We start from the raw sequence: 141,505 nt of genomic DNA on the forward strand, positions 1-141,505 counted from the left end.
CTGCAAAGTCACGCATTTAGATCTGGTCATGAAAGCTTGCAAAAAGCGTAACATTAGAGGTGGCATGATAATAAAAAAAAGCCGTCGTATATTCTGTGAAGAACCTCTTCGTATCTCCTGCTTATTCACATATATTCCAGTTAAAGCAGTTATCAGATTGACGTGACCTATCCAGAGCAGATTATGAATGCCCTCTGGTTTTCCTTTTTTTTTTTATTTTGAGTATCTGTTATCAGGAAGTGCTGAGGCAGAGGAAAAAATCAGGTTCAAGAGTCATGTTGCCCAGCCTGCTTCATTTGAAGGAGCAATTAAAGTACCTCTGAGCTGAATCATCTCTCTGCATTCAGGAGGGAGCTACAACGGCACCGCTTTCAGAATCCTTATATACAGGTTGACACTTTTGCTTTATATGGATCTGCCTGTAAGCCCCAAATATCAAATGTGCATCTATTGAACACAATTTAATATATTCAATGCATATTTAACATGTCTCTTTGCATGGCTCCCCTCTTAGCACTAAACCATGATTAGAACAGGGCTTGCTCGCTCTTTTCTCCCATTAAATGAGAACAGTATGAACAGAGTCTTGCAATCCATCACCAGCCATGCTTTTCTGCTGCTTCCTTTAGCACACATTTAAAGTACATTCTGTGCACATTTAAAGCCCTTGGCTTTCCCCTAGAGGATCATGGGAGATGTAGTTTCCCCCTCAAAGAGCTACAATCCCCAGCATCTTTTAACAGTCTACAGTTCCCAGTATTCTTTGGGGGGAAGACACGTGTGTTGAATGTGCTTTCAATGCACGGGGTGGTACTTTGTTGTGTTAATAATAGCACCACAGTTACTCTTCAGCCTTACGAAGAATGATGGAGAATCACATAACTGGCATTTGTATCACACCCTTCCTCTGGAGAGTGAAGGCAACATTAAGGCCCTCCATTTTGTCCTTACAACAATCCTGTAAGGTAGGATGAGGAACTGTGAACAGCCCATAATCCCCTAGTATGCTGCCTTTTTGAGGCCAGGTAGGATCTGAACACCAATTTTCCAGTCTAGGTCCACTCACTTGCAGTAAAAGCAGTTTTTGTGAAGACTTTTGATTCAAAAGTGCCTGTGGCACCAGGCAGCAGCCAAATTGCCAGTTGAAGGTGCTGGTGAGTTATGTGGCCCATTTTACAGAATGAAGCACTTCCTGCAAAGTGTTGCCATAGCCTTGTGTCTGAAATCTTGACAGCTGCTGGCTGTCTGCATTGACAGCACCAAGCTAAATGGACCAATGACTTGACTTTGTGGAAGGCAACTTCCTGTGTTCCTTTAAAAAGCTGCACCTCAGTCATATCTTCAGTACTACATGAGTGTGGGTATCCTGCTCTAAGATGCATCCACTGTATGGATTTAAAAACAACACCACATCTGTATGATTACTCTAAAAGAGAAGTGTGTTTCTAACTTAGAGAAGAAATGAGATGGAGTGGTAGCCAACTATGCATTACTCAGAGTATACCCATTGAAATGAAACATGGCTAAGTCAGTTCCATTGATTACGGCAGGTATTCTCTGAGTAAAGCTTAGTTGAACACCACCAAATATAGGACAAAATGCATTATCCCAATTGGATTCCTAGAAGACAAATTTGCCTTGGCAGTCTTTGCAGAGTAAGCAGGAGCCGGGAATAAGACATGCGGAAAAATAAACAGCTTCAGCTTTGTACAGTTTCACAGGCAACTGGTTTCATTTGGCAGCAGGAAAAAAATACAGGTTCAGAGAAACAGGTGGGTCAATTGGCTAATCCTCATTATCAAATGATGACCTGAGCAGTATTATTTTGCTCACAATGTTTGCTCCTTTAAACCATCTTTTTAAAAATAACAGTGGGAAGCGAAATGATGATAAACTGGTTCAAAAAGTTCCAGCTGTATTGCCATGTCTAATGTTTATATAGTTAACACTTGTGGGCCCAAATTCAATTAAAGAAATATTCAGATATCACATCTGGCAGTTCAGTTCCAGCTACGAACGCAACTAATAAAATGATTTGTGCAGTCGTGTTTAACAAGTTAATCCAGTATGGCTTTTAATAAAGAGTGTGCTGTACCATAATGATTGCTTCCGATTAAAAGCTTTCCTCCTTACATTGGGATGAACAATGAGCGCAGGAGAGATAAACATTCAATGCTGCAAGGCATCCTCTGAGAAGGGGGTGCAGGCAGAAACAAGGGCAACAACCTGTCAGCTTTCCATATCTAGAATACAGATTTGTCAAAACTGGAACAAGTCTGGCTCATGAAAGCTTCACATCTCAATTTTGTGCATTGCAGTACCAAATGCAGACCTGTTGAGTGTGTTATCAATGGCTGGATAGCCTTGTCCCTGAATTATCACCTCTGCATGGACCCGATCCTAAACTTCTGCCTTCTTGTGGCTGTACGCATTTGTGAGAAAGGCTTGGGGTGTAAACCCTGAGGGGGAAATCTGGATCTGCTGCCTTGTGGGACATCTTTGGGAGAAGAAAAGGCTAAGGAGTCAACCTTACACATATCCAGAGTGGACTCCCCAAGAAGGTAGGACGGTGCCTTCTTTGACTACTTCCAACAACTCCTTCAGCCAAGTAAGTGCCAAACATGTTCTGCTTTCCTTTGGATTACATCAGCAAGGCTCAGAGGAGGGTTGTGTCGCCTGGGCAGCCCACGAGTTCCACACACACTGCCCTGAAGAAGTCACTTTGGTGTTGTTAATACAGCAGAAATGATGCAGGAGGCAGCAGTTCTGTGTTCCTGGTCTCTGCAGCCATAGCAGGTGCTGTGATTCTCCAGAAGTTCGACATGAGGCGCACTTCATTCTCTCTCAGGACAGACGAATGTCAACAGAACGTGAACCGAAGCTTGGGAAATTCCCAGTCAGCTCTGCCAGCTCCTCTGCTTTTCTCTGCTGATGTCACCTGTGGCTATTGTGGTCTCACAGGGAATGCCAAAGTGCAGCCTGCGCTTTGAAAAAACAGACTGGCTGTTGTGTGAGCTCGTGCCTGTTGTGATAAAGCTTAAATGATGCAAGATGTTTGTTGCAGACCAAAGACAGGCAGCTCATTAGCACCTGTCCCTATGGCCGCTAACTAAATACACCATGGTGTATTTACTAATTGCTTTAGAGGACAAAGTTAAAAAATGGCCTAGGAACCAAAAATCTGAAGGATCTCCTAATCGGTTGAGATTGTTGCAGCCTAATCCGGATACTTTCAGTTCAAATCTATGTTTAAGTGGGGGCAAATCAACTGATTTCAAAGGAATTCCTTTCCAGGTTTGTGTGTGTTTTAGGGTTTCAGCTGCACAGCTTGATCATAATCATCTTTACTCAGAGATTTCAATGAGATTTTCTCTTCGCTAAATATGTATGGGAATATAGCATATGCATAGGATCAGGCTGTTTAATTTTTTTCCCCCTTTGACATTTTATCAAATCTGGTATCAGATTGGCAAAGTGCTCCCTTTTGCGTAACTCCCTGACCCAGTGTCAAAGGCTTATTGGTCACCCTTCCTGGGCAGCTCTGCTTCTCTCCTCTCCCCCACTTCAATGTCAGCAAAGACACAAAATACCCCACCACAGCTTTTTCCTTCTCTCTCATCCCCTCCAAGCCAGAAACATACCTGCCCCTCACTGCCCATTTGAACAATGAACTGAACTCATGAAAATATACAGTGGTACCTTGGGTTACACATGCTTCAGGTTACAGACGCTTCAGGTTACAGAATCCGCTAACCCAGAAATAGTACCTCGGGTTAAGAACTTTGCTTCAGGATGAGAACAGAAATTGCGCGGCAGCAGCGGGAAGCCCCATTAGCTAAAGTAGTACCTCAGGTTAAGAACAGTTTCAGGTTAAGAACGGACCACCAGAACGAATTAAGTTATTAACCCAAGGTACCACTGTATTGCTATGGTTTTCAATGGCTGGAAGGCTGGCTTCAGAGAGGATAGTGCTTCAAGGTGCTTTAGCTTGCTGCTCACAAAAGTGAGAAGATGGAAATGTAAACTGTGGGGTTGGGGGGAAGCAAGAACAGATTGCAAATGCATACTTCAGATTGGCTCAGAATGAAATGCTTGCATCTGATCGGTTGCAGCAGCTCTTCCTAACCACTGCCATAATTATCTGGAACTTTCAACGGCATTTCCGAGGGACTCCTGATCAATCCCCTGGGGAAAGTGGGGGACATAATCAAAATGGAGGCCCAAAAGGGTCCCCTGTTATTATTTAAAATCCGCTGGGGACAGGGGTGACACCATAGGGATGATTGTGATTGTTTGTGCTGCCCAGAGATGATTGGCCAATGGAAGAGATGGACAGAAACAAGTCAGTGTGTCTCTAAATGTTATGTATTGAATATGAATGTAAGGAACCGAGAAGGGACTGCAGTATAGCTTGGGGAGGGTTAGGGTGGGGCAAGAGCCCCATTTGGCCTAAGGCACCAGCTTCTGCTAGAAGGTAAGTTTTGCTGATATGCTCTGGGGTAGGCAAAAGGTACAGATATTCAGCTTGCTCTACAACCAAGATGACTGATATAGTTCCTTTGGAGGAATTCAAAGGCTTGTAATTTGCAGCTCCATCGCTGATAAATATACATAGAGCGAGTGGAGAGACTAGCAGACACGAAAATCTCAGTCCACCAGCTCCCTCAGCTGGCCATGCACCCACAATTGCATGGAGAATCTCTTTCATGTGTCCTTGAATTAGTCAGGCTCTGTCATTTCTAAACATGTTGATACAAAATCTCTTTAGGTGCGCAGTAGCACAAGGAATGATCTCACTGCTGAATACATCTTATGAAAGCAGAGGGGGAGGAAAGTGCCTGAGGCCTTATAGATTCACAAAACCAGATAACTGTTATTGATACCATATAGCCTAAAGAAACGGTTGCTACAGAAATTTGGGCTTCATGGCGATAACATTTGCAAACGAACTGTTCGAGATCTCTAGATGACTTTTGAGCAGCTGGCCACTGCAGCAAAACCTTATGGTTTAAGCTTGGCTCTGAAGATAACTTGCAAAAAAAATTAAATTAACTGAATAAGAGTTGTATGGTCCCTCTGCCCCCAGATCACTAGACATCTACACCCCCCTCAATAAAAAGCTTATGTGGATGATGTGGGAGGCCTTTTTGAACAATGTAAGATGGGGACGCGGGTGGCGCTGTGGGTAAAAGCCTCAGCGCCTAGGGCTTGCCGATCGAAAGGTCGGCGGTTCGAATCCCCGCGGCGGGGTGCGCTCCCGCTGCTCGGTCCCAGCGCCTGCCAACCTAGCAGTTCGAAAGCACCCCCGGGTGCAAGTAGATAAATAGGGACCACTTACTGGTGGGAAGGTAAACGGCGTTTCCGTGTGCTGCGCTGGCTCGCCAGATGCAGCTTTGTCACGCTGGCCACGTGACCCAGAAGTGTCTCCGGACAGCGCTGGCCCCCGGCCTCTTGAGTGAGATGGGCGCACAACCCCAGAGTCTGTCAAGACTGGCCCGTACGGGCAGGGGTACCTTTACCTTTACTTTAAGATGGGTAAATGGGTGGGAGGAATCATCCTAAATAAGGTTTGGATCCAAACATAAATTACAGAAGTTAACAGAAGGAAAGTTTACCACCACTTACCCCAGCATTGCCTCACAACCAGATTAGTCAAGAGGGCTTCCCCAACTTTCCAGAGCTTTCTGCAAGCAGCTGAAGGTAGAAGGAATGGCAAACTTTTCTTCCATGACCTTGCTTTAATTAAACTGAATTTTAGGAAGTTTTTGATACTGAAATCTGATTGATTGATAAAAGGCCTACATAAGATGCAACTTGTAACTTGAGTTCATAGGATCAGGACCTACCGTAACTACCCTCTGCTCAGAAGCTACACTTACATAAACATCTATCTTTGAACGTGGCAGTTCCAAAAATTGGGTAACAGAACATACAGGAAAATCTTCACTTTTATTGAGAATCCAGACAAACCACTTCACCACAGCTTCATGCCACTTGACTGAAGAACTTTTTAAGTACCAGCCAACACTTAAAATAGGTTTTCAGAAACAGGGGATTCGGCTGCCTCCCATCTTATGCTTTTCCTTAATGCAGCTGCCTCCACTCTCACAACAACATTGCAGAATGGAAGGATTGATGCCTATATTCATTGTATATGTGTTCAGAATCTAGTTTATAGGGACATATTTGTAGAAGCATTTTTAACCACAGGCTTGCAACAGCATCCCTATATGCCATGAAAAACAGGATAGGGTCAGTTGTAAAAGATCAAAACGAACTAAGCCAGACCAAGGTTAGCTGTATATTTAGGGCACTCATGGCACCCTTTTTTTTGGGGGGGGGAGTTGATGAAGTTACAGATCTAGTTTCTAACAGGAACTCTACTCTGCAGCCTCTTATAGTTGTTTTAACTGCAAGTCTTTTGGTTCTTACGCTCTTACAGTTGTTTTAACTGCATGTTTTTATTTGTTTTTCGTTCTTATCTGTTTTAATTATCAGTTTTTATCCATCCATTATCTGTGTTTAATCTTGTATTTTAGTCAGATGTTTTATCCTATGCTTGTTTCTTTGCCCTTATTTGCTCCAACATTTATCAGTTAAAAAATAAAATAAAATCCTAACTGCTATTTTATTTATATGTTGTTGTTGTTTTATCCCGGTCTGTGACCGTAATAAAGTTCATTCATTCATTCAACAGGAACTAAATTTGCTTGTACCTATTGCAACCTGCAGGTGGCTGCTCAGGAGTTTAAATCTCTGGGCATGCTAACTACTGAGCTGGCCAGCTAAGAAACAGGTCTGATGCCTCATCTTCTGCTTAAGTCTTCCTTCAGGCCACAGAAAAGCTAATGGCAGCCCATTTTTAATTTTTCAGCTTCCCTCCCAGTTCACTTTGAAATGAAGTAGTGAAGCAACTTCCCATTCAATGGCAGCAAGCCATTTTTGCTCAGACGTAGCTCTTATCTAACCAACCAGAACGCTCCATTTGTTTCAACAGCAAGAGCAGCTCTCCATTTGCTTTTGAGCCACTCCAAAATCACAGGGCAACAGGCTTGTGTAACATGTTAAAACTATCTTACTCAAAGATCCCATGTCTGGTCCATTTCACTGAAAAATCCTGTGAATTAAACAGAGCCCCCCTTTCCTGCAGGCCATATCCAGTTCTGGTGAATGTTATCATTGCTCTGAACCTGTGGGAAGTAGCCAAAACTATTTAACTATCTAGCATTGTCCATAATTTAAGTTGCGAGATACTATAGAAGAACTGGATTGCAGTGGAAAGCAAAGTCACACCACACTTAAGGACTGATTGTCCCTATTAATGGCAGAGCTTTTTATTTAGAGCCTGGTATTTTTACTATATATATCATTACCAAAAAATAATACAGTAAGGCAATTTCTGAAAATATCATCGTTGTAAGCCAAAACAGTTGTCATTCATACTTCACAGAGAAGTGCATTCACTTAAAGAGTTAAGCTCAGTCTAGTCATGGAAGTGAAAAGTAGGTTTAGTACTTGTTCTTCTTCCACCATCAGGAATGATCCTATCCATTTACAAAAGTGAAGTGTTCCCACTCCCGTAGGAAAGGGGAGGCATAAAAGCAAACTTTTTCCAGAAAAGGAAGTACTCTCTTATGTTTCACTTATTCAAACATCGTGGTGATTCACTTTGTAACAAGTGAGCTGATAAACCAGTAAGAACCAAAACGCAAACCTCCTAAGTGCCTAGCCTCCTAAAATCTTACAAGACCGCCTAGAAATCCAAAATATTAGGTTAGATTGCAAAAACAACCCTCATGGATGACGCAAGATTTCTTATCCAAACACCCAAAAATATTTAGATGTTTCTGTGATGCATGTTAAGTGTGTGGCATAGAAATACAGCCTTATATAATTAAAAAAAAAACAACTACTGGTACTTTAAGTACAAACTCCAGAAAAAACTCTTTTAACACAAATGGATTTCCTTATGTATCACACCTCTAGTTAATCAACAAGAGGTCTCTATTGTTTTGGCATGTTCTCCATCTTATATGGCTCGTTTTGCTTTAGCAAAATCCAAACCAAAATTTTAAGCTTCCATCCACTATCAAGATGCCCCACTGCTTAGCTCTTGAGATTTCTCTGCAGTTCATAGTCAATCACACTGTGCAGTAACTCTTGCTTCTTTTAAATGAAAATAAAGAAATGTATTCTTACTTGTTTGGGGAATGGAGTGCTACTATGCAGTTTAAACTTCACAGGAGCAGTGCTCCTAAACCCAGTGTGTTCCTTTGTGTTCCCCATGACCCTTTACAATTCATGGGTTGGGTTTTATTATGGAAAGAAAGTGCATTACTTTTGCACACAAAGAAGAGTGTTCTGTATTCTAAGGACTATGTTCACTATAGCAAGCAAGTGGAGAGTGTTTGAATACAGCATTCAAACACCTATCCTGTTTTGCACAAACATATGGGACCAATGTTAGTTTCTCCCCCAAGCTAAGAGGGTTCAGCTTTGATTGGTGGCCTTTAAACAGTCATATAAAAGTAATGAGAGATGGAACACCCTTTGGTGAAATTGGGTGTTCCACATTTCCCCCACCCCAAAAAGTTTTGAAATCCAAAACTCCCCAAAACTAGTGGTTTTCCAACTTCACTGTTGGAAAATGTTCCAAATGGAGGTAAATCACTGAAGACCCCTTTTCAATGGAAGTCCAAGTGTATCCTGACTCATTTGGCAGAGTATATTTAGGAATGGAGTGCCAACTGATTGGCAGTACTACCATGGAGAGAAAAGCCAAGTATAAGAACTGCTGTTGAATTTTAACTTGCCAAGAGGAAGAAATGGTTGAACTTCTGTATCAGAGCAGCTCTAATATAGAACATTTTAAATACCTGAAAGGATTAAGTTGGCATCATCAGCCCATCAACATTTTCCTCAAGGATAAAAGTATCCTCATCGAACGTGAATTCATGTCTATAGCATCTTCCAAGAGGCTCATTGTCACAATCATCCCTCCTGCAATACTTCTCAATTTATGCATGCCCCTTTTGGCAGCACACTCCACAATATAATTAAGCTGATGTATTTTACACTTGGAAGTAATAGGCACTAAAAGCAATGAGAGCAAAATAAGTGCTTCAGTTTGAAGTCCATTGCAATGTTTACTGCTTTACCTTAAAATTGTCACTGTCGCACACTGCTTACAGATGTTCTTAAATTAAATCAATTGATTCTTTTTAAGTAACCTGAGGCACCCTGAGACAGCTGCAACAAGGAATTTGGGGTGTTTTGCTAATCATTCCAATTAGCTGCAGTTTACCGTAACATATAGACTCGGACAAACTGTGGTTACTCTTAGCTGTGGTTAAAGGAAAAAGCCAACTTCAAACCATGGTTTACAAGGTTGGCATGCTCCCTAAACCATAGTTGAGGCTAACTACAGTTTGTCTGGGTTTGGGTGTAAATGGTAAACTGCAGTCGATTGTAAACAGAAATAAAAACAAACATGAAAGCGTGCCATCTCCTCCTTATGGCTGTGCAGTGGTCTTGGTGGTGGGGAGGAAGTTTTTGAAACTGAGGTTCGTGTACATTAACACTGTGCTATAGTTAGAGTTATATCCAAATCGAGTGGCAAGAGTTCAACGGGAGTTACCATAAAGTAAATGGGCACGGAACTACAGCCTTTACATAATCAAAGGACTGGCCTTTGCTATGACAATTTAAACGAACTAATTAAAGTTATTCTCATATATGTGGATTCCGTCTTCAGAGTATTACAGTTCACCCAGGCAATGTGTGTAATCTCCAATTCAAGGCTTCCAAATAGCAACATTTTCTGACTTAGTACATAGCAGCTTCATGTTTTCAACACTGGGGCTCTCTTCATTCTGGATTGTGTCAGCAGTTACAGCTTCACTCCAAAGGCTTGTTGTTTTTAACTGCAAGCTGCAGAGCCTATCCACAGGCAAACCTATTTCTGAATAGGTGGCATGGTACAGTGGTACCTCAGGTTAAGAACTTAATTCGTTCTGGAGGTCCGTTCTTAACCTGAAACTGTTCTTAATCTGAGGTACCACTTTAGCTAATGGGGCCTCTTGCTGCCGCTGCGCCGCTACCACCCGATTTCTGTTCTCATCCTGAAGCAAAGTTCTTAACCCGAGGTACTATTTCTGGGTTAGCAGAGTCTGTAACCTGAAGCGTCTGTAACCCGAGGTACCACTGTACTATGTTTCAAGTAGACTCCCATTTTAACTCAAGTTCCTTATTATTCCTGTAATGACTTGTGCTTATGCACCACAGAAAGGCACAAATAAGGCACAATGAGGAACTTCAATGGAAGAGGCATACTTTCCCAATGAAACAAAATGCACCAAGGAGCTATGGTGCAAAATTAACTTTTGTTTAAAAACAAACAAACCCAAAAGCCCGTGTACACTCAAAATCTTCCACCAAAAAATGTGAGGACAGGCGTTAATATTTTAAGGCCATGGAGCCATTTTAGAAATGGCTGCACTGCAGTCAGAGTAACATACCTACTGCTCTCCAGGGTTGAGTTCTTAAGAAAACTAGTTTTGCATGTTTGTTGCAGAAGTGAGCTGTACATCGTGCTGGTTGTCTTTCCTTTGCCGCTGCACCCTGTCACTAAAGCATCCCCTCCTCTAATTCCTAGAGCAAGCTTTGCTTTTGCTTTTTTATTATAAGGGAAACAGTTTTTCTAGCTAACATTTGATACACTATTATGCACATCAGTTATTTTGACTGTAAAGATGGTAGGCCTTGCTCCATGACTGAGGTACAAGCTTTGAGCTCTCTCTTTGTATTACAGTGGTATCTTGGTTTTTAAACATAATCCGTTCTGGAAGACCATTCGAGTTCCAAAACATTCGAAAACTCAATACGGAAAACTCAGTACAGAAGCTGTGTGGCATGTTCGACTTCCGAGGCGTGTTCAAAAACAAAAGCATTTGCTTCTGGGTTTATCGCGTTCGAGTTCCGAAACGTTCGTCAACAGAGAGGTTTAAAAACCGAGGTACCACTATATGTCTGTCTTCACCACAAAACCTGGCCAGTATTAAAGTGTGAAAGTACGGGATTAAATGGGTCTTTGCTTCAAATTTAGCATACCATTTATATACTCTCTCTCTCTCCACAGCTTGCAGCAATTTTGGAAAGCCAGCATCTGTTTATGACACCACAGAATCAAGATGTCATTTACTGCTACCACAGGAATTTTAGGCTGAAGCAAGGTCTTTCGATTTGTAGGTTGAGCTGCATCAGAAACACTTACCTACCTTGTCAGAAGAGATTCTGTATAGGAACCAGCCATTTCTGTCCCAAAATACTGATCCAACTATTGCCAGGAGTAAATGTGTACACAGTGGATTCCAAATCATGCATCTTTGTTCAGGCACAACTTTGGCTGTATTTGACAGCAAGCATCAAAGATACACCAGGCATGCTAAAAGGCTCCAATCAGAGACTGTCTATAATAATGAAAACCCTTACTCAGAAGAATAAGGAAGACGGCTATGACTAACTTCTTCAGAACTGTGTATGATGCAGAGTTCAAGTTAACATCCTGTGTAAACACAGCCCTAGTTTAGGTAAAAGGCGAGTAAACAGAAACAGAACACATTCAGGGTCCACAACATACCAAAGTACACGAAACAAAAAGCTTTCAAAGGGATTTAGTATTATAAATATATCATCTTTGTCACAAAACACCTCAGCTGGGGGAAAGGTTTGCCATTTTGGGAATGGAAGTGTGCGTCTTCTCATCATACAAATTGTTTTTATACAAATCAAACTCCGAGACTAAGGCACAATGCTGTGTTTTAAGCCCACAATGTTCTTGTCTCTATGGATCCATAGTGTTTTTTCGCTAGTTACAAAACGATAAAAGCAGCAATTGATTTTTAAAAGGAAGAAGCTGAATCGTGATATGGTTCAGAAGAAGATTCATACTTGGAAAGCAAATCCTGTCCCTCCCACAAAACTGTTCTTGGAAAGCTGCAAAAAGTACAGAACTGCTTGAGCAACTATATAGTTATGTGCATAACTGCTGGCTCACTTTTTTTAGGATCACCGGCCAGGTTCATCCAAGAGGCATTTTTTAAAATATAAAAAAGGAAGACTTTCTGTGTTTGAACTTTCACAACGCTGGAAAAGTCACCCAGAAAGTTAAGGCTCATGGACACAGCCCTTGATCTTTTGCATTCGGTGGGGGAGTTTTGCTACGGATGTCAATGGGATGCAGCTCACAGCCCTTGTCTACAATTCTATAGCCATGGTCAGGCATTCTTAAAAACAAGGAACAGAAGTGGAAGACATGTATAGCATCTTACCCTCCAAGCAAACCAAGTCACTGTCTGAGGACAGACTGTCCATATCCATTCTACCCTCAGCAGAATGTAGTTTATAGTGTCTCTGGCAGAAGTTATTTTGGCCATGGAAACTCAAAACATTCAAAATCAATTACACTCTCTCTATAAAAAAATTTAAACAGTATATTAGCAAAGACATTTGTCCTTATGTAAAAGAAGGTCCAGAGATGAAGAACTGGTTGGCACTGGAGACAAAAGTTGTAGGGGAGTGTTAGTGTAAAACTATCAGTGTTAATCAAGGAAAACGTGGGAGGAAGTTGCAATTTGCACAAAAAGGAAGAGAAAAGGGAGAGGTTTGGATCAGTCCGACTCTGATAAACTACACGGTCTTCGAAATTCTTGCCCACGTTCATGGATCCACTTATTGGATACTACAGGAAAAGGAAGAGAGAAGAGGCACATTTACATACAGTTACTCACACCTGGCTAAACTCAGTGAATACATATTAGTCTGTAAAAGACTGCTCTGGTTACAGAATGGCAACTTCCCAAAGTCTAACTAAAAACATGGCAGGACAAATTACTTCCTATTTATTGTTGAACAATGAGATTATTATTTTTTACCATTACTAACAACCCTGTGAGGTGATTTAACACCTGGTAATATTGATCTGAAAGGATCAATACTGAACTTGCTGTGGAAAACCCCACCTACCTACAATGAATTATACAGTAGCCAGCAAACTGGACTTGCTTAGGTTTCATCTCCCTACCCATCACTCTCACATTTCATTTAAGAATGGTATTTTTGTTGTTCTTATCTTTTGGCTATGTGCAAATGGTTCAAAATGCGGCAGCTATGATGTCTGTGCAAATTCTCTGGTTTCATACTTACCCCATTTGTTTCCGACTAATACTGGACAGGCAGCATGCCTTGTGCTGTAGTCCCCTTCACCACTTGGAAAAAGATTGTACCAAAATACAGCTGTCCCCTGGGAAGATATAAAGCGGAGTTGACTCATTAAACTGCCTTCAGTTTAACTTCTGGAAAGTGAAAAGCTAAGGCAGGCTAAAAACAGGTGGAACCACAGGCAACAGCAAAAGTGTGGGAAATGTACTGATGATTACTCCCCCCTGCGATTTCTAAGTGCGCCTCAGCGCTATGCTCACACATCACCTATTGAGCCCCTGGCAGCGATGCGAGTTTTCCGTAAAATTTTGAATTAATCTGCACAGGGTGTTTCGCATCGAAAATTTTTCAGTTTGCATCGGAAAATTTTTCTATTAGTAGAAGTAGTAGTAGTAATAATAATAATAATAATAATAATAATAATAATAATTTATTATTATTTATACCCCGCCCATCTGACTGGGCTTCCCCAGCCACTTTGGGCGGCTTCCAACAAAATATTAAAATACAGTAATGCATCAAACATTAAAAGCTTCCCTGAACAGGGCTGGCTTAAGATGTCTGGTAGTTGTTTTTCTCTTTGACATCTGGTGGGAGGGAGTTCCACCGGGTGGGTGCCACTACCAAGAAGGCCCTCCACCTGGTTCCCTGTAACTTGGCTTCTCGCAGTGAGGGAAGCACCAGAAGGCCCTCGGCCCTGGACCTCAGTGTCCAAGCAGAATGATGGGGGTGGACACGCTCCTTCAGGTATACTGGACCGAGGCCATTTAGGGCTTTAAAGGTCAGCACCAACACTTTGAATTGTGCTCGGAAATGTACTGGGAGCCTAATGCACACTTTACCTCTAAGCCAGGATATGCGTATGTACCAATCTTCTCATTCAGAACATTTCACACAGCTTCATTATATGATGCAGCATAGATGGCTTTTAAGTGGAAGGAATAGTATGGAGACTGTCAGCTGTGATATACAGGTATTTCACCTACCTTTCTAGGCCAAACGCTAGCTCCTACTTCAGGAAATACTGTCGCTCCTCCTGCTGCCACATCACTCATCTGACAAAAGAAATGGTGTGAGCCATTAAGCTAGCCACTCCAAAAAGTAATCCCACAGATTTCACTACTGATCTGATCTCAGGGGAACTGCAGCACTTTGTAGGGGGGGGGGGGTTGCCATTGACGTTTTGAACAATAAGGCAGATTGATTCTTTTAAAAAAGGGGTATGCCTGTACCACACGGATATCTAAAGTACTCCACTAGAAGCACACAGTACTACATCTAGTACAGGAAGCACCAACCTGTACATGAAAGGAAACCCCATCATCCATGGGGAATACGCTGCGGATGCTGGAATGATACCTGGGCAGGTACAGATTGCATTAAAAGCCTTAAGAGACAGAAGGATATTTGTGACAAAGGTACCTAGCTAGACACAGACATTTCATTCATTTAGGTTTGTGACCCTTTCTTTCAATTCTCAAGATGTAGGACACTGTAGTTTTCTATTTTAAAAACAAAACAATTGAAGAACTATGGTCCCTAGCAGCAGGCAATCTAGTGATGCTCGCCTGACCTCCCGTGGCCCACATTACTGCTGCGTACCGGGAGATAAAGGTGAGGTTGGAGCAGGGAAAATGCACCATGCTGACCTCACTGTCACTCTCCTCCTCCCTTCCCCACCTCCTAGGAAGCAGCATCAACATGGGAAACAGTGAGTGTTGATGCACGGCTACTTGCTATGCTACCATAACACAAACAGGAGAATTATGAAAAGAACCACACATTTCCTCATAATTTTCACTGTGTGAGAGAAGCTCTTTTGGTGACATGGTTGAATCCTGCCTCCAAAGCATCTTACTTACATAGAATAACCATGTTGCGATTCTGTTGCCTGTACCCAATTCTTTGAAGGCATCCGGCTCATCTTTCTGTGTAGAAAAACATGCAGCACAAGGTCTTACTGTACAAGCGAAACCCAACAATGGCACACAGTGTTAGCGCTAGGGTAGACATTTACAAATATTAATTTTTAGAATGCATGATGTAAGTAAGGGAAAATTAGTACAGTGGTGCCCCGCAAGACGAACGCCTCGCAAGACGGAAAACCCGCTAGACGAAAGGGTTTTCCGTTTTGGAGGCGCTTCGCAAAACGAATTTCCCTATGGGCTTGCTTTGCAAGACGAAAATGTCTTGCGAGTTCCTGTGGGGTTTTTTCCCTTTCCCCCCGCTTTTCCTAAGCCGCTAAGCCGCTTAACAGCTGATCACTAAAAGCCGCTAAACCGCTAATAGCGCTAATCCGCTAAGCTGTCAATGGGCTTGCTTCGCAAGACGAAAAAACCGCTATACGAAGAGCCTCACGGAACGGATTAATTTCGTCTTGCGAGGCACCACTGTAGTAGTTACCTAAAAAATTATCAAGCATTTCACCCAGAAGTTAAAGGTATCCATTCAAATAAGCTGTCATTTCAGCATTTGATTTTACACTAGCAGCATACAAAGTTCTTAAAGCATAAGGTATGCTTCTGGTGTCCTGGGACCTGGCTAGACTTTACTTACTAGGTTATCCTAACATGGCATCTCTCTGATACTGTGACTGAGAACTCTTAACTCCTTCCAGTGATGGATAACAAGAGAGAGAGAATGGAATAAGCCAACAGGAATGAGATTTGGACACTGTAAGTTATTGTTGATGTATTTCTGATGCTTAAGATATCACTAATGACAGTTGTATAATTTCATTAGGCTGCAGAGCAAAGGGAGAGAAGAGAAGCAGAGCTATTCCATTTGTTCTGCTATGAGTTCAGCTGCTCTCCCTCAACTCTCACCTAGAAAGCAGCCCTTCTATCAGGCTATCTGAACAGTTCTGATCCCGGCTGATCAATATAAGAACTGTAACTTTAAGGATGGATGCCTAAGCTTACATGTTTCCTCCTCCCTCCCCATTCGTTTTTCGTTGTGTGTCATGACTTTTTGGTTGTAAGCCTGAGGGCAAGGGCTATCTTTTTTAAAAAACTGATCTGTAAGCTGCTCTGGGAGCCTTCTTGGATGAAAAGCAGTGTAAATCCAATCCAATCCAAATAACTTTAATGCAGTAGCCATTGGCCATGACAAATCTGAATCAAAAATAAATACAAGCAAAAGGGGTGTCGTGCCACAAATAATGGTCTCTATTTAGATCTCTCCGTCTCCCTTACAGTTCACTGCTATATTGTCCAGGGTCTTCTTTCTGATCTTTTTGGCCGCTAAGGGAAAAAGGGTGACTTTATGAGTCACTGAAGTGTTTAAATTGCTAAGAACCTTCTCTGCTGGGAAGAGACATCTTTCCTGTAAGGTGAGAAATTGCCTCCTGGGTCCAATGTATAGTGGGCAATATAGTAAATACTGTAAGGCAGGCATGGGCAACCTTCAGCCCTCCAGATGTTTTCGTCTACAACTCCCATGATCCCTAGCTAACAGGACCAGTGGTCAGGGATGATGGGGATTGTAGTCCAAAACATCTGGAGGGCCGAAGGTTGCCTATGCCTGGTGTAAGATGTCTTCCACCTACGGTTGCACGGATATACAGAGTAACTATGCTTTTAAAAAATAAATACATGAAGTTCTGGGGAACATGGTCTCAGAAATCCAATGAAGATAGCCATCACAATCTAGAAAAATAACATGACTTTTGAAGGCACATAATCTTTTTAGGCAGAACAAGTTTCCATTGCTCTCTCCTACATCTGCAGATTAGAGGAATTGGTCTAAAAATCACACAGAACTACCAGGCAACAAGAAATTGTATGCTGACCACCAACTGCAACTCAAGGCAACCAGAAGTTTAAAATATACTTGGCAATTTAAATGATTTATGTCAAAGCAAACAATGTGCTTTTCTCCCCTAGAATTAGAAGGGATTTTTTCCCCACTGCTCAACCCTAATTGCTTTCACATGTACATGCTTGGGAAGAATCCAGTGTTTCCCACACATTATATTATTGGATGCTATTTTAGTATATTAAGGCGGCACTCATACATACTTACTTGGGAGTAAGACCCATTTAAGTCAATGGGTTTTACTTCTGCAAATATGTTGGAAGGGTGCATTATTAGACATATGTATATGGGAGGAAGCCCCATTTAACAAAGTGAGATTTACTGAACAGGATCGCACAGCAAAGATATTCTTTCAAAAACAGGTGTGTTTTTTTCTAAACGCATGCATGAGAGGAAAAAACGATTAACAACATGCATCATATAAGCCAATATAGACTTACTGTATATAATTTTTTAAGGGGGGGGGGGAATCAAGATTTATGTTAAGGCAATAATTTTAATAAATGTATGGTGGGCTCAAACAAAAATGTTAATCGACGGTGTTATTTAACACATAAATGCCCTGTAAACCACCATTTGAGATCATTTGCCCTATTTCTTGCAGCCTTGTCCCAATATAAAATAAAAGAGAGTATTAAAAAAAAAAATCTGGCAGCCCACCCAGAAGTAAATATAAGCTAACATGAAGAGATACAGAGATGTTATCCCTTCGAGATCACTTGGTTCCTCTAAGCTGTGCATCAACTTAAAACAGGTGTATAAACCTGTTAACAGTTTCAGTGATCTGAAACCCATAAATATCCAAGCCTGCCTAAACCCATTTGGATTTTTTTTAAAAAGCCCTTCACCCTATGGTTGGTTGCAGATATATCACTATGACATAAGAGCTTTTGGGTTTTTTTTAATACCATCACCTTAAATGTACCAGCACCATTTCCTGCAGTTTCCTCCTTTAATCCTTTCATTCACTTAACAGCATTTCACTTTAACATTTTGGTAATATTTGTTATTCTCTGCTGTTCAAATGGTGGTTTAGAGGACTTTAATCATTTCACATTGATTAGAAGACTTGAATGTAACACAAACACTCAATTAAACATTTGTGCCACAGGCCGAAAGGCCTAGGCTTCAAACTATTTCATTTTTCACCCATCTCTTTACTTGCCCGAGCAAAGTCATAGTGGGGCTCATACTGTCCTCCCACTCCATAATTTGCTACCTGGAAGAAAGAAACACAGTGCGTGTAAAGCACAAAGGCAGGACAGAGAAAGACTTACCCTTCCAAAATCAAAATGAGGCTCGTACTGGCCTCCTACGCCGTAGTTGGCTACCTAGAGCAGAAGAAGAAACAACCGATGAACTACCCAGGGTGAGAGATGAAGTATCTGCTTCATATGTACGTTGATGCTTTGCTAACAAGGAGTGTCATAAAATCAAGCCCAGGAACAATGTGTGTGGTGGGGCGCAGCTTCCCTCCCAGCACTGGCACCGATTCTGCAAGGCAGTGGCAAGGTTGGAGCTATGAAGGTGCACCATCAGGAACACCTGACTGGCAGGTCCCACCCACTGCAACTACATGGTCCCAACCCCACTGCCACCCTGTCATCTGGTGATGGACAAGTTGTAAGTACAATGGAACCTTGGTTCCAGAACTTAATCCGTTCCAGGAGTCCATTTGATGGTTTGGGAACCAAGGCACGGCTTCCGATTAGCTGCAGGAGCTTCCTGAAGCTAATCAGAAGCCACGTTGGGCGTTTGGCTTCCAAAGAACGTTCGAAAACTGGAAGAATCACTTCCAGTTTTTGATCGTCTGGGAGCCTGAACATTCCGGCTCCCAATGCGTTCGGGAGCCGAAGTTCCACCGTACAAATAATTAACAAACCAATAAAGGCTATGCCCTCTTTAGTAGTGCCACCAACTTGAGTCTACTCTCCCAAATAAGGAACTAAATTAAGCAACGGCCTGAGGTTTCCCTTTCATTTGCCCTTACTGAAAATTCACCAACTTCATTTTCCATTAAAAAATGATTTTCAAAGTATTAAGACAATGTATTTCAACAATGTAGCTCCCACCCTAATATAACATTTTTTTAAAAAAATATCTTTTCCCTGTTTTGCTCAACTGAACTCACCCAAGGAAATACTGAACTGGAGTTTGCATTTTTTAATTTTTCACCATACACTTAAATATTGTGGCTAACTGCATTCTGCACACAAACACAGGTAACAGAGCTCAATATCCCCCCCCCCAATGAAAAGCCATGACTTTAGAGTGAAACAGAGTTGCATGAGTCACACTGCCCCCTCCCACACAAACAACATATTCGAATATGTATTTAAACCAGTATGAGATGAGTTGATGCCAGCAAGATTCTTAATACTCAAGTAGCATGGGGTTTATCGTTTGATAAAAGCAGTAATAGAAGTGATGTTTTGATTCTCATTCGGAGCTTGATGTAAGGGTACCCCCAACAAAATTTAAAAATTTGGCTGTATAATTTGGAAGTAATATGATTTGGAAATAATGTGATTGGATTGGCCTGTTAATAAAAATTATGTTTTTTTTTAAAAAAAAGTAGTGTGGGGTTTGGGGGTGGCATTTGGGTTTTTAAATATCTCCTCAGCTCACCTGGAGCTCCTCTGCTGTGGAAACATCCAGTCCTGTAAGATCTTGTATTCTTGCATTAATACGTGCTACTACAGGGTTTTCATATCCAGACAGCCAGGCACTAAACATGGAAACAGATATTATTCCTGACCAGTATGATCAGAGCATCACTTTTCAAGACTAGTAAGAAACAACTTTTTAACTGTGCAAAAATGCCTACAGGCAAATGCCAACACTAAACGTGATAGCCGACATCTCAGTAACTCCACTTAATTAACAACTTTAGCCCTATTGGCATATATTGCAGCTCTGCTGTATTTCTTCAAAGCAATCCCCTTTGGTTGGCCACCATCAAGTGAAGTAAGTTGTGACCCAAAAGAACACTTGGGAGAGCATGATATACACAGTATTGCAATGTGTGACAGACCCTCTTTGATTCACCACAATTGTGAAGGAAATGCTGCGGTGGTACACACTGCAGTTCACATAATAAACCCGTTGAAATTAACTCGCATAATAAACCCACTGAAATTAATACAGGTCCATTGGTTAATAAGTTAGGTCCACTGATATCAATGGGTCTCCTCTTAGTTAAACTTAAATACCACCCACTCTCTCCTGTCAAACCAGAGAGTCTGACTGTGAAAAAAGCTCTATCTTGCTTTCTTATATATGCATACACATCATGGTGTATACTTGAACCCTACCTGCACCGATTCAGCTGCTGATGCTGATATATGCGAAAAACAGGAAGCCTCTCCATGCCAGAACTGCACTCAAAATTCCCACCTCTCCACTAAAGAGCTGGCGGAAACAATTGCCCTAGAAACTGTCCAGCAAACATCTAAGGATGAATGGACTAAACCCTGTATTTTAATAAGCAACTGGTGGCTTAACAAGATTACTTTCCACTCTCACCCACAAGTGTAGCAAAAATTCCACTTGCCCCCCTTGCTCCACATGGGGTGTGGGCTCTCCTATATATATTACTAATTATCCTGAAAACCATTTTACTGAGCTAGCAGCAGCATCCCCGATAAGTGGTGCTTCGAATTGTGACCATTGTACAAGGTTACAATTCACTGTACGAGACTAGTTTCCAGAGGGCTAGCCGTGTTTTGCAACAAAAAACCAACAATGAGTCTTGTGGCACCTTTACAGGCAAACACATTTTATTGTGGAATAAGCTTTCATGGACTAGAGTTGGATTCAAGACTAGATTAGTCACAAGAACTTATTTCCATTCCTACCAGGGACTGTAATGATGGGGTGGGCTGTTTGAAGCAGTAAAGTACATGGACTACTCCCAAGTAAAAAGTAGTGTCCAGAAGAAGCGTTCATTTAAATGTGGGCTGAGGGCTGGGGGCAGAGGAATAGCACAGTCTTATCGGAAACTGGAGAAGCTGTTAAGTGTTTGGCTCTCTTCCTGCCAAAATTCTTTGCCCTACCAGACACACACAAGTTTTTTTAAAATGCCCTCTCAGCTTCTGCCTCTTTCTATTCAAACCTGAATTTTCTGTTAAGGTTTCTACTCCCCACATATTCTAGAAGCTTGGACAACATTAAAGACCCTAGTTTCACGGTTTGTACACCTTAAAAACAGTAATCAAAAGCTAGTTGTTCGATTAGCAAACATGATTTTTATGCACCATTGATGGTCAAAGATCCCTTGCAGAAACACATCATGTATATATACTAGTTTGAAAGGATTAAACTGTATCTTCACTACCACTCGAGTTTGTTTAGTACCCTCCTTTTCAAAAGGATCACAGCAAATCTCTAATCAAGAGCGGTAAAATATGACACCACACAGGTTACAGAATCTCAAAGGGTATGGATAAGGGAGAGCTGAATGTTTGTCCAAAGTCAGTAAGCAAGGAAGTTTAGGGGGGAAAATATCAGAACAACTGTTAGCATACAGAGCAATTGCAAGCATAAGAAATATAGACAGAGAATGTATTTCTTATAACAAAAAAAAATGTTATGTCACATAAAGCATTACCCATAGCAAGACTTATTTCCTAAAGAAGAAAATTCATATTACAGCAAGCGAAGTTAGTTACAATGAAAAACTAGTATTTGCACCACTTAATAACCCCTCTTCATTACCCCTACATTAACCCGCTGGCTTCCCCTTCTCACCCCATGCAGCTACTTTCTCTTTTCTGCTCTGCAGCCCAGCTTTGTACCTTGTTTTCACCTTCACCCTTATGTCCATGTCTCCTCCTACCTCCATTTGTGCAACACTCCCCCCGCCCCGGTTGCACACAAACCACCCCCACGGTAACTTCTTGCATCTTCCTCCTTCCACACATTGCAGCCACTAAGCTTGCTTCTCCCCTTCTGCCCGATTATGAAGCCACCATTGTAGTGGCAGCCAGTTGTTCCAGGACTCAATTGAAGGTGCTGGTTTTTACCTGCAAAGCCTAGCCCAGCATTTCTTATGGAGCACCTCATCTCCTGTTACTTGTTCCAGTGACTATACAAAGCTGCTCTGGAACTCTTCCGGGTAGAGAGGCTTGGTGGGCATACATTATTTCATGGTTTTCGATGGGGGACAGTTGTCTCAGCTTCTGTCAGGCCCAGCCAGAATGGAGAGCTGTTAGGTATGAAGCAAGCTCTAAATCGCGTTTTAGATTCTGAATGAAACCTCAGCAGAATAAGGGTGTTCAGCTCCTTCTTTTTAACAGCATTTTTATATTATGTTTTAATTCTTATATTCTGCTGTAATGTAGATCACCCTGAGTTTTCTTTCAGTAAGGATGAAGCTAAAGACAGTACAGTCGTACCTTGGATCCCAAACGCCTTGGTACTCAGACATTTTAGCTCCTGAACGCCGCAAACCCGGAAGTGAGTGTTCCAGTTTGCGAACTTTTTTTGGAAGCTGCATGTGGCTTCCGATTCAGCGCAGGAAGCTCCTGCAGCCAATTGGAAGCTGCGCTTTGGTTTTTGAACCATTTCGGGAGTCAAACGGACTTGCAGAAGGGGTTCCAATGCTGCTTCTCTATTACTGTGCCTGCTGTAATGTTTCAGCCTTCTCCTTCTCCTGTAGCCTAATTCGTAAAAATGTCAACTTTTAATTGTTTCAGTGCCTTTTTTCTACTTCAGCTCAGTCAACATATACCCATCAATTGCGTATCCATCAGAAATGGAGTAGGGGGCAGAGAGAGAGAGACGTTATCTTGCAAGAGGAACAAGCATATCCTCCCATTTCCTTTCCCAGGAAGATCGCTTGTCAACACTTTTCATTTCAGCTCACAGTCATGTGGAAGCTAAAATAATCCTAAAATGCCTCTGTATCATTTGTGAGGAAAATTGTGCTCTCTGAACACTGCAGTGTGCTATTATTGCTCTTGACAGCATCAAAAAAGCTTTCCATGTTGAACGTTGTTAAAAGTTAAATTTAGTGGACATAACAATATTTCTGAGGTTCTCTCCTTTTGAAATAAACTAATACTCAAGAAATGTACCTTAACTTCCATCAACATTTACTTTCATTCCTTAAAAGTTTCAGCATCTTTCCACTGAAGCTTTTAAAAACGGCACTACTAGGAAGGACTGTTCCTAAAACTTTAAAAAGTAATGTTGAAAGACATGCATTTGTCTGGTGGAGACTCCACCATCATGGTCTAAAGAAATTCCTTTAAAGATGTCTCCCCCCCCCCCTTCTTTCTAGAGAGGAAACTATATCGTAGAGTAATTGGCTATTTCACAGGCATACATCACGACCAGCAGTTTCCTGAAAGTCAGACTGGCCAAAATATTATGGTACTACATACACATGGCTTGGCTCTAAATGCTGCTTTCCACTGCTGGCAAAATGCCACTGTCATGCAGCCTGCCACGTACTTCAGCACAAACAGTAGTCCTGTCATAAGCAGAGGCATGCCGTTAATATAGAAATGTGTTAGCTAGGAAAGAGTGCTTGGAATGTTTGGGAGGAGGAAGCAAACTTCTATTAAAAATACAAGAGAGAGTTTTTGGGTTCCCTGTAAATGTGGCTTTACTAGTTTGCTGTTTTTTTTAAAAAAAAATACTAATATCCTTGACAGGAATGAAAACCTACTCCTTCACCAATACAGATTTCGGTTTTGAAAAAAATCTGACTTCTTAATATTGCCTGGTGTGTGAAACTTTTCACAGAACTGCACAAGGCAAAAACAGATTTAAACGGGATAGTCAGAATGCACAGCCCACTGGCAGATATTAACTGCAGCTGACGTAAATATTTTGAATGTCCACAATAGGTTCTACTGTGATTTAAACCACCAGGAGAAGAACAGCTCTCTCTAAAAGGAGGTTACAGAGGCACAAATTATACCTAGCAACTCACACATTAGTTCCTACACTTTATCACTACTAAAACCACACACATGAAATAGCAGATGTAACAATTAATTACTAAAGGAAAGCACTCTGCATTTTTGCCTGCTCCTGAATTGTGGCTTTTAATGTAACAAATCCCTGAAGGTCAAGGCAGCTTCTCTTTCCTCAAATCAACACACATGATGCAAGCTTCAAGAAGGTGTTTAATATTAATGAGTGGTCTTTGCTTTAAAAATCTGCTTGGCTCTTATACAAAAGTGTTGGATAGACCCAACCTTAACAGGAGACATTCATTTCTTCCGAACAACTATTCCCCATGTTTTGCAACAGGTGTATATGAGGGTCAAGTATTGATCCATTAATCAGCTCAAGACCAACAATGTGCTCTTGCATGCTAGTTCCCATCTTGAAAATCTCATGTTATGTTTTCAGGAAGTATTGGACATATTGCACAAATCCTGATTTACACACATTTGATGTAAAAGCTAGATTTTTTCCCCCTGGGCATTTTTTGTGGACAGGCGTATTATAATAGCAAATAATTTTTGAGGCTGCTTACGCTATACTTTTTTATAAGACGAGAAACCCATGAAATTGAATGATTTCACAAACTATTAACAGTATTTATAAGCGCCTCACTGAAATATCCCCTTAAGCCAGTAAGGATTTTTTTTTTTTTGCCATAAACAGTAACTTTTAATCATACACATTTAAAAGGATGGGAAAAGACGACTACTATATTTAGTATGCTAACTATTTAAAAATAGAATCTGAACTAGGAATCTCAAGCTACCATTAACATAGAATGTGCTTCCTGTTTACCATGTGCCTCCTAGGAAGTGCTTAAGATTAACACAGGCATCCTGACACAGAAGTCAAAGCAAGCAGACGCTATATAGCATGTAGTTTACATGGATTCTTTCTAAAATAAAACAATGTAGTGTTAATTCTGGTGGGATCATGCAGATAAGAAAGTAAGGTTCATGCATTGACACATATACAGAAGTGTTTAACAAAGCAATCCTATACATGTCTACCCAGAAGTAAGCTCACTGACCTAAAACAGGATTTATTCCAGGTAAGCATGTATGGGATTGCAACCTAAGACTCACTGAATTGAGCGTGGGAGAAACAAGGACATTCCTGAAGTGCTTAACTTTGACTGGTTCTTTACCCAAGGAGTTTAAATTTGAGGATTTTCCCCTTTAAGCCTTCCAAACATCCAGAGCCACAGAGGTTAGTGTTCTATTTTAAGGCCCCATCCTTTTCATCTAGTTAGCAATTAGTTGAAGGAGGGGGGGAAGGTAAAGAATCCCACACCAAGTTTGACACAAGCCACTGCAAAGAGAATTTCTGTAGCAACTTATCGACATACCAGCGTCCCCTTACCTCTTAGAGACTCTGTAATGTGCTGTGGTCAGTTTCCCAGTCTGGGGGTCATGCACAGTAGCTCGGCTCAGCTACAAAAAGAGAAAGGACAAGGGGCTTACTCTAGTAGCAAGCTTCTTCTGGGCCAAGCCACAGGCAATTAGAAGGGTTCCGATTGGTCTGGATGGAATGTAATGCTCAGATCAGCATGAACATTTAAAAGGATTACAGTAGCGGCTGCTACCGTTACTACCCAATTAATCTCAATTGGTTCAGTAAATTTGGTTAGATTGTCCTTTCACTTTTTCCCTCCAAATGGAAAGTTTATGCAAGCCAATTGTTTGCAGAGTTTCACAGAGAACTTCTCGGTACCCAGAAGTTTATTGTTTTGAATTGCTGCCTCAGTTTTGCTTTTTAAGAAAAGATAAAGCTTTTGCACGAGACTCAATAGATATACATAGATATTTAAAGATGTCATTAAACTCACTGTAGCATCCCTGGGCCATTCACCATTTAACCTACCTCACAAGGTATTACAATAGGATTATTTCCGTTAACTGCTGCATGAACTGCCCAGAGTATAAATATTGTAATTCATGATTTTTTGTAGTGGTCAGTGAATGATCTGGGAGCAGCTGAAGCTAAACAGAGGGGGAACTGATCACTGCCATGCACAAGAGCTTTACAAAAGAGCTAGGTGTAAATAAATATTTTTAGCTGTGATTAATTACTATTAATATTGTGCCACGATAAACGGGGAAACCCCACAGCTTTTTTAGTAAGTGTGAGCAATTGCCAAAAGAAAACTCGTTTAAAATTTATCAAGCCAGTAGTTTAGGTTAATTAAGTCTGCTAATCATTTCCCACAACCAGTAGAAGTCTCTCTGGGAATGTGTCACCTGGCTCTAGCAAAACAAAACTGGAATTAGCAATCATGGAAAATAAAATGATAGTCTCTATTACGATGGATGTGCAGAAGTGCTTCAATATCCCTAAATACAAATAGCTGAAGAGCTGTCTTGCCAAGATCACTTCTCTGTAGATTTCACAGACAGGAAGCAGAGATCTCATTTTACTAGTGAACTTAATAACTCTGCATGCCTCTTTGACAGTTCTGTGGGAGGCTATCCTTTAAAAACCAAGACATGGAAGACTTTGTTGGAGAAAATGGCACTCTGTATTGCAGAAGGAAAAATTGAAATCTCTACCCAAGAAAAATCTGAGGCAGATTGGAACAAACTAGGAATACATCCTAAATAGGCATACAAGGACAGAACTTCTGGTTAGAGGAAGAATCTGAGAAACTCAGCAGTAACAGTTTGTTACAATATCTGCAGAGAGCAAAGAAATGGACCAGAAAAATAATAATCAAACTCTTGTGTTTTCTGGTCGTTTTCTCCCCTAATAAGCACCGCAGAGGCACTCATTAAAGGGAAAGAATATACGGCAAGGGAAATCTTACCTTTTGCTAATTCTGTAATGTGCAGTCTCCAAAACGCCTGTTATGGGGTTTGAAATGGTGGCTCGCCTCAGCTGTGAAGCGAACCAATCAGAATAGTTGCATTACAATGTATATTATTGCATCACATCAATCCGACCATTCAGAACCCAATTATGGAGCACAGGCTACAGTAGGTTGGTTCTCATAGCTATGTATAGCAACAGTATAATATCATGCACAATACTGTATGGAGAAGACCCATTACCAAGCAGGTACTTCTCTTTTTGTAACGTGTAAGAACGCGACTCACCTTCAACTAGCTTGGAATAACAGGGCACTCCCAATAGCCTTATACCCAGCTTTTTACTTTGGTTTCAGTAATTTATCAGCTTGGCTTGTACAATTACGACCAAACAGGATAGCTTACTGTAGGTATCTGACATACCTACAGGGATGGGGAACCTGTGGTCCTCCAGATGTTGCTGGACTCCCAAGTCTCATCAGTCGCAGCCAGCATGGCCAATGATCATGGATGATGGGAGTTGTAGTCAAGCAACCTATTTGCGCCATAGGTTATGCATCTCTATGAAGTTTTTTGTTGGATCAGGTACACTGAACCAAACTGGTCTACAAACAACTCACATCTGGCTTCACTCTAGAAATGCAAGATGTGACCATGCTTCTTACAGGCAGGCACCTCTTGAATAGTCATTTTGTTAAAAGAAGGAACGTCCACCTGCGTGGGAAGAAGCAGTGATGGGTACTGGTACTCCTAATCTGACGTGGGGAAGAGTTACAGAGTGCTGGCATATGCCACTTACCTCTTAAGCACCCCTCTGATCAAGGCAACAAGGAACAACCTCTCCTTTCCCAAAGAGATGGTGCGAGTTAGGTTTAAAAAAAGCTTGCAACTCACATGCTTCTACCAGCCAAGGCAGCACCTATTCACAAATTGTTGATGGACTGGTGCTGACGAGGCAAAAACAGCGCATGAGAGACGCACATGCTCTTTCAACACAGCAGGCATCTCCTCCTTTAGAAGATGAGAGGTCACCCCTGAAGGCACTTGCATCTAATAGGCACAACTTCTCATTTCTCAGATGGGGTGCCTGAAATCAATCTTTTGACCAAGGGGACAGACATGCCCTGGTGACTAGGCTTGTGGGGGGAGGCTTGTGCATGGCTGAGAAAATATTTTGCCAAACTATTTGACCTGGAGGAATAAGTCATATTTTCCTAAAAACCAAACCAAATAATTAATCGTGTCCACATACAAAGTATAAACAAGATTTTACATATAGGTCTAAAATGGATCAGTCATAAGTTTTCCATTTTTCCAAGGAAAGGCCATCGTTGGGGCCATTTTTAAAAGAATGAAAATCTGCACTGGGTGGATGGTTGAGAAACTATGCCCTGCACTCAATCCTACACTTAAAACTCTTGTCTTCCCTTAAGTTTATTTGGGAGTCCAGACTATATGCAAAATGGCCATGTGCAAACTTGGGCCAAGGGAAACTCCATTCGGCTTACACACTATGTTGTAACTTCATAACTGCAGAGTAACGAGAAAGCCGGTGATCTACCATCATAGGTATTGTCACTTACAACTGCAGCTGAATCAATACTTCTAATGTACATAGCAAACAGAATTAAAACAATTAACAGTAGTGGTAGTAGTAGTAGTAGTATATTAATACAAAGGAGTTATTTCTATCCAGAGGCAGTTCATGCATGCTGCAAAAATTGTGAAGTCCCGCACTATAGTTTTTCATGATTGTCTTTCACAGCCAGCCACAAAAAGGCCTCCCCAGCTTAATTGCTGAGACCTGCAGAGGAAGTTAGGTCAGACTGTTTGTCAACCTAACCTGGTACTGCCAACTTTGATAGCCAGTGGCTCACCTTTTCTTTTTTTTAAATGAACTTTTAAAAACAATCCTTTTTAAAAGCCTTAAAATGCCAGGGATTGAACAAGGAATTCCGTATGTTGCAGCATGTGCTCTAACATGGAGCTATTCTAAAGTGTCAGTTCTTAATGCCATACAGAGGGTATATTTTATTACTTATCCAAAGCAAAGCGTGCCATCATGAAAACAAGGCTGGCCGGGAGAGCTCATGCATTTGTAGTATTGTTAAAGTTATCATGGACAGATGGAGATTCTTTATTTACCCTCGGTTTTGCAAGCTCTTTGACAGTTTCTATTTCTTCGTCAGAGATTATTTCAACAAAGCGAACAATCCGAGGGCGGTCCCATTCATCCTCTTGTTTAACAGGGCCAAGTATGTACCTGGGATTCCCATTCCCATCATAATAGCGGCAAAAAAGCTTCTTTTGTCTTCTTGGGGTCTGCAAGAAGCAAAATGTTCTTAAAGAGCTTATAAACAAATGCATAAATATCTGAAATGATACATCTATCTAGCTGAACCAGCAGGTTTTTACCATCTATTTTAAAGCCACTTTTATAAACTGTACATAAAAGATGTTAATTACCATTTTGAGACCCTCCCCGCGGCACAGCATTTCATATTTCTGTCTCTCTGGAAGGTAATCTTTGGAAGGTCCCCTTTTCTGAGTTTTGTTTTCCTTTTCAGTCTGTCCATCGGTTTGGGAAATAGACTTATTTGCTTCTTTTTCTTTTTCTTTTTCCATGATGTACTCGAAGTATTTCATATTGCCATTAGCTCTCTGGTGTTCTGAATCTATTGGAAAAGAAAGAAATGAGCCCCCTTGTGAAAGGCAAACCGTTCAACAAACTTGCTTTTCATGGTTAACTTTCATTTTCTTTTTAAGCATACACTTAAATCTGAATATTGCCAACATCTAACTCACTCGTTTAACTCACAGCTGTTTTAGTTGTGTATTCTCATTAAAGAGACAAGTTCCTAAGTCAAAGAAACAAATGATTGACAGAGTGGTATTTTCACAGCAGTTGTGAATCTTTCCATGAAACAACTCAGAACGAACTTGCTTCTTTAAATTGCTCCAATCCTTGTAAACTAGGGCTGTACTACAGCTATGCTCGTACAAATTTTAAACTACTAGGAAAAATGTTTGTTGAGCTCTAGATGTTTTCTATTGAGATTTTCACCTCAATCTTCATGTCTGCTTTGGTCCTTTTTGTTGTTGTTGTTGTTGAAAACTTTCAGAGGTAGCATATGTGGTGATGTCCAATCGCTGTTGGACTCCCATCACCCCTGGCCATTGGCTATTCTTGTATCCAACAACAAATAGAGGGTAGCAGATCAACCACATTTCTAGCCTTGTCTGTGCTAGTGTAGTGTTACAGTTTCACAAAAAGCGTATCCAGCAGATACACTTTTTGTGAAACTGTAACCACATATGCTACCTCTGAAAGTTTACAACAACAATAAGCTGCAGTAAAGACCTGATCCTACTCATAAAGCACGATGCAATAGCAGATATACATTTACAAAGCCTTGCATGAATAATGCACCATTTCCAACAAGTATTTTATGATAGCATAACAAGAATGTATTGCAGGCCAACGTGGCAATCCGGGTGTTTTAGGAAAAGATGCTAGAAAAACAGAAGTTGCTACTATCAGAATGAACGTTAAGAGATGTGTCACTTGGTTTTTTTACAATCCTAAGCAAAGAATAAACTATTATTATTATTTTTTCAGTTTATATACCACCTTTTATCAAAAGATCTCAGGACAGTGTACAACATTAAGAACACATTACAGAGCATTAATAATAAAAACATAATAAAAATCATAGTATCAGACAACATAATAAAATAATCATAATAACAGACCCCCCCCACCCCAGCTTTAGCAAGCCATAGATTAATTAATGGCTAAACGCCTGGGTAAATAAGTCTTTGCGCATATAAACCAATAGTAGCAATATAAAATAGAATAGAAGATGTGGAATCTAAAACTTGTGCTTGAGCAGGAACTGACATGGGGTGATTGGCTTTTGGAAGCCTCCCCACATCTGAATCAGATTCCAATGAGAATACATTAGTCCCTTCCAGAATCACAATGACAATCTGAAATGGGTCTATTGGGGGGCCTGCAGCCTCAGTCTGAAAAAAATGGGGAGAGCAAACAGGAGCAGCAGCCTGCAGGGAGGCTTCTAAGCCCTGCTGCATTCCTGTTTGTGCCATCAGGAGCATACAGATGCATGCAATCCTCACCTATTCAGAATTGATCTGATTTATGTTCAGACTTGTTTTGAATGCACAAAAGCTATCAGCTAATGGAAGCAGAGCCGGATTATCTTGCTCCCGGTTGCCCAATACAGAACGCCACTGCTGTTGGCACTAGGAAAAGCTATTGTTTTGAAGACAACTACTATTTAAGAGGGGATGCGGGTGGCGCTGTGGGTTAAACCACAGAGCCTAGGACTTGCCGATCAGAAGGTTGGCGGTTCGAATCCCCGCAATGGGGTGAACTCCTGTTGTTTGGTCCCTCTCCTGCCAACCTAGCAGTTCGAGAGCACGTCAAAGTGCAAGTAGATAAATAGGTACCGCTCCGGCGGGAAGGTAAATGGCATTTCCGTGTGCTGCTCTGGTTTACCAGAAGTGGCTTAGTCATGCTGGCCACATGACCCGGAAGCTGTACGCCGGCTCCCTCGGCCAATAAAGCAAGATGAGCACCGTAACCTCAGAGTCGTTCGTGATTGAACCTAATGGTCAGGGGTCCCTTTACCTTTACCTTTACTATTTAAGAAGTTCACAACAATGCCTATAACCCCGAGGCAAATTAACTTTTAAAAAAGGAAGTTTCCCACTCCCCACCTGCAGCCATTTGTACCTATTCAAAAATTCACTGGAGAGACGAGAGGGAATGGGAAGTCCTTCCATGGACTTCCTTAAGTTAACCAATTGCAGGGACAAAGCCTGTTTTGGTAGCAATTCCTCTCTCCTTCAGAAGCCCCCTCCCATCCCACACTGCTCAGGAAGATTTCCAGACCATCCAGGAGAAAAAAAGGGGGGGGGAGGAGACAGGAAGCAAAAATAGCACTAATCAGCAAACAGATCTTTGGTGCACAGGGAAATTAGTGCACAAAATTAGTTATTGCAACCCACAGGAAATATACAAGTTCTTTAACATACCCAACTCAAGAAGACGCTTGGTAAGCATCACGGCTTTCTCCAGATCTCCCTGCTGGTACACAGCATAACTCAAGTAGTCTAGGACAGAAACCTTGCCAATGGAAGGAGAAACCTCTCCATCATCCAGCTGTTTTAGAGCTTGCTCCATCCACAGTTCCGTGTGGTAGTAGTCTGCTTCCGTGTATGCAATCTTGCCCAGCTCAAAGCAATCCTCAGCTGTTAGAAATGTCTTATGTTTCACTCCTGTAGGAAACAAGAAGCCAATAATGTTGAATCAAGGTTGCATTACTGAATCATTTGCACTGATTTTCTTCTTCTTCTGAAGCTGCATTTTTCTATTTTTATTATGTGATTAATGACACCTTACAAAGCCTATGACGGAAAGAACAAAAGTTGCGCAAAATTCGTGCTAACTATAGCTACTTAATTTTTGTATAGGCTGCAATTTACTGTAAATTAGTGTATTTATCATTAATGTTATAATGATAGTGGTTTTTAGATAGGGATCCTAAAGACCACCAAGACAATCAGTCCAGAGAGTGTGCCCTACTAAACTGTTGTGTTTCCTAAGTCCTAGGGTGTGGAATCTGCCTTCCCCTGCCCTGAGAGGGCCACATTCCCTCAGAGGTAATGTGCAGGGTAAAAGAGTCAAACACAGGTGGGGCACCTCACACTTTCAGTCAACAACACCACACTATTGCTATTTGTACTGTGGGAAACTAATCCCAATTGCTCCAATAGGAGTGTTTGCCACAGTCCAATGCAAAAAGCAGGCACTAAGGGCCAAATCTGGATTCGGACCCTAGAAGGGGGTTAAAGAGGGGCTGTAACGTTTTGTCTCCTACTGTTTCACAATCCAGAACCTGCAATATGTATTGCCTAAACAATTTTAATGGACCTTTTTTTGACAACACAAATTGCAGGGGACCTAAATCTAGATTGGGATCCTGGCATGGGAGTAATATAGACTTTAACTGCCTGCCCTCTGCAGTAATTTGGAAGTTGAACACAAATCATAGCTATGGTTTGAGCAAAAGAGTAAGCCAGTAATTAAAAGAAAAACATGCAAGCAGAGGGGAAGAGGAAGGAAAATAGTGGTACAGGTGGACGTAAGGTTCAGTCTTTTAGCAACAAACCATGGTTTAATACGGTATGTGAAACAAACTCTCCCTCCCTAATCACCCACACCCTCAATTGGCTTCTGCAAAGTCGTTTTCTTAAAAGTCTTTCCCCATATACTTACAAAAATTACAAAAAATTTACCTGGGAGATTTCCCCTCGATATAGTGTCTGTATCCAAATTATACGTATCCTGGAGCCGTAAGAGAGCTTTGGCAGCACCAGTCTGATCTTCATCATTTGGGAAATACTGGCGTTGAATAGTCATGTTGGAAATGAACCCTAAAGAAAGAAAGAAGCTCTTAGAATCATAGAATTCTCAAGTGTGGTGAGGGATGCTTGAAATCAGGGTGTGGGGGGGGGGTTGAAGGAAGGAGCAGGGAAATAGAGCATGTGGTGAAGGATGCTTGAAATCAGGGTGTGTGTGAAGGAGCAGGGAGAATTGGGCATGTGGTGAAGGATGCTTGAAATTAGGGTGTGTGTATGTGTGAAGGAAGGAGCAGGGAGAATAAGGCATGAGGTGAAGCACCAGGGTGAAATCCGGCATCTCCTTGATTACTTTTTTGTGCCAATTATTGTAATTGATTTTCCAAATCATTACAAATCTTGCCGAATTAATTCAATTTAATACAGTTTTCCAAAACCAGCTTCCCACTCCCCTTATAAGATATGTCCAAGAGGAACCCATTGCTGCCTATGTTCTCAATTAATCTCTAGATAACATCCCTCAATAACTGATAATATTACCCATCAGCTGCCCCTTTACATCTCTGAATACAGCAAAAAAATCAAGTAAACCTTTGTGTGTGTGTGTGTGTGTGTGTGTGTATGTGTACACATACATACACACACAGCCCGTTGAAGGCCTGGTTGCTAGGGCAACGGTGATAGAAGTGCGACATTTGAGACCAAATGGCCTGGGCATATTTGGGCCACTCCAAGGTAATTGTAGGGTCAAAGATATCAATATGAAGCCATGGGTATTTTACATGCAATGACCTGTAACCTTTCATGATGTATGTAGGAGGATGTTTAAAGATGCTTTGAGGACTCTGTGTGCTGTGTGTTAGTCACCTATAGAAGCTTTGCTCTGATATACCACGGGGCAATCCTTCCAACTAGCAGCTGAGCAGCTGGCTGGCAAGGCAATAGTTTTAATAAATACTGGGTCTCTCCTGGATACTGGACTTGAATTAGTTTCCTTGGTTCCGTGGTTTATTTAAAAGGTGGCCCCCTCACCTGGGTAACAAACAAGGTGGTGCAGAAGTGAATTACACCTGGATTTTTGGTTTTCCCCTCCTCTCACTCATGTCATAAAAACACACAGCACAGTGTTGAAACTCTATTCCTATTCACCACAAAGACTTCTGGCTTCTAGCAGGTACCACAACACTAAGATGAGTTACTGCTGACACAAAATCCCAAATCTCACTGAGATTTCAGATCTCCTCAGTATGAAATTATTGACCTTTTAGGAGACTAAAGTGGCTAAAGAGAACGGAAACCAGGGATTTTCTGGCCCACCGCTCACTGAATTATCCACTACCCACACAGCTCTCAGCATGAAAGTGAGCTTTCACAATGGCTTTTAAAAAGCCTACCATCAGACATATCCTTCAGGACTAGGTTCTCCAGTTCGCTCCACTCTGTGTTAAGTCGCTTCATCAATTTGAATGCATTCACAGGATGTCCCAAGAACCCCTCTGGGTCTTTCGTTGCAGTGTCTGTCAGCTTATCCAGTTTCTCTGCCCATCTAGAGAGACAAAATGCAACCTAAATATTTTTACTAAGTCACTTTCCGTGTGCCAACATTAATGTTGTGAATTGACATCGGATACCTTGTATTGTTTCATGATCTAAAAGATAAATAAATTGCACGGTCTAAAGATAAATAAAAAGCACAGATTTTCAAAGCTAGCTCATCATGCGACTAGTTTTTAATAGTTTCTTCTCTACATTCTAAATGTTGCAAATCACTTGGAGATTCCCTGTGTATCAAGTGACTAATAAACTGAATAAATAATGTACATTTATTTATACATACATACATTTCTGTACTTTTTCCAAAGGTTTGAAGTTGAGGAAGTAAAGTTCTTTTTATTATCCACAGCCCATATTTAAACTCTGGATGGCTTACAGCCAACATTTTGCAGAAATAGCAAATATTCCTCCGCCCACAAAAAGCCATATATTATTTGGTCTGGGGCAAATTTTTTGTCACCCACTAAATATTAATATTAAAGCCTGTACATACTTCTTAATCTGTTCCAGCTTGCTCTCTTCTGCCTTGATATAGTCTTTTAGCGAAGTCACCAGGTCTTTCTCCGTATTAATTAAGTCTGTCATGTGACCTAAAAAGATAGTTTAATCCACTCATTATGTCTATGATCAATTACAAAATCTTAACAATATGCTTTAAAAAAAAACAACAACCAACAAACCCAAATGCACAATGAGTTTGCAATTACTTTACACTTTCTAATTCTTACAAAAAAGGCGGAAGGGAAATATTTCTCCCTGCTATTCTTAATAAGTTTTGCCATGTAATCAGAATATATTGTCAGAAAGTTAACCAATATGTCTCAAGTAGAATGTAAGCTGCGAGGCAGCAGTCTGTTTCTCTGAACTAATCGTCTTGCAAATATTGCAAAATCACTCTCCCTGTGGATTGTGATTTTTCCACATTAGAGAGTTTCTCAGTGGCAGTTTTACAACACATTAAGAATTACTGGTAAGTTTATGCTATCAAGGATTCCCTTCCTCCCCAAATTGCTTTCTGTAGCACACAATATTGATATGAATAGCCAAGGAAAAGGGAATTCAGAAGTGGATACTGGGATGGTAAGAAGACTCATACCCCTTCCCACTCTTCTGGAAAAGCAAGTCACCTCCCCGCTTTGAAACCCAAGTTGTCCCCCCAACTGATAAAACATCAAATCATGAATATAACACCATAAACCAAACATCCAACTGAAATATCCTTGCCATTTACTAGTTTCAAATAGGCTTAGGAAACTGAGAAGGGTTGGGTTTGGAATTATGTTTTCAAGCGTCAAATATTTGTCACATTCCATTTATTAGCTATTATGCAAAAAAAAAAATCTTCCTTTCAATTATACAAACAGTGCAAATTGCCTTTCCCTAGGGCCACTTTACCTTTTGAAAAGTCAATAGAATTGCTATTTTAAGTCAATAGGACTACTAATTTCTAAGAGCAACTGTATAGTTGGCCATTTGCTGTTGGGGGCAGCCCACAGTGGCTGGGGAAACCCAGCCGGTTGGGTGGGGTATAAATAAATTATTATTATTATTATTATTATTAGGAATTCTTCCTCTCTTCAGGCTAGAATTGTGACCCAAGTAAACTTGTAACAATTGCCACATGTGGCAGGCAAAAGGGTTTCCCCCCCAATACAGTGGAAAGGTTAAGTTAGGTGAGATATACAACCATATTAAATGTTTAACCAATTTGAGTGCATGACCAGCAGATCTGAATACATGAGTATGTATTATTAATAAATAGTTTCATAAATAAAATACAAATATTATTCTCCTAAATGTTCAGTACTACTAACTTCTTCTTTTGCTAAGCACAGCACTGTTTCAGTGCTTTCGAATACCTATTTACTGATACTTGGGTACTTTTTGCTGCCATGTTTCAAGGTTATCTGTGGGCATTTTTCTGATTTTTATTAAATTTTTAGACTTTATTGTTGGCCATATTTTAGCTCCATTGTCTTCACTAGATCTTGGAAGGGCAACTCATAAATGTTATAAACAAACAATGCAACTGAACGAACCACTTCTGCATCATGATTGCTGAATTGTTTAAAAAATGCTTGACAGTTCTGCTCAAAAGTATTCTCACCAATGGAAGTGAAGAAATCTGTATGGGCATATGAAGAGGGAAGCACAACACAGAGGACTAGAAGGCAACATGATTTTGTGGGTATCATTGTTCTACTGCTCTGCTTTTGCCTTAACAAACGCCTGAAAGAGAAATAAAACAGCACTTTTAAAAATACAGCATAGTTTTAACAATTACGAGGCTCTTGAGAACAAACCAAAGGAGCTATTTACATGCTTCTAACAGAACCGTGCACACAAGAAACCACCTGGGCAGCCAAGTCTCTTGGCAGATGTGCAAACAGCACCTCTGGATTGTCGCCAAGCAAACTGGGCTTGTAACACGTCAAGAATAAATGAGCGTCATCTCCCCTGCAGGACTTAACGGACATGAGTACCAACTGTTTCCCAGAGCTCCTGATTATACCGGCTGTACTTGCACTACTTCTGTAAATGAAGAGGAGAGCATGGAGGTTGTTTCCAAAGCATCCTGGAGTTTAATCTTAGGAGTGCTAAAGGTAAAAGCAACGTACTGCCTCTGTCCTTTTCAAAGTCAAGTTCAATCTCAGCACTGTAGTGTTGATGCTTTATTACAAGCAGGTGGTAAATAAATGTTGTGAAATAACCAGACAAGGACCCTGGTGGCTGGGCTCAACTAAGTAGTTCCACTAGCAGGAGACAGCTTATCCCCTCTCCTTCCCCAATGTGCTCCCATGCCCTCCCCTCCTTGAAATCGGCTCTGCGGCATAAGCAGAACCCCCAGAAGAGTGCACAGCAGGCAGAGAGGAGAGGTCATTCTGTTGCCACAACAGAATGTCTATTTGTCAGGGTGTTGGGACAAGATGACCTCCAATGCAACAATTGCATTGCATTAAATGGTACAACTGAATTGTGTTAAATGTGCAATTCAAGACCAGAAGGGTGCTGCTATGCTTTCCCACCTACGCAAAGCCATTCCTGAAAATTTTCTTTTAGGTACCAACAGAATAAAAACAACATGTCAGTGTCTGGAGGGAAGGAGGTGTTGAGTTCTACCAACTAATATGAAAGATACAATGAGAAAGTCTCTTAATTAGAATACATATCTGTCTGGAACTTTAGGGCCAGATAGCTTACTGTCAACCACATCCATATTCCCATCCAATTGCTTTTGTCAATGTCCCCTGGTTTACCTTTATCCTCTCTACCCGAACCTCTTTATGAGTGAGTGTTGCTCATCCACATCCTTGCCTGGTTAATGTTAACCTTGCTTGGTTCAGGCACTTGGCTCTCTACTGCCTACTATCCCCACCTTAATATACCCCTTCTGAGCTTGTGCATCAAGACAAAGCTAAGAGGTCAATTTTCTTCCATCCACAGAGGCACAGAAGGGTAGCTGACAACCAGCTGGCAAGCCAGTCTCAGTCCCAGAGTACGTGTTTTACTCAAGTCTGTGAGCTTGTAATCCCCAAGTGGTTTGAAAATCACATGGACACATAATGTGGCCTTTCAAGGTAAGGTGGCATTACTGCCATGCCAGTAAACAAACAGAAAATAGTTTTCTAATGTTTTACTAAGGCTTTTGGAGAGTAATTTCACAAAACTGGGATTCATGTGAATATCAATCACATAACCCATTGCGAAAATTCACCTCACAAGTAAGAATAAAACCTACAAATACATTAGTGTATTTGTGAGAGGCAATATGTATGCTGATAATTTGTCAGGCAGCAGAGTTTCAGGGTAATACAACTTCCCAGTAGTATTTTATATTTAGAAGAAGGCCTCAGTTATGTTGAAGTTGGAAGCTGACGTTGCCGTTAACTATCCAGCTCTTAGAGATGAAATAATTTTAGGAATGTCAGGGCACTGGAAGCTTCCCTTTAAAAAAACAGGGAGAAACATTTGTGCATTCATAGTAATGGGCCATCAGTCAAAATGTCTGTTATATTGTTTGGTCTCAGATATACTGTAAATCCCATCTGAATCCGCATCACACTTATACAACGGATACTCATGCACAGGCATACAGTATTAAACAGCTGGACAATGAAGCACATGGAATGCTCCCAATCATTTCCATCATTGCTACTGGACAATTAGAAGCTGAACACACCTCCCATTCATTAGCAGAGAATATAAAATTCTTGGAGCATCATTAGTGTTTGCTTTAGCACAGTGTGTAGTAGACCTTTCACATCCTGCTTCACATTTTGAACTTTTCTAAACTGAACATACAGGGTTTGTGGTCAATGCTAGTCCTACTCAGAGTAGTAGACCCACTGAAGTTACTAGACATGACGCGAACCTCGGTCCTTTAATTTCAGTGATCTACTCTGAATCGAACTTAGCTGGATAAAACACATAAGTAGTTGTAAAACCGCACATGAGGGTTACGTAGGGTTTTTATTTTTATTTTCTGGGCCTCCCAAATAGATTAAGCCCCTGTTGTAAACAGAAATTGCAACATTGCTTGATTAAGGGTACAAATCCTTTCAAAACTCTTACAAGGGAAATCAAAATACATTAATGTAATCACAGTATGTCAGGTATGGGGGAACAACTAAAACTCCCGTAATCCCTCTGGCCATTGGCCATGTTTGCTGGGGCTAATGGGAGCTGTAGCTCAGTAACATCTGGAGGGCCCAAGGTTCTCCACACCTGCAAATAGGTAAATACCAAAATGCAGCAAGTGATTAGGACCCTTCCAATATAGGGCCTGTGGGACAGTAGGATAGAGTTCAGATGAAGCAGTCACTGATGTTTTCTTCACATGCTTCCTTCATTCTCATGAAACTTCTCCCAGGACAGTTCAACTAGAGAAGACACGGAGTGTCTTTTTCACCTACCTACCTACCTTTGTAATCTAAAACTGTTTCAAGAGTTGTACCCCATTCCAGTATGGAAGTGATTTGGTGGCATGAGCATAGCACAGCCTTTGCTAGGTGGTCTTTTTAGATTATTTTATGAAAGGAAAAAAAGTTTTACAGCTTGCATCTAGCAATTTAAATCAGCTCGGCTGCTAAGAGAATTTTGTGTATGTCGATGCGGGATCTCTTGTCCATAAAGCCTCTTACGCCACACGAGTTTCAGGAAACCCACATTTACTTCACTGCTGAAGTCTCATATTTAGACTTCGAGTAAGTTCGACAAACTTTTGATTGGCCCAAGTGTGATGCAATACTCCTCAGACACTCAAAAACATTTGAATGCTGATCAAGTAGCACAGTCCCTGATAAAATTAGCCAAAAAAAGCCCTGACTCTGCATATCCCCTACATTGAAGCTCAGATTTTTTCATGTCTGTGTGAGCTGCTTAGAAATGCATTCTATTCATACTTAGCAAGCATGAGCAACCAGTCAGCGTAAATAGCTTCTCTCCAAAAGTTTGTGAAGCAAGCGAAAGGTTGATGAAAAAAATGCTACTGCCACGTATTTCACCCTCCCCCACTCACGTAACGGACACTCGTTCATCTCAAAAATCTTCCCAAGTGAAGTCTAACAGAAAGTACCAGAGCCTTATCGAAACAGTCAACTTTCTGTGTAAACAGCCCTCTTTCTTATTGGCTCTTCAGTCCCTTCTTGCAGTTTTGTACCCTCTTATTTGCAAAGAGATCAATTTACAAAGGGAAAGGGAGAGAGGTAACCATTGCTTGCTTAGGAATTTCTGCACAAACCAATCCTGCTCCACAAGTTGTATAACACACTTAAGAAATAACTGGAAACTAAGGCATGTTTGGCTAAGTAAAACTTATTCTCTGGTTAAGTCATGTATTTTGCTTTTTAAAAAGTTTCAACTGTTAGGCCTTGCATGAACGCCAATATCAGAAGAAGCGCCGCATGCAAACTTGGATGAATATCATGCGCTCAATGAGTAACAGCCAGAGATGGAGATTCTAGAAGGAAGGAAGGAATCGGGTTTCTCTCATATACTACTCTCAGTATATACTACTGATTAAAGAAACTCACGCCACTCATTATAGGGCAAAATGAACAGCCTCTGAAGCTCAATTGCTGAAGAGGCTTAGGAGCAATCTAGAGGGTGAAGAGGGAGAGGGGGGGGGGGGAAAGACCCACATCCACGTCAACCCCAAACCCATTTTTCCCTTGGGGCACAGACATGGGCGGATCTGTGCAAGAATTTTGACAAGACTGGGCTGCCCTGGGCGAGTTGCTACTAGGCAAATATTTCCAGGAACTTTTTTTTAAAGAGAAAAAATTCAATTTTATTTTGAGGGGAGGGGGCAGAGAGCGCTATGCCAAGTCCATCGCACTCTTCAGCAGCGTAAAAGAAAGGGAAGAGAAAGTGCCTGGTGGAAAAAGAGCCGGGCGGATTCCCCAGCAAGAGGGCGAAAGGGGACTTATCCAGGCAGCATGCCTTTGGTGGTGTGGTGGGGGAAGCAAAGAGGGGAGCCCAGCAAAGCAGCCACAAAGGAGGGCTGTTTGTTAAAAGCACACTTGTGGGGATTGTGTGCTTTTGTTTTAAAAATTTTAAAAAAAATAATCAATGCCTAAAATAAAATAAAAAGTACGACATACTTTATGGGGAAGTTAGCTGCTGCGGTTGTTGCTGCTGCTGCTGCTGCAAAGCCAGGCATGCCAGCTATTTCCCTTCCCGTGGGAAAAGGAGTGGGAAAAGACCCTTCGGTGCACGCGACCAGGAGTTGGGGGAAGTGGGTGGGAAATGGGAAGAAAAGCCCCTGCACGCACCTCGGAGGAAAGCCGCCCAAGCTGTTGCTCCTGCTGCCGCTGCTGAGCCCTGTCCGCCTCTCCGCCCGGTCCGGGACTGCACGCAGCAAGGCCCCTTTCGGAATGCTTATGCGGGCCGGGATCCCGCCCACCGCCGGCCCTGGGAGGCGGCCCCTTCCGAGCGCGGCCAGGGAAGCGGCCGCCCGAGCTGTACGTGAGGCCGGGCACAGCAGCAGCAGCGGCGGCGGCGGCGGCGGCGGCGCCCCCGGCGAAGGCGCAGGCGCGAGACCCGGCTCCATCCCCTCCTCTCTCCTCTTCTCTTGGGGGACGATTAGCGCCTTGAATTAATTGGGAAAGGGTTTTTTTCCGGGGGGGGGGCGCGCGCGGCGGAATTGCCCATCGAACACAGCGGGGCTCCTTATGCAGGAGGAAACATGTCCAGGGGTGTGATGCTACGTAACGGGGCGAGTAGAGTGGGGGGAAAAGCTTTAATTTATTTATTATTATTATTATTATTATTATTCATCAATAGTGCTGAAAACGCTTCTACGTCGCCAGGCTTCTGCAGACAAGAAAGTGTACTGGTCATGGTTTCATGGATTGCTGTAGGGGTGAAGGGTTGTTCAAGATTAATACCGTAAGCGGGTTGTTCAGATACAGTACTGCCAATCATGGGTTATTGGCAACAGGGTTTTGTTTTGGATTCCCGCCCCCCTCCCTGAAAAGTTCAGTCTAGATGAACTAGAATTAATCTGGAATAAAGGGCTGGCATTCTGATGCTGAAACTTGCAGGCATGAGGAGTACCCACCCCAAAATCGGCACCCATCAATAATAATAATAATAATACTGTAATATTAATAATAATAATAATGGTGTGCTGGTATCTTAATGCCTGTTTTGTATATTCAGGACAGTACATTGGGACTGACTCCAGCAGTAATTGCTGCCTTGTGAGATTTGCTTTCATGGTTGTGTTAGTAGTAGTAGTAGTACAGTGGTACCTCTGGTTAAGAACTTAATTCGTTCTGGAGGTCCGTTCTTAACCTGAAACTGTTCTTAACCTGAAGCACCACTTTAGCTAATGGGGCCTCCTGCTGCCGCTGCGCCGCTGCTGTGTGATTTCTGTTCTCATCCTGAAGCAAAGTTCTTAACCCGAGGTACTATTTCTGGGTTAGCGGAGTCTGTAACCTGAAGCGTCTATAACCTGAAGCATATATAACCCAAGGTACCACTGTAACAACAACAGTAAGAACCATGTAATTTGCTCAGTCCATATAAATCCTTCCTTCTGATGTTACCAGTGCGGTGTGGGACTTAACTACACAGAAGCAACTCTTACTTTGGGGTTTTTTAAATAACGAAAAGGCGTATTTGTTTTTCCTTTAGGAGGATGCTCCATGGGGATGTTCCCCATAGTATGACCTAGAACGGTAGTCATTAACATTCTTAGACCAGGACCCACCTTTAGCCCAACAGTAGCTACTTCAGATATCATATGTGCACACATGGTCCACACTCTGGAAGTGGCAGTGGAGCTGGCCCTGCCCTCAGTATTCTCACACCGAGCATGGGACATCTCAGCAATGACTGGGGTCACAGTTCCCATGGAACCCTACATGCAAAGGCTTCCCCTGCTCAGAAAGCCACACTCAACAGGTGGATGTTACGGTGTGGTGCGGTAGGAGGGAAATCACATGTTGTTGGGGTCAGGGCCATTTGCGGGGCCCAGCTTATGGAAGAACTTCACACATATAGTCCACATCTGCACTATATTTTAAGGCACTATGATACTACTTGGTTTCCCCCAAAGAATCATAAGAACTGTAGTTTAAGGTTTATAAGCAGTGCTAGGAGACTGCTGTTCTCCTCACAGAGCTACAATGGTCTGAGGGTAATAGAGGTCATGTAACTGATAAATCAGCCTCATATAACCAGTATGCTTAACTCTAATTAATGCATGAAGGGGTTAAAGCCATAGAGTAGCCTGTCCACTTGCACCAAGTGACGAGGTCAAAGCTGGATGCTCCAGGCTTAGACCACTTGGTTTAAGCAAACTATCTTTGTGTTTCTATACAAATAATTTACCTCTTTTTGAAACCTCAGTTAAACTGCCTGTGTTTTGTAGTGCTGTATGGGAAAGCACATGAATATGACCTTTGGAGAGTTTGTAAGTAAAGCATTTTTTAACTTCCCAAATGTGTAGTTTCTTTCTATGCTAAGGGAAGTGGGGAACTCTGGATGCAACTTGTAAGGGTTAAAGGTCTAACAACCTATATTTCCACACTTTACTTTGGTGCATTTTTGTGATTTTAAATCTCTGCTGTGATTTTTTTGTGATTTTTTAAAATCTTCCTCACCAAAGAGTACTCCCCCAAAAAACTGTATCTTAGGCAGCCAGGGAATTCTCCTTTTTATTTTAATATATTTTATTTTTTCCTTTTACCAGACTAACACCAACAACTCCCACCACCCTTAAAAAATTATAGTTCCAGAATTCTTTGGTGAAAGCCATGACTGTTAATGGGGCATCATACTGAGTTAAATGCATAGTGCCAATGTGACCATAATGGCTTATAAAATCAGTCTCCTTACCCACAGCATAGCACAGTAAGTAATTTTTCAAGTAAACTGTGTTAGAAGCATTATATGTTAATAGACGAAAGCTCCATCTATCTTTCTGCCAAGCAAGCCAGACATTTCCTTTATCATAGACACTAGTCTTGCTTGTTATAAAGAGATTTCATAGAATCATAGAATCATAGAGTTGGAAGAGACCACAAGGGCCATCGAGTCCAACCCCCTGCCAAGCAGGAAACACCATCAGAGCACTCCTGACATATGGTTGTCAAGCCTCTGCTTAAAGACCTCCAAAGAAGGAGACTCCACCACACTCCTTGGCAGCAAATTCCACTGTCAAACAGCTCTTACTGTCAGGAAGTTCTTCCTAATGTTTAGGTGGAATCTTTTTTCTTGTAGTTTGGAACCATTGCTCCGTGTCCGCTTCTCTGGAGCAGCAGAAAACAACCTTTCTCCCTCCTCTATGTGACATCCTTTTATATATTTGAACATGGCTATCATATCACCCCTTAACCTCCTCTTCTCCAGGCTAAACATGCCCAGCTCCCTTAGCCGTTCCTCATAAGGCATCGTTTCCAGGCCTTTGACCATTTTGGTTGCCCTCCTCTGGACACGTTCCAGTTTGTCAGTGTCCTTCTTGAACTGTGGTGCCCAGAACTGGACACAGTACTCCAGGTGATGTCTGACCAGAGCAGAATACAGTGGCACTATTACTTCCCTTGATCTAGATGCTATACTCCTATTGATGCAGCCCAGAATTGCATTGGCTTTTTTAGCTGCCGCGTCACACTGTTGGCTCATGTCAAGTTTGTGGTCAACCAAGACTCCTAGATCCTTTTCACATGTACTGCTCTCAAGCCAGGTGTCACCCATCTTGTATTTGTGCCTCTCATTTTTTTTGCCCAAGTGCAATACTTTACATTTCTCCCTGTTCAAATTCATCTTGTTTGTTTTGGCCCAGTTCTCTAATCTGTCAAGGTCGTTTTGAAGTGTGATCCTGTCCTCTGGGGTGTTAGCCACCCCTCCCAGTTTGGTGTCATCTGCAAATTTGATCAGGATGCCCTTGAATCCATCATCCAAGTCGTTGATAAAGATGTTGAATAAGACCGGGCCCAAGACAGAACCCTGTGACACCCCACTAGTCACTCTTCTCCAGGATAAAGAGGAACCATTGATGAGCACCCTTTGGGTTCGGTCAGTCAGCCAGTTACAAATCCACTGAGTGGTAGCATAGTCAAGACCGCATTTTACCAGCTTCTTTACAAGAATATCATGGGGCACCTTGTCAAATGCCTTGCTGAAATCAAGGTAGGCTACATCCACTGCGTTCCCTTCATCTACCAGGCTTGTAATTCTGTCAAAAAACGAGATCAGGTTAGTCTGACATGACTTATTTTTCAGAAATCCATGCTGACTATTGGTGATCACAGCATTCCTTTCTAGGTGCTCACAGACTGTTTGCTTAATGATCTGCTCCAGAATCTTCCCTGGTATTGATGTCAGACTGACTGGGCGGTAATTATTTGGGTCCTCTCTTTCCCCCTTTTTGAAAATAGGGACAACATTTGCCCTCCTCCAGTCTGCCGGGACTTCGCCTGTTCTCCAGGAATTCTCAAAGATGACTGCCAGTGGTTCTGAGATCACATCTGCCTGTTCTTTTAATACTCTTGGATGCAGTTCATCTGGCCCTGGAGACTTGAATACATCTAAACTAGCTAAGTATTCTTATACTATCTACTTAGTTATTCTGGGCTGTGTTTCCTCTGCTGAATCATTTGCTCCAAATTCTTCAGGTCGGGCATTGTTTTCTTTATCGGAGAAGACTGAGGCAAAGAAGGCATTGAGGAGTTCAGCCCTTTCTGTGTCCCCTGTTTGCATTTCACCATCTTCTCCTCTGAGTGACCCCACTGTTTCTTTGTTCTTCCTTTTGCTACGAACATACCCATAAAAGCCTTTTTTGTTGCTTTTAACCTCTCTAGCAAGCCTGAGTTCATTCTGTGCTTTAGCTTTTCTGACTTTGTGTCTACACGTGCTGGCTATTTGTTTGAATTCCTCTTTGGTGGTTTCCCCCCTTTTCCATTTTTTGTACACATCCTTTTTAAATCTTAACTCAGTTAAAAGTTCTTTAGATAGCCACCCTGGCTTCTTTAGGCACCTTCCATGTTTCCATCTCATTGGTATTGCCTGAAGTTGTGCTTTTACTATCTCCCTCTTAACAAACTCCCAGCCATCATGAACTCCATTTCCTTTTACTATTACTGTCCATGGGATCTCACCCAGCACTTCCCTAAGTTTTATGAAGTCGGCTTTCTTAAAGTCAAGAAATTGAGTCCTAGTATGCTTGGCTGCTCCTTTCCGCTGTATAGTAAACTTCAGGAGAGCATGATCACTCGCGCCTAATGATCCTTCCACTTCTACCCCACTAACCAGGTCATCAACATTGGTTAGGACCAGATCTAAAATGGCTGTTCCTCTTGTTGCTTCTCCCACTTTCTGGACAATGAAGTTGTCTGCAAGGCCAGTGAGGAATCTGTTTGACCTTATGCTCTTGGCTGAGTTTGACATCCAACAAATATCCGGGTAATTGAAGTCCCCCATTACTACTATCTCCCTTCCTTTTGCATGCTTGGCCATCTGTTCCAGGAAGGTATCATCTATGTCCTCCGTTTGGCTTGGGGATCTATAGTAAACTCCCACAATGAGGTCACTGTTATTCTTCTCTCCCTTAATTTTGACCCAAATGCTCTCACTTTGGCTTTGAGGTTCTAAATCTTGGATCTCTTCACAGGTATACACATCCCTGACATATAACGCCACTCCTCCTCCTTTCTTGTCTGGTCTGTTTCTCTGAAATAGATTGTATCCCTCCATTATTACATTCCAATCGTGGGACTTATCCCACCAGGTTTCAGTGATGCTATTATGTCATATTTAGTTTGCTGTACCAAGAGCTCAAGCTCATCTTGTTTATTTCCAATGCTTTGCGCATTAGTGTACAGACATTGAAGTCCATTAATCATTCCCCCGTGTCTCTTATTTAAGGACTTTTTCCTCCCACCACTAGGTCTGCGTGCTGTTTGCTCCATTTGGTCTATGACATTTGGATGATCATCTTCATCAATTGATAGACTCCTACCTTCAGGAGCACTGTCTCCCTCCCCCACATTAGTCAGTTTAATAATAATAATAATAATAATTTATTATTTATACCCCGCCCATCTGGCTGGGCCTCCCCAGCCACTCTGGGCGGCTTCCATAAAAACCAAAAATACAGTAAAATATCACACGTTAAAAACTTCCCTGAACAGGGCTGCCTTAAGATGTCTTCTGAATGTCAGGTAGTTGTTTATCGCTTTGACATCTGCTGGAAGGGCGTTCCACAGTGCGGGGGCCACTACCGAGAAGGCCCTCTGCCTGGTTCCCTGTAGCTTTGCTTCTCGCAATGAGGGAACTGCCAGAAGGCCCTCGGCGCTGGACCTCAGCGTCCGGGCAGAATGATGGAGGTGGAGACGCTCCTTCAGGTATACTGGACCGAGGCCGTTTAGGGCTTTAAAGGTCAGCACCAACACCTTGAATTGTGCTCGGAAACATACTGGGAGCCAGTGTAGGTCTTTCAAGACCGGTGTTATATGGTCTCGGCGGCCGCTCCCAGTCACCAGTCTAGCCGCCGCATTTTGGATTAGTTGTAGTTTCCGAGTCACCTTCAAAGGTAGCCCCACATAGAGTGCATTGCAGTAATCCAAGCGGGAGATAACCAGAGCATGCACCACTCTGGCGAGACAGTCCGCAGGCAGATAGGGTCTCAGCCTACGTACCAGATGGAGCTGGTAAACAGCTGCCCTGGACACAGATTTGACCTGTGCTTCCATGGACAGCTGTGAGTCCAAAATGACTCCCAGGCTGCGCACCTGGTCCTTCAGGGGCACAGTTACCCCATTCAGGACCAGGGAATCCTCCACACCTGCCCGCCTCCTGTCCCCCAAAAACAGTACTTCTGTCTTGTCAGGATTCAACCTCAATCTGTTAGCCGCCATCCATCCTCCAACCGCCTCCAGACACTCACACAGGACCTTCACCGCCCTCACTGGTTCTGATTTAAAAGAGAGGTAGAGCTGGGTATCATCCGCATACTGATGAACACCCAGCCCAAACCTCCTGATGATCTCTCCCAGCGGCTGCATGTAAATGTTGAAAAGCATGGGGGAGAGGACAGAACCCTGAGGCACCCCACAAGTGAGAGCCCAGGGGTCTGAACACTCATCCCCCACCACCACTTTCTGAACACGGCCCAGGAGGAAGGAGCGGAACCACTGTATGACAGTGCCCCCAGCTCCCAGCCCCTCAAGACGGTCCAGAAGGATGTTATGGTTGATGGTATCAAACGCCGCTGAGAGATCCAGCAGAACTAGGAAACAGCTCTCACCTTTGTCCCTAGCCCGCCGGAGATCATCAACCAGTGCGACCAAGGCAGTTTCAGTCCCATGATGAGGCCTGAATCCCGACTGGAAGGGATCCAAATGGTCCGCTTCTTCCAGGCGTGCCTGGAGTTGTTCGGCAACCGCTCGCTCAATCACCTTGCCCAAGAATGGAAGATTTGAGACTGGACGATAGTTGGCCATCGTGGCCGCATCTAAAGATGGTTTTTTAAGAAGCGGTTTAATAACCGCCTCTTTCAGCGGGTCTGGGAAGGCTCCCTCACGGAGGGAAGCATTCACCACCCCACGAAGCCCATCGCACAGTCCTTCCCGGCTAGCTTTTATAAGCCAGGATGGGCAAGGATCCAGGAGACAGGTGGTTGGTTTCACTCGTCCAAGCAGCCTGTCCACATCCTCAGAGGTAACAGATTGGAATTGATCCCATTCAACTTGACCAGACAGAACTCTAGCACTTTCCCGCCCCGGTCCTGCTCCCACGGTGGAGTCTACTTCTTCCCGAATCTGAGCGATTTTATCTGCAAAAAATGTTGCAAAATCATTGCAGGAGAACATGTGGCCCGTACTGGGCCCCGATGTTGCAGGTGGTTCCGCTAAATTGTGAACCACCTGAAAAAGTCTCCTGCTGCTGTTTTCTGCAGATGCAATAGAGGCGGTGAAGAAATTCTTCTTCGCCGTCGCTATCGCCACTTGGTAGGCTCGACGTTGAGCTCTAACCTGTGTCCGGTCAGATTCGGAATGAGTTATCCGCCACCGGCGCTCTAGCCGTCTCAACGATTGTTTCATTGCCCTCAGATCCGTGGAAAACCACGGGGCTGTCCGGGCTCCATGCAATCGGAGAGAGCGCTTCGGAGCCAAACAGTCAATAGCCCTGGTTAACTCCGCATTCCAGCGGGCCACCAGGGAATCGGCTGAAAGGCCATCAACATGGGATAAAGCATCCCCTACCACTCTCTGGAAACCATTTGGATCCATTAAGTGGCGGGGGCGGACCATCCGAATTGGTCCCACCTCCCTGCAGAGGGGATGGGTCGCAGAGAAGTCCAGTTGCACCAGGAAGTGATCTGACCATGGCACTTCTTTCGTTTCGCTTTTAGTTAGTGTCAGATCACCAACATCCATAGAGGTAAACACCAGGTCCAAGGCATGTCCGCGGCTATGGGTTGGGCCAGACTTATTCAGGGACAGCCCCATGGAGGCCATGCTTTCCATGAAGTCCCGAGCGGCCCCTTGTAAGGTCGTGTCGGCATGGATGTTAAAATCCCCTAGGACAACCAAGCTGGGTGTCTCCAGGAGAACATCCGCCACGACCTGAAGCAGCTCGGGCAGGGAATCCTTGGTGCAGCAGGGAGGTCGGTACACCAAAAGGAATCCTGTACTGCCCCTATTGCCCAACTTCCAGAACATGCACTCGGAAAACTGGGTCTTCCCAATAGGACGCCTGGTGCAAACTAATGACTTTCTAAAAATCACTGCAACCCCCCCTCCCCGCCCACATGACCTGGGTTGCTGTGCGTAAGAGAAACCTGGTGGACAAGCAGCGGCAAGGATAGGCCCATCTGCTTCATCCAACCAAGTCTCTGTCACACATGCCAGGTCAAGTCCTCCATCCATGATCAAGTCATGGATGGCAGTGGTCTTATGAATCATTGACCTGGCATTGCACAGCAGCACCTTCAGGTCATGTGGGTATCCCTTGCTGATTCTAGTATCCATCCGGTCAGGACCAGACCCGGAGGCAGGAATAGTCCTCAGATAACGACTAAACCTGCCCCCTCTGTAATGACATGGTCTAGTCTTAGCGTAACTCCTCCTCCTACCCGTGATCACCGAGATCGGTTGTCCCAGTGCATCCCCCCCTGTGGAACATGCCCCAGCCATTTTGTGGGCTGGGGCCCACTCCCCGGCAGCCCTGACCCCTCCCCCTAAGAACAAAATAACACCTTAAACAAACAAACAAAACCAATACAATAATACAACAACAAAAATGTAAAAATTACAAAATAATAATTCCCCAGACCCAACCAAACATCCATCCCTCCCCCACCCCCCACATACAAAAAACCCAAAAGAAAATTTTAAAAAACATTTTAAAACCACTCTGTGCCCCTCTTGCAATAACAACTGTCCTAGTGAGGCCTGTCAGGCCCCGCCCTGGGCCAGGTGGTAAGTGGCAGGAAGGAGCAGGACCCTCAGGCACTCACTCAGGGGAGTCCTCCTGGGCAGCAGGCAGCAAGCACTAAGCAGTCCTTGTGAGGCTTCAGGCCCCGCCCCAGGCCAGATGGTAAGTGGCAAGAGCAGGACCCTCAGGCACTCACTCAGGGGAGTCCTCCTGGGCAGCAGGCAGCAAGCACCAAGCAGTCCTTGTGAGGCTTCAGGCCCCGCCCCAGGCCAGATGGTAAGTGGCAAGAGCAGGACCCTCAGGCACTCACTCAGGGGAGTCCTCCTGGGCAGCAGGCAGCAAGCAGCACACAGTCCTTATGAGGCTTCAGGCCCCGCCCCAGGCCAGATGGTAAGTGGCAAGAGCAGGACCCTCAGGCACTCACTCAGGGGAGTCCTCCTGGGCAGCAGGCAGCAAGCAGCACACAGTCCTTATGAGGCTTCAGGCCCCGCCCCAGGCCAGATGGTAAGTGGCAAGAGCAGGACCCTCAGGCACTCACTCAGGGGAGTCCTCCTGGGCAGCAGGCAGCAAGCACCAAGCAGTCCTTGTGAGGCTTCAGGCCCCGCCCCAGGCCAGATGGTAAGTGGCAAGAGCAGGGCCCTCAAGCACTCACTCAGGGGAGTCCTCCTGGGCAGCAGGCAGCAAGCAGCACACAGTCCTTATGAGGCTTCAGGCCCCGCCCCAGGCCAGATGGTAAGTGGCAAGAGCAGGACCCTCAGGCACTCACTCAGGGGAGTCCTCCTGGGCAGCAGGCAGCAAGCAGCAAGCAGTCCTTGTGAGGCTTCAGGCCCCGCCCCAGGCCAGATGGTAAGTGGCAAGAGCAGGGCCCTCAAGCACTCACTCAGGGGAGTCCTCCTGGGCAGCAGGCAGCAAGCAGCACGCAGTCCTTATGAGGCTTCAGGCCCCGCCCCAGGCCAGATGGTAAGTGGCAAGAGCAGGACCCTCCTGATGAGGTTTATGAGATTTTTGGCAAAAACATTCCTCCCAACCATTGTGAGGTGCAGCCCATCACTTGCCAGAAGTCCATCTTCAAGAAACTGCAGTCCGTGATCTAAGAATCCAAACCGTTCCTGTTTACACCATTTGCGAAGCCAGCTGTTCACTTCCACTATTTTTCTCTCTCTCCCTGGGCCACGTAGTTTAACTGGGAGGACAGATGAGATGACAGTTTGTGCATTTAATTGCTTCAATTTCCTGCCCAGAGCCTCGTAGTCTCTTTTGATCTTCTGGAGGCTATTGCTTGCAGTGTCATTGGTTCCCACATGAACCAAGAGGAAGGGGTATTTGTCAGTGGGTTTTATGATTCCTTGCAGTCGTTCAGTTACATCTTGGATCTTAGCCCCGGGGAGACAGCACACTTCCCGAGACATCTTGTCAGGCCCACAGATCACTGCTTCTGTTCCCCTCAGTAGGGAATCCCCTATCACCACTACACGCCTCCTCTTAGGTTTGGTCGGGGTTCTTCCGTGAGCTGTCCGTTCCAAGGACGCCTGCACATTCCCTGAGGACTGACTTTGCTGCTTGTCTTCATATACCTGATCGACTGTAATGAGGGAGAGATCCTCAAATGGAGTCTGCTCTTCGTCTTCCATGCTAGGGGAGAGGACCTCAAAGCGATTGTGTATTTCTAAACAATCAGAGCGAACCCTGGGCCTCCTACTTCTTTGAGTCACATTTCTCCATATATCTGGCTCCTGTGTTGGTGAACTAGCCTGCTTCTCAGGGGAGTCCCCTGTCTCCTCCTTGGTGGAGACGGTGTGCTCTGTTGCTTCCAAGAAGTGCTCCAGCTCTCTAATTCTTTGGAGCGTAGCTACACGTTCCTCCAGTTGCTGGACTTTGTTTTCTAAGAGGGCAGTCAACATGCAATTGCTGCAGGTAAAGCTGCCTGCAACCTTTGGCAAGATGGCAAACATTGCGCAGGAACCGCAGGCGACTGCAGCTGTTCCCTCACCCTCCATCTTGAGAACATGTCATTGGGGGTGTCTACAGCGGTCCTCCATCATAAAAAGCGTGAAGACAGGACAAATAACTCCCCCCCCAAAAAAACCTAGGTCTCCCCCAACAAAGGTTTGAGACTAGCTACCCTAAATCTAAAAGATGGATCAAACTGCGCGCGCCTGCAAGCTCTGGTAAGCTCCTCCCACAGCTAATCACCTGCCTCAACAGAAACCCTGCCCCCTCTGACCCTTGCACAGGGAGAGCAGCTAATCAGCCACAAAGAAACACACACACCAGAAAACCCTTTTTGCTCCTTCTTCAGCTGCTGCCCTGCTGTGAGCTGTTTTCTCAGTTAATCCTATTAGCCTTGTGGATTAACTGGATAGTGTTTGCTATATTCAAGAAGCTCCTGAGAAACACTGAAGCATAACCCGGCAGTGCTGTATATCATTCGAAGAACAAGTGTGCCATATCCCCGTAATGGCTCATTTTTAAAATTGTGTATGGATATATATCTTCCAGTTAAATGCCTGGCAACCTTTATTACTGTCTTTGAGAACAAAACAAAAAGGATGGCACTATCAATATACTTTGTAAATACTCCCATTTATTTATTTATAGTTTAGTTTAAGAATTCATCAGCCAGAGTGCCTTAAGCATACAAATGGCATCCTCAAAGTGGTTGTTTAATCTACACAACTTCAGAGACTTCATTTAACTTTCCCCCCCTATACAGTGGTGCCTCGGGTTAAGAACTTAATTCGTTCTGGAGGTCCGTTCTTAACCTGAAGTACCACTTTAACTAATGGGGCCTCCCGCTGCCATCACGCAATTTCTGTTCTCATCCTGAAGCAAAGTTCTTAACCCGAGGTACTATTTCTGGGTTAGCGGAGTCTGTAACCTGAAGCGTATGTAACCTGAAGCGTATGTAACCCGAGGTACCACTGTAGACTGAATATTGTTACTGACTCCTCATTCAGTAAGATCAGTGTTGGCTGCAGGACTCAAACAGCTCCAGGCTCTGAGGAGTAATGGCTGAAAAAAAGCCCTGGGTAGAACTGAGGAAATTCTCTGAATGAAATTCTGGAGAGCTGCTGCCGGCTGTAGCAGCTCTCCAACATTGAGGTAGAAAGACCAATTACCTGGCTTGGTACAAAGCAGGTACATTTGTTCCTGTGAATGTGATTTTGCTGCTGGGCCAGTTGCCAGAGAAGCAAGAGGCAGTTAAGGCTGGTTCCCCCCCCCCCTGCCTTAATGGTTCACATCAGATGAATACAAAAAGATTTGCGTGGCATCTTACGCATTTATTCTGGATTCTGCTCCAAACCGCACCAAAATCTGGATCCATAAATAAATAGCTGGTTCTGCCCAGGGCCTGGCTCTGAGTTCCACTATCAGAACTAGAAAGGTCACCTGCAGTCCCAATACAGAAACCAGAAATTTGAGTTGGCAGTCTTATTGGGAAAAATAGAAAACAATAGTATAGCAATTCTGCGTAAACACTACTAACGTAAGGGCAGAGGAAGATAAGATCTAGTTCAGCATCCTTTTCCCCAACTAGATGCCTCCGGGAAAGCCACAGGTTGACAAATATTTTGTTGTTGTTGCTCTTAAAAAGCGGCTTGCTCATTTATTTTTGTGTTGTAATTACTAACAATAATTTCCTGCTATAATAATTTTTGGTGTTCATTATTGTGTTTGATGAAGGTGTTTTTTTATATGGTAGATAATTTTTTGGGAGAAACACTTTTAGTACATTTGCATTGCTTTAACACATTTTCTATTGTTAACTTTATTTTTTGTGTACTGATGCCTTTCAGGACTCCTTTTGGCTGTGTGAAGCATTGCATAAATTTAAACCATGGGTTGGCAAACTAAGGTCCGCGGGTTGGATCATGCCCAATTGCCTTCTAGATCTGGCCTGCAGACGGTCCAGGAATCCAGGCAGCCAACATAGTGTGTGTGTGTGTGATGGTTTTTGCAACTCAGCCAGGCTTGGGGGTCAAAAGTGAGACGGGTGGCTGCTTGAGACAAGCCCCTTCTCCGTCCGTCGCGCGCATGCAGCAATATTTTCTTCCGGGGTGGGGAAGAGTGAAAAGGAGCCACAGTTCGGATTTCCACCATGGAGCTGCTGGCGACTGACCTCAGGAAGGGCAGTTGTGGCGGCAGGGGCTCGGAAGTGTCTTGGGACCGACGCCCGCCGGTGTCTGTGGCGGCGGTGCTCCCCGCTACAGGAAGCGGGGAGCGCCTGGGCGGCTGCACTCCAAAGCAGTTCAGTGTTCTACTGGGGAGGCTGCTTGTTAGCTACATGGTGCAAGCCATGGAAAGGTAAATAGCAGCCGCCTAGTCTTCCTTTGGACGCGGGTGGCGCTGTGGGTTAAACCACAGAGCCTAGGACTTGCCGATCAGAAGGTCGGTGGTTCAAACCCCGCGATGGGGTGAGCTCCCGTTGCTTGGTCCCTGCTCCTGCCAACCTAGCAGTTCGAAAGCACGTCAAAGTGCAAGTAGATAAATAGGCGGGAAGGTAAACGGCGTTTCCGTGCGCTGCTCTGGTTCGCCAGAAGCGGCTTAGTCATGCTGGCGACATGACCTGGAAGCTGTACACCAGCTCCCTCGGCCAATAAAGCGAGATGAGCGCCGCAACCCCAGAGTCGGTCCTGACTGGACCTAATGGTCAGGGGTCCTTTAGTCTTCCCTCATGCGGGGAAAAGAACGTTTTTGCTTGAGTGGCGCCAGCCTGACTTAGCGTGGCCAACGGCTTTTCCTTTCACCCACACATGTGCACACGCTCTCCAAGGCTGACAGGAATGGTGCACTTACCTCAGCCCCCACCACGCGTAAAAAGCAAAGGAAGCAGCGTGTGTGCATGGGGAACCCCCCCCCCCCAAAAAAAATCACATTTGTGCAGCATTGGGGTTGGTCCCAATAAGGGTTTTTGCAAAAAATGTGGGTCATAATCATGGCGACATACTGTATAGTCTGGCCCCCCCATAAGGCCTGAGGGACAGTGGACCGGCCCCCTGCTGAAAAAGTTTGCTGATCCCTGATTTAAACCAACGTTGGAGGAAAATGAGGAAGGGGCTATCCAAATCCTACTAACATTGGTAAGCACTTTAGAGCACTTTCAGCATAGGTACCTCCACTCTTGGTTATGTTGTTAATGGAATTGTACCTGCTGAACTACACTTCCCAGAGGCCCATTTTGAGCCAAAGGATTATGGGTAGTGTAGTTCGGATTAATAGACAAGCTGAACCGAGCGCCGATCAGTGTGGAGTGTTTGCTAAGTGCTTCCTGCTGACGGAAACTGCCGTGTGCTTTTATATAACAGTAAGTGAAAAGCTTTCATTTGTCATTCTTGACTACTGTCTGACCCTGCAGGGATTTAAGACTGAGAAGCAGCTTGGAGTAAAAAGCAAATCTGCACTTCTGAGATCTGAAGTTCAACTTCTCTGTGATTGATTTAACATTTACGGTATGGAAGAACCCGCCACAGAGCCTTCCTGGGACTTTGAATTCCTTCACTGATGACAGAAATCCCGCTTACATATAACTCTTTCTTGCTCTTTGACATTGCACAGATAGAAATAGGACATTTGTAATAAGGAACACATCTTGTTTTCAAAACTAAAAATTAATTTCTGAGTGCTTCTCTCTTTCCACTTTTGCATATGCCTGAATACTTTTGTTCGCCTACTGTAGTACTACTGTAGAAGTACTGAGTAAGCTCAGAGGCTGTGACTGATCCATTGAGTCACATGACTGGGTAGAGATTTCATCCTGGGTTTCTCCCAAATCAGATACTCTTAACTCTGCACCATGTCAGTAAATCATCTTGCAACTGAAGTTGCAGTATTTCCATTGTTATTGCATATTTTATACTTTTTAATATTTTTATATACTTTTATCTCTGATCCGCTTTGCAATTTTGAATGGCAAATGGTATAGAAACAGAAATAATAAATAAATCCCATCAAATTTAGTGGGAGTCAAAGGCTTTCTACTGAGTAAACATGCATAGGATTGCATTTTAGTCTCCTGCTTGATAGAATAGCTGCAACTGTAATGCAGACAGCAGCTATTATTGGCGGATAGAATGGAAGGAAAGTTAATGTACCTTTGTGCTTTTTAAAATACATTCCACGGGGAGGGAGAGCTACCAGAAAATAAGGACTTTTTTCTGGTAAGTAGGAAGAGCTGGAGCTTCTGCAGCTGTTCCTGAACTCTCTTCTGTCTGTGACTTTTAGGGCAAAGTACAGTTTCTTCTCAAATGTCTGTTGTCAGACAGTAAAGATCTGAGGATACTACAGGATTCTATGACACCCTGTTTGTTTTTTCCTGTTCTGTTTGGATGGTGCAGTTAAGGTGGAACATAAGAAATTCATTTCATGCATAGTTACAGTAGCAAGAGTTTTACTGGCAAAAAAAATGGAGACTGTAAATGATACCTTCTGTAGGTAGAATATGTGGGTGTTTGCATTAATGGTTTAACTTACAGTTTTTACAAGAACAAGAGAGAAAAAAGGCAGTAAGGCATGCTTGTGGTAAATCGGGTTTTTATTCATTTTTATTGAATATTGAAAGAACTTGATTTTCCCAAAAATGCAATATGGGTTCACAGTGTTGATTTTCCTCATTCATAAATGAGGATCCATCAGGGTTATTATAAGTCGTGTGTGTGTGTGTGCATATATATCATTGAAGATGTATATCTGTGCATATGTATGACTTATTAATAATAATATGGTATTTTTCTTGTTTTTAAGCTATGGCACACAAGATGGTAATCACTTTGGTCTATCGAGTGGGATATAGAAGAGCTTCTTCTCTGTATTCCAGGCTGCATTCAACCTATGTCAAGAAAATGAGGTAAATGCTTAACCTGTGGGGAATTTGAGCCCAATATGCTAGAATTTGTTGCTAATGGGATAAAGCTAGAATTACTCCAGTATGTTTTTATGGCTTACTGTTTTAATTACCCAGACATCTGGTGGCTGAAGACTAAGGTTCATAGCAATCTCTGGATAGAATCGTGTTTTTAATTGTAACTGTTTTTCGTTTTCACTGTAATTGTTTTTAGAAGGTTTTAGAAGGTTGCGTTTTGTTGCTGTTGTTACTAAATTATGGATACGTTTGCTGGCATGGGCTTGTTTGGGAGGAAAGGTAAGATATAAATTCAATCAATCAGTCAATAATAGACCTTGTATTATCAGTATTTTTTCAAGTATCTGGAGCACAAAGATGGAGAATGCAACAACAGGTTCTGCCACAGAATACTTTGGATACAGCCCTGTACCCATATTCCCTGTACAGTGGTACCTCGGGTTACATATGCTTCAGGTTACAGACTACGCTAACCCAGAAATAGTACCTCGGGTTAAGAACTTTGCTTCAGGATGAGAACAGAAATCATGCTCCAGTGGCACGGCGGTGGCAGGAGGCCCCATTAGCTAAAGTGGTCTTCAGGTTAAGAACAGTTTCAGGTTAAGAACAGACCTCCAGAACAAATTAAATACTTAACCCTAGGTACCACTGTACTGGGAATAACCCCCATTGATCTGAGATGGACTTACTTCTGTGTAGAAGTAAGTAAGGAAATTACATGTTGGGCTGCAGTGGGAAACTCGCCTGGAGAAAATACCGTAGGAACAGATGCGTAGGCTTGCACAGTTAGTCTTCTTCATGTGCTGCACTTTCTGATCCTTTTCTACCTGCAGGTATATGTCCGAGCTAAAAGACAATGATGACGCTTGCAGGAAAGCCTCTAACTTGGGAACTTTCTTCCTGTTTCACAACTACTCTCCCTTACTGCAAGAGAAAGGAAACATGCTCCTGGCGCCTAAGTTAAATGCAGCAGGTAACAAGTTTATTCTGCAACAATCCTTCCTTTTCACGAGAAATGTCCTGTCTGTTAAGGTGTTAAAGATGCTTTTAGTGCCTGCTTCCAGAGAACCTGGGAGAACAGTAGATTAAGCAGTGGAAGGTGGTCCGTTAGGGCAAAGAAGGCATTGCCTCACTAACCTCAGTCTGCCCCCAGCCAGCCCCCACCTGCCAGCCTTATTACTTACAAGCAGTCCAGCGGGAAGCACTGCCTGTCTGCTTCCTTCCACCTCAGCCTCAGTGTTGTCCTTGGAGAACTCAACAGTGAGAAGGATGAGAGAGGACAGGGATAAACCTAAAATTTGTTGTCTCTGTCTGTCGTTGGGTTTTCCTTCTCCTGCGGTTGGCTTCTGTATCACTGAGTTTAAATGGGAGGGGGGAGAGAGAGAGAAGTCAGGGGTTAGAAATTTTCAGCAGGAAGGTATCAGCACTCTAATAAAACTTAAATCCCTGGCGTTCCTTGATGAAACTTTTAAGCATGATGGCAAGGGGTGACATAACTGGGTTTCCGAGCCCCACAGGCGTGCCGCAGAAAGAATGTAGTAGGTCAAGGGAGCCATGGACTCAAAAAGGTTGAAAACCTCTGTACTAGAGGTGCCACAGGCCTGATCTAGCAAGGCTGTGCTTATGTTCCTATGAAATTTTCAACTGTGAAACAAATTTCAAAACGACTTCAGGTTTTGTGGTAGAGATTTATAAAATATACCTGTGTCTTTTGTTTTAGGACAGCGGTCTAAGCCTGAGCGATGTACTGATACATCAGTGATGAAGGATGCTTGAAATCAGGGTGTGTGAGAGAGAAGGAAGGCACAGGGAGAATCAGGCATGTGGTGAAGGATGCTTGAAATCAGGGTGTGAGTGAGTGAAGGAAAGAGCTGTGAGATTGGGCGTGCGGTGAAGGAGTGTGGAGAATCGGGTGGGTGGTGAAGGAGACTTCAGATTGGGCAGGAATGCACTGGAGCCCAGAGGACAAATCAGCTCCTTGGAGAATAGGCTGCCCTGAGAGGAAGGGACTGTGGTGCTGGGGAAGCTAGCGAGCAAGGAGACGGTGCTCGTCTTTCCCCTCTCCTAGCTTGGGGTGTGTGTGTGTGTGTGTGTGCCATCTCCTCCATTTCAGCATAGCGATATATCGTCATATCTCGATGTTTGGCTGGTGATACATCGCAATGTTGAAAAGCTGACATCGCCCATCCCTACAGCTGTCCCAGATTACAGAAATGTTAACCAATGTTGTGCTGATGTGCCTTTCTAAGCTTCCTCTTCCTCTGTTTGTCTGGTTTTCAGAAATTAAGACGATTCTAGAGAAGTTCAAACAGAGTGAAGAAAAGATAGAGGATTCCATGCTGGTTGGATGTTCAAATGAGTGCAGGCCGTATTTTGCTTTGGACCTAGGTTAGAATGACCTTTTGTATACTGTTGCATGCAACCCGAATCTCCAAGCAGCGAAAGACTGCAGGGGTTCCTGCACTTACCCAGGGTTCAGTTTCCTTGGAATGAAGTTCAGTGGCGACTTTGGTATTTTTAGGATAAGTGCTTTGTTTACACTCAAAGAAAGAACATAGGATGGAGGGGCTCACAGCATTAACAACCCAACAGATCTTGCTTCTTGTTTAGGTTTCCAGCTTCCAGCACCAGCCAGCAAACTCCCACACACAACTCTGGCTATTGTTCTTCTAACCTAGGATGAGGTGGCATCTAGCCAAGTGCAGGGAGCAAGAAAGCCTATCCACGTCCCTCCTTGGAGAGTGCCATTGCTTAGTTGAGATGCTGATGAGAGCACAACTCCCATCATCCCTCATCATTGGTCCTTCTAGCTAGGGATGGTGGGAGTTGTAGTCCAGCAACAGCTGGTGACCCAAGTATGAGAAACACTGAAGGCAAGGAAACTTGTCTGAGAAGTTCAGCAGCCTGTTCTACTACTAGATTCTAAACCTCACCGGATATAGGATCACTGGCCTGGAAGGGATCCAAGGATATCATCCAGACTGACCTACCCAACCCATAACAATACTTATATATCCAGCTCTAATCGCGAGGTGGGAGATAGCCAGTTCTTCAGCCCCCAATAATGTGCCCCAATGTGCATCCATTTATGCTTAATTGTATTGAATTTGATTTCTTATTTTGGTGCCCATTCACTCAACTCAATTTGGAGCCATCCTTCTGGAACACTTCGCAGAAAAGTTGCCCTTTCACCATCCTGAATAATATGGTGTCACCTTCAAACTTGTATACAGGCCTATATTTTTCACACCCGCTTTTCACTGAAGTCGATTTGTCCTAATGTGTCTTCATTTTGTAAGAATATACTGCTTTTGAGATGACGTTGATGCCTGTGTGACAGCAGCAGTCTCATCTGGGAGGAGCCCAGAGTGGCTGGGAAACCCAGCCAGATGGGCGGGGTGTAAATACTAAATTTATTATTATTATTATCAGCTACAGTGCCATAATCATGTGCTATTGATATAGATCAAAGGGCATGGGGGTACATGGGGGTAGGGGTAGTAACTGAGATATCCAATTCCCACAGATTTATTGAATTCCAGGATCCTTGGAAAGATCTGCCCTTGAAGCTGAACTCAATGGATCATTTGGGGAAATGAGGAAAGCTTTCTTCCAGTTAGAAGAAGAAGATGCCAGTTTGATTTCCACGGTAGGATTTTACGTGTAAACACAGAGACTGCTTGTGTTGGATATTATATTACTGTTAGAAAGCTGAAAATCCAGATTTTCTTACCTCTGCAGATTCTGGCCCTGTGAACTAATTTTCTCTCCCACTTTTTATTCTCCGCACAAATGTCCTTCTAGCCTTATCCTCTCTGCCTCAGTCCTCCAACCCTCCTTCCATCACCGTAGGCCCGTTTGCCTGCAATCAGGACAGCCCAGCTGAGCCAATGACATTCAGAGACCCTGATCAGAGCGGGCCGAATATTTTAGCCAAAGAACATGGGGCCTGTCATGCCTTGCCCCTCTGTGATATTGAGACAACCCTGCCACTTGCTGCTAGAGGCTCCACCACACAATCCCTTAGGTCAGGGGTAGGCAACCTAAGGCCTGGGGGCCAGATGCGGCCCAATCGCCTTCTCAATCCGGCCCGCAGACCGTCCAGGAATCAGCGTGTTTTTACATGAGTAGAATGTGTGTCCCCAGTCCATTGGGGAGTAATTTATTCTGATTTTATAAACCCCCTGGCAATACTTGAGAAGCCCGCTCCTGAGAGCAAGTGGATACGGAGGCCAAAGAAGATGGTGGGTGGCTCCTTTTGTTTCAGGGCTAGCATGGTGTATTGTCTAGAGTGTTATGTTTGGTTGTGGGAATCTCAAATCTGTTTCTCATCCATGAAGCTCAGTGGTTATTCTTGGGCAAGCCTCTGCCTAGCCTAACTGACCTGAGGGTTTTTCTGTTAGAGGTTGTGCTACTGTTAGAGGATGTGTGGGGAACCTTGGAACCTTCAGATGTTCTTGAACTACAACTTCCCTCAGCCCCCCAAGACGGCCAGTGACTAGGGATGATGGAAGTTGTGGTTCAGCAACATCTGGCAGGCCAAAGATTCCTCACACCTGTGCCATATGGAAAGAAAATATGCATTTCCTGGCGCAATTTGTTCTTACAGTGGTACCTCGCAAGACGAAAAACGCGCAAGACGAAAGAGTTTTCCGTTTTTTGAGTCGTTCCGCAAGACGAATTTCCCTATGGGCTTGCTTCGCAAGATGAAATGTCTTGCGAGTTCTTGCGAGTTTGTTTCCTTTTTTTTAAAGCCGCTAATAGCCACTAAGCCGCTAAGCCGTTAATAGCTGCTAAGCTGCTAATAGCCATGCTTCGCAAGACGAAAAAACCGCAAGACGAAGAGACTCGCGGAACGGATTAATTTCGTCTTGCGAGGCACCACTGTATTTTGTAAACCAAGTTTTGATGGGTGGGGGAGCGGTTTAACAAATGGGTTGCAGTTTGTATTCTCTCAGTGTTCTTCATAACCTGATTGATGTTTATAGGCTCAGGCTCTCCTTTGTTGGCATGATAACAACCAGTATTGTGGGAAAACAGGACAGCTCACAGTGAAGAACCTGGCTGGAAGCAAACGGGTCTGTCAGAGCAGTGAAATAATCTATTACCCACAGGTGAGCACCCTCAAATATTTTTGTCCAGCTGGCATGTGTCTTTGAACTCTGATCATGCCTCTTGCTTGTCTGGATGGGGGACAGAGAAGGGTGTGTGGGTGTATCTAGAAACTAGCCAACTGTACAAATGTAAAATTTGCATCCAGTGCTCCACCTACTTTTGGTTCCCCTCACTGGTGTCACGTGGCCCTTGAAAGGTTGCCAAGAAAGGAGCAGGGATTTATTATATTCACTGGACACCCAGTTACCTGGGCTCTCTGGGCGATGTAGAATTGAACCATTTACCGTGATTAAAGCAAAAAGATAATAATCAATTAATTGTAATCATAGTATGCTTTGTTGTTGTTGTTTGTTGTCAAATAATATGGAACCCAAAACTGTACAGAGAAAGTTGATCACAAACAGCTAAAATAATCTGAAAGGACAAAGCACCTTCTGCCCATCATAAAAGCCATAAAAGTGTCACTTTCAATATTTTTAAAGGATTAAGATGGTGTTCAAAGGCCTGAGAGAACAGAGAAGTCTTTGCTTGGTGCCTGAATTATCTGAAGAAGTGTGCATGCACACGAAAGCTCATACCAAGAACTAACTTAGTTGGTCTTTAAGGTGCTACTGGAAGGAATTTTTTTATTTTGTTTTGACTATGGCAGACCAACACGGCTACCTATCTGTGCCTGAATTATGTTAGTGAAGGTGTCAGACAAGCTTCTCTAGGGAAGCATTGTGTAACAGGGGAACCATCAAGGCCCCCTCCTTCAGAATTCCCCAGTACCATGGATTGGATCCCAATCTTAGCATCTTCAAACACACCCAGCCCCCACCCCACCTGCACAGCTGCTATTTGAAAAAGTTTTAAAGAGACAGAGATGCATTCCACATCTCTTGTTTCCGCAAGAGCACTAAGGTGGACCCTGATAGTCGGGGTGGTGCCAAAGTCTGCAGCAGAATCCTGTGTTCTGAACTGCCAATTATTTTGCTCCAGGGTCTGCCCATAACAGCCAGGAAAGTGTAAGTGTGGGGGCCTTTGTAGGGGTCACTTGCATTTTTCACACATCCCGCTCCTGTGATTGCAGTTTGTACTCCATATTGGAATTAGCAGGTCTGATCCCTCTCTCAATTTCTTGTCCTTTTTGGCTTTTTTTTTTTAAACATAAAAAGATGTCTCCAGTCGTTATTACTTTGGTGTCTGATGGGAGTCAATGCCTTCTCGTACGGCAAGCATCATTTCCTAAAGGGATGTACAGTGCTCTGTCTGGCTTCTGTGATATAGGTAAGGAAACATGTGACACCAGACTGTTAAGTTTGCATGCACAGTATTCTAATTAGAGGGCTGCTACCTCATAGCATGTGGTAGAAAACTTGCTCACTTCAGAGATGATATATGATGAGTAGGGGGGAACCTAACAAGAATTTTCTCATTGTCTGGCACTTAACTTGCAAACCTGGGGAAGCCACAATTAATAGCTATATTGCACTTACGCTGAAACTAACAATAATTGAGTCAGCTCTTGAAGTACCTTGATGGACTTAGACATTTTGCAAATTGAAAAAACACTTGTGTTAGGCTTTTTGCAATTATATTTTCAGCATCAGTGCTGGATGGGCAGTGATTTAAAGCCTGCTTTCTTCAGGGAGTGGTTATGTGATTGAGTTCTCCTTGAGAAACTTGGTTGCACAGGCAATCCAACCGTGTCTCTACCTGCCCCTCAATTAATGTCACCTATGATGTCAGGTGTGGGGTACGTAGCCTTGGTTTGGGGAAAACAGCTTTGCAGGCCAAATTGGGTTCCTTGCTTGGCCTAACTTGGTGTTTGGACTGAGTCCTGCTTTAGGACTCATGATAACAGCTGTCTTGTACTGTGTCACACCATTGGTCCAAATAGCACAGTACTGTAAGAGCTGCAGCTCAAAGGTAAAAGTGGATTAATACCATAAAAGCAAAATGGATTTCTGGAAGAAACTTCATTACTCTTGCATTTTTCCTGCTGAAGATCAAGTCTGAAAAAGGTGCAAGTAGATATGAGAAGGAAGCCATAGTCTGCCATTTTAGATTTCTGTGTTTAGCATTTAGCAATTAGTGCTGGTGGTGATAAAGATTAGCTGAAGAAAGGAGCTCTGTTAAAGTACTGAGGGAAACCAGCCTGTAAAGGAAACATGCATATCTCCATTGGTAGTCCCCTGTTCTGTTGGTTCGCTTGATCCAAAACACCAGTCACTTTTTACAGTGGCTCTCCAGCAATCCACCAGCCAAGTAAATTCTCCACTTGTCAGAATGCATAGTTAAGATCAAGTCTCAACTCTTCCAACTTAAGTTGGGCACTTGACCAGTAAAAAATAAATAAATTGGTCAGCTGTCCCATCAAGCATTTTTTATTTATCTTTATTATCACCAAGTTTAATCATTGTGTTTATTTGTCAAAAACAAGTAGGTTAACTGCTATTGTGAAATAGTGAATTAACTTTTTAAAGACTTGCAATAAATCATTATGACTTAACAATGTTAGGTAGGCTTTTCAAAGATGTGAACAATTCATGGAACAGTTCTTGTCATTGGTTTTTATCCTAACTCAACAGGGATGAGTCTGCATTTCATTTAAGAAGAAAACGTAACAGTAAGCAACTATTAAATGCTGGTTTTTCAAAGGCAGTTGTACCACCAGGTAGCAAGCCACCTCTTCAGACACTACCAGCATCAAGCCTTCATGATAAAAAAAGTTGGTTGACTGACTATGCTTGACCAACCCTGCTTGAACTGTGTTGAAATAGGGCATTTAACCTAAAAGGTGGGCTGGAAATCCACTAAGCATAAACAAGAAATGCTTATTGTGAGGTATATCCTCATGCCTACTCAAAAGAAAACTTGTAAGCGTTCTCTCAGGATACGATGCTGCCCTCTTTCTACTCCCAAGGTGAAACTGTGGAAGAGACACTCCGGCGAGAAGTGGCTGAAGAGGTGGGGTTAGAGGTGGAGTCTGTCAGCTATTCTGCATCTCAGCATTGGCCATTCCCAAGCAGCACGCTAATGATTGGCTGCCATGCCCTGGTGAACCCGCAACGGAGCAAGGTAAGGAGGTGGTGGTGGAATCTTTCATTTGATCCACTTACCTTGTTGGACTACAATTCCTATCACCGCTGACCAGTGGCTAAACTGGCTGGAGATGATGGGAGTTGTAGTCCAACAACATCTGGGGACCCAAGGTTACCAAACCAAACTTTATTGATTTGGCTTATCTAAATGTATATGATCAGTGATGTAAAATCCTTCGCCGTCTTGGTTCTTCTGTGGTTTTGACTAGCGAAAACGGTTCTGGAGAGCATGAAGGTGCATTCGTATTCCCAGCCCTGCTTGTCTATCCAAGCAGCCTGGCAAGCAGACGTTATTTTCACTGTCGTAAATAGCTGACTCTAATAGATATGTGTGTATGCACACAAACACACACACACATGCATATTTGTCATTGTTGGCATCTGTCTGGCTCGAGAGACAATGGAGTGTGCCTCTGGGGGTGAGATCAACTTTCTGTGCTAGCAGCACTGAAGTGACCTTTCTGGGGTACAAGCCTGGGCAGTGTGTATGTAGGTCCTGGGCTGCTCATATGACAAGACCCCCCTCTCGGTCTCACTGATGTGGTCCAAAGGAAAGCAGAGAAATATGTTTGGCACCAGCCAGGCTGCAGGAGTTGCTGTTAAGATAGGTTATTGTTATTAACTTCACATTGATTGGGGGGAGAGGCAGGAGTCCATTGTCTAGCCACGAGGTGATTGTGTGACAGGGGCAAGACTGGTACTTGAGGCATCCTGTCTATTAACTACAACACTACTCTAAGCTCTCATTATGACACTGTTTTTATTTTTAAAACTTTTCATTTGCAGATTAATATCAACAGACAGGAGCTAGAAGCTGCCGAGTGGTTCAGCTATGGGAAAGTGGTGAAGGCTCTTGGGCGGAACCCAAAACCTTCCAAAGACAAGGATGACAACCTCTCATTTTGGGTGCCACCTAAGCAAGCCATAGCCCATCAGCTGATTCAGGAATGGGTCAAAAAGCAAGGTCCTGTGCCTACTTAGAGACACTTATTCAATCATTTACTGCTCCAGGTAAATATCAGAGTGCCAGTTGGCATCCTAATTTCAGTGACTCCATATGTTAAGATTTTCTGCAGGACATTTATAGGCAGAGAGGGTGGTTCCATTTCACACTTTTGCCTGAGGCTAAAGAATTTGTCCATCAGATCCTGAAGGTGTATATATATATATCACCTGGATGGGTTTGTAAGGGGGGGGGGAAAGGATGCTAAGGGTCAGTGGCTCCTCCCTGCAGCTTCCAGTGTTTCAGTTCTTGATGGAAATCATTCCCAAGTGCTTTTCTACAGTGTAACTGGTAATTCAGAATTGATCCTAAGTTTAAAGCAATGGTAGCCAGCCTTTTCGGGCTCATGAGCACATTTGATTCTATAATTTGCAATTGTTGTGGACACCCCACCCACCCACCGCACAGCCTCTGCTGTTGGGCAACAATAAAATGAGTATTTCAGGCCCAAATTCAGTGGGAAAAGGAGCGATGGACATGGATCCCATGGGCAGTGACATGTTGGCAAGCTCTGGTCAAAAGACTCTCACGATGTTTTGTAAAGTTATTTGCTAGATACAATGCCAAAGTTCCAATTAAAAACAAAAGCCTCTCAAAAGCTTACGCCACCAGAAATGTGATTTATTTATTTATTTTTAGTGACATTTATATGCTAATTAATTGTACAAACTTCTAAACAGTTTGAAGCCAGCCGGCAGCTGAAAAACAAATACTCTAGTTATTTGTAAAGTTCACGTTAGTAAAGGTGTTCAGCTCTCATCTTCTATTTCACTTCCTCTGTGACAGCCTGCAACTGAATTCCATCTTCCTGGCAGAAAGTAGTTAGACTTGCCTTTAGAATACGGCTCTTAGTATTTACTGCTATTGCTATAAGCTCTCTGAGGTTTGAACTGTTTCCTACTTCTTTTAAGGAACTGATATATCAAACCAGAATTATTATTATTATTATTATTTGCTTCATTGTTTCTCTATGGTAGTTCACAATTTTTCCTGTCCTGGGCGTTGTCTGTGTATAACACTCTCATCCTGCAAATAAAAAGGATTCCATCAGGCCAGATTTCTTCTTTCTGGGAATATTGCCCATACGCTGCTTCCAAGCCAGAGTGCTCAACTGTTTTCTTGTTCGAAAATGCTGGAATAAGGTTGCAGTGATAAATGCGGTTGAAGCACCCATTAGGTTCAACAGCTTATTTATGTTAATTAAATGTTCCAGATGGAAACTCAGATCAGTTATATAGAGGTCACATTCAGTTCAGGAGCCTGCTTATCAGTCAAAATGTGGAAGGCACAGCAACTGCCCTGTCCTCAGGAAAGATCAGTAGATGTTTCAACCCAACAGAATTCTGTACTGGGGCCTGCCACTCTCTGAGAAAAAGACCTTATGAGATTCTTGGAACCAAAGTGGAGTGGAGGGTTTCTTTTGGCCTCAACAAATGTTACACTTATCATCCACGACCTCCTATACTTAAGTTTGGGAGCAATTGTCCATTCTTTACCATAGATGTTTGATAAATGAACTGTTAAGATTTATTTTAATTGATATTCATGTTTAAGGTAGACCATGTCCTAATTTTCCATGCATGTTGAAAGACTAGCAAATGACTCTGCAAGTATTTTAGCTATCTTGAGAGTCGTTATGAGCAGCTGTAATACTATTTTTTTGTTTTTGCATAACCTCCCCTCTCTCTAGGGATGTGTTCCGTTCCAAGAGAAGGGTGGATCTAAAGCTTAGCAATGAATGTCAGTACTTCCTCCTATTGTGGTAAAATGTTTTGATATATTCCTTCTTTTGAGAAAGGCCAGAAGCAGATACTTATTGGTACTTAATAGAAAAGTCAGAAGAAAATAGAAGAAGAAAATACTTCAGGCTTGGTTTTCAAACAGAATGCGTTCCGGGAGTCCGTTCAACTCCTGGAACTGCCCCAAAACCAAAGCATGGCTTCCGATTGGCTGCAGGACGTCTGGCTTCCAAAAATCATTCGAAAAGCGGAACACTCATTTCTGGGTGTCGATCATTTGTTTGGGAGCCAAGGCTTTTGGCTTCCATGGTACAACTGAAAGCTAGTCATTCTTAAGTGGGAAAAGTAATTTCTCCTTTCACCCACCCGTTTTCAGTAGCAACTACTGAAGCTACTAATCGTTAGTGGCAACCTTATGCTTCAGAAAGCTGCTAAATCGGGGTGAGTAACTTGTTGTCCATTCATTGTTCATGGCTTGCAATACCCATCATACCTGACCATTGTCCATAGTGACTGAGGCTGCTGGGAATCAAGACTCTACTCCTGGACAAAACAGTTGAAGACTTAAGTTCTCCACTGTTCCCACTAATGCCAAACAATGAGTTGTGACATGGAACCACGTGAAGGCAGGAAGCAGCAATGCACTTGAGACACCCCAGGCCCCACTTCAGGATGTAGTTTGTTCTTCAGCTGTAAACTTTCATCATGTATAACTTACGCATATGGAAAAGCAGTATCAAAATTAAAATATACTTCCAGTAACTACTTGAGGACAGAAAGACGATAAGAGCATTCTAGAACAGCCTTTCTCAACCTGTGGTTCCCCAGATGTTGCTGGACTACAACTCCCATCACCCCTAGCTAGCAAGGCTAGAGCTCAGGGATGATGGGAGTTGTAGTCCAACAACATCTGGGGACCCACAGGTTGAGAACCGCTGTTCTAGAACCTTCCCTTTTTTTGCCTGCAGCTGTTTTTGAATGTTTACCTACGTCAAAGTTGAGTTTTAACAGTGAGGGATGTTGGAAAGACAATAAAAACAATCTTAATGCAAACTATAATGAAGGGAGAAAAGAAAAACATTTTCCCCATTACAATTACTTAATTTTGTATGGATAAAAAAAGAGCTTGAAGAAAAGGCAGTAATCTGACTTGGTTTTATCATCACTTTTAACAGACGGTGAGTTATTTCATTTGAAATTAGTTTACTTTCACAAGCTGGAGAGATTATGACATCATTTGGCAACTTATTAAATCAACTTGTTCATATTGCAGATGGGGAAGATGAAAGCCAGTTCAAAGGGATATACTTAGGACTTGAGACAGAAGTCAAATCTGACTTAGCTGCATCAGGACTTCAACCTACAGTTGACTCCTTATGTAAAATAGGCTACTGACAGCCTAAATGTTGGCAAGCAAGGTCAATCCTAGTACAAGTGCTGTTCAAACAAACAGAAAATATAGCTGTACAAAGAACACAAAGAAAACCTTAACAGCCGTGATCAGCTCAACAGATTAATGTTGCCTTCTCTGAACTGCTTAACCACACCAATATATGCAGAAAGCTTTTTCCTGCAAAATCACTGAATGCCTAATTATCTAATATTGGAGATAAATATAAAGAAGCTACACTGAAAGATAATCAGATTTCCAGTTATTACAGCTAGTAAGCAAAAAAAGAAAAAGCAAAAAGGGTAGAGTTGGTGTTTTGATTTTTTGCACTGTCTTTGCAGAAGCACTCTGCGCCCTTCTAATATTTTTAGTACCAAAATTACAACATGAAAAAATGTTCATTTATGTGCCTTTTATTGAATATAAAAAGTCTTATAGAAAAATAATTTCAATCCTCCATCTTAATTTCTTATACTGTACACCCATGACTTTTTTTTTTAAAGTTGATTCTGCAAGGGTAGCAAGTGAAACTGCTGTTCACATGTATTTAAAGTAGGTTGCATACTAGGTCTCCTGGGTTCTGAAAAGTTTTCATCCCTCACTCAAAAAATAAAAATCCAAAAACTGCTCTTGGGCTTTTGTTATGACACGTAACCAGATTTCTCCATCTGAACTGCTAGTGAGATTTTTTGTCCGTATTTTCAGGCAAATGTACTCCCATGCTTTGTAGGAGATTAGAGGCAGGTCCTGCTAGTCCAGCTTGAGCATTATATGATTCCAGCAGGTTAGTCACAAGGTTCAAGTCTATATCCACAGGTGCCAAGTCAGTGTCTTCTGAACCAATGTTGTCTTCAAAATCACTGTCAGGGTCTTGGGATGAAGATCTTTTACCAGACCCAACCTGTAGAAAAAGGTAAACAGTGAAATTTCAATTACGTTTTTATTTGTTGCACGCAGAGATCTTTAATGAAATCACATAGCTGTTGGCAGAGACAGCCAAATGTTAGAAGCACTATGCAAGGTTAAATTGTAGGGTTTTTTGGAACAACACAATGATTGCATACTGTACTTCTTTCTTCTTCTCCCTAATGGTCCCTAGATAGGAAATCTAAGTTAAACATACCACTTTGGGCTGACTAGTAAAGCTTTTCCCAATATTGGTGGATGCCAGTTCAGAGTCCATTTCATCCATGTATGATCTGAGACTTCCAGGTGTTTTAATCTGTGATACTGTTTCACCATGGCTTTCAGCTTTTAGCTCAGATTCTTCATCACTGTCTAGGAATTCAAACTCCTCTTCTTCTTCTAAATCATCAGAGTCCAACTCTTCTGAATCTGCTCCTAGAAATATAATAGAATCAATGCCCCCAGGGAGAAAGAGAGAGAATGAGAATATATTCGAATAACCAATAAAACTGTTTGCTAATACTTTGAGAAGAATGTTGTATCTGCTTTATGCGTTTATTATTGCTGTTTTACTTTTTGCTGATTATACTTTATTTTGCGATTGGATTGTAGTTTATATATCCTGTCCTGGGGATCTAGGGTAAAAGGCAGGTAATAAACGAAGAGATTCAGGCAAAAGGATAACATGATTTATATTTCAAGATACTTCTATATCTCAGTTTCCACCACCAGCAGTAAACTCACCCAGTATTTTATCTAATGCATTTGTGAATGAGTCCACATCAAAAGTGACAGAGGCCTCAGCAGAAGACCTGAAAGTAAAAAGTTCGTAATTGCATTTTTTTGTATATCTGGTGTTTGGTATTTGAGAAAGAATATATTGGGCTGGATTCAGCAGAGCCATGCCATGAATGGAAGGAGTCCTATTTGCAGAAGGAGCTTTAATCCAGTGGATGCTTCTGCAAACAGGAACAGCAAAGCAAATTTTGTAGATTTCCCTGACTGCAGTCCCTTGTGCCACCTCCCACTCTGTTAAGTGGTGGTGGGGCTTCAGAAAGAATCTGGAAAAATCACATCAGCTCCCCTTTTCTAGGAGCAGAGATTTACTCAGGGACCGTTGGACCCAGCCCATTGTAGATTAACAGAAAAGCACAGAAATAATTACAAATACAGTGGTAGAATCAGCACAAATGATACTTCAGTTGTATGGTCCAAAGCTTATACTAACTCCTGTTTTTGTTGCAGCACAGTAACATTACTATTCAAGAAAAAAACATGCATCCATGCGTAGTCTGCCTATGAAGATTGGCAGAATTTGCCAACCAGGATGGTTCAAAGTCTTTCAAAGTAAGACTTTTGACTGAAGACAGCCTTCACCTAAACATTAACTTATCGGGCCTGTGTATTTTTAAAGTCATGCACATTGACCAGACAGACATGTATCATATAAAGTCCACAGACTAATTGTGCAGTCTTCTCCCTGTATATTTCTGGCCTTTTGGGGGGGAATTCCAAATACCTGCTGTTTGTATCTTTCTGTCACATCTTTTGGGAGTGTTCCAGCCCACCCAATCCATCAAATATATGAGTGAAAAATGTCTGCGCTCATCACATCCATAGTACTTTCCCTCTCTATGGGGGCTTAGGGGAGCTGGCACCAGTTTCTCCAGCTTATTGCAGCCAACAAGCCAGCCACACTACACAATCCATCAGCCTTACCTGGTGGATCAACTGCTGAGTGTGTGAAAGCTTGCTTTGCTGCTGCCACTGCCAAACTCATGGAGAAATATTGTGTGTGTAGGAGACCAAACAACTTGTACAGAGCAACCAAACTGTACAGGCCCCATATTATCCATAGATTCTATACCATCTCTAATTCTGAATAGGTTTTGCATTTCTGGAGTTTTTCCATTTCCTATTTTTGCTACAGTTAACCAGTTCCGGATGAGCCAATTTAGCAAAGTAACTAAAGGACCCATTGGCAATTTTGTAAATGCTTAAAAGTTTTTCCATGATGCAAAATTTAGGGAAGTTTAAGCCTCTCTGACTTCACTATGTCTGCTTGGAAAACTGAACAACAAATGAAATGACTCCCACTACACATAAGCTTGATTAGGTACTTAAAAGCATACCATGGCATTTCTGCTCCTTCGTGAGTTGAGACTTTAGATATAAAAGCCTTCATGTTTTCAGTGATCTGCGACAAGTCATAGTTCTGTTCCTCCTCGTCTGAGGTGTAAGTGGATTTGTTTGTGCCCACTGCCTCCTTAAGAATTTGATCCAGTGTATCTGGAGAGATCTCCAACCAACTGTCATCTGAAAGAGAAGGACACAATACATGCTGCTTAAAATGTGGCCACTTGTTGCATCTGACAATCACAGCAAAGAAAGACATGGTAAATAGGCACAAAGTCTTCAAGATGTTCGGGTTGTGACTTTGCTCTTTCATTCACTCTTCTTACCATCTTCTGGAGGAAGGCTGGTGGTTTCTTTTCCTAAATCCTCCAAATTAAAGGAAGTTGCTTTCAATATGTTCAGAATTTCTTCACCTGGGCTATCGGCAACTGAACTACCAAAGAAGACAACACAATTCTAAAAATGCAAATAAAATTTGCTGGGCACACACAATTTATAACCACTTTTCTAGTTGTGTAGCTCACTACATTCACAATTATTACATGCTATGTTTCACATACACAGGTGTAGGAAAAACCATGTACGGGTGTGAAAATTTTGAGTATTTTGGTATGTATACATGTGTTTGGAAGCCAGCTGTAGCGAAAAATCTAGAAAGGGTTGAAGTCTCTCTGCAGAACATTATCCACTGTACTAGTTTACTATACCTATTTTTTCAGCACGTTTGTAGTACGTATTTTTAAGGTTCAGTGTTTATAAACTATGTTTAGGCAGTCTTAATCCGGCTAACAGAAAACTTTTGACACAGTGTTGGTACATTCTTAGAAAAAATATTTGTCAACAATTCCAGATGGCACAATTTCTTTTTGTGGATGTATGTTCACCAAGTCAAAATAAGGGGAAACACAATAAAAGCTATTTGACAGTGAAACGGACTTCCCCAAAGCTGGTGGACTCTCCTTCCTTCGAGGTTTTTAAGCGAAGGATGGATGGCCATCTGTCATGTATAATTTTGTTGAGATTCCTGCACTGCAGGGGGCTGAACTAGATGACCCTCAGGGACCCTTCCAAGTCTAGTGGGAACTGTATGTTAGAAATAAATATTTCACAGCACTGAATAATCTACATTTGCAGTATACATACACATTAAGTGCCAGTGTAAGGAAAATACACAGAATTTAAGGAAACTAGAAAAGCTAAGCACAGCGAAATTTATATAAGCCACCTTGGCGTTCTTACCTTTGTGGGCTGATTACAGTATGTTGGAAATAATTTTCTGCTCTGTGCAACAGATTGAGATACTGCACAGAACCTTCCAGCTCTCCCTACGAAATTCAAACATAATAACAGGTCAATACATTCTGCTCTGATACAGGTATACAAGGAAACGTCCACAATGCAACGTATGTGTGGGGAGGTTCATGAACTCTATAATGCACAGTAACTCTCCGGATTGGGAAATGATTTCGAAACACCTCGCCAAATTCCTAATCTATAGCCTGAAGTCCAGAAACAGATTAATTACGAGAAACTGAACCTTCTAGTTGAGCTCTTATATTCACCCTCCAAGACCCTGAAGAATCCTGTTTCGGTTGACTTTGTATAAGTGAAGAAAAAGGTACATTTCCTTTCAGTCTGTGACTCTGGGCGGGAACAAATCTTGTTTCATCTTCAAAGTGCTTAATGCAAATTTGGTTAATGGCCCAGCAGGCATGTCCAACAGGTAGATAGCGATCTACTAGTAGATCGTGGGGTGTCCCAGGTAGATTGCCGTATGAAGTTTAGTGATCGCCTTTGGTCAAAGCTCAACAACTCCCAACTACTGGCAATGACAATGGGTAGATCACAGCCGATCTTTTTCTACTGTGAGTAGATCTCTGTCTCTTGGGAGTTGCACGTGCCTGGCCCAAAGCAACTATGGTGACATTATAGCTGCAACACGTGACCTGCATTTCACAAAGTTAAATGGTAAAGTGGTTTTTGCAAAATCTCACCTTAAAATAATTGTTTTTCTTGAGACTGTTGAGAAAGGTATCCCACAGTGGAACATTCAACGTGTGTTCCTTGGAATCATCAGAAGGTGAACTGCACTTGGAACACAGAATTTCAAAACCATGAGCCTGTAAGAGATACAGAGTAAAACGAGTGATTTATTACAGTCACAGGCTTATAAAGTTAGATACATTAATAAAACATACAACTAGCTAAAACAAATAAATAAAAAAGTTATATATATATATATATATATATATATATATATATATATGAAACTGACAAGCGTTCACTGAAATCAGGAACATGTTAGCAACCCTCTTGGTAACACGGGTAGAAAATCTCTCAAACTAAACAATACCAAATCTTCAGAAAACGGTCTCCAGAGAGTTCTTAATGAAGCCAAACAAAAGTTTTGTGTGGGGAAATATCAACTACAGGCTTACCACTTTCATGCCTAGTTCATATGCTTTGTACTGAGGATGCGAACGAGGAGGCAATGAATATCCACTTCGTCTGTCTGGTACAAACGTCTGTTTAACCAACTGTGCATACAGACACTTCGTAAAAGTAACCTGAAATGATCACAACATTTTATTAAATTTGCAGCTGCTTCATTTGAATGTACCTTGACTAGTATTTCAAGCATTATGGAAACTGGAAAAATACACACAAGGTTTTCCAAATATATACTGTTTGACACATTGGGGACTTCCTGTCTAATGACTCATGATGTTTGATAACCCACAGCTTGATTCATCAGATGCACTAAGATGAATTTGAGTAACATGAGCCTGTAAAGCTTAAGCCACAATACTGTACATCAGTTAGATGCTGAGGTCTGATTATGATCAGCTGATGGTAAACACAGAGACAGGCTTTTTCATTGGTAGTACTGCTGTTACAGAATGTACTCCCTGCTAAAATATGAGACCTGATCTGTAATGGCATTCTGCTGACTTCTGAAGACACAACTACTTACACAGGGATTCCCTTGATCATGCAACCTGAGTTTCCCATTTTAATTGCTGTGTTTTAATGGAATTGTTTTAACCTGAATTACAGATATTTTTATGTTACACAAACTGGTTTTTATACTTCGAAAACTGTTCAAAAGCCCATTTTGTCACAAAATGTTATATAAATTCATTAATAAATAATATTATTAATCAGCATCAGCATCACTCTCTCTTAATGCTATAAAATGTTATGGCCAGCATCAAAAGAGCCGCATGGAGATTTCTGCTCAGGTCCTCCCTTTCCATTCCAGCCCCTCCCACACATTAACAAAATGACTCATTGCCCTGAGTATCATTAAGCATAGCCTGACTAGACACAGAGAAGAAAAATCAGATGTGAAAGCTTCAGATGTGAAAAACCACAGGACTCTTTTGATCCTGGGCCATGCCTACTTCGTGTTTTCATGTTCTATTTTCATACATTTTCTTTGTTCTATTAAACCATGAAAGAAAATTAATGCTTCTCACAAAAGTAGATTTCAATAGGTGCAGTTTCAATCATTTTTGCATTTCTGCTCATCTTATACACAGCAAAAAGATGGCATGAAAGCCCATTTAAAACCTTATGTAAAGCACACATGATGGGACTTGTAGAATCATCACTTACTGAAGTCATTATGCGTGTATCTGGAGGGAAAATTTTGAAAATGCGGCATGCTTTTAAGTCAATGGGGTCTCGCAGATAAAAAGCTTGGACTGCCGCAGATATTAATGCAGGACATTGCTTCAGTACTGCTGCAATACCAGCTGGAAGGTAACAGTGAGCTCGGTGAAGGAAATTCTGGATTCGTTCAGGATACCTGTGGCACAAAATTGTAACAAGATGCTGATTAGGACACATAGTTTGAGCGTATAAACCTTGTTTCTATGAAGGTAATTTCTCTCCTTTGATCTAGCAACATCTGTATGTCAGATTTAAGGTAGCAAAATACATTTATAAAATCCAACTAGAAAACTCAAGCCTATCCAGTGTCGGATATATTCAAAGTCTGGACAGAGTCAAAGAAAAATCTGTTTTCTCCCAGACTTCCACAAACCCTACAATTACAGTGGTGCCTCGCAAGACGAAATTAATCCGTTCCATGAGGCTCTTTGTATAGCGGTTTTTTCGTCTTGCGAAGCAAGCCCATTGACAGCTTAGCGGATTAGCGCTATTAGCGGTTTAGCGGCTTTTAGCGATCAGCTGTTAAGCGGCTTATCAGCAGATCAGCTGATAAGTGGCTTAGCGCCTTAGGAAAAGGGGGGGGGAGGGGAAAAAACCTGCAGGAACTCGCAAGACATTTTCGTCTTGCGAAGCAAGCCCATAGGGAAATTCGTTTTGCGAAGCGCCTCCAAAACAGAAAACCCTTTCGTCTAGCGGGTTTTCCGTCTTGCGAGGCGTTCGTCTTGCGGGGCACCACTGTACCCAGGTGAGTCTAATGGGGCTTACTCCCAAATTAGTATTGGGCTGCAGCCCATGTGACTTGAATTTTTTTTCTAGTCAAAGAGACTCTTGATTCAGTATCATTTGTAATTTGTCTGCTCTTGAAGTTGGGGGGGGGGGGGTTGAGCCACTACTCTGTGTTAAAATCTGCTAATGCTATTTTCTCATAGACAAATGACTAAAAGACTGGAGTTGCCAGATTTTAGCAATGTATTTCTTCACCTCTCCTTTTTTTTTTTTTTTTTGCACAAGCCAGGTGTGAGCATAGCCTTGGATGTCAATGGTTACACAGTCCTTCCATTACAATATTGTTTAGAAATCTGTTCAGAACATGCAACAAACAGCAACACTGAGAGGAAGCCTAGAAAAAACTCCCATGCCTTTATCATAGAAAACATACCATAACATGGGACACCTAAGCAGTATGTGAAGCATTCCAGACACAATAATAGAAACATTTTTTTCAGATCAGGTCACTTACCCATTGATGCGTTTGTATACTGCTGTTCTAATAGATTTTGCAGCCACAAAGCCACCAGAATGGGCAGATAGCAACTTCAGCGCCTGAGGAATTGTAGGACTGGTAGCAGGTAATAAGGTCTCTTCTTCAGGTGTTTTTGGCAACGGAATTATGCATAATTCCCCACAATGAAAGAACACCTGACAAAAACATACATTTCTTTGCTAAGTCTGAAAGTACTTCATCCAAGTTACAGATCCACAATTTATCATAGTTTACAGAAACAAGAAAACGAAACAGAAACCCCACAACGTTAAAAGTCTTCAACATTGTATTTCTGTAAGATAAACACTGAAAGCATTTTGAGCCACTTGGGGGGGGGGCACTTCCGAGGCAGCACAGGAAAAAATAAAACCATTTTGAACAGGTTAAATAAGCATAGCCCATATAAACACAGTCACAGGTTTAGCACTAGTTTGGTAGCTGGCACACTTAAATCTCTCTTACCCGATTGCAGCTGTTTTCAGGATTCAACCACTTGGGAAGGAAGTCAGCTGCTTCTATCAGAAGGAATTCACCATCATTATCGTCCACCCTATTGAAATGGAAAATGATGACAGAATTCAATGGGGCTTACGCAGGCACATGTGTATAGGAGTGCAGCTTTACTCCTATGTAAACATAAAACATTATCGTCCTGATTTAGCAAGAATGAAAGAAAATCTATAAATTACTTGGATGTAATCAAACTATGGCCCATTCTTAACTGAATACCCCCCTCCACTGGACACTAGTATAATATAAATCTAATGGTTTTGAAGCAAGTGAACGTGAGCAAGAACTCACTAGGTGCAAATAAGGATCAGGCAGACTCAGCAATTGGAGAATAAGAAGGTGAAGTTTATTGCCAGGCAATAAGGACCCAGTTTGGAATCTCTTCCAAAAGGAACTGGGACCCCGATTGACAGAAATCCAGAGGTCTTTATACCTGAGTAGATCACAGCAAATCATAGATCATGAGACAACCATGAGACAGTCACGATATTGTCAGCAAGGAATAGCCAATTAGCAAGCTTCTGGCCATGCGTCCAGCACCTAGTCAAGCACTGGTCAAACACCGAGTTCAAGTTCTGCTTTCCGATGCTTGCAGTGACGCTCTGTCTAACCTCTCCCCTAGTTATGACAGGACAGGGAGTTTGGAGATTTTGTGGTTTTGCTCTTCCTGTTCTGTGGACTAATTTAGCCTGTATCTGAGGGGATTTTGTACCAGAATCTCTGATTCACGTCTTCCCCATGTCCAGGGTTCACAGATGTTGTAGGGGAAAGGTCGGCTCTAAATCTTTGCTGTTTCAAGCAATATGCAGTTAGCTAAGGCACAGCTTCCCTTTGATTCAAAATGGATTATAAAATACTGTAAGCCTTGATTATGTGTGAACATATATGAATATATTGATTTCTGATAACTGAATATGTGAATAGCATAGGGGTAGCCCTTCTTCCTTGCCTCAGTTTAACATATAGAAAACATGCACAATTTTAGCTTAAGCTGCTTCCACAAGTGACACCTTAATCAGCAAGTGTCAAATTCTGAATGTAAAAATTGGTAATGAAAAGGTACCTGGCTGCTAATTCTGGAAACTCTTTTGTAATTTCCTTGATAAGGTATACAATAAACCATTCATCTTCAATATTATCCCCAAACTTTGTGAGACCACCAATATGAGCAGGAATATGTTCTAAAAAAGAGAAGGGGAAATGAGACTACAGTATATTACCACCAGACTATTTTCCAGATAGCCTTTGAAGTTACCGTCTGTTCCCAATACCTTATAGCAATCCAGCCAAAGTATACTCATTGAAGTTCATAGTATGATCTTATCCTATGCTGCCATCGCCTCCATCTCCTCCCTCCCCCAAGTGTCTATTTTAAAACTGTAAACTCCTTGGGACAGGGCTCTGTCAAAACTGCTCTTTGCAAAACACAATGTAAATAATAGATGGTAACTCTAACAAAACCAATTTGTATTCTATTTTAGAAGTAAATAGAAATGTAATCAAGAGAAGGCTGCAATAAGAGAAGGTTGGAGGAGCTCCGTTTCCTCTTACAACAAAGCTGATCATTCGGCTAAGAGATTTATGTTCATTTGCATTTTTTTCTGAATAATTGAAACTAGACTTTGCTGTTTCTGAATAATAATAGAAAAATAAACATAGTTTTAAGAGCATAGGAAACATTTAAATAAGGGCCTCAAAAACCATACAGAAATATCCAGTATGGCAAAAAATCGACAATTTTCAGGTAATCCAATATTCATTATAAAATTATGATCAGCATAAAAATTTAACTCTGCTGCTCAGAATGTTGCATAGAATAACTGTTTAGTGTCTAATTGGGTCAGCATAAATCATGATAATTCAGTATAAAAGCTCAAGGCAGCCTGTATAATGCTACAGAATCACTACCTGCATGTTCTATTGTTTCTTACAGAATTGGGAGACCCTGCTCTAGATTCACAAACATCAAAACAGAATGGAAGCAAATGTAATAGCTTTACCTTTGGCAGGTCTGTACTTCAGATTAAATGGTTGGCTTTGCCAAATATAGGAAACCAGCATGGGTGCAAGGTGTGCTAATATTCTTTCAATGTATTGTTGAAGAATTTTTTGACAGTGTGCAGGGTCTTCTGCTTCATGTGTTAAGAACAACTGGTACTGCACTGCATCTTCTGTTGCTGCAAGGTTCAGTTTCGCCATTCTGTACTTCCTGAAAAAGCACCATTTAGAAATAAATCTTTCAAGACCATTTACACAAGCACAATAAGAACTCCTCCAACGCACACCACACTGAAAATGCTGGCAGCACCTTCAAGCAGTGTTCAAAACTCCCATTGTTCTAGGCACATTTTACAACAAGGAATTTCATTAGGGTGAACAGTTTCTGAGCTCTGGGAGTAGTAATGCACCTAAGATTTCAGGTAAAAACTGCAAAATGGAAGGAAAAGAAGACCTTTTTCTGCTTTCTCACTTCCAGCTACTCTCTTTAAGACGGGATAAGAGACTTGCTTAAGAATATTAGGGGGGTAGGCAGGGAAGAACTAGACCATGTGAAAAAAGAACATAATATTTTAGCAGCAGTTCATTCATTTTCAGCTTTGTAGTCTTATTATAAAAAGTGTGCCTAAACATTGTTGCACCCGTAACCTAGGTTTAAGGTGCCATTTTGCTCCTAGCTTTCATATCTCAGTTTCTAACAAGTCAAGCTTTTATTGAGAGAAAATGCATGCTCCTAATTTTCCTGACTAGGTCAAGGACAGGTATATCTAGACAATTCATAACGAGCACTTTTAAATCAATTTTTCCCTGACTACCAAAACAGCAAGAAGAGTCCCAGAGACAAGAATCTGCCATCAGGATACCTCTAAATTTTAAAAGCCAGAGAGGGTATTTTTTTCATCTGTGTTGTCATCTGGACACACACAAAAAACCCATTAACCCGCCCTCCATTCAGCTTACCAGCCCGATTAGCCGCTGAGTGACTGAGTGAAGTCGCTTTGAATTTCCTCTACTTCTGCCTGTTTGCAAAGTGCCCCAACAAAGCATTTGAAAAGAAAATACCACCGCCCCTTTCTATGTCAATACACATGATAATAATAATTTTTCTTTATACCCCGCCCTCCCCAGCCAAGGCCGGGCTCAGGGCGGCTAACAAACAATAATAAAAACAAGTTGAATGAATACAACTTAAAAACAAGATTAAACTACAACAATTAAAATATTGAAACATTAAAATATTAAAATGCAGCCTCATCACAGAAGGTACTCATGTATACACGTAGCTGCTCATGTATAATCAATAGAATATTTATATTTGTGTTTGTGTACACGAAAACACCCCCCTCTCTTCCCCACCGGGCGACCCACTGCTCACCTGAGCTGCCACTGACAACAACGCCGCCGCACGCGCCCTGTCACGTCATCGCCGCGCGCCGCCGGCCGCGCTCGCGCCCTCCCCACCACCACCGAGTGGAGGCTTCCGCTGGCCTAGAGCGGACCGGAAGGGCAGGCGGGGCGGGGCGTCGCCATGGCGGCCGAGGGCCGAGCCGGCCAGCCGGCAGCGCCGACAGGGACCGAGATGCAGCGCTGAGGCGGGAGGATGATCTCGCGATACACACGGAAGCCGGTGGCCCCCGACGCCCAGGGGATGTGAGTGGCCTTTCCTTGCTGGCGTCGCGACCCTGAGGCGCCTTCCGTCCGGGCGGGGGACCCTTCCGACTCCCCGGCGGCGACCCTGCCGCCGCGGCCTGGTGGGGCGTCCCGGAGGAGACGGAGGAGGCCTCGGGAGGGAGGGGGCGGGTCCGGGCTGTATCTTTCCGGAGTGCCTCGGGAGAAAGCAGGCTCCCCTGGCGGGATGTCCTCGCGCCCACCAAAAGAGGCGCCTCCACGTGGAAAGCCGCCTTGCTGGAGAGAAAGGTCCCAGCCTAACTTTCACCCTGAAGCTTGTTTTCTAGGCTTAGAGCAGGCATAGGCAAACTCGGCCCTCCAGATGTTTTGGGACTACAACTCCCATGATCCCTAGCTAACAGGACCAGTGGTCAGGGATGATGGGAATTGTAGTCCCAAAACATCTGGAGGGCCAAGTTTGCCTATGCCTGGCTTAGAGTGTTTTGGTTTTTTTCATTGGTGGAGGAACAATCTGCCATACTAACCCACAGGAGCTGATTTACCACCTCCCTGAAAACCAAGGCTGAGATAACAGCGACATCAATAAAATCTTGCCACTGCTACCACCTAGGGCAGAGCTTCCCAAACTTTCCGCTTTGGAGACAGGCATCATTTCACGACACAGTAATTCAGCTTTAAAGTGGTACCTTGGTTCTCAAACTAAATCTGTTCCAGAAGTCAGTTCCAAAACCAAAGCATTCCAAAACTAAGTCACGCTTTCCTGTAGAAAGTAATGCAAAATGGATTAATCCGCTCCAGACTTTTAAAAACAACCCCTAAAACAGCAATTTAACATGAATTTTACTACAGTGGTGTCCCGCAAGACGAACGCCTCGCAAGACGGAAAACCCGCTAGACGAAAGGGTTTTCCGTTTTGGAGGCGCTTCACAAAATGAATTTCCCTATGGGCTTGCTTCGCAAGACGAAAATGTATTGCGAGTTCCTGCGGGTTCCCCCCCCTTTTTCTAAGCCGCTAAGCCGCTTATCAGCTGATCCGATAAGCCGCTAAAAGCTGCTAATCCGCTAAGCCGTCAATGGGCTTGCTTCGCAAGACGAAAAAACCGCTAGACGAAGAGAATCGCGGAACGGATTCTTTTCGTCTTGCGAGGCACCACTGTATCTAACAAGACCATTGATCCATAACATGGAAGCAATAAACAATGTACTACAGTCACAAAATCAATCAATCGGTAGCTGAACAGGGTTCCACACCGTCACAAAAACAAAACAAAAAAGCCACAAAAACATAAATGCAAAATAAATAGCAAAAACAGATAGACCTCAGTGTAACACTCAAATTGTCAGCGTAATGCTCAAAATGGAAGTGTGGCACTCAAATTAGAAGTGTAACTTGTGCTAGATTGCCAATCAATGTCATACGAAAACCTTTTGCGTCCTTCTGGTATGACAGGCTTGGATGTATATTTTAAAAACTTAAATTACAGTGGTACCTCGGGTTAAGTACTTAATTCGTTCCGGAGGTCCGTTCTTAATCTGAAACTGTTCTTAACCTGAAGCACCACTTTAGCTAATGGGGCCTCCTGCTGCCGCCGCGCCGCAGGAGCCTGATTTCTGTTCTTAACCTGAAGCACTATTTCTGGGTTAGTGGAGTGTGTAACCTGATGCGTATGTAACCTGAAGCGTATGTAACCTGAGGTACCACTGTATTTATGTTAATAAGAAACAGTTCCCAACAATTTTTAATGCTGATTGCTTGTTGGTAAGAAGACATTAAAGTCACTATTAGAGGATGTAATTTATTTCCACTGAAGGTAAACTGTGTTTCCGTGCGCTGCTCTGGTTCGCCAGAAGCGGCTTAGTCATGCTGGCCACATGACCTGGAAGCTGTACACTGGCTCTCTTGGCCAACAAAGATGAGCGCCGCAATCCCAGAGTCGGTCACGACTGGACCTAATGGTCAGGGGTCCCTTTACCTTTACTTTAATCACATTTTTACTTTTCTTCTCCCACCCTTTTTTTTAGCCGAGGACTTACAAAAAGTTCCTTAGAACATCATCCCCTGCCAGACTCACTGGATGACAGTTATCCATCTACTGAAAGTCAGGAAGACATTTCAAGGTATTCAGATAGTGTAAATATTTATGGGGGGAGGTTTGTGAGAAGAGGTTGGAAAATACATTTCAGTTGACTGCTTTCATTTTTTATTCCTATGGCTATTTCCCCCTCCACTTTTAGTAGGTCTGGGACACTTGTTAAACATCCAGTCAAATAGTGACGGTCTGTTGTTTGGCCATGGTCAAATGTTAATCCTATGAAGCCAGTAATGCCCTTTTGGAAAGGCGTAACCTATTGCTTTAATTTGCATCATGGTGTCATCAGATACCAAAGGCAAGAGATAGTCAAACTTTACTGAAAATAAATAAAGTCATTCTTTTTTCCAGTGCTCTAGAATGGGGACATGGTAATACATGGAAACCCCATTTAAGAAGAGGCATCTATTTTCTTGCACTAGATCATAGCTGCTTTTAAAAACAAATCTTTCTTTTCTAGTTGATATGCATGTTTCATTTTTAGTTGTATAATTGCAACTTGGGGCTCCAGGATAACAAAAAACAACAACAACTGTTCTTAAGTATTGTTCACATACATTGATGTTTAAATAATATTGTTAGAAACAATATAATGTGATTTCATTGTTACCAATCTTTATTTCATGATGTTTATATAATATTGTTAGTTACAATATAATTTGATTTCATTGTTACTAAACTTCATTTGGTGATGTAACTTTAGCTTCCTTCTTCAGTCCAATAGTAATAAATTAGACTAAAACATATTTTATCGTTAGCAGAACTTCATATGTGTGTCTATTTTATGGTACCTTTAACATGTATCTGCAGAATTACATTACTTGAAAGATACCTTCCCCACTAGAATCTAAACTGTTCCTCATATACTTCCTATTCACTTTGGAAAGCTTAACTCATGTGACTTTTCTTATATTAAGATTCCCTTTCTCTCTTCTCTCTCCACTCCCCCTGTACATTTTAGTGAGTCTGAAAGTACAAAAGATTCAAACTACCAGTCTGTCACTTCAGTAGACGATGGAAACTCATGGTCAGCTAGTCAGAGCTTCACAGGCACCTCTACAGAAGACAGCTCAGTCTTTTCTTGGGGCTATGATGTGAGTAGATTATAATCCTTCAGTTAAAATGAGAATAATCCTTTGAAAAATATTATTGATAAGTTTAGATCTCTGTCCTTCACATAATTTCACACATTGGTCCTAACAAATACACTTATGAGTTAGTAGGCCGGCAGATACAAGCTTTGACATATTTCAGTTACACTCATGCACATAATTTTTTTGCAGTGAATGGTGCAAAAATATTATAGTCCTAATAGAGTTGTGTGTATTCATTCTTGGAAGTTGATACAGAATTCAGCATCCTTAAGAACAGTCTTTATCTTAAAAATATTTGCAGGTTTTCCTTCAAAAGTTAGAATTGCAATCTGGCACATTGTTTCATATACTTAACTCATCATTTTACCTGAATTGTACCTGGGGCTCAAGAATGCCTTCTCTTATCTGATCCTTCCCAATTCCTCCCTTTTCTGCTCTTCATCTTTGTTAGTTTTGTTATTGTATTGCCGATTAAAATGTAAAAAGTTTCTTGCAAATCAGTCAGTAAAAAATTTCATGACTTAGGACAATACTCAAGTCTGACATATTACTGCTTTAAATAGACCTTGGAAACAAATGACATTCAAATTTAAGCCATCCTGATAAGATTCTGGAAGACTTGGGTCCCATCCTATAGCAATGTACTTGGTGCAGCCCCATTCCTTTCTGGCCTTGAGCTACATTTTGAGTTGTATTAGCAATTCTTCATTCAGCTTACTCATTTATTCTTTCCTAGTGGGCCCTGCAACAAAGAGTGCTCCTATTCAGTGTGTCAGTCTGTCAGTCATAACCTCCCAATATATTTGTTTATGTATTTATTTTTTAAAAATAGATAGATATTCCATTGTTTCTCCCTCCTAGGTTTCCTTAGGGGAAAAACACACTCTTAGCACACAGTCAGTATTCTCTGGCCACTGAGCATATGCTTTCCTCATTGACCTGGATTTAAAGCCTTGAGTATCCCCCCGAGGACCCCTTAACCCTTCAGGTGTGGTGCCTGGAGGAGGCATGGTGAAAAATGAATTATAAATCCCCCCATCTCTTCTCATGCGAGTGTGTGCTACAAGGTTAATTTTATATTTGCTTTATGAAGAAAGTCCTGAGTATCCTGCTAAATTGTGAAACCAGCTAGCTGGTCCACATAATCCCCCAAAGATGTAATTTTGTTTCCCATTTTTATTTCTTCCCTAATTTTTGTTCAGGAATTTGATAAAGCTGCGACGCGGCAAGTACAACAGATATTCAGATATATTGATGAGCTCTTGTATGAACAAAAAACAAGCATGTATGTTGAAGGCCTAGAGGAGGAGTGCCAACAATGGATGTCAAGCTTTCCCCATCTCAGGTATTTTCATGATGTTTTAGTGATGCATTTCACAGTACTAGAAAACAGCACAAAGCTGTATTTTTCAGCTTCTTCATGACTGCTGTAGAGGTTCAGTTTTCGTTCCAGATGTGCCGCCCTCTCTGCTCTTGTTCCTGAGTGAATCATTATGGACCAACACAGTGGCTGATTCCGCTGTTTCTTTCCAAATCTCTTCTTTGATGCTGAATGACTCAACTGTAAGAAGTGCTTTGTTGGAACATACTAACGTAATGTTGCAGGAGATGATAATTTTATCTTGATGTTGCAAAATAAGTGCTCTTAAAGAGTAGTTGTTGCTTACACCGTCCTTCCCTTACAAGTAAATTCCTTCCTTGAGTTGTAGGTTTTGTATACCTCCTGAATGCTTTAGGTCTTATTTTGTGGATTAGGCATACTTTGCCAGTTTCTCCAAAGCCATTTGTAATTTTTTAAAATAATTCTCTCTTTAATATCAGGATTGTAGGGAAACAAGTAGTGATTCCCACGGACGAAGGTTACGGCTGGTACTCGGGTTCAACTTGCAGCACCTTAGGTTCATCAGATATGACCCCATCACTAGAGAAAGATCCGAGTGAGTAAGTATCAGTGATCTCTAATTCTGCAAAAGGGTTCCATTATCAATGAATGACTGGCAGAGCAAACCTACTGGGGCAAGGTGAGGGGAATGTTTGTGGTGGATGAACTGCCAAGTACAAAGCCCCACTGAGCTTTCCCCTTTTGGGCTTTTTTTTGGTAAAGCTCCCCACCCCACATTTTGCATCAAGGAGGCCTCAGTGGGTAGACCTCATGCCCCACACATGGAGCTTCTGTGGAGAGGGAAACCTGCTAAATCCTATCGCACTTTGAATGCTTTCCCCTTGCCCCGCCCCTGCAGGACCATGGGATTGCACTTTAGGACTGCAGTCTTATATACACTTTACCTTAGATACCTTTACACTTATATACATACATGGGATTGGACTGTGAGCTGCTCTCAGATGAAGCATAAAATGACTTTTAAAAAATAGCTTCACTATAACCACCTTATTTTCAGTGGAAGAAGAAATTAGTCTTCTTTGTAACTATTTTGTTTATGAAATGTATTTGCCGTTCAGAACAAACCATGATTTTTGAAAGTAGCTATTGCATCAGTAATATATTGCAAGCAACATTAATGCATTTCAGATATTGTCCACATGCCTAGCAAACACTGGTGTTATTGGCTAGGATTCAAAGAATTGAGCAAATGGAGACTTTACTATTGTTTCCTTAGACATCTACCCTCCATGCCATATGGCAAACTGTTTCTGAAACTTGGTGAGCTTCAGTAACCATTTATGATATCATATAGGATTCGTCATTTCAAAGGGGAGGGGGGACTTTATAGTAAGGATAGCTTGTACGGTATTGGTAGGATGGTAGTTAATCCCATGTCAGAAGGTGATCACATACCAAGTATAATAAAGGAATTAAATGAATCTCTAAACAATCTTAGCATTCTACTGCTGGTTGTACTAGCTTCTACAAGCTCATAAGCTAATTTCTCCACAACTACTTTCTGGAATGTTTAAGAAAACTGTTTCTGAGATTATTTCTTTACTCTTAGTGCTTAAAAAGAAGAGAGTGGGTATAATTGCATTGAGGATAATTAGGTCTGTTTTTTTGGGTTTGTTGTCTAAAATGAAATACCGTATTTTTCGCCCCATAGGACGCACTTTTTCCCCTCCAAAAATGAAGGGGAAATCTGGGTGTGTCCCATGGGGCGAATGCAGGCTTTCGCTGAAGCTTGGAGAGCGAGAGGGGTCGGTGCGCACTGACCCCTCTCGCTCTCCAGGCTTCAGGAAGACACCCGCAGCCTGGGCAGCCCTGCAGGAGGTCCGGCAGGGATGTCTAGGCTGCGGATAGCAGCCTGCTTCCCGGAGCGTCGGGCGCCCTGAAAGCAGAGCGCCCGGCGCTTCGGGAGCACATCCGCAACTTGGGCAGCCCTGCAGGAGGTCCGGCAGGGATGTCTAGGCTGCGGAAAGCAGCCTGCTTCCCGGAGCGTTGGGCGCCCTGAAAGCAGAGCGCCCGGCGCTTCGGGAGCACATCCGCAGCCTGGGCAGCCCTGTGGGAGCGCCCTGAAGCAGAGCGCGCCGGGCAGACATCCGCAGCGTGGGGAGCCCTGCAGGGGTTCCCCGCAGGGCTCCCCACGCTGCGGATAGCAGCCTGCCGCCCGGTGGGCAGGGCGCCCTGAAGCAGACATCGGCCAGCCCCACAAGCTCAGGGAGGCGCAGCGCCGTTCCTCGACCTGGTTCGGTTTCCCCGACCTGCTTTTGGGGGGGAAATAAAGGAAAAAATTTTTTCCTTTATTTCCCCCCCAAAAAACTAGGTGCGTCCTATGGGACGGAGCGTCCTATGGGACGAAAAATACGGTAAGTCAACTCAAAAGCCTAACATCATCATTATTAAAACTGAATAATTTTTTTCAGCTTTCATTTTATGGTTGGGATTTGATATCTGTCCACTGCTGTTGGGAGAGCTTAATAGCCTCCATGGGTGAGCGGGAAAATCTGTCCTTGTCACCAGTACCATAACTGTACCATTGAGATATAAAACTAATCCTTCTTGTTTACTGCCATTTTTTTCAGGTTTAGTATTTTGGGCAAAAAGGTTCCTCTTTCTGTTACTCCTATATGTAAAGAAGACAACATTTCAAAACCACCTGAATTGTGTTTATTGGAGAGTGAAGAAGGAGACGGTGGAGTGATTGTCTCTGAAGGTGTAATGGAGGAATATTTAGCATTTGATCGCAGAGATGTGTAGGTATTGAATATTTGTTTAACCTAGTCTGCACTGATATTTGCTGCTAGTGACTTGGAATTAATTGCTAAAATGTAATTTGTTCCTAACAGTAGAAAATAATAAATTACTCAGTGATTTTTGTTGTTGTTCTTCCACTGAAGTGCTCATAATAGCTTTGTAAATCCTTGTCGGTGGCGCCACCCTATAGATTTGGTGATTTTCTCACTAAATAGCTGTTGAGTTTAAAATTGCAGCTTTATTCCTCCCCAGCATCATGATGTTGCTCTTAATGCTGATTATCATGCAGTGTGTATAGTTCTAGGTGGGCAAGTTGCTGAATGGCAGAGGACACACTGGAAACTTGTGAGCCAAAGGACCTGAACTCAAGCTGCACATTTTATTTATGTCTCATTTGAATAAAAGGTCTATTAACATGGTAGATCCAGTGCCTTTTTACTAGCATAACTAGTGGAAATGTACTGCTTGCTATTTATGATTCACAAAGTTCCAAAAAAATATATGTGCAGAGAGTTTTTCACCCACTGGACTGACTGGGGATATGATCATCATTTAGTGAATGCTGCCTTCTAGAACAGTTATTCATCTTTATTGTAGTATTTCATTCTAGTTGTCTTGATCATTTGTCTTTGGAATGGAGGTAAAGGTAAAGGTAAAGGTACCCCTGCCCGTACGGGCCAGTCTTGACAGACTCTGGGGTTGTGCGCCCATCTCACTTAAGAGGCCAGGGGCCAGCGCTGTCCGGAGACACTTCCGGGTCACGTGGCCAGCGTGACATCGCTGCTCTGGCCAGAGCCAGAGCCAGAGCCAGAGCCGCACACGGAAACGCCGTTTACCTTCCCGCTGGTAAGCGGTCCCTATTTATCTACTTGCACCCGGAGGTGCTTTCGAACTGCTAGGTTGGCAGGCGCTGGGACCGAGCAGCGGGAGCGCACCCCGCCGCAGGGATTCGAACCGCCGACCTTTCGATCGGCAAGCCCTAGGCGCTGAGGCTTTAACCCACAGCGCCACCTGCGTCCCTGTTTGGAATGGAGGTAGGGAGTGTTAATTCTGTGATCCAGTCATGGCCACTGAGTCCTGTGCCAAATCCTGGCTAGTCATTGAATCCCTCAAAGTTTTCAATTGCTCAGCAGGAACCCTTTGCGACGGGGAGTATCTTAACCAGGGAAAGCCACAGACTCAGCATTATAGCTGAAACAAATCACTTGGTTTATTAGTAGACAAAGCTTAACGGTATTATGACATGGTAATACAAAAGCTTACAGAAGTTACAGAAAACACATAAGGTGGAATATTTTAAAATAAGGCAACTTAAAGCAACTTGTGCATAATTTAATTTAAAGCAACTTAATACAGTTGGATATCATGTACAAAAAATAATTACTGGTTTATAATTAAACCATTGAAATGAATGAGTATGGCTGAGTTAAGACCATTAATTTCAGTGGGTCTGCTCTGAGTAAAACTTTGTTGACTACCACTCTTAAGGGCAGGAGTCACCTAAGCATCTCTGTCAGCAGAAGCCCTGTGCAAGGACTTTCACAACAGGGTTTCCTCTCCCCACATCTTAGGGGCATTGGAAAATCCCCTCCAGAGCAGTGGCGGGGGAGGGGGGCTCATTCCATCTGGTAAGCTGCAGGGATTGCTCAGACAGAACAATTAGAAGAGTTCAGCATTGAATTCCACCCATCGGCTCTAAATTTGTCAGGTAGGCACAAAGTCACTTCTGGCTTTGATTAAATAAAATTAAAATAGAACTGTAACATTATCTTGTTTCATTCAAAGGGAAGAAGAGTTGCATGATTGGAAAATGGGTCTTTCACCTGACAGACGGAAATTAGGTTTCCCTCCTATCTCGCCATCCTACTGCATGAGAGATGCTGTCCTTTCCTATGTGTTTGATGATGTCTGGAGTGAAGTCTTGGGCCATATGGAGCAATTAATCTGTAGACACTGGGAAGGGTCAGTCTCAGGTAAATTTCAAGGCTAAAATGCAGTGGATATCATTCTCCAAAGTTTTCCCCACCCACTTCAAAATGTAGTGTTAAATACTTAGCAAGCTACATCCCCCCCCCCCCCGAAATACTCCTTATGCCTAGAAACAGTTTCAGTCCAGTGAGTCATAGTTTAAGACTCTTGCAGTTTGCTATAAATTGCATTGGGAAGTCTTATCCTGTGTGGATTTTAATGGCCAGATATTTTGGTACACTGACATGCATTGAACTCCATGTATTCTAGCTCTTTTAAATGTCTCTGATTAAAATCAAAAGAGTATGAAGCCCATTTATGTACTTTTCAAGGAGATAAAAGCCACCTTTCTTAAAATTTTGCTTTGTAAGAATCCAAAGTGAACAGTGCATAGTGATTTATGTTTGTCCTATTTCTGGTAGACGATGAGAAGAATGTCATAACTGTTGAAACAAACCGGACAGATTCAGGAAGTCCTTTTATGCAGTTTGAGCCTTTGCCACTGTTATTACCTCGAATGCCGCAAACTAAGATGCCGTCCATCCCTTCAAATCTGGTAAGTTTAAGAAGACACATCAGGTTGAGATGGTGTCTAGGCAAGGAAATTTGTCATGTTAACTTGCCCGAAAATTAGACATTGCAATGGCTTGACTATATCTGTCCTTGCAAAACTTTCACTTTATTACATACTGTCACAACTCTTAAAATTCTATCTACCTTATTTTGAAATTACTTTCCTTCTTTGCGCTTTGATGAAATAAGAGGTATACAGAGTTAGAGGACTGGTATGGGAGATACCAACTCAATCATTTCCCAGCTTAGTGGGCAACAGAGAGCACTGTTATTTTGCTGCTTGGATGTATAAAGCATCTCTGTTAATTACCTTTGTTTTTTAAAATGTGTACTAGTTCTTGCTCTGCATACTCTCCATAATAAAGATAAGAACCCAAGGTTTAACTAGTGTTTGATCCATTTTAACTCGGTTTCTTTCCTTTTTTTATTTCCCCCCTTTCACTTCCCTGTATAATCCTCTGTCTTCCTCATGTATACCTTATTGTATGCATAGTACTCAAAACACCGATGTGGCCGCAAAAGCAAAAAGAAGAGAAAAACACCGGAAGTATGTATACCCCTGGGGTATAGCTCTTTTCTTTCTCCTGTCAGTGTAATATGGCGGGTGGATGATGATGATGATTTTGCATTTTCTCAGATGATGCAGAACTATTTTGAGTCAAAATTCATTACCACAGAAGTATTGTACATTAATTTCAGCAGAACTTTACTTCTTTGGGTTACGCTGTTTCTTGGATTCCTTTGTTATTAAGGAGGCAATGGGACATATGATGCAGTGTCTGGGGAAGGGAGAACCTCATTCAGTAGTGTATTAAGCAATTTAGTTTAGTCATACATTAATAATATCCCATCTTAGCAAGTTTAGGCTGATCCTGAATAAATTCAGTAACAAACGGCAATGAGATTTGTGCTTACATTTTTTTAGATTTGGCCCCCCAGTACTAAGTAGGACTTTTCCTAGTCCCCCTTTTGACCTTTCAAAAACCTACTCCTAAAGGTCAGCTAACTCTAGAGTGGTATTATATTGCATTGGAAATTATAAGTGAGGGAAGGCTGCAGCAGGCTATGACAGACATCCATGTCTTTTCAGTACAGAAACTGCTGTAACCAGATATACTTTAGGTGAGAAAATGCTTACAAGGCTGGGGGAGGCCTGCCACAAGGAAGGGGGGGGGAATGAGGGACCATGCCCTTTCTCCTAACCCAGGGGTCTGCAACCTTTAAGACAAAAAGAGCCACTTGGACCCGTTCCCGAAGAAAAAAAAACTGGGAGCCGCAAAACTCGTCATTATAAAAATAACTTTTTTGTCACTTTTTTATTATTTCTTTGTTTGACCCCTCAGCATTACTCCTCCTCATAGAAATAAACGTTAAATTAACAAGTTACCTTTTTTTGTGTGTGTGTTCTTCACTCCCCTTCAAAACAGTGACCAGCGTACATGCCCCCTTTCAATGCAGTGACCAGCGTACATGCCCCTTACAATGTAGCGGGCGGGCGGGAAGGTGACGTTGGTACGGTGCGTGACTAACGCACACACCGCCCCCATGCGACGTCACAGCCAGTACAGCGCCCGCCACAGTGGGGAGTGTCGAGGCGCACAGTGCGCCTCCTCCCCTCGCTAGTATCCGCCCCGGAGCTGCGGCAAAGGTGTAAAAGAGCCACATGCGGCTCCGGAGCCGCGGGTTGCAGACCCCTGTCCTAACCTGATAAGAGAGGTGGTTGTGAAACACAGTTGTAAGCCCAGCTGACTTACTGATGCTCAAGTTTGATTTCTCTGCCACTGGGTCAGGATGTATCTACCAATATGTGCAGCAGGGACCAGTTCAGCAGTTGAGAACAGCAAGTGCCCCCTCTCCCTGTTTCCTAAGATTTACCTCAAGATAATGCATTCTTTGTCAACAATGAGAATTTCAGCAGTTGTACACGTGTAGCTGGTAACAAAGTCCACTGAAATCGGTCTATCATACATTCATGCAAATGTATGAGGACTGAGTAGTTGTTGGCAGCATATACACAAAGTAGAAATCTAACCATGTTGTCATATGTTTGCTTATGCGTGTGTCCTAAACTTTTTTTCTCTGCTGAAAGTATTTCGTCCAGATTAATTTATGCTAAGCTTAAATAATTTAATTACCTTGGTTATGAAGCCATGTTATATAATAAACAGTGCGTAATTTAAAAAGATATAAGAACTGCTTATAAGACCATTAATGCCTTGTTACGCGTTACTTATGAACAAATTGAGGGTATGCACTGCTTTTCTTGAGTCCATTGACATTTACTCTTTTCCAATCCTTTTTTCAGTAAGAGCCGAGATTGGAAATTAACAAATGCATCTCTTTCATTTAATGCTGAGGGCAAATTTAATTTCTTGTAACCTGCAGGCAAATCTCTCACAAGGAACGAGCGGTGGTCCACAACGTAATTTGAATGGTTTGATGGTTATTCATGGGATCCCCTTACACCAAAGGAACTTGCCTCTGATGGATAAAATATTGTAAGAGTAGCTCTCTTTTGTTTGTTCTGTATGAAAGCTGCCCTGCGAGTTAGAGATATAAGGAAGCAGTAGTGTTGGGATTCAAGTTTTTCTAAGTTTATATTGACTTTTAAACTCCTTCTTCCTCTGTGCACCCACAGCTGTGGAGGAACCATTGAATGCTTCTACTCTAGTCCATTTTGGCTTGTCTAAAACTGAGCTAGGCTAAAGAACAAACTAGCTCAGGTTACTATCAAAACCCCCACATAGAAATCAATTACACCTCTCAACATGCAGAAGATGTAAAATTCATACTTAATATGCTAGTGGATTTGCTCAGTGTAGTGGCTCCTGCAGCACAATAGGTGTTTAGCATCCCCTTTTCATTGAAATGCAAATGCTAAGGATAATAATGCTAGGATGGAATCTGTTTTCCTTGCACATGTTTAAAAACTCATTTTATACTGTGCCTTTCTTCTGTCATGAAGCCAAAGGTGGTGGACTTGTGGTTCACACACCCAGGCATGAACTGAACCTGCTTAGCTTTGACCTCATGTGCCTTCAGACCATCTTACCGGGATACACATGGGCTTTATAGAGCAGAATAGCTGTGCAGTAGCTGCCTTTGTGGTGGTATTGTGCCTCGTTAATTGATGGGGATGGTGCGAAATCACTTTATGAATATTTCATTTTGCTCCTATGCTTTCCCCCACTTGGTGCCAGAGACTTGGATGACAGATTGCTTATGAGGCCAGGCTCCACTTCTATCCTGTCAACCAGAGCTCGGCCAAATCGCCCACTTGAGCTCAGTACATCTTCTCTGTCCTATTCTGCACAGTCTGCTAGAAGGCGCAACCCTCCACCCCGTACTCTGCACCCCATCAACACGAGCCATTCTCGCTCAGGGACACCGAAACCCATGGAGGATGTCATCAGGGGAACACGGCTGTAGGTTGATACTTACTTCTGGCTTAATCTCTGCCTTTTGAAATGTTCAGCATGACAGGATCAGATCTTGTGGAACTCGAGGGTGGGGTGGGTGAGACAGGCAGTCGGATAAGTAATATTTGTTATCTAATCTGTTCTGTTTTGCAAAAGGAGACACTAGACACTACCTGTGAAAATTGTGACCATGTTCTAAGCTGTTCTTTTGTAAGATTTCATGTATGAGCTGAAGCCTTTCCTGGTTATCACTTTATTTGTGCAGTTATTATTTGATGTTGGGACGCGGGAGGTGCTGTGGTATAAACCACTGAGCCTTGGGCTTGCCAATTGGAAGGTCAGCGGTTCGAAACCCCGCAACGGGGTGAGCTCCTGTTGTTCAGTCCCAGCTCCTGCCAACCTAGCAGTTTGAAAGCACGTCAAAGTGCAAGTAGATAAATAGGTACTGCTCTGGTGGGAAGGTAAATGGTGTTTCTGTGTCTGCTCTGGTTTTGCTAGAAACAGCTTAGTCATGCTGGCCACATGACCCAGAAAAACTGTCTGCGGACAAATGTCAGCTCCCTCGGCCAGTAAAGCGAGATGAGCACCGCAACCCCAGAGTCATTTGTGACTGGACTTAACTGTCAGGGGTCCTTTACCGTTACCTTTTTATTATTTGATGATGCAGAGAATCAAAACATCCGCTTCTCCAGCTTATACCTCTTCTGTAGGGAATCACCATTTCCCTATCACCCAAGTCACGATAGACTGTTGCAAAGAAAATGCAGATATTCTCCAGCAATAGAGTACAGTGGTACCTTGGTTCTCAAACTTAATCCGTTCTGGGAGTCCGTTTGACTCCCGAAACCGTTCAAAAACCAAGGTCTGGCTTCTGATTGTCTGCAGGAGCTTCCTGCACTCAGTTGGAAGCCTCCTATTGGACATTTGGCTTCTGAAAAACATTCAAAAATCAGAACATTTACTTCTGGGTTTGCAGAGTTCGAGAGCCGATTTATTCGACAACTAAGGTGTTCGGGAACCAAGGTACACCTGTACTACATAAAACGTGGCTGCTTATTATAGCCATCTGAAAGATAGTGCCCATTATATCTTTAGTGCTGGCCAACACAATTCCCCTTCCCATCCAGTTCTTCACATCTGTGCTATTTTATGATCTGCTATTTTTGAGGTAAAGCATTTCACCATTGTACTGCTCAAGAGCAGGACTGTTTCTGAAACCCTTTAAAATAAGGACAAGAAGGGTAACTCTATTGAGCAGATCCTCTACTTTACATAAGCCTTTAAAATGGATTCTTCTTTAAAAACACAAAGGTTTGTGGAGGCTCTGTTCCTCTGGGGCATGGTACATTTTTCAAAAGCCGCAGAGGGACCTTTGTTTATTAAATTTATATATCCCACCCTTCCTCCCAAAGGAGCCCAGGAACAGCACTTCCACCTCCAGAGCGAGTTTATCCTGCATGCATTGCATGTGGTTGGCCACACTATGCCATTAATGCTGAATGAGGACTAGCGCTATTATACCATTAAGAACAGAATCTGCAATAGTTTCAGTTCTTTGTAAACACATATTTGATTCTCTCTCCGCAGTCCTTCTGTTCTTGTTGTTTACTTGGAAGTTTAGAGTTTTGTCTCTTTGAGAAATTTCCCCTCGCCCCCTTTTATGGTAGCAGATAAGTTTAGAGTTGCATCATGCTCCCTTGGCTGTTGGCTTTTAGTCTTTGTTTCGTCGTGTTCTTTGATTTTGTGAAGCTGTTTTATTTGTTCATTGCTCAAAGAACATTGTTACAGAGTGGCTCATAAATATAATGGACAAATATTACAGAAGCTCTGCCACGGAGGGGTGCTTGCTGAGCAGTGAGAGGGCCAAGTTATAGGCAGAACAAGGATTTCCTTTGAGTCCAGGATAAAATTGAGAGGCAGTATAGCGGTGCTGAAAGAGATTGGCTACTTGAGCTTGGACCAGTTGCAGCTACTCTGTATTTTCCATTCTACAGCCCCAGGTAGAGAGCCCTGCAGTATTCATTCCTCAAGGTAACCAAGGTGTAGACCTAGAAGAAGTAAATGTGACCACAGTTGAAACTTGGACACAAGATGGATTGGTCCCAAAGTGTGCACCACCTACACAATCAATGGACAGGTGCTGACAACTAAAGAGGTTGATGCAGAATCTGCAGAGAGCTTCCCTTTGCCCTCAAGCATCTGTCTTACTTGAGTTGAGTTTAACACAACTTGTCTCATCCATTTCAGTCATATATCAAGATGCATATTATGTCAGACACTTAGCTTCACTGTGTGGCTATATCTGCTTCAGATGCTAGTAACAGCTTGCCTTGTTCCATTGGTATGTTTCTTGTATTTCAGTTCACACATATCACTCTCTTCTCTCGTGATTGAATAATGGATGGCAAGCGAGTATTTTGCCTCAATCCATTCCTGAAGTCTAGGCCTTTGATAAGACTTATTAAGCTATCATTGCAGATACATGTTAAGCTTGAGGCAAATCCGTCAGTTAGGTCACGTTGGCCATTGATTTTTAGAGGTAAAAGAGAAGCAGTGTTTTGAAAGGACTCAATAAGGAAGGCATTTCATAGACTGAAAGCAGTCCTAAAGTTGTGTTGCTGTTAATTGCAGTGAAATAATTTAAATAAATCAGCTTTGAAGGGTGCCAGGTTACCTGTGGAAGACAGTTATTTTCCTCCTTTAGCCTTAAACTAGGAAAAGTGTTGAAGCTTGAAATAGCTGCAATCATTTTGTATTCCTCACTGGTGTTGGTTCAGTATTGGAGAGAAATGTCTACAAAATGCATGCCGATTCCTCCATTTCTCATCTCTGCTGGAGTTTCTCCCACATGGATCTCACCATTTAAGCCACAATCTCATCGACTCCCCACACTGAAACCCAGTATTTTTCATCAACTTGCATGGACACTTCTTTTTGTTATTTACCTTGAATTCACATCAGTCTCGTAATTTCCAGTGCAAATGTCGTTTTTAGTAATTGTCATTGGTCTTTTCCAGGTCCACTGCAAATGAGCAACTGTCATCACCTTCCCCAATGCCACTGAGCAGAAATAACCTCCTTCCTCCAATTAGTACTGTAGATATAGCAGATCATTTGGGGTCTCAAAAGCAAATGGTAAGCGACCTCTTCTGCTGAAACAATTCTGGTCTTAGAATGACAGGGGATTCTTCAAGCCTCGCCTTGCGGTCCTTACTGTAAGATAGCACTGTAAGATTGGTTTTTGTTTTGTTTTGTTTGAACGAATGTTTATGATTTACAAGAGAATATTATAAAAATAATTGTGCATTTTTTAAAACTAAAACCCACACCCACCCTCAAAGCAAATATTAATTCTTAAGTAGTTATATCTAATTTCTGGGTTGTGAGTAATCTGTTTTTACTTCTTGAGACTATCAACCTTGAAGCAGAATGCTTACATGCAGTATGTTTACCAGGAGAGTGAAAAGGTTCGTCTCTCTCTGTTATTCATCAGATTAATCAAGTGCACCACTGTCTGTTACTGCCTTAATGCAGAGGGTGTGATACCAGTATTTTCAAGCTTTTGCATTTCTTTTAGTGTAAATTTGTATCTAAAACCCATGGCTTTTTTCTCTTCACCATGCAGAAATCTCGGGGGAATGCTAGCCGGGCTCGCAGTGCAATAGCAGATGAAATTAACCATCAACCAGTGCATGAGAGATTTTTATTACCTGATAGTTTCTCCAGGCCCAACACATCACATGCATTTTGGGTAAGGTGTGTTCAAATTACATTCAAACCTGGAAAGAGTAGATATTCCTCTTGCCATTATCCGTGGCCAGTATCAAAATCCATAGGTCTATGTTTGCAGGTTTCCCTGTTATTTTAAGTGTAGGTACAAAATCCTTCGGCACTCAATGGTAGATTTTAAGCAAATGAATTAGGATCTGTACAGGTCCCTTCTAATTGTCCCAGGTTGTGTGGCTCCCACACGTATATTAATTAATTTATATAACACCATCTGCGTACATGTAACTTGACAAAGATCTACGACAAGGGCTTCCCATCTAAAATAGGCAGAGGGAAACAAGAGGAAGCAAGGAATGGAAACATGGGTAGGTCGGCAGAGGTAGAAAATGGAATCGCTTCAGTTCCATATATCTTGGCTTAGTTTCAGGACAATGGGAGAGAAGGAAAGAGAAACGTGTGTGTGTGTGTGTGTGTGACTGTGTGTGACTGACTTCCCTCTGAGAATAGATATGAGAGCCTTCAGAGTGGCTTTCAGATTCCTAAAAGTAGCTTTACACAATGATTACTCTCTGCCTCTCAGTATGTGGAAGCAGCAACATACCAGGACATTACACCTTCTCTCTCCATGCTTAAATTACTTGAGATCTCGAGAAACTTTATAGTGCAGAGAAGGAAGAGTAGATGGGAATGTGGAAAGAGTACAGCCTGTTCCCCATAATGCCCTGGAGTGCTGCTCGGCTTTGGGGTAGGGAAGAAGCAGAGCTAAAGGAGAACCAGACATGGGGAAGGATTGTGAGCTTTGAGTATTTTGATTTTGCAATAGCCTGATCCAAAATATGGTATCTCTAGGGGCGCAATGGGTCAGTGCGTCTGGTTGGTGGTGGTTCAAGTCCACCCTGGACCAGCTGGGGGCAGGATTCCTGCATTGTAGGGGGTTGGACTAATTGATCCTCAGGCTCCCTTCCAACTCTATGATTCTTTTAACTTTTTTTTTTTTTTTTGCACTTTTAGCCAGACTCGCAATATCGTCGCTCTTGCACTGTTATTGATTATGCTAATCAACCACGAAATAGTAAAGGATCTGCTGGCACAGGTACGTGCAAAGTGGAGCATGTATTGCTTAAAATAGCTTTGGTACACTAACTATATTAATAATATGCCACAGCCTAAGATTGAAATCTCGTATTACGTTACAGATGCTATAAATGTTGGAGTGATGGGAGTCAGTTTAGGGATATCCAGCTCTTCCTATATTAATTCCTTCCACCACCAGGCTCTTGGTAATTTTCTGAATGAGGACGAGGAGGACAAAGAAGACCAACCTCCGCTGGGTAAGAAGTAAGAGGCAACCGATGCCCTTTATTTGGTTGCAAATCATAAAATACTTAGCATTCTCTTTGAAGTTGTTGGCCATTTTGTCAAACGTGTAATTTTGAACCTAGAATAGCATATTTAGGTTATATTCCTGTCGTTTCTACTGTTGAGCATACAAAGCAGGGTTCCAGCTGTGTTTATTCTTTCAGTCTAACCGAGTACCCATGGCACACGCCCTCATACATGGCAGCCACGGAAGTCTTCCAAGTTCACACTTCTTCAGCCCTACAAATGTGAATTTTATATTCCAAATGTATATTAATAGACAGTGCCTTTTAGATTGATAGCGGTGGCTTTGAATTGAGACTGAAATTGATATAGGGCTGCCATGTCTTTTCAAATACTTGTATGGAAAGAAGATGAAGCTTCTTCGATCACACCCAGTGTGAAGGAGCTGTGCTTGCTGTTTTAAAGACACAGAAGTCTTGCTCTGTCTTTTAATCCAGCAATATGAACCAAATTTAGGGCAGAGCACTGTTAATTTCCTTTTCCAATTGAGGTCTAGTACCTCCATTGCAGGAGCAGGGGGGTTGCTGTTCTCTTGGTGACTTTGATGCCTTTTGGGTAATGTTGTGATTACGTGGGATGGACTGATGATGTGGCTATTTCCTGTGCCAGGCTCTCTGTACTGCTGAAGGATGTAATTACTGTCATTGGTCCCTCTCATCACAAAGTTGTAAAGGAAGCGACATGAGAACTCCTGAAAAGCAACTATACCCTTGTATAAAGTGGGCCTGAGAGCAAACTCAAATGGTACAGTCTTTTCACATGCCTGGGGCATCTTAGAATGCATCCCAGTCAAAATTTGTTTGGAAACGTACGTGTCATTGAGGGCCCCATATACATTATGATATACACTGGCACGAGAGGATCACACCACAAAAGCATGTGCTGTTCTGAATCATTGACAGGTTTATTGTGGCATGAACACTTGTGGGCATAATTTTGGGTTTTATCCGGTGATGTGCCAGTAGGGTGCCACTTCTACAGTGGGACTTAGGTTTCCTCTCCTTCCCCAGCATGCTCCCAAAAATCTCCCCTGGAGGGTCTCCCAACCCTCTGGAACTGATTTTGAGTGTGCATGGGGAGCTGGAGGGGACAGAAGAGGAAGCTCTGTTCTGCATTTGAAGTCCCCTGCACTAGCAAAGCTGCAGTGCTGGATACAGCCCATTACTGCATGCATGAAGTTTGCTTTTAGTACAGTTGCTTTCACAGCTTTTATCTGGTTTTTGCTCAGTAGGTCTTCAGTTACATGGCTCTGTGAGAACTCACAGCCGAGGTGGATCAAGAAGCAGACAGGGACTATAACGTTGTGGCAATAAACCATCTATTTCCAAGATGAGGGAATGACTGTAGAAGCTTTTACAATCAGTATTCAACTGTAGCAATATCAAACCTGTTTACAGAAGAAGTCTTAAAACTTTCTTTACAAAACGTCTTATTTTTGTATTGACTTAAAACAAATGCCAAAGACTACAAGGTTCTCGCTTATTTTTGTTCCTGTAAATCAGCTATGGTATTCTGTTGGGTGCTGAAAGCATGTGTTCAGGAAATCTGCTAACCTCTAGTATTATTGTTAATACAATCTATTACAAAGAATGTCTGCCTAAAGAATTGGATTCCTCTAGCAGTGATAATGTTGTAACACCAATTGACTTGCCAGTTATTGGCACTTGATGGCAATATATTTAGTAAAATTAAATAAGTGTGCTTGGGCACACTTCCAGTATTTTGTCTTAACTGTATAAAATGTTCTGAGTGCCAGTTGTTTGCATACTTAGAAAAAGCTGCAGGTGATGATGTCCAAAAGGTGGCCAAGATTAAAACTTGGGAGTGCAACAGTTTTGTGTACTACCATCTATACTTTCAGTACTTACTTTCCCTTGTTTAAAATGAAGCAAGATGTTTGGTACACACATTATGTACAGCAGGAAGGTTCAGTTTTAATGTTCTCTCATTGGGGAGAGAACACTTTGTTAAGATGGAAATATTTAGAAAAAGCATTGCCTACATTGAATGTTGCATTTAATGTCTGCTGTAATTTTCATGTAACATAAAAAATAGTTCTAGGTCTTACTAGACAAAGTAAGTGCCAGAAGATAATTGTATGAAGTTATGTAAATTAAAGATAGCTTTGCATTATATTCTAGATACCATGTGAAAGTTGTAAAAAACTGGTGGGAACAGATTCTTATTAAATTGTAATATGGAATAACTTTTATATACAAATAAAAAAATATTTTCTAAAATGCATTTGAATTGTTATTAAATCCCAATGGGTAGATCTTGGCTTTGAGAATGGTGCAGTCAAGAGTAACTGACCCAAGCAAGCTTCATGGCACAGCAGGGATTTTAACTTGGATCTTCCATCATTAGTCCAATTCTATCACTATAGCTTCTGGCTCTGACAAGTTTGTATGTATGTTCATAGTTATAGGCATAAGTGGCACACCGTTGGCAAGACCTTTCATACCCTTAGCACACACTGTTTTTTCACTCACTGCATCAATATTGTCCTCTTGTTTTTTAAAGTCTGGGAAATATTCTCCATCATTCAGGCTGCCCCTCTTGCACAGTTAGAAGGCAGAACCAGCTTGCTAATTTGCTTCTACTGTTGGACGGACTCCCAGACCACACACACCAGCAACAGTGAAGCAAGGTTTTAGATAGCATACTACAGAGCCCAACGAACACCTAAGTTTACCATTTCCCCCTGTCTGCCTCCTACCTTCCTTCTCCAACTGATGCATTTTGGCTAGAGCCCATCATGGGCAAGTTCTGACTTTTCACACACTTTTCAAAAACATACTTTATTAAGTTTAATAAATGCCTTTATAAAATCAAACTGACAGTACTTGCCCAAACATATTCCTGCAACATACAATACTGTTTTACATTAATTCAGATGGGAAGTTTTTTTAAAAGATTGATGTTTTTTCATTTTACCAGTTTCTTTTTTGTTCACAGCAATCTTGCTGTACTGCTGCAGTGTGAAATGCCACCTTGACTCCTCCGTGGCATCTTGAAGCATTTAATAGCAGCTTTAGTTCTGCAGCTTGCCTCTTCAGAATGCCTTCTACCCAATGTGAGTTTCAATGAATTGATGAAAGCATCTTGCTTTCCTTGGCTGTCTCAAAGCAAGATTAATGTTAACGGAAGAAATGAAATGAAAGCAGAAAATTAATAAAGTCATTTCATTCCTTTCTTGGGTGCTGTTTTCTTTCCTCCTTTTTTGGATTTGGTTCCATACTTTGCTTCCATCTGAGCCAGAAAATCATCCATTTCCTTTTTTCGATTCTCATTTTTGCTCTGTTAAATGACAAAAACAAGATGGTTAAATGAGCTTACAAGTATTTCTCATGTTTTGACTAAAGATTTGGCATTTAGTCAAGTTACTAATAAGGTGGTGTACATAAGAAAATGTATATAAATATTTTAAAATAGTGTATCTGCAGAATATTTGAAAGAGATCAGATTGTTGTGAAGTATGAATAATACTGTTCAAGACGAACTATTTAAAAATGCAACTCTAAGGACAACTGTTGGCAGGCAGTTAACTTTTATTTAGAAATCAGATCTCATGTTGCCTCTCCTTGATGCGCAAATTCCCTTAAATATTCAACCCCTTAGTCACAGCCGTATTCAAACCTCATCAGCATGTATGTGAAATTACAGTTGTTATTATTTTGTCCCAACATGCATCACTTTACAACTTATTATACACACTAAATCTCACTTGCAATTTTGTCGCCTTTCGATACCACTATCATGAACAGTTTAGTGTCATCTGTAAATCTGGCTGTCTCATTGCTCACCTGCAACTCCTGATCATTTTGGAATAAATTAAATAACACTAGTCTCCGTAAAAAAAATCCCAAGGGGACCTCACTGGTTTTTTTTTGCTATCCTGAACATTAAAATTAGCTCTCCAATGCTGGAGGATTAAATCATTTAAAGTTAAAGGCTCCCTCTACCCTAACAAAAGGTAATACTATCTAACTTGTTAGAATGATTTGTAGCTTTCTCCACTCTTACTTGAATTAGTGCTTTTAGGTCATCTTCCCCTTCACCAAGACCCAGTTCTTCTCTGGATTTTTCTGCCTCTTTAGCTTCTTGTCGAGCCTGAAACATTGACACAGTTGTTGAAGTGAATGCAAAATTTCTTTCTTAACCTATTGCAGCAGCAAGCAATTTATTTGTTATTATTATATTGTAAGCATTTCTACCAGGCCATTTTCAACAAATTTGCAGGATGGCTTGAACAATGTTAGGAAAACTTGCTTATGCGTCCCAGAGAGAAGAAAGGCCAGCAAATGTTTTGCTGCATTGTAGGTAGATTCTAGTGTTTTACATTAAAGGATTACCACATCATAAATAATAAATAAATGGCAGTATATCATAAAATCCTAGATGATAGTCATTTAATACCTAGCAACTATAAAAGGAAGATCAAAAACCAATAGGATGCTCTGAATTTGGCGTGTTCACTCAGTGCATCAAGATAAAGAAATACAGGCTTTCTCCCCTCTCAAAGAACTGGGTTGAATGGGGGGGGTGGGTCCCCTTCCAGAAACCAGTAGCTGAAGAAAACAGGCTGTGTTCTCTCTGCAACTCAAGCACTGGTTCAACCCCTGAAAGGATGTTACATTTGAAAAAGTACATTACGTGAAATAGGAAATATGTTTACAGACGGTGAAACAATCAGAACTGGAGTTGATAGTAAGAATTACATATTTTGTCACACAGTCTTTTGCCTCTTGCAAGCCTACCTTCCTTTTTCTTGAATTCATCTTTTGCTTAGACTCTTTTGTAAAGGCTTTGTAAGATGGAAGCTCTCCAGAATCAATGGCATGTTGGATAATCTCTCTTATTCTCGGCTCATCTGTATAATCAACACACAGTACAGATTCCATAATTTTGTCCATATCGCCTTTAAAATCTTCATATGCTGCTTTAATGTCCACCAGCTCTTCTGCAGAATCTTTGTACTTCTTCTCAAAGTCTTCAATATCTTTTACAGTTATCTAATTTTAAAACAACAACAAAAAGAGTTGAATTCCATGAACGACAATCCTTTTTACCACACTCAAGTTACACACACACACATTTTTCCATCCCAAATTCATTGTTAATTTAAAACTTTACTTTTCTGTAATTCGAGTTCATTTGTACAGGGCCTTTTTAATGGAAGAAAGTGTATCCAAAGCCAGGCAAACAGATTGGGGCAAGACGAAACAGATTGGGGCACACACAGGTTGTATTCATCTGCAGAGGAAACATGCTTCATTTGGAGAAAATAGCTTGAATCCAATCTGTTTTCTCCAATTGGTCTTCAAGGGGGCTCCCTGTAATTGCTGATCGGTGGGTCCTGGGAGCCCCTTCGAAGGCAAGCTCCCAGCACCAATCATCAGAATGGCGCTGAAAGAACATCTTCAAAGGAGGTTGCTGGAACCACCAATCTGGTTACAATGAGCTCCTTTGAACTTTGGCAGGTGTCAGCCACTTGTCATTGACACCCAAAGGGTCCTGCCCACTTGCCGAAGTTGGTGGGGGATTAAGGATCCATAAGTCATACTTAGACCCAGGGAAATTGATGGGCTTGACTAACTCAAGTGTATTGATTTGAATAGGTCCACCCTTGAGTATTTCACTGTTGGATACAACCCACGGTGTACAAACTTGAAAGGATATTTCAGCACTAAAGCATTTCAGAGCTATCATTCCTTGCGATGCCATCTTTTTTTTTTTTAGCTGCACCCTGTTTACTACAATAGCATTAAGCAAATTTTTCCAGGGATCAAAGAAATAATGAAACAAATAACATCTTGAGCTGTGAAAACAGAACATTGTATTTTGATATTACACAAAAAAACACATAAGGTTCAGGTTTGCAAAAATCCATTTTTGCAGCCAGAGAAAAAGTTGGCATCACAAATAACAACCCATCCCACAGATGAAAGTAAAATAAAGGGAATGAGGGCAAAGGTCCCACAGAAGTTCCATTTGCCCTACAGATAAAAGAAATAGCACTTTATTTACAGATTTTATCATTCCAGTTGTGAGAGGACCACCATCACATTGAAGAAGACTACCTACTTTTTTGAACAGCAGCCTCCAGTATTCTTCCCAGTTGCGGTCCTGAGTCAGCACAGTTGACTCCTCATCCACAATCCCCTGCTGGTCATACAGAGCCCGCAGTTCCTGGTCACTCAGTACTGCATACACCTTGCCCAGGATCTAAGAAGAGACAAGACAAACCACCTCACTACTCCAGTAAGACACAACCCATGTCATCCCACTTGTCTCACAACTGGCTTCTTTCTTATTCAGGTTATGTTAGTATGCTAGCATTCCCTCTAACAGTGTAATTTCCAAGAAGTTGGGTGCCAGTAAGTTTACAAACAAAACGGGACTACCCCAAAATTGCAGTGGTTTCAACATACTCGAGGGACTCCGTAGGCAAACAGAACTATAAAACCCCAAAATAACACCAAACATTGGAGAGAACGAAAACGGGTAGGACAGAAGCCCTAACAGCTTATAGTAAGTTGGATTTGGGTTGAAGTAGGGCTGCCATATTTCAAAAAGTGAAAATCCAGACACAAAAGTTGTAGAGCTTTTTCTGCAAAATTTCAAGAAAATAAGTAAGTTTTTGAGGTGTTTTTAAGGGAATTTGCCATACATCCAGATTTTCAAAGAAAAGGCAAACACAGGATGTTCCAGCACCTCTCAGGATTTGCACAATTGCTAGAAAAATGGAGGCGTTTGTGGAGGCGTTTTCCTTTTCTACCATGCATAACCATTAACCACACCACCCCTGTTATATAGCTATAAAATACTCAGGTTCAGAATTAGCAGTGTGCCCAATCCTTACCCATCTTGTGCTAGGCCACAGAGCAGGGCATGGGCTGGAAAAAAGGGGGAAATTGTCCTCTTGGCTCATGCATTTCCCACCAGCCCTCAACTGGAGCACTGCAACGCGATGTGGCAGGTTCTACTCTCCCCCTCCAAACTCGAAGGTGAAGTGGTCCCTAAGACTGGAAGCAGAACAGGGACCCACCCCCAATAAAGACACACAAGTTGGGGAGGGGGGCTTCCTAAGTATGTAGATAAAAAGGTAAAGGTAAAGGTACCCCTGCCCATACGGGCCAGTCTTGACAGACTCTGGGGTTGTGCGCCCATCTCACTTAAGAGGCCAGGGGCCAGCGCTGTCCGGAGACACTTCCGGGTCACGTGGCCAGCGTGACATCGCTGCTCTGGCCAGAGCCAGAGCCAGAGCCAGAGCCGCACACGGAAACGCCGTTTACCTTCCCGCTGGTAAGCGGTCCCTATTTATCTACTTGCACCCGGAGGTGCTTTCGAACTGCTAGGTTGGCAGGCGCTGGGACCGAGCAGCGGGAGCGCACCCCGCCGCAGGGATTCAAACCGCCGACCTTTTGATCGGCAAGTCCTAGGCGCTGAGGCTTTAACCCACAGCGCCACCTGCGTCCCTAAGTATGTAGATACATGCTTGTAAATTAAACGACCTGTTAATCAGTGCCATTTGAGACTGATAGGGTGGAAGGCAGGGACACCAACAGTAGGTGGGGGCAGGCAGAGGCAACTCTAGTTTTGCCTCATTTTGCTCCCTGCTGATGAGGAAGTTGACAGGCAGGACCAGCCCCTGGACTGGTTGTGAGCAAGGAGGCAGGCAGGTGGACTATTGGGGCTAAGGAAGGGCAGGGCTCCTACTGCAGGCCTGCCTAGAACAAGAGGACCCTCACAGAGCTGTGCTTTGTTCTCGGGTTTTTTTTATTAACGCATTTTGTGTTTTTTATCTTAAGCTGTGAACCGGCCTGAGATCTAGGGATGAAATTATATACAGGAAGATGCCTAGAGTGGCTGGGGAGACCCATTCAGATCTGTGGGGTAGAAATAATAAAATCATCATCATCATTATTATTATAAAAAAACCACAATTATTCCTATTATTTGGCGGATCGCACTTTGGTCGCATTTCCACCCTAGAAACCCGGGGCAGTACACAATTTTGCGAAATGAGGTGGAGGGTGCAAGTGGCCTAAGTCACCACCTGACTTTTAGAAGGCACCTGAAGTTTAGGGAAGTTTCTAATGTTTGATACGTGTTTTTAATATTCTGTTGGGAACCGCCCAGAGTGGCTGGGGAAACCCAGCCAGATGGGCGGGGTATGAATAATAAATCATTATTACTGTATTCTATTATGATTGAGTCGAGCTTGGTGCCAAGCGAGTCAGAGCAGGATTTGAACCCGGGTTCCGCGGCTAACCAACTCGCAAAAGCGCCAGCCGGCGAATCCGAGGCAGGTTTCCCCGCGCCTCCCCTCACCTGGAAATGCCGGGTGGCCGCCTCCTTGCTGTCCGGGTCGGCGCGGTCCGGGTGCACCCGCAGCGAGACCTTGTGGTAGCCGCGGCGGATCTCGTCGGCCGAAGCCTCGCGCCTCACGCCCAGCACCTGGTACAGGTCGGCGGCGCCGAAGGCCCCGCGGCAAAGCTCCAGCAGCCCCATCCCCGAGCCCAAGCGCGCGGAGAGACCACCACCGCGCCTGCGCACGCGCTCTCCCGCTCTCGGCCAGGGGAACAGCCGACGCAACCTGCTGCTGCTGCGCGGGCTCCTGCTTCTCAGCCGCGTCCGCCCGTCCGCTTTCCCGCCCGCCACGCCCACTCTTGCCTCCCCGCGCTGCTTTACGGCCTTCCTGCGAGATGTCGCGAACTTAAAAGGCCAAGAATTAAAGAGCGGGTGGGGGCAGAAAGGAGGAGGAAAGTGTAGGGACTAACCCTAGATATACCAAAAGGTGAAGAGTGACACATAGGCTGCAGTGCCGTAAGACAATGGAGAGAAATGCTTGGCCGGGATTCTCCCATACAGGGACGTAGCCAAGCGGAGGCAGCTGCCCCTCATCAGTAAAAATCAATACAAATCAATGCAAATTTGAGGTTTTACCTACCCTAAAAAAACAACAACCTGCCTACGCCCATGTTCCTATGCGAGAAGTGGGTTTACAGGGAACCAGGCAGAGGGCCTTCTCGGCAGTGGCGACTGCCCTGTGGAACGCCCTCCCACCAGATGTCAAAGAGAACAACCACCACCAGACTTTTAGAAGACTCTGAAGGCAGCCCTGTTTTGGGAAGTTTTTAATGTTTAATGCTGTATTGTGTTTTTAATATTCGGTTGGGAGCTGCCCAGAGTGGCTGGAGAAATCCAGCCAGATTGTCGGGGTAAAAATAAAAATATTATTATATTATTATATCCCATAATGAAGATGGAGCCTATGTAACCCACACGCGTTATTTTATATACTCTAAAGCTGGGAAGCTTACAGTGGAAAACTCCATTTGAGACATGGCGTGTTCCCAATACTTTCATGGATGTGTGACTCTTCATTTTTCCTATCTCTACTTGTAGAGTCTACCGCTTCAAAGGCAGCAGTGGCGCGCGGACCTCGTGGGTTGCCCAGGCGAGCCATTGCGCGGCGGCCAAATGCAACGGGTAAACCTATTGGCAGATGGCATTACAGTAGATCTCACTCAGTGCAATTGTGGTTAAATCAACAAGTTGTCATGTTTTTTTTCTAGAGAAGTACACTAAGCCCGCAACGTCTAAAGCTAAAATCGTGTGTAGTCCAAACACACTGGGTTCAATGGCAGGTGGGACAGCCAACGTCTTTCCCCCGAGACGCCAGCTCCCTTTTAATTTTTTTGTCAAGTGCGTAAAGCTGAACGCACACAAGTTAAATGTGCGTAAATTGCAGGTATACTTTATCTCAATAACAGGGGGCCATATCCATCTGAGTCATATTCTTGAGTAGATACACTTTACTCAAACGGGCTGGATTTATTTAAGTCTATATTTCAGTGGGTCTGTACAGGCTATGGACTCACTGGATGTCACCCATAAATATTTTTCATGATTTAAAGCAGGCTTTTTTCCTTCATGATTTAATATTTAAATCTGCCTTGCCAGTTTTGAAATGCTCCTCCACTTGAGGTTAGGTTGAAGAGTGTAAGAACTGAAAAGGTATCTTGTTTCCCCCATATATTTTTTCCAATTTTTTTTGCTTTTAAATATGTTGCTGACATTCTTCTAATTTTCTTGTTACCTGATTTTTATGATGTTTTTGGCACAGAACCTCTAATGAACAGATTCAAATAACATTAAGTACAATAAAGATTCTAACTATATATTAGGAAGAACTTTTGATAATGGAATATATACCGTACTTCAGAAGGTGGTGTGTTCTCCTTAATTGTAGGTACTTAAACAGAGGTTGGATGACCATCTGTTAAACATTCTTTTGCTGCAGGGGGTTGGACAAGATGCCCCTTTGGGTCCTTTCCCAAAATCTACAATTCTCTGATTCTATGAATGAATCTCCATTGATCCAGTAGTTCCTGGTGTCTCCAGCTAGTGTTGTAAAAAAACTCCTGTCTGAACTACAGGAGAATCACTGCCATCAGAGTAGACAATACCAGGATATATGCAGCTTCCTTTTTTTGTTCTTTATACTATAGCACAGGGATGTCCAGCCAGTAGATCGTGATCTATCAGTAGATCACCAGCTGATCCTGGTAGATCACGGGATCCTTATCGTGTATGAAAAGTTTTTTTTAGGGGGGAGCTAAAAAAAAATCCTCCCCCCAAAAGCTCAACAACTCTGGGCAATCCACCCACCCCAGGCATACTCCTCCCTCCAATGACAATGGGTAGATCACTGCCAGTTTTTTTATACTGGGGGTAGATCACAGTCTCTTGGGAGTTGGATATTCCTACAAGACTTAGCAAGAATGCAGTACAAGAGTTTGGATCAATATGCCAGTTGGGTTTTTAAACTTGTTTTTGTTTAAAATAAAGGTTTATCTAATACAATAAAATGCATTTTGAAAACAATCTTAGACAGAAATGACCTTATTCAGATTTGAATAAAATGAGCGGAAAAAGTGATTTATATCAAACTTGCTAGTTTTATTTTTTCTAAGCAATATAAATAATAGTATGCATTGTCGGTACGTATAAAAATTGAAAAACACTATTGAAAATCTGTAAGTTCAGTAGTTCTTTAATTACAAGGCTGCAATCAGCAAATATACATGCTTTCTCCAGTGATTACATGCATTTACACACAAAATAAACTTGCAGCCTACATTAAATTTCTATTTCTAATTAGCGACTAGACATTATGAATTTATACAGATCACGGGATCTGGAAAAAGAAAATTTATAAGAGAATGCTTATTTACACATTTATGGAAAAAGCACCTCTTCTCTCGTGATTAATCACTGCTTAAATTCTCTCAATCTTGATTTACTCTACTTACTTGACAATTTCCAAAATAAGTCTAACCTCTGATTTGGGAGTCTTTCCTTTAATGAATAGACTTCACTTCAGTCTCTTTCCACTTGCAATCAGAAATGATGAAATCCAAGTATTTTCCAACTTACTCCTCAGACTGCCTTGCCTTTACTTTCTTTTTCGCTGCAGCTGAGGCAACTTTGCTTCCTGAAGGCTTCTTTAATATTGTAGCCCCCTTTTTTGAAGCAACCTTTTTTTCAGTTTTCTTTCTTTTTGATAGTTTCCTTCTGTTTTTAAAACGTATAAGATCTTCGCGTCCAATTTCTGCCATTTGCTCCTCCCATGATTTCATTTCATTTTCGTAACGGATCTTATCATCCTCAGCAAGTTGCTGATATGTCTGGATATGCACAAAGAAATGGAATTCACATACTGAAAAGTTGCTTGTGTTAAAAGGTACTACAGAAATGTCAGGATATTTACTTTCCACTACTAGAGACATCTCTGAAACATCTAAGGACTAATATTTCATGTGAAAAGTATTTACACCTGTTTGTTTCATGCAGCAAAACACCACAAGCTGGTTATTATGACCCCTTGTTTTTGCTATGATGCATAATCTTCCTTACGACAAGCGCATGCATTTTAAGACACAGTTTCATGTATGGCTTAAAGTGATGCCAGGATCAGTCCCTGAAAGCATGATTACTCATACAGTTCCTTCAGGATACAACCTGAGGCATTTAAACTTTTGGTAGCACAAAGTGCCAAACAGGTAACTGACATTCTGATTTGTATTTCAAATATTACAATTTGAATCAGAATTTGAAACAGTGATTCAGCCATACGTAAGTATTAAGATTTGGCTTAGATTTCTAAACATATATACAACTACACACACACACATATTCATACAGTGACTTGATTCAGACTTAACAGGAAACAATGGTGTTGTCCTTCAATATACTGGCTTACATTATTGAGTCATTATTGAGTCAGAGGAGTCTGAAAACTTTGCTTTTAATTTTAAAATGAACTGTTATCTGGACGCAAGTGGTTGATCTCCACGGCCAGTTCTTACTATAGGTGAATGGCATGTATTGAATTATTTCACACTTGTACTGCACCTTGACTGTCACTACTAGAACACTTGGCTGCACATTTAAGCATGACAGATTCAAATTCCTAAATTTAAATGTCAATTTATTGGAATTCAGAGTCACTTTTATGACAATACCTTCTTTTGGGAACTGCTCATTTTTTGCCATTCGTCAAATAAATTTTTCATCTTTGCCTACAAGGGAAACAAAAACAAAAACAGTTCTGTAGCGGAAATCTCCCTACACCCATCCATCTGCCATATATTTATAATGCAAGATATGCAAAATATGGGTGCTCCCTAAAGTCAGTCTTACTCACAATAGACCACTCAAAATCTATTATTAACAATTTAAGTCGATTGAGAAAGACTTAATTCCCCCCCTCCTTACAGCTGCACCCAAGTTTTATTTTTAAAATACCTGCAAGAGAGCTGGCCATGGATCTCCCATTGTCCCAAGAAATTGGGCCCTTACTCAAAGGCAACATTTAAAGTTTTCATATCCATTAGCTGCAACTATCAAGCTAGCTTGGAATTTCAGTATATGTAGCCTGATAATGCCAGATCTTTGACAAGCTGTGCAACAGCTATTGTGTGGAAACTCTTGGTCAGGGACACTGCTATAAAAACCCGTGAGGCACTCAAAATACCGCAAAACTCCTACTGGATCTTCAACAGATTATGGCAGTAATGGGAAATAGCCATTAAATCAGTTCTAATTTTTATTCTCAATACGAAAGACAGAATCTTCATCCTTGTAGCTGTTAAAATGCACAGCCTCCCTTGGTTTACCTGAATTGAGATTCCTTTAGCTTCTTGAAAGTGTTCAGACATAAAAATGTTGAAGGCACTCCGAGGTCTTTTAGGTTTTCCAAGCATTGTTAGTTGCTAAAATGACAAAAGGATATCAGTGAGCACTTTTCTCAGGTGTTATTAAGTTCAGCCATAGAAAACACACACATACACCTTTATGTCTAGGATTCAGGGAATGGCAGACTTGGACATTCAGCAGACCAAGACTTAGACTATGGAGTGCTGCTCTGAAGGACCCTCTGACTTTTCAGGTGGAAGCTTTTTGAGGAAAGGGTGTAAGAGGCCACCACAAGGCAGGGGAGGCTGAAAAGCCCCATGCATGCGAGAACACCAGACACGTCTGAATCCCAGCTGTACATGACATACCAATTTCCAAGACAGAATTGAAATCAGAGTTCTCCAAGTCACATTAAAAAGAATATCTTGTTAAAATCCAAAGATTCCTATTAAAACTGGCTTAAGTTAGAAAACCATTGCCATTTCTGTGTACAGAGCTGAAGTGCTTTATGCTGAGTCCTGTAAGACCACAGTAGGGAAAGGTCAGCCATGCTGCTGACATCAAGATGATGACACGGAGATCCGTCAGCGATGTTTTAGCTGAGATTCCTGGATTGCAGGGGGTTGGACTAGATGACCCTTGGGTCCCTTTCCCACTCTTATCATTCTATGATTGGAGCACACAGCACCAATTCTGTGCCAACAGCACTGGTGGCTGTGTGTTTCCATGTCCAATTCAAACAGGTAGTTTTAACCTTTAAAGCCCTAAATCAACCTTTTTGAGTCTCTTGAGCACATTTGGAATGCTGTAGGTACCACCTGCTCTGGTTGCTTTTCTATCCACTTCCCTGCTCCAGACAGAAAAAGCACAGGTGTACACATGCAAAGGTGCTTTTTGTTTTTATTTTGCTTTTCCAGCGGCTTTGGGTAAAATTCAGACCCAGCAGAATTAAAATAGATGTTATAGAATCTGCATGATTTTACACAGATCCCCCCAAAGCCACAATCAAATCAAAGTTTAAATTGGTAGATGTACAGTAAAAATAAAAATAAAAATCTGTTCCCTTAGAAGTGAAGCAAGTTCAACACTCAGCTTTTACCCCAATGTTAGTTTTTATGCTTTAATACCATTTTATTATTTGTATTGTTTGAAACTCTGTTTCTGTACACCACTTGTGTACTTCCTGAATGTAGAGTGGTTTATAAATTCTGGAATAAAAAAAATAGAATAATTTAAAGCCTTTCCCTTTATACTGTTCGTAAGGAGCAATCATAAAATATTAGGCACCAGTTGTAAGTATAGAAAAGAAAAAAAGTTGTGTGTAACATCAAAAGACACACCACCTTCATGGGTAACTGGTGTGAGAGCATCATGTGTTTTCTACTGAAACCTTGGTATAAGGTGGCAAGCGTTCTTCAGGTACTTGGACAATGAGATCATATTTCATGACCTATCCTGTTCCTGTGACTAATTTGTTTTAACTGTTTTTATTTCTGAATTTTAAAATGTAACCTGCCCTGGGACCTATCGGTAAAGGGTGGATAATAAAATTATAAAGATTATTTAGGTACTAACCCGCTTTTTTCTTGCTGCTCTTCTTTTTTCCACTTTCCTTCTCTTTTCCTCTTTCAAAGCTGCCTCCTGGGCAGGAGTTAGTTGCGCTTTGTATTTGATCATTTGTTCTTTGTAGATCTGTCTGTCAGTCTTGGCGGCTGCTTCATATGGCTAGAATATGAGCAAACACAATTTTACTAAAACTTGTAAAAAGCATATACAGAACCCTAGGCATTAAGGAGGTCTCTTCAAACCAAGGAAGCAATTTTATTAGTAAAATAGAATAACATTCTGTTCACATGAACTCCAAAATCCATGCTTACTTGTTTGTCAGATGCTGGCAGCTCCCTCCAAGCGTGTGCTATCTTTTTTGTGATGTCCACAACACTTACGTCTGCAGAGTAAAAAAAAGAAAAAAACTGTCAAGATCCTGTCAAACTTAGTGTTAAATTTCAAAAAGAAATTTAAGGAATCAACAAATTCAAATTAACTTCATCACTGATATACAAGTTGGGTTTAACAGACATATATCCAAACTATTTGAAACAAAGCTAAAATTTGGCGTGTATTGTACAAAATGCCATTCTTACTTAGAAGTTAAAACACAGGATTTATAAAAATATTTATATAATGCCTTAGAGTTCTCAAAAGTGTGGCTTACAATTATGAACATACATTTTAATACAACAGAAACTGAGAGCAATAAAAATAGTGAAAACAATACTTTAAAAGACAGTCTCAAAAAAGATTAACCACACAAATACTATCAAAATCTTGGCAAAATAACATCATCTTGGCCACCTACCAAAGCCAGGGGCTGATGAAATCTCCCCAGTAGATACCTTAATAAGTGGGCTGTGACCAAAAGTCTCACTTCAGCTGAAGTTGGGCAAAAGCACTCTTAGCCACAGCACGGCCACCTGGATATCCAGGAGACACGCTGGGCTCAGCAGCACCCCTAAACTGCTAACCTGGTCCTTTAGAAGGAGTGGAAACACATCTAGAACAGGCCATACTTCCACTCTCAATGTGTCTACATGCAACACGAAGTCTTATAATATCAGCAGTTAATCAACTCATGCAACATTAAGTGTGCAAGTTCTCCATACTTCTGGATGCAAGTCTCTGGTTCCCTAAATATATATGTCCATTATGCTGCTTATTCCCAGAACTGCTGCACAGTGACACCACTCTATTCCTTCAAACAATTCCTCAAAACTTGCCGTTTCTGGGCTGTTTCACTCGAAACGGAAATGAAGCCTAAATAAGTGAGGAGTGTTATTTATTTGCTTGCATTCATTCTCTCCTCTTCTCTGTTGATTCACAGGGTTCAGAATTGTTTTTGAGTATATTACTCAGCAAAGTGATATACATACTGATTTTGTGGTATACTTAGGATTACCTAACCAAATTTAGGAACATACCACATTCACTTGGCTCTTTCCTTCCAGCATTCTAAATACAGTACAACCTATCTGTTTTTGCAGAATGTGGGCTCACAGATTATCTAAATACAACCGTACACAATGGCTATGCTTAATGCAATGAAAAAAGAGGCTTTGGGGATTAATTTGCTGCACACAGAAAACCAACGATTTAAGCAACTTAGGAGAATCCTGACAAAAAAAATAAAAGGCCAGTCAGTCTTTTAACATATTTTACAAATCAACAACAAAAACTTATATTACAGTGAAGTTTCATTCTTAGTGAGTTCCTTACCTGGATTTTGTTTCTTATAAAAGGGTTGCTGTTCTTTATAAAAGCGAATGTATGCTGTCAGTGGGTGCTTTGGACGGTTATCTGAACTACACTGTTTTGAAAACCACTTCTCTACTGAACAAGTAGCACTGCACCTTTAAAAAAAGCAAAATTGATACCTATTATAACAGAAGCTTCAGATAAAATCAGACATTACTCCAAGGATAAAAGAATAGTCTGAAATCTAGTGGAAATAAATAATGCAGCTACATTCACAAATATAAAAAATAACAGCCTGATTTAGGCAGTGTGGCATAGTGGTTAGAGTGTTGGACATGGGAGAGCAGGGTTCAAATCCCCACTTGGGTTGTTGTGATTACGGTAAACGAGATTGAGGAGAACTGTGTATGTCACTTTGAATTCATTGGGAGAAAAAGATGGGATATAAATGCAATCAATCAAGGACACATTTTGAACGTGAACTTTTCCTAGACTCACCTAAACATTATATGACCAAACCCGAATGGGTCAAGTGGACACAAACAGAAAGACCTGACACAAAATTACCTCTATGATTTTGGTTTGTACAACAGACCAGCCAATGCTAGCTCTGCTTTCACCTCTATCCTCTTTAACAAATTGCCATAGGATCAAGCTCAGTTTAGAGATCAGATGCAATCCCACACACTTAATTACCCCCTACAAGTCCTATGTAACTACCTAGTTAGCTAATGATGATGTAAACCACTTTAAGGTGTGTTTTTAAAGCGGTGTATAACTTTTATGAAATAAAATAATTTTTGGACATTTTTGTTTGGCAGTTCTAATCAGGATGCCATTAATTTCAACAGACCAACAGCTTTGAAGGTTGAACAAGAGAAATGTAAAGTCTGGACCAGATAAAAAGGTATTAACTAAATATAAAACCCTATTACCATGCTCCCTTAATAAAAACCACAGCATTACTTTGTGTGTTGCTGAAGGCTTCTTTTTCTTAATAAAAGTTAGAACCAACTTACTCAGCTGCAGCATATTGGTGGAGAATTAAGTTAGAAGAAAATAGGTGAGAAATTACAGCTGAAATGATGAGGGAAATATGGGGTTCACTTTGATTCCCCTCCAGTCAAGAATCAAGTCTCAAACAAAAATCCTTTCTAATCAAAAGATATAACCACAAGGTGGGTCGTAGCTAATTCTGGCTCATATTCTGAGCAGGGAAAATGAAATACATTTCTGCTCCATAGCACTCAGAAATTCAAGTCAATTTTCAAATAGGTAAGAGTCACCAAGCCTCTTGAGACTCTGACACTTAAGGCTGAAAACAAATTTATGTGCTGGTTGTGTGGGTTCTTCCCAAGGAGGATGCAATTATACTGCAGGCATGGGATACAGATTGTGTAAATACATAAATATATGGATGGTGTGCCTGGGCATTAGCCAAGATTTATGTTGGGGGGAGCATGGATAATGTTGGGGGGGAGCAGAACTGAGTTATCTGTGACACAATTGGTTGGTTATTTTTATTTACTTGATTGGGGGGCAGCTGCGCCCCCCTGGAAACGCCCACGATTGTGTGTATCAGGTCAGAGCCCATGGAATGATTTTTGAAGATCTCATTCATATGCACATCAAGTGCAAAGTTACTATCTCCCTGCCTGCCAACTTTCACCAGTGTTTCCAAGAAAGGTACCAAGCCTGGTAAGATCACCACAGAGAGAAACAAAGGGTGGTCCAAACTTTTAAAAAATAATTATTTTCTTGTACTACAAGAGCACGTAGACGCCCCAAAAGAAAACCAGGTAGCAGAGACAAAGTAATACAGAGTTGCTGAATAAAACCACAACAGCAAACCAGGGTGCCCATGGTGATGATAACGCCAAGGCTGCAGGTTCGATCTCCCCCCCATACGGGGCAGCAGCATTGCAGGGGGCTGGACTAGATGACCCTTTGGACCCCCTTCCATCTCTAGAGTTCTACGATTCACTAAATATCAGATTTTATTTTTAAGTATCCTAACTCCACCTTGAAGAAAACTGGAAAACAGCTTCCCCTCCTTCCTATTTCAAGTCCTTCCCCTGGAAACATCCACAGGGAGACTTCAGTCTCCAGACACCCCGAGCGCAAACCTCGAGATCTGGCAACGGCATGAGGAGGAGCAGCAGCCGCGAAGGACACAGAGCAATTCTGTGCCCATCGCTTAAGCTCCCTTTACCTCACAGGTCAGCGGGCACCGGGGACGACCGAAAATGGCTTTTTCTTTCATCGAGAAAAGCGAGTGGGGAGATGCCAGGAGAGGATGCCGCCCCGCCGCGGGCATATTACCTGAGGAAATAACGCGGTCCAGAGACAGACGACGACCACACGCGGGACAGCAGCGCCGCCGCCATAGTAGCGCCGTCTCCGCTCGACTCGCCTCAGCCCTCGAGCCTCAGAACCATCGCGCGCCACTGGCGCGGGGCATTGTGGGCAGCCGAGGAAACGACCCGGCGCTCTGCTTATCTGCAATCCGCGCAGTCGCAGCCGGGAGGGGGGAGGGGCGGGGACTGGGGGGGGGAGAGAATGACAGGCACCTGCGAGTGCGTGCGCTCGCGAACCTCGAGCAGGAGGGAGTGCGACACAACTATACAAGACCTCACTTCCGGTTCTCTATCGGCGCGCCGCCATATGCGGGGACGAGAGCATAGGGTATAAATATATAAACATAGGGATGGTGTGCTTGGGCACAGCTAAGATTTATGTTAGTGTGGGGCAGGCATTATGTTGGGGTGGGGGAGCAGAACAGAGTTATCTGCGACCCAACTGGTTAGTTAGTCAGGGCTTGGAACCTTTGTTCCGCTCCGTTGGAGAACCGCGGGTGTTTTAATTCTCTCGTTATGCCGCTTCTCTTGGGGAAGCGCCAGACGCAGGCTCGGATGCTTTTCTGCGCGTGCGCATCCATCCCGTCAGCGGGGAGGAATGTTTTGAGGAGCGGAGGGGAGGGGAGGGCGGGAAATCCGGGTGGGAAGGTTTGTTTTTGATTGGAGCGCGGTCGGTGGGCGGAGCCAGCGTGCCCTTCTCCGGCTGTGAGGAAAAGGCGGATTTAGTTGCGCGCCTTTCCTAGTTGCGAAGGGGGGAGGGTTTGGTTGGTGGAATCGGATGAGAGGTCGGAGCGCCTCTCATCCCTCGCTGCTAATAGGAGGAAAAGGGGAGAAATAAAGGCAATATTGGATCAATATGGATCCAAAAAAGGAGGGAAATCCTGCTTATCTGCAGTAATGTAACGGTGATGCTCAAGGGTGGTGTCTGCGCGCTGCAGGTTGCAGCTCTGGGCTGCTGCACGTTAAAGGGGCACGTTAATAGCTGCGTCAGGAGAAAACTAAGCACCCTCTCAGCTCGCTCTCTTCCGGAAAAAATATATATTGCCCATTGCCATTTGTAAACCCGGACGCCCCCTTCTCACGCAGCTTGGTGGGAGCTGCAGCCCAAGCTCCCCATCTCTGCTCTAAAGTAACTGACAGCAACCTCGTGCCTTTCCTGACCCCACTCCTCACCCAGCCTGGCTATTCTCTTAAGGTAGGAAACCCTGGGCAGCCAGTACAAAGCAAAGCTGGACAAATGGATGATGTCCCAGGAAGTTTGCTTTTGCAAATTATTAATTATTATTATTAATTGACCCATCACCTCCTGGCAAATAGAAGGTGAAGAAATGGAGGCAGTGAGAGATTTTACTTTTGGGCTCCATGATCACTGCAGATGGTGACAGCAGCCACGAAATTAAAAGATGCCTGCTTCTTGGGAGGAAAGCAATGACAAACCTAGACATCATCTTAAAAAGCAGAGACATCACCTTGCCAACAAAGCTCCGTATAGTTAAAGCTATGGTTTTCCCAGTAGTGATGTATGGAAGCGAGAGCTGGACCATAAAGAAGGCTGATCGCTGAAGAATTGATGCTTTTGAATTATGGTGCTGGAGGAGACTCTTGAGAGTCCCATGGACTGCAAGAAGAACAAATCTATCCATTATGGTGCCCTGAGTGCTCACTGGAAGGACAGATCGTGAAGCTGAGGCTCCAATACTTTGGCCACCTCATGAGAAGAGAAGACTCTCTGGAAAAGACCCTGATGTTGGGAAAGATGGAGGGCACAAGGAGAAAGGGACAGCAGAGGACAAGATGGTTGGACAGTGTTCTCGAAGCTACAAACATGAGCCTGACCAAACTGCGGGAGGCAGTGGAAGACAGGAGTGCCTGGCGTGCTCTGATCCATGGGGTCACGAAGAGTCGGACACAACTAAACGACTAAACAACATTATTAATTGAATTTATATTCCACCCTATACCCAGAGGTCTCAGGCAGTTTTTAGAAAAGATCAGGGTGGTTCAAAGCTATTCTAAGCATAAGAATGTAAGAAGAGCCTGCTGGATCAGGCCAATGGCCTATTTAGTCCAGCAAGCTGTTCTCACAGTGACCAGCCAGATGTCTGGGAAACTAGCAAGCAGAACATGAGCACAAGGGCCCACTCTCCCCCTCCAGTGGTTTCCAGTGACTGGTATTGATTGAATTGGCCTAACCAGCTTCTAAAAGCCCTGCAAGTTGGTGGCCATCACTGCCTCCTCCTGAGGGAGCAGGTTCCATTGTTTGACTATGCTGTGTGTGAATAAGTACATAAAAAAAAAAATCTGTCCTAAATCTTCCAGCATTTCCCTTCCTTGGATGTCCATGAGTTCAAGTGTTCTCAGGGAGAAAAAGAATTTTCCATGCCGTGCATAATTTTATAAGCTATCATGTTGCCACTCACTTTCCTTTTCTCTACACTAAAATGTCCCAAATGTTGCAACCTTTCTTTGCAGTGGAATCGCTCTATCCCTTGATCACTTTGGTTGCCCTTTTCTAATTTTTTCCAACTCTACAATATCCCTTTTGAGCTGGGCACAGTACTCCAAATATGGCTGCACCATAGATTTGCATAATAGCATAATTAATGCTGGCTACACATGCACTTTCACATTAAACTAGTAGTTTTCTTATATAGTAGGAAAGGCTTTAATCCCAATTCCACAAGCATGTAACAGGAAGTCTTCATTACTTTAAGATAATTGCATCCAATATATTAAGCTGTTTCCACCTTAGGTGACACGCACCTGGGTTCATAGCTGTCAACTTTTCCCTTTTCTTGCAAGGAATCCTATTCAGAATAAGGGAATTTCCCTTAAAAAAAGGGCAACGTTGACAGCTATGTCCTGGTTTGCTTCTGTGAGAACAAGCTATACCCTTAAGGAAAGAACCATGGGAATACAAGAGCGTTCAACACAGCTATTGAGTCATATATTACATATTTAGAACCTGGCGCTTTCAGTAATGCCAGCACTCTAGTACATGACTCCAAAAGAACTCGGAGCCTCCTCTAACAGCTTGGATAGCAAAACCACACCAACCCTCCACCAGACAACTGTCACTTGCAAGTTTCTCACTCCAAAGGGTGAAGTTAAGAATAAAACTCGACACACTGAGATTTCAAATCAAATCTTTATTTTCATTCAAGCCTCAGCTGACATCTTTAGGCAGAAAAAATACCACATCAGAAGTAGCTAGAAAGTACGCCTTATTTAACAACTAGAATGACTAAAGATTACACTTCAAGAATTTCAGTGATACAGAGATCCTTTGCTTTAGTCATGCCCATAGTGCCAAGTGAGGAATATACAGAGAATGAGATGGCTCAGTTAGTGCCCTCGCTAAGGCATTGTACAGTATAAACTGGTATTTGGTGGAGGGGACTGAAGCACAGACAACATTTATGCCACCATAATGGAAGCACCAGGACTGAGCAAATGTTTGATACAAGGAGTGGGGCGGGGGAGGAACCTTCACAATGGATCATTTAAACAGCAAAAGAACATTTACCAGGAAATACAAAAATACTTAAGAGGGAATGCTTAACACCCTCAGAAGCTGTGGTTTAAAGAAAGCCAAGAGAATGGAGTTCTTGTCTTCTTAAAGGCGCTACGATTGGCCTGACAGTATGTAAAATAAGTCTCTGAACTTCAGTTTTAAATGTCACTGAAAAGAGAGACAAGTATGGGCTCAACACATTTGTTCACAAATAACTTATGAAGCAAGAATAAGAGGCTTGCTGATCTTCACCTTTTGCTCAGCCTGAAGACTTTGCATTATGGTAAGTAAATTCCTTTTTGTATGATGCATACTTCAAAGCATAGTAACATCTAAACAGTTTCAAACCAGCCTCCATATAATTTTAGCAAAGCAGATTAAATGTTCTTTCACTTAACAGGCATGCAAATCAAACTACCAAATTACACAAGAGTTTATTGTAAGGGATTAAAGGGCTATAAATTATTTAATCTGGGACAAGCCTATCATAAACATCTAAGACAGATAGGGGTAAAAAAGTTTGGGAAATCACTCCATCAGAATATTTTACCACGGGGTAATTTTTTTAGTATTCATGTCAAAATGTGGTGAATAGTTTTGCTTTTCAAGCTATGGCATCCCCTTTTTCAAGTACATAGAAGCAATCATATACTAAATTGAAACACTTATTGGCTATTTGTAGAAATTGTTTCTTTCACAGCAAGCAAAGTCATTTACAGAATGCAGTGAATTTTTTTCAGTGCTTATTTCAGAAAGCTTCCATCTTACGATTGTACAGATTGAGGTAAACAACTGAAGCCTGGATGACCATTACGATAAGTAGAGACTTATTTCCTAGGCTGTCAGAACTATCCAAGAGTTTCAAGATTAAAATGCTGCACAGGTTTTTTATTTATTTATTTAAGTCCAGTAATACAAAAAATAGCCACTGGGATGCTTGCCACATTTCTACCTATTCCAGTTGTGAGCTTTTTGTTTAATTGTTCCTTGGTGTAGCCAAACACTAGGACTCTATTCCCTTCTCTGAAAGGGGTCAAATGGTGTTTATGGTGGCAAAACCTCCTAGTCAAGTAAGTTGTGTTTAGTTAGAATTGCTACAGCCACAAAATAAATGCATTCAATAAGCATTTACTACCTCAGAAGCAACATACTGTTTTAAAAATTAAAGCACTCTTATTTGTAAAATCCCTAAGGCTGTTTTTCTCCTTACATGCAAGGTGAAGTATACATATAATGGTTTAGAGGCATCAGCTTAGTGTTTGGAAGTATAACATCAATATATCGTTATACACGTGAGGAAGAGAAGAAGCGTCAGTGACATTTCAACATTAGTTGTTATCAATTTAAGCAAGATTTGGAGATCAGAGAGAAGTTTTTGTAGTGGGTACAAGATCCAAGAACTTAGATCATATACACAACACAATGAATTTGCATGTAAAGTTATGCAACAGCTACCATAATATCAGTTCACAGCAATTTCAAACACACAGGCCAATTCCTCCCAATAGCAATTCACACATTTAACATTAATTTGATCTTTTCAGAGCAAGCACATGTAAAGGATGTGCAAGAGTTAAAGAACAGCCAAGACAAGTAGTAAAAAACACATTTTATTTATATGGAAAAGCTTCAAGTCAATTTTGTTAAAAGGTCAGAGATTATACTGCCCTTATGGGATAAAAAAGTCAGCTGTGAATAGAACAAAATTAGTTACATTTCTTTCTACAGAGTAGTGCAATTAGTTCACATTGCAATAAAATTAAGTATGCAACAGAATCAAAACCAAGTGTTTCTCCATAATCAGTATACTGAGAATTAGAGTGCAAAGTTCGTTTAAAGAAGTTTATCAGTTTATAGAGCATTCCTCTGGGGAGGAATAGTTCACTCATTTAATAGCAGTTGTATTTTTTTTTTCAATACTGTGCAGAAAGTCTAAAGTGAGTTGACTTGCATGGTAAATAAAATATAGTCTATACAGTAAAAAAATACAAATTATACAATGAACTAACAAAGAATGAAATTCAAACACAGACTTACAGGACTGACATCTCAAAGACACAAAGAATATCTTTCATGTAACACCTAGGTTTTTCAGCAAAAATAATTTGGTTGCTCTACAACTGCATTATGGATCTTGTAGGCTGGAGACAGAGATGTCCACGTATCTTTAAAAAACATAATAAATGTCTTTTGCAAAGCATACAAAAAGGATAAATACTCTCATCACAGTCTTCAGGTTAATTTTCGTAGTTATTTCCTTGTTCCAGAAACACACTTATATGGGTGAAAATCAAAAAGGGCTTCATGGTACACTGAAACAGTAAACTGTGTTCCATTTACTTCTAATTTTGAAAAAACCCTAGAATTTACAGTACTCTGGTATATATGAAAAAGTCTTCAAAGTTTACATTGCATATTTCTGTGTCCATTCTCTTGCATGTCTGTTGTATCTGTAAAAGAAAGTAAAAGTGAAAACACACAAGCTTAGCATTCACAGTGTTGCCAACAAATTTATTCCAGGGCTTATTTAACAATCCTGTTCGGTTATATGTTACTTATCTTTGCTTAGAAAACAAAGTATAGATTCAAAACACACTTGGGCAACCTGAGCAGTGATAAGTAGGAAGCACCCATGCCCACACTTGGGCAAAAGAGCAGGTGCTGAGCAGAAAGCAAAACAGTCTATGGACGGTGCAAAGTCTTAATGTTAACACCTAAGAGTAGCAGATGGTTTTGGTGCATTTTAATGGTTCTGCATTTTATAGATACAGTATTTTAAAGTGTGTTGGTTACTGTTATGTCTTATTTATTATTTTCTATTTTGTGTTTTAATATTATTATTATTTGTATATCATCCTGAAGTCTTTGGAAGGAAGGGTGATTTGGAAATGCAGCTAATAATTAATGATTTTTCCAAGGCAAGAGAACCCCATGATGCTTCCATTGTATAATATCATGGCTGTCTGCACACAATCAGTGTGTGCATTTGCATCTTTCCTGGTCTGTCAGCGCTTAGGATACAAGCTGAAAAGCTGTGTACAGATAAAGTCATGGACTGAACTTGGTGATGTGGGATGTTATCCAACGCTAGTGGAATTTAATGGGTATGACTAATTTAGATTCATTAATTTCAGTGGGTCTTCTCTGAGCTGTATTTAGTTGACTACAAGACATGAATTGCAACTGATTGGACAGTAACCTGATAATAGGCAGCACCACTATGCAAGATACAGACAGGGCTGCACAGAGATTACAACAAGGGATAATTCCGAAGTACAGACTTTGGAGTAGCAATCTGTAACCTTTACCATGCCTTCATATTGCTACACCTCAACATCTTTTCCCCTTTCTCGACCTTACAATTTAAGAGACAGAAGTTTACAAACTGAATTACAACAAATATTATCTAATACGTGGCAGGATTGTGGCCATCTTAATGAATCAAATGTATACACGAATTAGCCTAGTTACCTTCATTAGGCTGAGTACGATACTTACAGTCAGTCGAACAAGCACCTACAATAACAACCATCTCAACCTGCTCACAAACTAGGATGGCACACAGGTAAAGACAGTGAACCTCTTAGCTAGTCTAAATTAGCTTAAAGTCTAGCTCAGTGCAAGGGAAGTATGCTGAACCACAGACTAAAGATTATATGACTGAACACAAGGTCAGTTTGATGACACCCTAAAAAGTTCAGTGAGGTTCTCTTCCAAACATTTGTAGGGACACAAAGGCGGGTGTCCAGAACTTTGCAAAGCAGTTTGTTATCTAGAAATTGGCTCACACATTAAAGCCAAGCTGGCAGATCAGTGAACTTTAGGATAAGTAATACATCAGAAAAAAGGAAGGAACAAGGCTGACATAGTATACCAGTTAAATAATTCTACAGACTAACTGCTGCTTCAATCTGAGGAATGCAAATTTAAAATTTTCTACTTCTGTCCTTAGTGGCCGAAGTATGCAAGATGTCAAAATGGAACACTGTAAACATTCTGTAGTAGTACAATTGTTTGTAAGCTTTTTTTAAAAAATCCGTTTTTATGCTATGCTAAAAAAGCCCCTTATGGATGATATCCAACGTGAGTCCTATTCAAGAGTATACCCGCTGAAATCAATGCAGCTCCTCTGTTGCGTATCACCCTATCAGAGTAGTCAAATCGTAAGTGTGGTGAGAGGCAAAGAATATCAAAACCAACTGATTCGGATTTTAAAATATATATCCATACTTACTTTTCCTTGTCTGACTTGTAGATTTGTGCAATATCTGGTACTAAAGGGTCATCTGGATTAGGATCACAAAGTAAAGAGCATATGGACAAAAGAACTATATTAAAAAGAAAAAAAGATCAGTTAAAGAGTGTTTATGACATGAATGTGATAGTAAAGGTCAAGAGGTAGATGCAAAGTTTTTCTCCTTTATAGTAATGCAGATTTTCAAACTTTATTGAACGATATGTCTTCCAAAATAGTAGATGATGTACATGGTCACACAGCCAACGCATCTGGGTATAAGATCCTGTGGAAAACTTTGAAGATCAAAAACCTCTGTCTAGATAATGCCTTCCTTTAAACTAGATGCATTTTCAGCTATAAATCATAATCAGAAGCAGGGATGGTGGTGTTAAATTGGGCATAGTATTTCTCCAAATAGTTACCTTTAGATACAGTCAGAGCAGGTGACCACTGTGACCTCAGGATATCAAGACAAATACTCCCATTACTATTTATGTTTGGATGGTATATTTTTGTTGTGAATGCAATCTGCAACAGAAGAATGGTTACATATTTTTACAGAGTTCTAATCACACACACTGTCCTTTTCTTACTCTGTATTGTATTTCTCCATCTGACATCTCTAAAAGCCGAATACCTTGGCTTGATAACAAGTAGTGATACGTTCTGTTACACAATCTGTTACGAATGCACAAGGAGTATTAGCTATAGCTGTTCCCTGGGTAAGATGATATAAAAAGTGCCTTATGGGCTATGTAGAACATGACGATCCAATTCATCTAGCAGCACCTAAATGCAAGCTCCACAGAAAACATACGACCACTTAAACAGATTTAAGCAGTAATTCCTATTTTAACTTTATATATGCAATTCTAGCAAAGTTAAGACTGTCAGAAATTAAGATTAGCAGTGGGAAAGCGCAAAGATGCATTAAAGCAATTTGCTTATTAAGGACCAATAGTTTTTAAAAATGCATTTGAGGAAAATGAGGTTCGTAGGAAACGTACCAAGATCAATAATGTCAGAGAAGCTCTGCGCAGAGACCAATAGGTTTAGGTTTATTAAATTTATACATCACTTCCAACTAAAAAAAAAACCCAAAGTGATTTACATCCAAAGTAAAATAAAATAGTAAAATCACAAGCATGGTTAGAAATGTGTTTTAACAGAACAATAGGCCAGATTGGTATTCTGCAAAAACCAAGTGTGTGCTTTGGACACTTCACAGAATATCCTGCATCATGGTTACTTTATCTTTTACCTTCCATGGTCAATAAGCTGTGTGCGGAAAGAGTTCCTGGAATAAATAACTCATTTTAAGAGTTTCACAAGGCTCTCGGCTAGGCCCTCTTTAATTCTCTCTTGCTTCAATAAGTTATCTATGCTATTCTATACTGATCCCTCCAATGTATTTAGCCTCCCCAAAACAACGAATACATCAAAACAGATGTCAAACCTTATTCTAAAAAGCACATTCTACATTTAATTTTCATTTATATTTGCACATTACACTTAATTCTGAAATGCACATATCACATTTAAAAGATTACCTTTGGTGGTTTGAATGGGTAGTCTGTTGGAAAATGTACTGTGAGAAAAAAGACTCCCCCTTGATATGCACTATCAGGCTGGAAAGCAAGCAAATTAACAAGGTAACGCTTTCATTCTTCACCAAGGTCTCCCTAGTACACTTTGCCCAAGTTCAAAGCCTTTGTCCTCCTCTTCTTCAACAGACATAATCTGTGGCTGCCACACTCTATGTTACAGGAACCCACACCATGCAGGGCATGGTGCAAAAATTTAAATGTAGTATTAGGTCATCATGGATTTTTTGCAAATTCTGCTCATTATTTTTTTTAAAAAGAAAGTGTTTGCAGGCTCAGATCTAGCGTGTATAGAAGCATAACCCAGAAGAGGTTTCAAAGTATATTCTGCAGAAATCCCCCCACCTGAGAAAAACAAGTTAATGAAGTTCAAAAGGCAGAGCATTGAACACAAAGAAACTGAAGAATACCACAATGTGATGCAAATTTGAGGGGCAGATTTAAAGTATCTTTCCCCACTTCCTTTTGATCAGGGGGATGCAGCTCAAATTACTGAAGAATATACTATATACTATATACTATAATGTGTGTGTGTGTGTGTGTGTGTGTGAGAGAGAGAGAGAGAGAGAGAGAGAGCGCGCGCGAGCGAGAGAGAGAGATATGAACTCAATGGCCGTATCACTTTTAACCATAGAGAAACAAGTGTATCACTTAAAAAAACAACTCCTCAGTATGTTCTTTTTAGGCCACTTCCTTCTCTGCACACCTTAGACCACACACAAATTTCTGACTATATGCATCTTTTTAACTTGAAGTTTTTAAAAGCAAATAGGAACAACAGCCCATTTTATTATGAAGGCACATACCAGGAAGTATATATTAATTAGCAAATTAGGTTTTGAAAACATGCCTATGTAATTCCTATCCAGATATGGCTCTATTTGTTCATATTTGACCTATCATGATATCAATACTATTTTTGTGTTGAAGATAATACAATAAAATGCAAGCTTAATCAAAATGAACCGTAACCAAGCTGAAACTTGAAATAGAAAGGTTATAATGATTAGAAATATACTGTACTTCTTGCTACAAAGGAATATAAAAAGGGCAAATTAATTATTTCTATAAGCCATAATTATAAGCCTTGCTATTAAAATGTAACCAATGTTATGATACTATGTGATTATGTACCAACTCTATTCTGTATCCTACTCATTAATTTTTACCCCCCTAATTGTCTTATATGCATTTTGATTGCAAATGGCTCTGTTGTCAATACAAATACAAGTGGGGCTAGAGGATAATCATTTTTGAAGCAGTCTCATTTCAGATTTCTGTATATAACTTGCACTCATATCATAGATATTTCTCCAAAACAGAAGGTGTTCAAAAGTTTGAAATAGGAAAGACCTTTCAATTTTATCAAAAGCTTTTCAGTGTTGAGAAATAACAGAGCTGTTTCTTGCTCAGCAATAGAAATAAAATCTATAATATGTGGTTATATGTATTCCATAACTAAAATAACATTTCATCAGTCTGATTTTATAAATTCATTTTTATGCATAATTTCTGCATGCCTTATGCTTTACTAAAATAACACTTGTCTGAAGGCAGCTGCTGGACTGGGAAAGTAGTACATTTATGTAAAACAATGTATGACTTCATAGTACAGGAATGTGAATTAGGGAATTCTGAAATAGGGATTACTCTGCCACAGCTGGATATAAACCTAGTAGTAGATTGATCACAAATAAAAACAGCAGTGGTCCTTGAACCCCTCTTTGTTAGCTCACTTGTTATTTCACATAGCTCTCCACTACCATAGGTCTCTGCAATCCCATCTGTTGGTCCTATTTATTACAGTCTTTGGACTTATCTCTATATGAAAAACATGATTCAGGCTTTAAAAGCAAACAGTACCTTGGCTCAGAGTTCTTGAATGGCTTAATCTCCAGCCCAGCTCTGGAGTTTATTTTTTAATTCCCTATGTTGGCCAACGTGTATAAAGTGTGATAGTGTCTCTCTCGTTGTCTATAAAGTACATCTCTGGTCCACAAATAATCACAGTCTATTTCCTCCTCACATATGATTCTACGATCTAGAAAACATTGACATCTATTGTCTAGAATACAGAAATCCATTAAAGCTTGTTACAGAAGAGGAATCAGAAGATCAGTTATGTATAAATTGCATACTTACAGGTCCCATAATTGTTGCTTGCCAATGGAACACTGAAAAACACAAAATATTATTCACCTTATTAAGTGTTTAAGCATAACAAAATAGGCAAAAGTATCTTGCCATCAACTATAAAGATCTTACAGTCATCTCCAACAGGTCCTGCTGAACAGTGTGCAGGTGGGTCACGTTGCAGATCACTTAGCTCCTACAGGAAACATGAAAACATTTGCAATGTTACTTAAACAAACCCAAGATTAATTATCCAAATGTGGATCCTCTTTAGGTTTGATCAAGTGCTCCCACAATTTACAACAAAAAGGAAAGAAAAATTTCAATGAAGACAGAGTTTTCCAAATACAATGACAACCAATTCAGCATTAAGCGCTACAATTAAATTAGGCAGCTGATCACCATACTTTACGCATATAATTTACACTTCATTTCCATTAACATGTTATTCAATAAGAAAGTATGCAGTCCACAATATTTTAGTTCTCAAATGGGAAAAACCTGATGTCGGACTTGAAATTCAAGTTGACCACAATATTGTAGCTTGATCTAGTCTGTGACTTGCAAACAGGAACACACAATGAAGTGTTATTAAAGCATTTTTATTCTGTTATTCAGCCAAAAAGATTCCCAGAATGGCTTGCAATAAATGGTGCCGAATGCCAGACAGAAAGATCCCTCCTCTCCTTCCTCCCTGTGCTGTTCTGGGGGTTCCTTCTCTGTGTGTAATCTTTCATTCCATTCCAAGGCCCAAACAATAACCTCCATTTCTTTTCCACAATATGAATTTCCCCTTTCAAACTTCTGCTTACGGTAATTACGATTTACCAAATGAAGCTTGAAACACTGTGGTTCAGCTCTCTCCTCACTACCCGTGTCTTTTGAGGTCTAACGTGGGTGCCCTTCTAACTACCATCAGCACCAGGCACCATGATCAATGATGATAGCAGTTGTTGTCCAGCAACATCTGGAGGGCGTCACACTGATGAGCCCTGGTCTAGCGCAAACATGGGGAACCTTAGGCCCAGAGGCCAAATGCAAACCTCCAGGCACCTATATCTGAGCACACACCCAGGCCACATCTCTCTCTGGCCCTCCATTGCACCCACAGGTACTTTTCCCTGGTTGAAGTATGTCCTTTAACTGCATCTTGCTAGCCTAGATAAAGAAGTGTGGTTTTGTGTGTGTGTGTGTGTGTGTGTGTGTGTGTGTGTGCTTGCATGTATGTGTGCGCATCTGCAGAAGCCTCCAGTTTTTGCACAGCTCAAATGTAGCCTACTGTATGAAGGATAGGCTACAAGAGTCAAATTAACTGCTCTGCTCACTTTTGCTTCCACAAGGAATTCAGTGTTTGGACTGAAAGATTCCTCACCCCAACCTAGTTAGGGCCATTGGCAAATGTCTGCCCTCATAGATATTCAAAAGAGCACCAATCAGGTTTTTGTGTTCTCAGTGGAATATAGGGAAGAGGCAGATGCTTGAGTACATTTAGCCTCATCACTTTAGGTTTTTAAGTTCTCAAAGTTACTTGCTGATCACTTAGATGGGCAATTTTCAATTAGCTGAATTCTCTGCACATCATTTTTGAAGGTGTCATTCATAGGGATGTTGCAGCTGACTTCAATTCTCCAGAATACTGCTCTGGACATTTTGCTCACCCACTGCAAACCTAAGTTTAATGAGTTAACTGGTGGCATGCAAAATAGTTGGTTCGGATATGTGGTTCACCAACCAGCGGTTGATTAGCAGCAGGAAGGTGAGCAAACATAACACCATGCCATCCAGGGGTTCATCCTTATTGGTACAAAATAGATTTCCAGCTATGCTTGAGGAAAAATCACAGTTCAGGATTATTCACATGAACATTTCTTCTGGGAATATTCATTCGAGCAGAGCATATAGAAGGCATGGATGGGAGTGGTAACTCGGTATCCTGGAACTGTTTGCATTGGCCTCACTGGCATATGTAGGACTCACATGGGACTCTGCTGAATAACTAATGGTATAATGTGGAACATGCAGGATTTGGAGCAGAGAACCCCATAGGAGTGGGAGCTTTTCGTAGCATTGCTTGCACAGTTATTGAGCACCAGCAGGTGAAAAGAATCTTGCCACCCCTGAATAATTGAGATGTTTCTGGGCTTCAACCAAGTACAGCAAGTTTTTAGAGAAGTGAACAATTTTAGGGATGTTTGGTTTCATCTGAAGCTGGAAACTGTAAAGATGTCTTCCTCTGCCTCGAGTACTGCTGCTTTGTTTAAGAGCTTGCTGGCTTCAATGTTCATGACTCACGGTGCTTGGAAATCCGACACTTGTGGATCCTCTCTCGAACTGGTAATATCTGGCTTTGCACATATAACTTGTTCTCCCCTCTCAGTGAAACCTGAGCCACTTAGATTAAAAAGGGAACTGCACTTCCAAAAGATTTTGCCATTGGTTTATTTGGACAAGTGTACACTTGAATGACCTCACTGGACTGGCATGCAACTTGTTTCTTTGAATAAAATTAGTTGCAAGTAGATAGGTGAGAGCTCTTTTTCTGAAGGTCAAGGAAATTATTATGTGAGAGTAACACACCGGCTACTATATTCAGATAACAGAGCCAATAGTTTCCCCAAGATTGTTTGGAGAAGGGCAAACTGGTGTTTTTCTGTCTGCCATTTGGAAAAACAGGATTCTTCAAAATAATTTAAATAAGTATGAGAGAAGTGCAAATTTTGTCAGGCTTATACATGTTCTGCTCACCTCTGGTAATTAAGCATCATTCCCAGGTGACCAAATAGGGAAGCTTTTACAAACTGGGTATGATATAGCCGAAGCTGAGTACTTTATTTTCTTTTATTCCAGTGATAGTCTCTAGTTTAAATCAACAGAAATACTTAACTTTCGTTCACTGTAATTGCTGAATGTGCCTTGTGATAGCAAATGTACTGCCTTTTGAACTGAAGCTGACTAGAAGGGGAGGAAGGGAGAATTAGGGGGTTGGGAAACCTTTAAAATAGTTTAAATAACTATTCACTAATGTTGCTGGCAATGACAGCGCTGTTATCTTTTGTAATTATAGAACTGCCTGAAACTCAGTCTTGATACTGTTTGTTACAAATTATGCTCATCTTCTAAACTCTAGTCATGACTTTTGGTTCCAAATTTAGCACTGCCTTTCAGGCAAGAAAGGCTTTAACTACTGGCGGTACAGCTCTTTAAATGGGTTCTGTTAATTAAAAAAATAATTCCCAGCTGCTGCCATATTGGGACATAGCAAAGAGGAAACTAGTTTGCATAAAGGTGAGTACAGAGACGATAAATAAAAACTGATGGATCGTATCTTTTTCCATTTAACATTACGAACAGTAAATTTGAAAAAAGGGTTTGTTAAACATTTTTGTTGTGACCCTTTTCAGAAGAGCAGGTACATAAAGCTTGCACAAAGTAACAACAAAACTATTTTTTAGCCTAACAGACAAAAGGTGGTATCCTACTAAGTTCTACTTAAAGTAGGCTCGTAGAGTTTAGTTCTGCATAAACCATTGATTTCAATGGGCCTCCTCTGATTGTGGGAAAATGTAATGCTAAACAGCGAAGATGTAAATTTTGACTAATACACTGCTAGGAGAAATTGCTCCTTTTTATAATTATAGAAAAGTAGTGCTCATTCATAATGGTACAGGAACTTGAAAACAAGACTATATACAAAGGCAACTGGCCAATTCTAATCGGAACCTGAATAAACTCATATTTTTTTTCTGCATTGGGCTCAACAGTTAATATACACTCAGAAGCACCTTTCAGCCGAGGACTGATTTGTACATTGAAATTAACCATTTATTTTTGAGTAGCCGATGGGTATGAACAATTTGTCATGAGGGAAAGTAATGGATTTTGAGAATCAAAATGCCAATTCAAGGAAATAGCTCCTGTGATGTTTCATGAGCTTAGAGATGCGAGCGGAAAGGAGGCAGCTAGCAGAGTTAGGGAGAGGACACAGTCTGCCAGCAGGCTCCCTACAGAAGCAGCTGGTTCCAAGAGGCTATTGTTCTGGGAGGATAAGGCCTTGTTGAGGCTTTCTACCACCTGCCTGAGTGCCTGCAGCTGCTCAGGGCACCCCCAAACCATCACACCTTGCACTGGTGCCGGTGCCGGCGGCCCTGAAGGGGTGATACCAAAGCACTTTCTCCCCTCTCTGGGTTACATCTTTAGGATAGGTTGAGGAGAAGGGTTCACCCTCTTTTAATCGTTTTATAGGTTTTTATGAGCTGTATTTGTCTTCTCCTCTGGGAGGTTGTCATGTTCCCTCCTTAAGGCCAGATGGTACTTCCCCCTTTTCCAGGGAATCATTCATCACTCCCTAAGACCCACCCAATCAAGGCTCAAGGGGGCAGGCGGTTAGCTGCACTTCTTCAAGCAGCTTGCTCAGATCCTCAGGCTGCAATAATCCAAGCTGATCCAGTACAAATGGAAGAGACAGGGCTCTGGATGCCTTGATTAGACGTGCTCTAACTGTGGCACTCAAAACTATCCAAAAATCAGAGCCATCTTGTCCCTTAAGCGCCCTGCAAAGTTGCCCCAGGAACCTTTCCAGATTGTAGCCACGGAAGACGATTTTGTATGACGAGAGCTGTCTTGTGTCACCCATGCTACATCTAGGCAAAGCTGCTGGGAGTTGTCATCAAATTTTGAATGAAGTGCCAACAATATGCTCAGCTCTGACTCTGTGTTCCATCTGAAGCGGGAGAGGTGGTTGATAAGCTGTATATGGGACAATAAACTGAAGTGGAATCCTGAGAAGACCGAAGTGTTGTGTGTCTCAAGTTCTCATGTCCGGGAGGTGGGGAGACAGCCTATTCTGGCCAGGCCTGCACTCCCCCTGGAGTGCAGCATCGCAAATACTCCTGAATTCAACACTGCCAATGGATGCTCAGGTAGATTGCCAGCTACGGCTCCTTTCGGAGAGGAATGACTTGCTTACTGTACTCCATGCTCAGGTATCTTCCAGACTGAACTACTGTAATGCATTCACTCTGTGGTCGTTCCTTGAAGAAGACTCAGAAACTTCAACTGGTCCAAAATGCAGCAGCCAGATTTAGGTATCACATAAGCCCTGTTTTAAAACAGCTGTGTTGGCTGCCAGTTTGTTTCTGGGCCAAATTCAAAGTGCTAACATTATTGTTTAAAGGCCTAAATTTAGGCCCCAAATGGAGGAAAGACCACGTCCTTCCCTACAAACACTCTCTGGTGTTAAGATCAGCAGACGAAGGCCTCTTTGTAGTTCAAGCCCCCTCAGAAGCACTGTCTAGCACTAGGTCATATGCCTCCCTCTCCACTGAGGTGCATCTGACAACTCCAGTGTAAAGCTTTCTGCAAATGCTGAAGACACACCTCTTTCCCCTGACCTTTGACTCCTCAGATGTATATTGTTGGAACCCACCCTATTTTTGTGACTGTAAGTTGTTTAAATTGTTGAAACCTGCCCTGGCACCTAAGCACAACTTTGGATTCAACCTCATAATCAAACCAATGAACTGAGATCAGCACTGATACAGTATCCTGGAACTTATGAAGACAAACTCTACATTCCATTCTATTGGTCGTATGATCTGTTTATGCCAACTAACCAACGGGTTTTCTAAACTGGATATTCAGTTTTTCCAAGGTTTCAGGTGCTCTTGCAAAATGGTCACCAGGGGATTCACTGGGAAATTGTGGCCTAATGCTGCAAAGTGGTACTTGTTTATTTTTCATTATCATGACTCCTGTTTCAATTATGCTTTCAAAGCCATTGAGTGGTTCACAATGAAGAAATAAGCCACATTGAAAAGATGTTCTCTGCTTAACGAATCACCAGGTAATTTTGTTATATACTTTCATAGAATAGCACTGGTGGGATCTTCTTATGCTTTCACAGACGGGGGATGAATTTGTCTATTTTCATAATGCTTGAGAGTCTGTTTTTTTTAAAGGATGACACAGCAGCTGATTTAGATGACTTATCATGAGTAGGATCATTCTTGCAAAAATATGAGTGTGTTCTGGTCCTTGCCTGCTTCTAACCACTCACAATATGAAAAACAGCATTTAAAAATTGTTCTAGGTCTGTACCTATCACTTCTTTGTTCCCTTCCCCATACTACAACTGTCTTCTTGACCCACATTTGAATCCAAACTGGATGCTTTCTTTGGAGGAAATGGTGTAACACTTTCAGCTGAATTCTCATCACCAAGGGCTTCAGTTTCTATCTCCCCATGCACACACTTTTGATAAAAATGACAGCAGTGGTGTTTGTTTTGTCACCATGTTAGTGCTGCTACTTGTGCCTGGGTTAGCTATAATTCCTGCTCAGAATCCTCTTATCTGACACTGGAGTCTGTCTGTCTGACACAAGCAAGGAGCCCTCTCTGCACTGCCCTGAAAACAAGTAATGGCTATTTTGCTCCTACAAGCTGAAGTGATGGACATCACATTGGATGGCTTTAAAAGAGAATTAGACAAATTCATGGAGGATGAGGCTATCAATCTCCATGTTGTACAGAATGCCTCTGAATGCCAGTTGTTGGGAATCACAAGCAGGGAGAGTGATCCTGCACTTAGGTGCTGCTTAGGGGCTTCCCATAGGCATCTGACTGGCAACCATGAGAAAAGGATAATAGACTAGATGGGCCTTTGGCCATATCAAGCTGGGTTCTTCTTATGTCATCATCTTTGTTATCTGCAAACCTCAAAACCTATGCCAAAGTTTTGTGCTGGTTTTGTGTCACAAGGATGGGATTTTGTGTTGCAAATGACATACACAGTGGTGGGTCCTAAGAAAGAAAATCAGGACTATTTCACACCTAAGAATCAAATGCATTTCCCTATAATAAGTGACTTCCAGCATGAATAATTATTTGCAAATATACTTTCCAGAAATGTTTCATGGATTCAAATATTCCCCCATAATCCTGATAAGAATAGCTAGAATGAAATTTTTTAAGAAGCATTTTTCAGTAAAATTTGAGCTATGAGCAAATTAATTCCTTTCTTCTTTCCAGCAGAAAGGAAATAACTCCTTATGGCCAAAGCATCATCTCTGCTGTAGCATTTTAAACAAGAGAAGTTGTAATAGAAATGTGAATGTGAACTGCCCACCGAGACCTAGACAGTGGTTCTGCAGATGAGCTGTGTGAATGATTCACTGAGTTGCCAACCACAAATAGAGCCTGCAGAGTTTAAAATTAGCACCCTAATAACCTCTCCAAAGTTGCCAGAGGTTTACTGAACAACTTGGCACTTCAGTACAGTTGAGAAAACACAACAGCGCTTTTTCAATTTACACCACAAAAATACTTCCAGTGTACCCAAGGTAGGGAGATGGGATTGAGAACATATATGGTACTGCCGGGCTGCAAACTGTTAAGACAGATTCTGCTTCAATAATGTTATAGTTCCTTCCTTTTAAACCATTTTTCTTGCCACCCCCAAACCTCCAATGTAGATTCAACACATCAAATTCCCAGCCACTGGACGCTCGTGAACAAACTACACCTCCCTCTCTGACCAGATACAGACCTATGGACAATATTACTTGAGGGATGTTATAGAAATGCTTAATGTTGTTATTAATCGGCATGAACAATTCATCCATGTGTAAGAATGATGCCTGGAATCCATGGGATGTACCCTTTTCACACACTTTTCCAGTGTATTTTGGTGTATTTAATGTGTAGCTTATATTTTAACAACAGCCACAAACAGGGGGGAAGCAGGACTGGGGCATGCAGAGACAGGGTTCAGTGCTCCCCTCTGACATGCCCCTTAAGCTGCTATTAACTTCAGGAGGAAAGCTACCATTGGTGGCAGTGGAAAGCATTACTTCCATGGCTAACAGCATCTTGGGCAGGCAAGAGATTTTTCAATCAAATCACAGTGTGCATGTAGTTAAACCAGTAATTCCTGCAGTTCCGATTGTGACTGGGGACCCTAGGGATGTTATCATAGGAAAACACATACTTGTTCAATGTATTTAACATCAAATCTTTGGCCCTCAAGATTCTGCAATAGCGACATCACTAATAGTTTATTTAACTGGGCAAGCAGTAGGCTTCCATGAAGACCTGCATTCTAAAATCAATTAAGCTAGCTGGTCTAATTCCAAGATCCTGGTTTCACACACTCTTTACCTATGCTACACAGCAAGGAGAAACCAGTCTAGAATACAACTGCCAGAAGCACGTTAAGTTAGAGAGCATTAGCCTTGCTGGGCCTCCCAATCTAGATGTCGTATGGCATCCGGCATGGGCATGGGCAAGGTAAAAGCCACAGCTGGAAAGCACCAACTGAGAGTTTAAAATTGCACTCTTGATTGTTCCTTTGTAAGCTTGACTTCCATTGGGCATTGTTTAAATTTGGTGCCAAATGCAAGCTGTGCTGCTTTCAGTCTGCATTGGTTCCACGCAGGAGCTTCCAATTTATAGTCACCACAAGTCCCATCATTCCTGACACATGGCCATGCTTGCAGAGGCTGATGCGAGTTGGGAGTCCAACCTCTGTAGGCCATCATGCTGATTACAATACCCTGCTCTATCTAGTGCATTCATTTGCTGACAAGTCTACTTCATTTCCTCATCAAGTCAGTCACCAGCTGCCAGTTGCACAGGGTCCTTTCAAATTATCAACACACCTTCTCTCACATATTAGCTCACTCTTCTAAATAATGACTTTCTTGAATACACCATATATCACTAGGTGGATCAAATTAGTATTAAAGCTGTGCTTTTATGACAGAAAACCTGTTTCTGGAAAAGGACCTCATACAGGGCAATCTGAGATAGAAACCTATAATACAATTTTTGAAAGTATTCTGACAATACTCATTAAACAAAAATTTTACTATAATGCAATCTCACACAAAACACAATATGAAAGATTAACGTTCAGCATAACTTTGCAGCTTTACCTCTCAGCAGGCACTTCACGTTAAGACGTGTACATTAGTAGAAATATTAATCTCAGCAGGGACTTGAGCTCCATGTACTCTATAATGCCCCCAGCTACTTTTAAAATACAGAACTCCTCCAAGATTAATTGTTTTTATAACTCTGAGATGGAACATGTTGAGCAGAGTTGCATATACATTTTCAGTAACAAGTGCCAGAGGGCAGCTGCTAATCTGCAGAGGTTTGGTGAATAACCATAATATGCATTGTGTTTTTTTTTTAAATGAAGCAGATGCCAAACCGCACTTGTTAGTCATGTTCAGCTGTTTTACATATTACTCAAAATCGTTCACTTCCAGAATATTTTTTTACCATGGCTTGAAAAACTTCTCGATATTTGAACTTTTTGAGTTGCCTTTCTTATGAGATCCTTTAGCATTATGTTTCTCAGTTTAGTCTCCATGACTAGGAGCTGTTTATTTGGCAGTTGTGTTACACCAGAATTCTACAAATGTTTCCCCATAGAACGTAAAAACAAATTGTGAATGGACATCTCTTTAACAGTGAGACATTCGAGGAGCCACAGTTATACTTTAAAATTGTATGTCACTGTTCCTCCAAGGAACCCAGGAGAGTATATAAATAGTTATCTAATTTTACCCTCACCACCACCTTGTTAGACCAAGACACAGTGGCTTGCCTAAGGCTGCCTAGTGAACAGCTGAGCAAAGATTTGAACCTGGCTCTCCTCAGTCCAAATCCAATACACTGTCCGTGACATCTCAACTGGCTACATCTCCCTGCTACATCTCTTCCCTTCTTAATTAAAAATATTTACAACCAACACTGGTGTAAGTCATTATTTAACTTGGTTCCAGTAATTTCACAAGATGGAATTTGGAACTATTAGATTCTGTGCTTGTTAAACACTTCAATCCAGACTTAACATGAATCTATACATTTTTTCCAGCCACCTTGTTTTTAAAAGCCATGTGCTTTATTTAGAAACCCAAGTATTATTCTGACTTGTATGCAATCATTCAAAGTCATTTTGTTTGGCTATATAATTCACACAACTTACATGTTTGCTTATCACACGCTGCCCTTGCAAATGTGGCCCATACTTTGACAACCACGGTGCTCAGTTTCTCTTAAGCCTCTTGTTAAAAAGGAACTTTCTGCGTGTACAATTTGATGGTGAGGCCAACTGGCTTGGCCAATGCCTTTCTGACAGTGCACCCTAAAACATGGTTCTGGTATCCTCTGCACTGCAGAAGAGGTTCTATACCTTTCACATTGGCATTCCTCATCAGATAGGGAAAGGCTTCATGGAAGATGGAAAGCACTGGTAAAGACAAATGTATTTCTATTAAACTTACCGCAAATTCCTTATGAGGGCTGCCTTTAAGGCAGCAGATAGAGAACATAAGCCTGCTTTGTTGGTTATCAAGCAGATATTCCAAACCCTCCTGAACCCTTATGCTTATGGCTCTGCTGAGACACCTCCCACTTTCAGAAATCCCACCACTTCATTTTAAGTTGACAGGCACCTTAACGTGGAACATACCTTCAGATATAAATCATTCCCCACATGCTTTTAGGAATTCACTGCCAGATTACTCTTTGGTATAGCTCCCCTTCCCATCCCTTGTAAAAGTGTGTTTTAATTTGTCATTAGTTTATGTAGGCACAGAGGGTACCGAGTGCATTTTGTTTTGCAAAGCTTCTCAAGCACCAGCTGACAGCTGGGTGGAGGGTGAAGTGCGCTAATTATTATATTACTTCCAGCTCTAGAACATAACCATAGTTAAGCATTGGAGGCTGAACACAAGCCGCATTTGCCATTTATGATAGCAGCATGTCAGCCTTACTGCATAACGTCATCTACAATTAGTAGGGATCCTTGTGTTGCCTTGTAAGATTCTGTCCCGGAAAGTGTAAAATTCCGTAACCCTGAA

The 141,505-nt window shown here is 42.0% G+C and overlaps 7 protein-coding genes across 21 annotated transcripts in view; 2 read left to right on the forward strand and 5 right to left on the reverse strand.

Annotated features, from left to right (window-relative positions):
• Positions 1 to 11,656: 11,656 nt before the first annotated feature.
• Positions 11,657 to 41,802, reverse strand: P4HA1 (prolyl 4-hydroxylase subunit alpha 1). Of its 4 annotated transcripts, none has more exons than XM_079976286.1 (15): positions 41,510 to 41,802; positions 36,844 to 36,965; positions 35,230 to 35,326; positions 34,577 to 34,728; positions 33,120 to 33,257; positions 31,857 to 32,099; positions 29,265 to 29,473; positions 28,944 to 29,120; positions 26,798 to 26,868; positions 19,663 to 19,762; positions 18,312 to 18,365; positions 15,081 to 15,146; positions 14,205 to 14,273; positions 13,204 to 13,300; positions 11,657 to 12,739 (listed from the first exon to the last, which is right to left on the reverse strand). In XM_079976286.1, exons 1-15 carry the CDS (start codon positions 41,785 to 41,787, stop codon positions 12,669 to 12,671), a joined length of 1,944 nt encoding a protein of 647 aa, XP_079832412.1. In that variant the 5' UTR covers positions 41,788 to 41,802; the 3' UTR covers positions 11,657 to 12,668. The 4 variants fall into 4 exon arrangements, with proteins under 4 accessions (XP_079832412.1, XP_079832415.1, XP_079832413.1 ...); XM_079976289.1 differs by lacking the exons at positions 18,312 to 18,365; positions 26,798 to 26,868 and adding exons at positions 18,200 to 18,253; positions 25,357 to 25,427 and having other exon boundaries at positions 41,510 to 41,643; XM_079976287.1 differs by lacking the exon at positions 26,798 to 26,868 and adding an exon at positions 25,357 to 25,427 and having other exon boundaries at positions 41,510 to 41,643.
• Positions 41,803 to 43,964: 2,162 nt separating this feature from the next.
• NUDT13 (nudix hydrolase 13) lies at positions 43,965 to 69,834 on the forward strand. 7 transcript variants are annotated; one of them, XR_013839017.1, is made up of 11 exons: positions 55,940 to 56,071; positions 57,363 to 57,465; positions 58,314 to 58,453; positions 59,761 to 59,868; positions 61,023 to 61,129; positions 62,469 to 62,594; positions 63,753 to 63,864; positions 65,504 to 65,658; positions 66,468 to 66,692; positions 68,375 to 68,424; positions 69,697 to 69,834. XR_013839017.1 is itself a non-coding variant. In XM_079976470.1 (10 exons), the coding sequence occupies exons 3-10, from the start codon at positions 57,365 to 57,367 to the stop codon at positions 66,660 to 66,662; spliced, it is 1,044 nt and encodes a 347-aa protein (XP_079832596.1). In that variant the 5' UTR covers positions 43,965 to 44,096; positions 55,978 to 56,071; positions 57,363 to 57,364; the 3' UTR covers positions 66,663 to 67,734. The 7 variants fall into 7 exon arrangements, 5 of the variants coding, with proteins under 5 accessions (XP_079832596.1, XP_079832595.1, XP_079832597.1 ...); XR_013839018.1 differs by having other exon boundaries at positions 68,375 to 68,446; positions 69,697 to 69,791; XM_079976470.1 differs by lacking the exons at positions 68,375 to 68,424; positions 69,697 to 69,834 and adding an exon at positions 43,965 to 44,096 and having other exon boundaries at positions 55,978 to 56,071; positions 66,468 to 67,734.
• A 378-nt stretch (positions 69,835 to 70,212) lies between these two features.
• ECD (ecdysoneless cell cycle regulator) lies at positions 70,213 to 81,755 on the reverse strand. The gene is made up of 14 exons (XM_079976290.1): positions 81,678 to 81,755; positions 80,305 to 80,513; positions 79,368 to 79,485; positions 78,257 to 78,344; positions 77,771 to 77,949; positions 76,474 to 76,666; positions 75,294 to 75,422; positions 74,850 to 74,975; positions 74,095 to 74,180; positions 73,182 to 73,288; positions 72,852 to 73,035; positions 71,464 to 71,531; positions 70,937 to 71,154; positions 70,213 to 70,714 (listed from the first exon to the last, which is right to left on the reverse strand). The coding sequence occupies exons 2-14, from the start codon at positions 80,501 to 80,503 to the stop codon at positions 70,490 to 70,492; spliced, it is 1,920 nt and encodes a 639-aa protein (XP_079832416.1). The 5' UTR covers positions 80,504 to 80,513; positions 81,678 to 81,755; the 3' UTR covers positions 70,213 to 70,489.
• Positions 81,756 to 81,811: 56 nt separating this feature from the next.
• Positions 81,812 to 102,571, forward strand: FAM149B1 (family with sequence similarity 149 member B1). 5 transcript variants are annotated; one of them, XM_079976281.1, is made up of 16 exons: positions 81,812 to 81,952; positions 83,954 to 84,049; positions 84,983 to 85,115; positions 86,318 to 86,460; positions 86,937 to 87,056; positions 89,088 to 89,258; positions 91,045 to 91,232; positions 91,650 to 91,783; positions 92,294 to 92,347; positions 94,186 to 94,298; positions 95,001 to 95,225; positions 98,237 to 98,354; positions 98,845 to 98,970; positions 99,960 to 100,041; positions 100,145 to 100,279; positions 101,560 to 102,571. In XM_079976281.1, exons 1-16 carry the CDS (start codon positions 81,903 to 81,905, stop codon positions 101,628 to 101,630), a joined length of 1,959 nt encoding a protein of 652 aa, XP_079832407.1. In that variant the 5' UTR covers positions 81,812 to 81,902; the 3' UTR covers positions 101,631 to 102,571. The 5 variants fall into 5 exon arrangements, with proteins under 5 accessions (XP_079832407.1, XP_079832408.1, XP_079832409.1 ...); XM_079976282.1 differs by having other exon boundaries at positions 101,563 to 102,571; XM_079976283.1 differs by lacking the exon at positions 92,294 to 92,347.
• A 545-nt stretch (positions 102,572 to 103,116) lies between these two features.
• On the reverse strand, positions 103,117 to 108,983 carry DNAJC9 (DnaJ heat shock protein family (Hsp40) member C9). The gene is made up of 5 exons (XM_079976485.1): positions 108,669 to 108,983; positions 106,419 to 106,559; positions 105,092 to 105,346; positions 104,358 to 104,444; positions 103,117 to 103,631 (listed from the first exon to the last, which is right to left on the reverse strand). Exons 1-5 carry the CDS (start codon positions 108,846 to 108,848, stop codon positions 103,512 to 103,514), a joined length of 783 nt encoding a protein of 260 aa, XP_079832611.1. The 5' UTR covers positions 108,849 to 108,983; the 3' UTR covers positions 103,117 to 103,511.
• A 2,397-nt stretch (positions 108,984 to 111,380) lies between these two features.
• On the reverse strand, positions 111,381 to 119,286 carry TFAM (transcription factor A, mitochondrial). Its single transcript, XM_079976483.1, has 7 exons — positions 119,115 to 119,286; positions 116,814 to 116,947; positions 115,418 to 115,488; positions 115,116 to 115,265; positions 113,522 to 113,617; positions 112,868 to 112,924; positions 111,381 to 112,030 (listed from the first exon to the last, which is right to left on the reverse strand). Exons 1-7 carry the CDS (start codon positions 119,177 to 119,179, stop codon positions 111,776 to 111,778), a joined length of 828 nt encoding a protein of 275 aa, XP_079832609.1. The 5' UTR covers positions 119,180 to 119,286; the 3' UTR covers positions 111,381 to 111,775.
• Positions 119,287 to 122,283: 2,997 nt separating this feature from the next.
• UBE2D1 (ubiquitin conjugating enzyme E2 D1) overlaps positions 122,284 to 141,505 on the reverse strand; it is a 25,046-nt gene continuing 5,824 nt past the window's right edge. The window contains exons 2-7 of one of the 2 annotated variants that reach the window (XM_079976513.1): positions 130,770 to 130,833; positions 130,647 to 130,678; positions 128,451 to 128,528; positions 127,323 to 127,428; positions 126,898 to 126,991; positions 122,284 to 125,113 (exon numbers count right to left, since the gene is read on the reverse strand). In XM_079976513.1, coding sequence (XP_079832639.1) covers positions 125,068 to 125,113; positions 126,898 to 126,991; positions 127,323 to 127,428; positions 128,451 to 128,528; positions 130,647 to 130,678; positions 130,770 to 130,833 — 420 coding nt within the window. In that variant the 3' untranslated portion in view covers positions 122,284 to 125,067. The remainder of the gene's footprint in view (positions 125,114 to 126,897; positions 126,992 to 127,322; positions 127,429 to 128,450; positions 128,529 to 130,646; positions 130,679 to 130,769; positions 130,834 to 141,505) is intronic. The other variant, XM_079976514.1, reaches the window with a different exon arrangement.

This window comes from Podarcis cretensis (genome assembly GCF_951804945.1).
Source record: "Podarcis cretensis genome assembly, chromosome: 5".
In the NCBI taxonomy this organism is placed as follows: Eukaryota; Metazoa; Chordata; class Lepidosauria; order Squamata; family Lacertidae; genus Podarcis; species Podarcis cretensis.

What these genes read in the sequence shown, in the direction of transcription:
- DNAJC9 (XM_079976485.1), bottom strand. Translation starts at nt 108,848, where the DNA reads ATGGGGCTGCTGGAGCTTTGCCGCGGGGCCTTCGGCGCCGCCGACCTG. An exon ending in TGAATTCAAGAAAAAGGAAG is followed by an intron (nt 104,445 to 105,091) that starts GTAGGCTTGCAA and finishes TCAATGTTTCAG; the next exon opens with GCTCGACAAGAAGCTAAAGA. An exon ending in ACCTAAAAGCACTAATTCAA is followed by an intron (nt 103,632 to 104,357) that starts GTAAGAGTGGAG and finishes GTCATTTAACAG; the next exon opens with AGCAAAAATGAGAATCGAAA.
- FAM149B1 (XM_079976281.1), top strand. Translation starts at nt 81,903, where the DNA reads ATGATCTCGCGATACACACGGAAGCCGGTGGCCCCCGACGCCCAGGGG. An exon ending in CGTCCATCCCTTCAAATCTG is followed by an intron (nt 91,784 to 92,293) that starts GTAAGTTTAAGA and finishes TTGTATGCATAG; the next exon opens with TACTCAAAACACCGATGTGG. An exon ending in TAAAGGATCTGCTGGCACAG is followed by an intron (nt 100,042 to 100,144) that starts GTACGTGCAAAG and finishes ATTACGTTACAG; the next exon opens with ATGCTATAAATGTTGGAGTG.
- TFAM (XM_079976483.1), bottom strand. Translation starts at nt 119,179, where the DNA reads ATGGCGGCGGCGCTGCTGTCCCGCGTGTGGTCGTCGTCTGTCTCTGGA. An exon ending in GGACCGCGTTATTTCCTCAG is followed by an intron (nt 116,948 to 119,114) that starts GTAATATGCCCG and finishes CTTTTTTTAAAG; the next exon opens with GTGCAGTGCTACTTGTTCAG. An exon ending in TGCCAGCATCTGACAAACAA is followed by an intron (nt 115,266 to 115,417) that starts GTAAGCATGGAT and finishes CTCATATTCTAG; the next exon opens with CCATATGAAGCAGCCGCCAA.
- NUDT13 (XM_079976470.1), top strand. Translation starts at nt 57,365, where the DNA reads ATGGCACACAAGATGGTAATCACTTTGGTCTATCGAGTGGGATATAGA. An exon ending in ATGCCAGTTTGATTTCCACG is followed by an intron (nt 61,130 to 62,468) that starts GTAGGATTTTAC and finishes TGATGTTTATAG; the next exon opens with GCTCAGGCTCTCCTTTGTTG. An exon ending in AAATAATCTATTACCCACAG is followed by an intron (nt 62,595 to 63,752) that starts GTGAGCACCCTC and finishes AAACATAAAAAG; the next exon opens with ATGTCTCCAGTCGTTATTAC.
- P4HA1 (XM_079976286.1), bottom strand. Translation starts at nt 41,787, where the DNA reads ATGGAGCCGGGTCTCGCGCCTGCGCCTTCGCCGGGGGCGCCGCCGCCG. An exon ending in AAGAGCTTGCAAAACCGAGG is followed by an intron (nt 26,869 to 28,943) that starts GTAAATAAAGAA and finishes TTCGCTTCACAG; the next exon opens with CTGAGGCGAGCCACCATTTC. An exon ending in CATTACAGAATTAGCAAAAG is followed by an intron (nt 19,763 to 26,797) that starts GTAAGATTTCCC and finishes TTCCATGTTTAG; the next exon opens with TGCCTGGCTGTCTGGATATG.
- ECD (XM_079976290.1), bottom strand. Translation starts at nt 80,503, where the DNA reads ATGGCGAAACTGAACCTTGCAGCAACAGAAGATGCAGTGCAGTACCAG. An exon ending in GTATACAAACGCATCAATGG is followed by an intron (nt 76,667 to 77,770) that starts GTAAGTGACCTG and finishes TTTGTGCCACAG; the next exon opens with GTATCCTGAACGAATCCAGA. An exon ending in TTACTAGTCAGCCCAAAGTG is followed by an intron (nt 70,715 to 70,936) that starts GTATGTTTAACT and finishes CTTTTTCTACAG; the next exon opens with GTTGGGTCTGGTAAAAGATC.